The 144,179-nt window shown below is 45.2% G+C and overlaps 2 protein-coding genes across 2 annotated transcripts in view; one reads left to right on the top strand and one right to left on the bottom strand.

Annotated features, from left to right (window-relative positions):
- Positions 1 to 285, bottom strand: part of LOC126188446 (serine/arginine repetitive matrix protein 1-like) — an 8,224-nt gene extending 7,939 nt beyond the window's left edge. Inside the window, exon 1 of the mRNA XM_049930050.1 lies at positions 1 to 285. This exon is cut by the window's left edge and continues 765 nt beyond it. Coding sequence (XP_049786007.1) covers positions 1 to 285 — 285 coding nt within the window.
- A 56,672-nt stretch (positions 286 to 56,957) lies between these two features.
- LOC126188445 (WAS/WASL-interacting protein family member 2-like) lies at positions 56,958 to 121,152 on the top strand. Its single transcript, XM_049930049.1, has 6 exons — positions 56,958 to 57,137; positions 65,617 to 65,794; positions 94,999 to 95,261; positions 104,831 to 105,173; positions 109,982 to 110,319; positions 120,964 to 121,152. The coding sequence occupies exons 1-6, from the start codon at positions 56,958 to 56,960 to the stop codon at positions 121,150 to 121,152; spliced, it is 1,491 nt and encodes a 496-aa protein (XP_049786006.1).
- The last annotated feature ends 23,027 nt before the right edge of the window (positions 121,153 to 144,179 follow it).

The following is a 144,179-nucleotide window of genomic DNA, read 5'->3' as shown; positions in this document are numbered from 1 at the left end:
CCTGAGGTAGAGCACGGTGTAGGAGCGCCGCCGGGCGGAGTAGAGCAGCTCTTCGTCCAGGTGCCAGCGGGCCACCCCCTTGGGCGCCGCCTCCAGCGGCAGGCGCCGCACCGAGCAGCGCGTCCTCGACGCCAACCCCGACGCCGACGCCGGCGAGAAGGCGTCGCGCACGTAGTCGTCGAGCGCCTCGCGGACGATGCGGTCGTCCCGCAGCGCCGAGACGGCGGTGCGCTGCGCGGACGCGGACCTCCGGCGCCGCCGGAACCACTTCCAGCGCCGGAACATGGCGAGCGCGCTCTGTCATCGCAGGCTCGCACACTTTCTTTTTCCTTTTCACCACAACCTAATTTACATTCTTCAACGGAAAAAATTTTGCCCCACGCTTGCTTTCCGCCGGAGACGTCGTCGCGTAGCAACGGACTAACACGTCCGTGGGCCGACTCCCATTATAGTCCGGGCGCAACGTAGAACACTGCAAGTTAGCTGAAACCTTTGTATAAACCGGGGGTCTCCAATCTTTTTAGTCCGCGGGCCACATTGACTCCTCCACGAAGTCATGAGGGCCAAGATCTACCCAGTGGGATTAAAGCACCCTAGCACACCATGATCACCGTAATGTAAGGCTAAATGAAAGATGAACTCGCAAAAATCTAAGATTGTATGTGGGAATAGCTAGCACTGAAACGAACTACGATTTTTATTTAATTACATAATTTTGATTGGTGGACGTACCTGAACGAAACTATGGCGTATTTTATTCTGGCGAATTTCACCGACAAAAAAGTATGTCACTACACATCCTGTATGTATTTTACAACGTAATCAAAAGAAAGTGAAACCTTGCTTAAGAAGCATCTTCCATAATGATTGATTACTAAGGCTAGTCGCCAAAGTGCCGTCCATTTGAAAGACTTGCACCAGACTCGTGAGTGGAATAAAATGCAAAGAATTTTTTTACTTAAAATGTTTTCGCCCAACTAGTCTGTTAACCGTTCCTTTTTTTTTCGCTATCGCACGGAGAATGGTCTGTCTGTTTATTGTGGATAGCCACAAGTTTAACCATGACCTTCCGCTTTGTAAACATAGAGCTCCGACAATGTTGCGCTGTATTGGTCGCGATAGGCCTCGAAACTCAATTGTTGCCAGTATAGGTACCTCCTCAAATATTTGGCGGGCCGGATACCAGGGTTGACCGGCCAGCTAACGCGGGCCGGTTTGCCGGCCTTCACGGGCCGGTTTCGCCCGCGGGCCGTAGTTTGGAGACCCCTGGTATAAACCATTGAGCGCCTCTAGCCAAGACTGTCATACGGGACGCCGCACATAACAAAAACACGTGAAAACCCCACGTATTATAAAAATGCGCGCGAGACGTAAATGTTAAGAAAGAAATTCGATACGTTGCGCCGTTTCCGAGTTATTTAGCATTGAAGTTAACCAATCAGATCGTCGCGCGCGTAAATTCAAGTTTCAGCTAACGAGTCAAAGCACTCGTTGGGCAACGCCGCCCCTGGCAGGCCGCTTGAATGTGAGCGCGCGACGCCCCGATTGGCTAAATTCTACGCTAAATAACTCGGAAACGGAGCATCTTATCGAATTTGTTTCTTAACATTTATGTCTCAGTACAACCTGCCCTGTAACATCCCTACAAGCATTTCACACATTTTCTGACCACCCTATATATATATATATATATATATATATATATATATATATATATATATACCACGTGATCAAAAAGTCAGTATAAATTTGAAAACTGAATAAATCACGGAATAATGTAGATAGAGAGGTACAAATTGACACACATGCTTGGAATGACATGGGGTTTTATTAGAACCAAAAAAATACAAAAGTTCAAAAAATGTCCGACAGATGGCGCTTCATCTGATCAGAATAGCAATAATTAGCATAACAAAGTAAGACAAAGCAAGGATGATGTTCTTTACAGGAAATGCTCAATATATCCACAATCATTCCTCATCAATAGCTGTAGTCGAGGAATAATGTTGTGAACAGCACTGTAAAGCATGTCCGGAGTTATGGTGAGGTACTGGCGTCGGATGTTGTCTTTCAGCATCCCTAGAGATGTCGGTCGATCACGATACACTTGCGACTCCAGGTAACCCCTAAGCCAATAATCGCACGGACTGAGGTCTGGGGACCTGGGAGGCCAAGCATGACGAAAGTGGCGGCGGAGCACACGATCATCACTAAACGATGCGCACAAGAGATCTTTCACGCGTCTAGCAATATGGGGTGGAGCGCCATCCTAATAAAAACCCATGTCATTCCAAACATGTGTGTCAATTTTTACCTCTCTATCTACATTATTCCGTGATTTATTAAGTCTTCAAATTTATACTGACTTTTTGATCACATATATACTGGAAAGTATACCTGTACGTGTATGTTCCACATTTCCTCCTAAGCCAGTGGACTGATTCCACTTAGACATGGTGCGCCAATCACTTACGGTCCGGAATGAGTCACTGTAGGGGTAATAACCACATTCCTGTCAAAGGGGTCGTGGTTGGAGGGGGGAGAGTGCAGCTCACGAAGCGCCAGACTATATTCATCCAATATCTGAGAATGAGTGCGCTTAGTGAGTTAAACAAATTTTACACGTAATTTCAAATCTTTACCAAAATTATGAAAAGAAAAACGTTTCTCGCTTACTATATTTTCGCTATTTATGCAGTAAAATTGCCATATCAGGCATACAGTTTAAAGTTATCGAGGATTTATATATAAAGATAACAAAGACAAATACCAAAGAGAATCGGTACTAGTACCATGTTAAATACTGAAATTTCCGACCGCAAGGCCCCATTAAAGAAATTAAATGAAATATCAGTTAGAGAAATACAAAATCTTTGACCAACGCCAGCTGTAGGTTTTAAGTAATAATACTTGGAAAAGTAGGCACAGTGCCCCAATAAATTACAGCCAAGTGATACTTTTAGATTTGAGGTTAAATTCGATTCGGTGGCCGATTGATTATAAAAAAGCAAAAATCGTTTAAAGGGTAACTGCAATGTACAAATTTTTAACAAAGCTACGGCACCATGGGCCGCTATACATTTACCGAAAAGAAACCAGATTTAGATTTAAAAGTAAACTCGCCTTAACAGCAGATTCAATGTAATTTCAATTTTTGGAAATTTGTGGTAAGATCTTATGGGACCAAACTGCTGAGGTCATCGGTCCCTAAGCTTACACACTACTTAATCCAACTCAAACGAACTTACACTAAGGACAACACACACATCCATGCCCGAGGGAGGATTCGAACCTCCGACGGGGGGAGCCGCGGGAACCGTGACAGGATGCCCTGACCGCGCGGCTGTAATTTCAAGGTCATAAAATGTTTAACAACTTTTTGTTTTGTTTTCTTTCTTTTTTTCTTGTTTTATATACAGAGCAACAGTTAGAGAACTGCCAAACTCCTGGCCAAAGATCGGCTGTAGAATGTAAGAGGCAAGAGGCAATAATTCAAAAGGTACGGCACAGTGGCCAATTAATTTTCAAAGGGGAGGCTAAGCTTTCAAGTTACGCCCGGCTCGGGGGCCGATCGGTTCAATAGCAAATTAAGGTAAGATCAAATTGAAACAAGCACGCTCTTAGACACTGAGGAAATAAACGCAGTTATATTTTAAACAGCATGGTAGCACGAGTTTCGAAGTAAATTCGACCCAGGGTCGACTAACTGAATGTAGCCAAATCAGAAACAAATGAAACCTGCCAAAGTCTCGGAGCATGCCACACGTAATTTACAATTACAGCAAGAGTTGTAATCTTTAGATTAGTTCGATGCAGTGGCCGGTCAGTTCGGAAGGCAGTTTCTGCTAATAGCCGCTTAAGAAAACAAGTGAATAATTCTAAAGTCTCAGTACATGCCACACCTAAATTGTAAATAGAGAAACAGTTCTAATTTTTATATTAAATCGGCGCGTTGGCCGTTTAGTGGTGGCGCTCAAGGAAACAAGTGAACAGTTCTAAAGCGTGAGTGTATACCATTATAATTTATTACATTTATAGCAACAGTTCCAAGTTTCAAGATACACTCTGCACAGTTTTAAGCAAGTAACTATTAGAATTTACTCAAGGCGAACTTGAGTTTTTAAAGCTAGCCCGGCTCCCCAGCCGAATAAAAACCTACAAGAGAACAGGAGATACAGTTTATACTTTAAAAATAACTAACTTTCAGAGGCGTGCAGCTGCTCTGCGGAGGGGTCTCGCATCGGTGCCCCATTCAAGACGCGCCAGTTCGGTGACTGAATCCATTAAGACCAAAACAAGCAAGTTAACCGCACACTCGTGACACTGAAACACACTAAAAGCGTGCCTAAGTTTGGGGGTACTATTTTCCAGTACCACACTCACGCACTCACTTAACACAGAGTCAGATACTCAAGTAGAATAAAACTACAGGTATAAAGCGCAGTATATTCTATAACAGCAATCAAAGAAAACACCAGAGAAAATACAGGGTCATTACAATTCCGTGAACACTGTTGAGTAAACAGTGAAAAGTAGGGACCAGTTAACTTACAGCTTCATTCAAGATCGCCAGAACACCAAGTTTGGAGGACAAGGAGGACGAGAATGTCATTAGACCACACTCTTACAGATACTGTAAGAACATTTCGAAGAAGGTCAAAGCATGGAGGGATATAGCTACAAAACTCGTTAAAAATGGTAAATATTTCCGCAAAAAATTTAAGTTTCACACATACAGTGTCTTACGTAAAATGCAGTACCGTGCAATATTAAATACTGGAAATCAGTGTATATTACATTTTAAAACATCTGAAATCTGTTACAGCAAGTGTGTAAGCAACCATGTGATCAAAACGGAAAGCAGTGCGTAGAAAATCGAACTTCATATATGCCAATTCTGTGTCTCATTGCCGGCCGGTGCCGCCGAGCAGTTCTAGGCGCTTCAGTCTGGAACCGCGCAGGTCCGTATCCCGCCTCGGGCATGGATGTGTGAGATGTCCTTAGGTTAGTTAGGTTTGAGTAGTTCTAAGTTCTAGGCGACTGATGACCTCAGATGTTAACTCTCATAGTGCTCAGAGCCATTTGAACCATTTGTGTCTCATTGAAACGAAAATTGCCTAGCCTCACTGGTATGCCTGATGTCAAAACGAATTACCATGCTTCTTTCTAACACTAACAACCGAAGATGTTATTCCATACAGTTGTTTTATAAAGCAATTAAAGCAGTATCTCCTGCTTTAAGAGAAATTGTGTGCTTAGCATTTGCAGCCAGTAAAGAGTTTATCTATTCGTTAAAATTAAACAATGCCCCAGGGTCTGATGGAATCCCTATAAAATATTATACTGCGGCTGAGTTATTCCCTCTGTTACCTACAATCTGTCCTACCTCTCTCGAACAAAAAACTGTGCCTAGTAATTGGAAGAGAACATAGATCACATCCATCAACAAGAAGGGCAGTAGAAGTGATCCACAAAATTACCGCCCAGGATCCTTCACGTAAATAGGTTGTATCTTACAACACATTCTGAGCTCAAACATAATGAGGTCTCTCGAACAGAATGACGCCCTCCATGCCAACCATCAAGGATTTTGAAAACTTCGACTATGTGAAACCTAACTTGCACTTTTCTCACATGATACAATGAAAGCCATAAATAATGGCAGTCATGTAGATGCACTATTACTAGATTTCCGAAAAGCATTTGACTCAATACCATACCTGTGCTTACTATCAGAGGTACTATCGTATGGGGTATCAAATGAAATTTCTGACTGATTGAGGAGTTTTTGCTAGCGAGGATACAGCAAACTATCTTGGGTGGAGAGTCGTCAACAGATGTTGACGTAACTTCGGGTGTACCCCAGGAAGCATTTTGAGACCCTTCATGTTATTGTAGGGGTATTTATAACCTTGCGGACAGTATTAATAGTAATCTCAGATTTTTGCAGATCACGCAGTTATCTATTGTGAAGTACTGTCCGAAAGAAGCTACCTAAATATTCATTCAGGTATTGCTAAAATTTCAGTGTGGTGCACACATTGGTAACTTACCTTAAACGTTCAGAAATGTAAAATTGTGCTCTCCACAAAACGAAAAAACGTAGTACCCTACGATTGCGATATTAACAAGTCAGTGGGAATCAACCAACTCGTACAAATACCTTGTTGTAACATTTTGAAGGGATATGAAATGGAACGATCACGCAGACCTAGTCATGGGCAGGGCAGGGCAGGGCAGGGCAGTTTGGTTTATTAGTAGAATACTCAGCGACACAGATAGCCGTACCGTAGGTGCAACCACAAGGGAGAGGTCTCTGTTGAGAGGCCAGACAAACGTATGGTTCCTGAAGAGGGGCAGCAGCCTTTTCAGTAGTTGCAGGGGCAACAGTCTGGATGATTGACTGACCTGGCCTTGCAACATTGACCAAAACGGCCTTGCTGTGCTGGTACTGCGAACGGCTGAAAGCAAGGGGAAACTACGGCCGTAATTTTTCCCGAGGGCATGCAGCTTTACTGTATGGATAAATGATGATGGCGCCCTCTTGGGTAAAATATTCCGGAGGTAAAATAGTCCCCCATTCGGATCTCCGGGCGGGGACTACTCAGGAGGACGTCGTTATCAGGAGAAAGCAAACTGTCGTTCTACGGATCGGACCGTGGAATGTCAGATCCCTTAATCGGGTAGTAGATTAGAAAATTTAAAAAGGGAAATGGATAGGCTAAAGTTAGATATAGTGGGAATTAGCGAAGTTCGGCGGCAGGAGGAACAAGACTTTTGGTCAGGTAAATACAGGGTTATAAATACAAAATAAAATAGGGGTAATGCAGGAGTAGGTTTAATAATGAATAAAAAAATAGGAGTTCGGGTAAGCTACTACAAACAACATAGTGAACGCATTATTGTGGCCAAGATAGACACGAAGCCCACGCCTACAACAGTAGTACAAGTCTATATGCCAACTAGCTCTGCAGATGACGAAGAAACTGAAGAAATGTATGATGAGATAAAAGAAATTATTCAGATAGTGAAGGGAGACGAAAATTTAATAGTCATGGGTGACTGGAATTCGATAGTAGGAAAAGGAAGAGAAGGAAACGTAGTAGGTGAATACGGATTGGGGCTAAGAAACGAAAGAGGATGTCGCCTGATAGAATTTTGCACAGAGCACAACTTAATCATAGCTAACACTTGGTTCAAGAATCATAAAAGGAGGTTGTATACATGGAAGAAGCCTGGAGATACTGACAGGTTTCAGATAGATTATATAATGGTAAGACAGAGATTTAGGAACCAGGTTTTAAATTGTAAGACATTTCCAGGGGCAGATGTGGACTCTGACCACAATCTATTGGTTATGAACTGTAGATTAAAACTGAAGAAACTGCAAAAAGGTGGGAATTTGAGGAGATGGGACCTGAATAAACTGAAAGAACCAGAGGTTGTAGAGAGTTTCAGGAAGAGCATCAAGGAACAATTGACTAGAATGGGGGAAAGAAGTACAGTAGAAGAAGACTGGATAGCTTTGAGGGATAAAGTGGTGAAGGCAGCAGAGGATCAAGTAGGTAAAAAGACGAGGGCTAGTAGAAATCCTTGGGTGACAGAAGAAATACTGAATTTAAGTGATGAAAGGAGAAAATATAAAAATGCAGTAAATGAAGCAGGCAGAAAGGAATACAAACGTCTCAAAAATGATATCGACAGGAAGTGCAAAATTGCTAAGCAGTGATGGCTAGAGAACAAATGTAAGAATGTAGAGGCGTACCTCACTAGGGGTAAGATAGACACTGCCCACAGGAAAATTAAAGAGTCCTTTGGAGAAAAGAGAACCACTTGTATGAATATCAAGGGCTCAGATGGAAACCCAGTTATAAGCAAAGAAGGGAAAGCAGAAAGGTGGAAGGAGTATATAGAGGGACTATACAAGGGCGATGATCTTGAGGAAAATATTATGGAAATGGAAGAGGATGTAGATGAAGATGAAATGGGAGATATGATACTGCGTGAAGAATTTGATAGAGCACTGAAAGACCTAAGTGGAAACAAGGCCCCGGGAGTAGACAACATTCCATTAGAACTACTGACAGCCTTGGGAGAGCCAGTCCTGACAAAACTGTACCATCTGGTGAGCAAAATGTATGAGACGGGCGAAATACCCTCAGACTTCAAGAAGTATATAATAATTCCAATCCCAAAGAAAGCAGGCGTTGATAGATGTGAAAATTACCGAACTATCAGTTTAATAAGTCACGGCTGCAAAATACTAACGCGAATTCTGTACAGACGATTGGAAAAACTAGTAGAAGCCGACCTCGGGGAAGATCAGTTTGGATTCCGTAGAAATATGGGAACACGTGAGGCAATACTGACCCTACGACTTATCTTAGAAGCTAGATTAAGAAAAGGCAACCTACGTTTCTAGCATTTGTAGACTTGGAGAAAGCTTTTGACAATGTTGACTGGAATAATCTCTTTCAAATTCTGAAGGTGGCAGAGGTAAAATACAGGGAACGAAAGGCTATTTACAATTTGTATGGAAACCAGCTGGCAGTTATAAGAGTCGAGGGACATGAAAGGGAAGCAGTGGTTGGGAAGGGAGTGAGACAGGGTTGTAGCCTCTACCTGATCTTATTCAATCTGTATATTGAGCAAGCAGTAAAGGAAACAAAAGAAAAATTCGGAGTAGGTATTAAAATCCATGGAGAAGAAATAAAAACTTTAAGGTTCGCCGATGACATTGTAATACTGTCAGAGACAGCAAAGGACTTGGAAGAGCAGTTGAATGGAATGGACAGTGTCTTGAAACGAGGATATAAGATGAACATCAACAAAAGCAAAACGAGGATAATGGAAAGTAGTCGAATTAAGTCGGCTGATTCTGATTAGTTTAGGATATGAGACACTTAAAGTAGTAAAGGAGTTTTGCTATTTGGGGAGCAAAGTAACTGATGATGGTCGAAGTAGAGAGGATATAAAATGTAGACTGGCAATGGCAAGGAAAACGTTTCTGAAGAAGAGAAATTTGCTAACATCGAGTATAAATTCAAATGTCAGGAAGTCGTTTCTGAAAGTATTTGTGTGGAGTGCAGCCATGTATGGAAGTGAAACATGAACGATAAATAGTTTGGACAAGAAGAGAATAGAAGCCTTTGAAATGTGGTGCTACAGAAGAATGCTGAAGATTAGATGGGTAGATCACATAACTAATGAGGAAGTATTGAATAGGATTGGGGAGAAGAGTTTGTGGCACAACTTGACTAGAAGAAGGGATCGGTTGGTAGGACATGTTTTGAGGCATCAAGGGATCACCAATTTAGTATTGGAGGGCAGCACGGAGGGTAAAAATCGTAGAGGGAGACCAAGAGATGAATACACTAAACAGATTCAGAAGGATGTAGGCTGCAGTACGTATTGTGAGAAGAAGAAGCTTGCACAGGATAGAGTAGCATGGAGAGCTGCATCAAACCAGTCTCAGGGCTGAAGACCACAACAACAACAACTGGGGAAATGCAGTCAGTCCACGAAGGCGATTGCTCAAAAAACACTCATCTAACCCATGTTACAATATTACTCAGGTCTGTGGGACTCACACCAAACCGGATTAAACGGTGATATTGAACGAATACAGAGAAGGGCAGCACGAATGATGACATGTTTGTTTGACCTGCGTATCAGTGTCACTGCGATGTTGAAATAACTGAATTGGCAGATACAAAGGGCGTTCAAAAAGTATTGCACAATCGTCTCTATTTTTTTAATTTTTGCAGGAGAAGGATGAAATTTTTTGTGAACATACTTGGAACATTTAGCTGTACATTGAGCGTACTCAATGTAATCTCCATCGACTGTGACGCATCTGCTCCAACGTTCTTTCCATGATGCAAATGCACTTTGGTCAAATTCTGGGGATTGACTTTTACACCATTGTTGACACAGGTTAAAAAATGGCTCTGAGGACCATGGGACTTAACTTCTGAGGTCATCAGTCCTCTAGAACTTAGAACTACATAAACCTAACTAACCTAAGGACATCACACACATCCATGCCCGAAGCAGGATTCGAACCTGCGGCCGTAGCGTTCGCGCGGTTCCAGACTGTAGCCCCTAGAACCGCTCGGCCACTACGGCCGGCGTTGACACAGGAAATAATGTCTTTCTCACTGTCAGATGTTTTAGTTGCGCAGGTGGGCCTTCAGACGACCAAAGAGGAAAAGATCAGACGGAGCCAAGTCCAGACTGTAGGGAGGATGGGGAACAATTTTCCAACCCATTTTCCTGATTTTCTCCTGCGTCATTAGGGCTGTATGGGGTTTGGCATTGTCATGGTGTAGTCTGATGAGCTGACCCTGAAGCTGTGGTCTGTGGGTCTTGATGGCACGTCGCAGCTTGTCCAGTGACAAACAGTGACGGTCTCAATTAATTGTGGACCCAGGTTCCAAAGTAAATGAAAGTGACACCACACTGATCCCAGAAGGAGGAGGCCATCAGCTTTCGGTCTGCTGAAAGGCTTGGTTTCTTCTTCCGAGGGAACCTGGATCGCGCCACTCCATGGACTGGGATTTGCTCTCAGGTTCGGACAAAAACAACCGTGTTTCATCCTGGGTAATGACGCCGTGAAAACACTGTTTCCACTCTTTAGTAAAGGTCTTTATGAGACCCTCGCACACACTCTTCCTCATCGTTTTCATTTCTCTTGTCAATAATCTAGGCACCCAACATGTTTTTTTCTGTATCCTAGTGACTGTACCAGTGATACCACACTACCCAATGATAAACGAGTCATTTCAGCAAGCTGTCGTGTCGGCACACATCTGTCATTTTGGACGATTTGATCAATGGTCTCCTTATTCACATCACTCACTGCCGTCGATGGTCCACCGCATCGTGTATTGTCCAGTAGAGAGAAATCACCTTCTTTAAACCTCTGCAACTACCAGTGGATACTGCTGCGATCCACTGTGTCCTCTCCATAAACAGAAAGTAAGTTCCTGTGAATCGATGTGGCAGAGTCATCGCCGGTCTTGAAGAGGAATTCCATTACCGACCGTTATCGCAACCTGACATCTACTTCACGGTCCACTATGGCTCACCTGTAAATAAAAGAAAATACTTTTGTATATCAACTCATAGCTAAATGTTCCAAGTATGTTCACAAAAAATTACATTCTCCTCCAAAAAAATAAAAAAAATTAGACGACTGTGCAAAACTTTTTGAACGCCTTTTGTACTTGAAGATTCACCTAGAGAAAAGCTACTTACAAAGCTTCAAGAACTGGCTTTAAATGATGACTTTAAGGATACACAACAACTCCCTATTTATCGCTCCAATGTGGATTGTGTGGACAACATTAGACTAATTACAAAACGCGCAGAGGCATATAACCAGTTGTTTCTCCCGCTCTCCTTACCTGAAAGGAAGGGGAAACACCGTTACAACTGGTACAATAAGACATGTTCACTGCCACGCACTTGACCTCGGTTTGCAGAGTATGGATGTGCATGTACAATTATGTGTACACAAAAAAAGAAATTAGACCTTCGATACAGTGTGGCAGAGGTGTCGCTCGGTTGTCTTTCCTTGAAAGGTATTTTTTTACTTAAATGTAATACTGTAGTTGTCTACAAAATTGCCCTTCAGTGCAAGTGCAACATAGCTAGTTCTGCAGTTAAACTATGTTATGAGACGCTAAAGAGAATGTCTCTGTGGCTACGACAGGCTCGCTTGATAAATGTTGACACAGTTCATATAATTTGTTGCGTAGCTGTGCGAAATGTGCCAAATTTTAATGCAAAGTTGCTTTACAGACGAGAAAACGGCATAAAGTTCTACTGAAGTGAAAATGCGGCTGTTCTGCTTTTGTTCGTATTTGTCATGTATATGGAAAAATATCATTTACAGTAGACTAAATGATAAACAAATGACTTTTCTTGCTTTAGTGTTACGGCTAATTTCGCGTCAGGTGTTATTGGATACAAATATCTGTTTGATGAATTTTTCCCAGTAGCTTCTTTGATCAGATCTAGGAAATAGTTAAACTGGAAAATATTTAACCTGAAGAAATCACAGGATTTTGCCTTCGTTTGATAAAATGACGATTGATAAGTGTCGTAAACGAAATTTTTGTGAAGCCTTGTCTTAAAAGATAGGATAAGTTTCAACTTTTCCGTTATGGAAGTGTTGGAGTAGAATGTCCCTTCTTTATCATTTTCTTCCAGCAGTAATTCAAAAATAATTCGCCATCACTAATTTGAAAAAGGCACGTGTATTTCCACGAAACGATCACGACTGAGCTGCAGGCTACAGTACTTGCGGTGACGCGTTCGGCGGCGCCTACGCGCACAAATAAAGTACTTTGACTTCTATATCCATCGTACAGTAGTGAGATGCGGCTTTCGCTCCAACTGTTAAAAATAATTTCCATGTACTAGTTACATTTAGTTCGCTTCAGCGCATCACCTGAAACGAATGAAACGAAAAGATGCCAGCGACAACATTTTTTACTGTAAACCCTTCAAAATTTAGGCTACATAGCACTTGCAAAATATCACGATAACTATTCGACAAAATAGACACTTCATCGTCAAGCTATAATGTGAAATTACACGATATGCAAAAATCAACTTTTTGTGCCAATTAGTTTCCTCAGAATCGAATGAGAAGTTTTTATATCGAAAAAAAAAAGAAACACTCACACACACACACACACACACACACACACACACACACACAAAACCGAAAGAAGTGGTTTTTAATTTTTTAAGGAAAAGGAGAAGCTCTACTGATATGCTAACGCCAGGTGCTGATTTAGCTTTGCTTAAGTTGTGTGCAGCATTTTTTACAGCAAGAAATTCGGAAAACTCATTTTTTTTTTAGTGTGCCACCGTCAGCCGCTCTGTGTGAACCGCTTCCTGTGTGGCGTCCCTTGCCGCTAAAAGACGCCGCCAAGGGCCAACCGACGTGGCGTGACAGCTTTCTGCCTGGCCAGGCCTTCTCCCAGCAGCGCCCTCTGCGAAACACACCGTGAAGCCGCCTACTCGGCATTATGGGGTGGACAATTCAAACGCGAACGAGCCGGCACGGCTCGCTACCTGTAACCGCAGGCAACATTCACATACACCACAGAATGTACCAGCAGATATGTGTATCATTATACGACTAATAGTTCAGGAGATATAACATCATAAACACTGAGATGCGTGAGAAATTGCCGGATCATGCCTAACGTTTAAATTGGTTACTTCTTTAATACTAATGCTGTTTCCACTAATGCTTTTTGCAACACATTTCGCAGACAGTGTCCACATGCGCCGCTGAATGTACCTACAAAGATATGTCACTATACGAGATATGTTTCAGGAGATACACTGAAGAGCCAAAGAAACTGGTACGCCTGCCTAATACCGTGTAAGGCCCCCGTGAGCACGCAGAAGTGCTGCAGCAAGACGTGGCATAGACTCGACTAGTGTCTGAGGTAATGCTGGAGGGAACTGACACCATGAATCCTGCAGGGCTGTCCATAAATCCGTTAGAATACGAGGGGGTGGAGATCTCTTCTGAACAGCGCGTTGTAAGGCATCTCAGATATACTGAATAATGTTCATGTTGGGGATTTTGGTGGGCAGCGGAAGTGTTTAAACTCAGAAGAGTGTTCCTGGAGCTATTCTGTAGCTATTCTGGGCGTATGGGGTCGCATTGGTTTGCTGGAATTGCCCAACTCCGTCGGAATGCACAGTGGACATGAACGGATGCAGGTGACTGGGCAGGATGCTTACGTACGTGTAACCTGTCAGAGGCGTATCTAGAAGTATCAGGGGTCCCATATCACTCCAACCGCACACGCCCCACAGCATTACAGAGCTTCCACCAGCTTAAACACTCCCCTGCTGACATGCAGGGTCCATGGATTCATGAGGTTGTCTCCATACCCGTACACGACCATCCGCTCGATACAATTTGAAACGAGACTCGTCCGACCAGGTAACATGTTTCCATTCATCAACATTCCAATGTCTGTGTTGACGTGCCCAAGCGAGGCGTAAAGCTTTGTGTCGTGCAGTCTTCAAGGGTACAAGAGTGGGCCTTCGGCTCCGAAAGCCCATACCGATGATGTTTCGTTGAGTGGCTCACACTCTGACACTTGCTGATGGCACAGCACTGAAATCTGCAGCAATTTGCGGAAGTGTTGCACTTCTGTCACGTTGAAAGACTCTCTTCACTCTTCGTTGGTTCCATTCTTGCAGGATCTTTTTCTGGCCGCAGCGACATCGGAGATTTGATGTTTTACCGGATTCGTGATATTCACGGTACATTCGTGAAATGGTCGTACGGGAAAATTCCCACTTCATTGCTACCTCGGAGATGCTGTGTCCCATCGCTCGTGCGCCGACTATAACACCACGTTCAAACTCACTTAAATCTTGATTACCTACCATTGCAGCAGTAGCAAGCAATCTAACAACTGCGCCAGACCCTTTTTTTTTTTTTTTCCTATAGAGGCTTTGCTGACCGCAGCACCGTTTTCTGCCTGTTTACATAACTCTGTATTTGAATAGCATGCCTAAAGCAGTTTCCTTGGAGCTTCAGTGTGTTACGTCAAATACTGAGGTACGTGAAAAACTGCCACATCGTGCGAGGTTTTTTAACTTATTTCTTCTTTGCAACTTATTCTATTCGTATCACACTACTTCGCAGGCACTATCGATATGCCACATTGGATGCACCTGAAGAATTATATCATGGCACGATACATAGTTGAGGAGATTTGACGTCATAAACATTCAGATGCATAAAAACGAAACTTTAGAGCGAATTTCAAGACAGATACAGGTGAAATGTGCAAGCAAATATGTGTGAAATTCATTAAATATTTGTGTAATACATGTGCCAACTGCGTAGGAGGTCAAAACTATGGATAAGAAGCTCCTCCTAAACCCCTGGATCCATTCCAACCAAGTTTGGTACACATATCTCTTAATGTCTGGAAACAATACCGTGAGATTAAGAACCTGCAACCTCCTATTAGGGTGGGGGTGATAAGTTTTAGAGAGGAGGAGGAGGAGGAAATGGACACATGTAGGCGGGAGGCAGAGAGGGGGGAAGGGAAAAATGGACAGTGAGTGGGGGATGGAGGGGGTGGGCACTAGGGGGGGCTTAAATAAATGAACAAAGATAGAGGGGGGACGAGATGGTCAGGATGGGAAGGAGGAGATTTACGGGGAGAGAGGGGTGGGTAGAGGCAGATGGACAGAGGGAGGAGCAGCAGTTGATGAATTGATGTACGGAGAGGGTCAGGTGCAGATGGGCAAGGAATGGGGGAGGGGGGGGGGCGGGAAGAAGGTGGACTGTGAAAGTGGCCATAGGAAGGGGGGGAGGGAAGCAGAAGATGGTTTAATAGAAGACCGGAATGAATACATACCCGCTGGGTACTCAGCAAGTATTTCATAAACGACGGCCATTCCATATTGATTTGCGCTATTTTTTCCCATCATTTCCGGTGCGCAATTTGTCTCATTGTCACAACTGGAAGCATGTAGTACTTTGATCTAAGCATGGGTTGCAAGACCATTACTAGAAGTCTAATAATGGCACAGTACCTGCTGCCATTGCGTGTGTGGACAACATGCAGTGTGATCATCAATGACAGCGCTGGAGTGCGATAACTGCTGATAGTCACAGGCGATTGGTGGCAGCCTGCATAGAATGTGCACAGTAATCAAAAAGTGCTCTTGCAAGACGGTATCACTCGTCCCTTATGAGTTGTAAAACTATAGTTGTCACCCATGAAACGTGGTTCCAGCGATTGTCAGACCGACCGTATTCTACTGACTTGGCCCCTTCTGTGTACTGCCTACACGCGGCTAAGAAACGCGCAGTCATCATTTCGCAGACGCCCAGGACCTATGAGCAGCTGTCCAGCGATTGATGCCACAGACCCAAAAATGTGGTTCGAGGAGGGCCTACAGAAGTGAAAGTGGCCAAATCAGGAGAATATGGTGGGTGTGGCAGAACGTAGACCTCTATTTCAAAGTCGGCAACCGTGATTTTCCGACTCTTATTGGAACGAGCGTTGTCATATATCTAGAGCACTTTTCGTGACGTTGCATACTGTCCACACACTGCTACCAATCGCTTGTGACCATACGTAGTGTATCCACAGAAACCATGTCGTCCAGCGCTGTCCTTGTTGATCACACTCCATGTTGTCCGCTCGCATAATGACAGTAGCTCGGAAAATGGATTGCGCTGGTCGGGGATTACACCTCTAGCGATTCTCCTGCCACGTACGCTTAGACCAAAGTTACACATGCTTGTAACTGTAATGATGAGACATATAGAGCACCATGGATGATGGGAAAAAATAAAGTATAAATAAAAATGGAACGCCCCCTATACATAACAGACACTCCGTTAATAACAAATACTTCATGAAGGGCTGTCCACGCCCGGTACTTGTAGATTAAGATTTCTTTTGGTAATAACACGCCGTCTCCAGTCGCAATATTTTATTTTACTGCTTTCTGGTTCAAAAATGCTTCAAATGCCTCTGAGCACTATGGGAGTTAACAGCTATGGTCATCAGTCCCCTAGAACTTAGAACTACTTAAACCTACCTAACCTAAGGACACCACACAACACCCAGTCTTCACGAGGCACTGCTTTTTGGTATAATTACGTTATTTCAATTAGAAGTGCAAATCTGGAAGTTTTTCACCGATGCAGAAGCTTAGTATTTGGGTTCCTAATAAGAAACTGAAACAGATTTAACGCACAGAAACGTCTTTTCATTTCTTGAGAGCAGAGCTGTAGCTCTGAAACACACTGGAATAAAACGGTACGATAGAATATTCTGAGCGACTTTAATCATTTCGAGTAAAACACTGAAGTGACTGAACAATGCTATGCCGATTACCACCGCCAGCCTTGTCCAGGCTGAGCAGATGCTTGGTCGTCAGTGACCTAAACGCTGACGGGACGTTCAGGCTTAGAGTTGCGCATTGACCGGACGTTTAATCTACATGCCATGTTAGTCATCTTAATTTTGTTCTTCGTTCCTCGACACTTTCGCTGTTGCTGGGAGACGGCTAACTAAGCTCATCTGTTGGTGGGCTGCAGGAGCATTCGGTAGTTGGCAGAGCGTAGTGGAGGTAGCGAGGCGTGTGAAGACCGCGGGTGGTCGCGGCATTAGCATAGGGGGCGGAGCGGCGGTTGGTATGCTACGCCGCGAAATGTCAGCCAGCCAGCTAGCCAGGCGCGGCGCTCCTCAAAAACGCCTCAGACTCAGACCGCGGGCCACAGCTTTCGCATCCTCGTCAGAAAGGGGGCGAAACTGGAATTCCACCGCGAGTCCCTACGCCGGCGCGACATCTGCGAGCAACGGCCGACTCGTATCGCGAATCCTAATGGCAGCAGCTCCCGCTTCTGTGGCGCAGACTGACGCCGCCGGTCGCCAATACGTATCGATCGGAAAAAGACTTCGGCCAGTACTTCAGTAGGAAGCGTGATGAAGGGCACTTTACTTTTATGAGATGCGTTCAATAAGTAACAGAAGAGATTTTTTTATCGGTTGAAAAAAATGCGAAAATTGTTGTGGGCATTGTGGAATATTCCCGCTTCAAACTCTGTAGTTTCATGCAGCCCAGTACTTCTCCCGTCTATCCACTGGAGAGCACCTGACGACCTGTGTGGTAGTGACCACTTCCCCATCTTCCTGTCACTGCCCCGGCGTCAGGCCCACGGACTCCTGCCCAAATGGGCTTTAAACAAGGCGGACTGGGAAACTTTCACCTCTGCTGTCACCATTGAATCTCCCCCACGCGGTAACATCGATGTGATGGTTGATCAGGTGGCTACAACAACTGTTTCTTCTGCAGCAAACGCGATCCCTCGCTCTTTAGGGTGCCCCCGGCGTAAGGCAGTTGTTTGATGGTCGCCAGAAGTCACTGAAGCGATTAAGAAGTGTCGGCGACACAATATCCACGAATGCCACTAAATGAACCTACAAAGTTATGTCATCGTACCAGACATAGTCCAGGAGATATGTTTGCTTATGAACTAATCAGTGTACAAGACCGGTGGTTCATTTCGATTCGTGTTAAGGAAGTAAACATTTGTGATAGTTTATGCAATTCACATCATTTTCGCAACGTACACAGCCTCGCGCTCGTTTAATGCTGCTGTGTTCTGATACTGGCGAGGCTCAAAAAGCCGGCCGCTGTGGCCGTGCGGTTCTGGCGCTGCAGTCCGGAACCGCGGGACTGCTACGGTCGCGGGTTCGAATCCTGCCTCGGGCATGGGTGTGTGTATGATGTCCTTAGGTTAGTTAGGTTTAAGTAGTTCTAAGTTCTAGGGGACTTATGACCTAAGATGTTGAGTCCTATAGTGCTCAGAGCCATTTGAACCATTTGAGGCTCAGAAAGGACGATGACATTTGTACATGTCGGAGGATTTTAATGGATGACATGTACTGAAGCACAGTGATCTGTCGTACATCACTTGATAGTGGCGCTAAGGCCGGAATTCCAGTTGTGAAAATAAAACTTTTCTAGTCAGTGGCGAATATAATGTCTATTAGAAAATCTTATCTTCTGCTCCTTTTTCCCACCCTGATCCAGCCTGCTTCTTCATCTTTTACTTGCGCTTTCTCACGTTTTTACGTCTGTCACAAAACTGAGCCCAGGCGACGCGCCCCTGCAGCCGTAATCCAGTTACTTCACTTTCCCCGACGTTATTTTCGTTTCTGTCGCACATTCGCCAGTCGCTATTACGTAATTGGTTCTACAAGACAAGAATTCCTGGAGCCAATCGCATTCTGGTATATGCAGAGATATTACTGTTTATGATCGTCCCTTGCGGACTATGTGATACAGTCTCTGGTAACACACCAAGGAAAGTCGAACAGCGTCCGGTCATGAACTACTTGAATAATGATTAAAATTAGCTGTATTGGAATCCAACGTCGTTTGTTCAACACATGCTACCCGTTTGGACACAAAAAAGCGTCATCTTCAAGACCCAAGCGTAACCTGCGATCCACAACCGCAATGACAAAGGCCAGCGGAGTCTTCAAATGGAAACAGTTATTAAGCATGTACGCCAGCGTGTGCCCCGCTGCACAAGACTTTGCTCGTTGCGCATGCTGGCGTACATGCTTAATAGCTGTTTCTATTTGAAGACTCCTCTAACCTTTGTCATTGCGGTCGTGGATAGCAGGTTACGTTGGCGTCCAAACGGGTCAATAAACGACGTTGGATTCCATTACAGCTGTTGGTTTTAATTATCATTATTCAAGTACTATGTGGAACATTGTCGGAAGCTTCTCCGAAACCAGCGAGAAACGTAGCGCAGTGGTTAGAACAGTGGTCTCGCACTCGGGAGGACGACGGTCCAAATCCGCGACCGGCCATCCAGATTTAGATTTTCCGTGACTTCCCTAAGTAGCTCCAGGCAAATGCCGGGATGGTTCATGTGAAAGAGCGCGGGCGGATTCCTTCCCCCAGCCTTGAAACTTTCCGAGCTCATGCTTCGTCTCTGATAACCTCGATGTCGACGGGACGTTAAACCCTAATCTTCCTTCCTTGCTTTTCCGAAATCTAGCTAGGGGAAAGCTACCTCTTTACCCGTGTCTACTGCTGGCTGTACCAGCCAGCCGGTGTCGGGTAGCTCTCTTCCGAATAACCGACGAGGCACGCGACGGCTCCCCCAGACGCGATCGCTGTGCCCGGCCGCTCTCTGGCGTTCCCCCAGTGCAGACTACAGACAGCTATTAGGACACGTGTGGCCCAGCGCGGGCGTATGAGGGTAATCCGGTATTCCGGGCGGGGCGGGTCGACGCATGCGGGCAGGCCCTTTGTTTTAGAAACGTAATTGCCGCTCGCACTGTGCCGCGCCGCAATTACTGCGAAAGCTGTGCCCCTGCCCCTGCCCCTGCTTCCGCCGCGCCTTTGAGCGCGGTGCTGTTTGCAGTCGCTACTGAGGACGAGCTCTGAAGCAGAAACGTTCGCGCACAGAAGCCGGACGGGCGCTTCCAATGTTAATTCCCAATAGAGCAGTGCTCTTCCAACTGCGCCGGCAGCGGCGCTGCGCGGCTGTATTTACATTCGCCGGTCACTGATTGCGAAATGCGATCTGGCCATCCGATTTGGTTTTCGCACGAGTCTGGAACGTACGTCGCGTGGATTACAGAATTATTCAGAGCTCTGTACTTGACCCCACACCTATTGTACGCACCTCAATGTATTTACCAATCTTCTCACTTGGTCGCGTAATGACAAAATAGGCACATTAGGAGTCATACGGAGACATATAGGCGGTCATTTCCCTCCTCCTCGGTCATTCCCCCCGCCCCCCCACCCCTTCCAAGCCTGTTCAGTCATTTGCGGAGTGTGTATGCAGATTTACATGTTGGCTTCTTCTGGGTTTACACTATAGCCTCGATGAATTTAAGGAACAAATATAGTCGTGATTTATGGCCATCTCATGTATGAGTGTTTTGTGGGTACCTATTCCATGGTTGTGTCAATGGACACTGACCACCGTGCCACGTGTGTGTGTGCGCGCGTGGTTTTTGTTTTATATCTCTGACGAGAATGATGTGTCAACCTTCGTTGTGCACCTAAGAACGAGCATACGCGAGTACAAGCTGTTAGTAGTGAACGAAGTAATTTCAACTAACAGTTGGTGGAAACGTTGTTTGGATGTAGACGTGAGCCGGCCGCGGTGACCGTGCGGTTCTAGGCGCTGCAGTCCGGAACCGCGGGACTGCTACGGTCGCAGGTTCGAATCCTGCCTCGGGCATGGGCGTGTGTGATGTCCTTAGGTTAGTTAGGTTTAAGTAGTTCTAAGTTCTAGGGAACTCATGACCTAAGATGTTAAGTCCCATAGTGCTCAGAGCCATTTGATGTAGACGTGAATGTACTAGGTGAGCGAACCCCCTTCCACAACTTTCCATCGCATAAAAATCCGAAGTGACGGCCGACAGTAGAACTCGCGACTTCACCGTCAATAACCAACAGCAATAACAACCATACCAAAGTGGCGGATCATGAACACCCAAGTGCTGGCCCCCTGCGTTTTTATGTGCTTAAGGCCATAATTCCGTTCCCATGTCATCTAACGTAGGCCTCAGTAGTCTCATGGGAAGTATATCATCTTAAAACCACTGTTCAGTCAGCGTTAAAATATCAGGATAGCTCACGCTGGATTTTAAAAAGTTATGTTGGCAACCTATAGTACCACGCGATAATTAACTAATATGTCAAATGTCTCCAAATTACCCGGGTACGTGTGTATACAATCTTCTATAATTCCATCTACACCCTCCCCCCCTCTCTGTCGATCTCCTCCTCTTCCATTTCTGATCATTCCTTCCACCTCTCTGTCTGTCTACCACCTCCTTCCTCCTCCTCTCTCCATGTCATCATCCCAACTCCAACAACAGGTTGCTGGTTCTAACCCCTTGGTATTTCTGTCCGCATAGTGAGTAATACGTGTACAAAGTTTTATTGAAATCGATCCAGGAGGTTAGTAGCAGCTTTTCGCCCATGGATTTGTCATCGTACGTATATCTTCAAGTTTAATATATTTCACCTGAAACTGTTACGAAGTTCACATTGCGCTTTCGTTTTCACGCAGCTCAGTGTTTATGGTTCCATATCTCTTGACGTATGTGTCGTTCAATGGTATAATTTGTTGTGAATTGAATTAGTAGTAAAGAAGTAATAAATTAATACGGCCAGCGTGATGCAGCAGTTTTTCACGCATCTCAGTGTTCATGACGTCATATTTCCCGAACTATGGGTCGTATATATTTTTGTGAGTGCATTCGGTGATATCTGTGAACTTTTTCTACAAAAGTGGTTGCGAATAGAGTTAGCAGTAAAGAAGTAATAAGAGATAATGCTTGATGCGGTAGTTTTATTAAATGAAATAGTAAGCGTTAAATTTCTTTTCTGTCATCATTTCTTTGGCGGTGTCAGCGAGAAGAAGTCCCGTAAAGGCTTGCAATGATATGTAAAGTTAGTTACAGGTCACTAACTTCTCTCATTCTGAAATACTGAATAGTCTGGTTATTTACGCGTCGTGATCTAAGCTTGCTTTTCACCCCCATTCCCAACCCTCTGAGTGGTAGGTAGTTCTTACCCCCCCCCCCCCCCCCCAAATGATTCTTTCCAGGCAGGATGTGATAGGTGTACGAAGTTTGGCTAAAATCGATCCATTGGTTCAGGAGGAGATGTGGAACATGGACACACACATGCACTTAGATATATAAATGTACTTCTATAACATTCATGGATAATACATTCATTCTTTTCAAGGACTTTGCTAGGGCGAATACCATCGCTGTGCCCACAGCTTCACCCGTCTTGCGACATCCGTTTTGGTTTTGGAACGCCGTTCATAGATGCAGCTGGTAATCTATGACCAGACATCCTTTGTACATGATCCATAATGGACTGTTGTTTATTTTTATTCTATTCAAAGATGGTCCGACATTACACACTCTTTCCTTACACCAGCATTTATCATCTTATTTAGCAAAACACGTCCAGGTGCACTTCTATTTTGAGTTATCGTCTTGTGTGTCCCGACGTCCTTCCTTTCATTGCAGTGTCACCCTAAAGTACAATGGAAAGAAAAGTTGTGCAAGTCATCTGTTGTTACTAGCGTTGCTTCTTCTTCTTCTGTATTGCCAGGTATCAAGAGAAAATGTTAACCATTCAGCAATTTGCCAAAACGTGCGTAGAATACCGTCTTGAAACCACACGCAAGTACCGAGCGAGGTGGCGAAGTGGTTAGCACACTGGACTCGCATTCGGGAGGACGACGGCTCAGTCGCGCTTCCGGCCATCCTGATTCAGGTTTTCTGTGATTTCCCAAAATCTCTTCAGGCAAATACCGGGATGGTTCCTGTGAAACGGCACGGCCGACTTCCTTCCCCATTTTTCCGTAATCAAATGAGACCGATGACCGTGCTGTTTGGTCTCTTCCACCAAATCAACCCAACACGCAAGTGTCCCGGCACTCAAGAGCGCCATGTAAATCCGATGCGGGTCTGGTTCAACTCTCTCTGTCTGTCTTTCTGTCTCCGTGCACTCGTTTCCTTCGCGAGCTATCGTTCAAACTGTCACGCTGTATGATGCACTGGTGACTTTTCGCAGCTTTGCACCGTATTCCGAACGAGAAATGAGGTGCCATGGAATGTTATCAGCAAAATTTTCGAATTTATTCATGATTTGCACTATTTTGGGAAGGATGCTGTTTTCTGCACAGAGAGAAATAGCAAAATTGAATATTGATTGCTCTGCGACAACAGTTCAAAATTAATTTACAGACTTTTGAGAGAAACTTTTAAAAAAAAACACAGCGTGCTATACTTCGTCTTAATTCCCTTCCAAAATGCGTTTAAAATGCTGTGTCTTCATCACCAGACTTCATGTCAAAGTGTTATAAGCCGCAGTGTTTTTAGGCTTTCTGTCAAAGAACAATTTTTATACGTTCGGTTTCACTTTAATTCTTAACTAATTACGTGGATAAATCGACTACTTATGGCTAAAGGTTAGGTTGGCTTTATGTAAGTACCACAAGCGCGGTAAAGCCACTGCTTCATATGTTACCTAATGCAAATGTAAACATTCAGCATACAATAGATAACCGCCACTCTTTGATTCATCAGTCGTAGCAATACAAGTACAAAATGCCTCTATTACTTATTACGTTCAGGTTACAAAAGGACAGCCATAGAACGCAAGAACTCATTATCGCACCGAAAGACTGTGAAACGTGCGCTATATTGAAAATATGAGAAATGTTGTGATTAAAGGTAGTATATCATTCCATTTTTGTAAAAAAAGGAACGCTTTCCACCTTAATGTCTATCGAATCATGGTGCCCTTCATTTGTCGGAATAAACATTTCCAGAAGCTGCACCACATTTTACACTTTCCTTAGCTCCTCACGTGCCTGGGACTACCCAGGCGGAAATCAGTCTTACAGTGGACGGTGGTCGTAATGTTTTGGCTCACCAGTGCATGTTTATTACACTTCACTTGTTCCCTAGCTGCCGAGGGATAGTCACCCTTCATCTGTTCCCAATGGCAACTATTTTGCCTTAGTTCATCACAATTAAACTGCCAATGTCAGACAGGGTTACGTTCTATCCCCCCAATTATACAACATCTACGTGGAACATCTCATTAGGAATGCTCTTGACTGTTGGAATAAAGGCATCTCAGTTGGTGGCAAAACTATTAGCAACCTCCGACTCCGATTTGTTGTTGACACCGCGCTTTTACCAAGCAGCGAAGATGAACGTGTTGAGCTACTAACGAAAGTAAATGACATTAGTCCATTATATGAATTTGAGCTCAATCGTAGCAAGTCCAAAATCGTGATAATTGATCGAGAAGCACAGGTTCAACTTCCAGATCGATTAAAGAAACTAGAAGTCCAGCATTCTTTCATCTATCTTGGGTCAACCAAGTGCGACACAGGAAGCTGTGAATGTGAGATAAGAAGACGAAAGATGCTAGGACGCGTGGCTATGAAGCATCTCATCAAGATGTGGTAGAATAGAACAACAAAGAACACCAAAAAGGTCTGGCTTGTTGAAACACCCGTGTTTTCGGTCTTCTATTATGGTTGCAAAACATGGACCGTAAGGCCAGAGACAAGTAGTGTACTGATGCATTTGAACTTTATTGCTGGCGCAGGATGGACTAAAAGGAGAACAAATGTGTCAATTACTGAACAAGTTAGTATCTGCACTTCTCGTGTCAATCAAAATAAATCTCCAATTCTTCGACCATATTGTGAGAAGATATGGAGAAAGACCTAGAGAAAATAAGCATGGAAGGGAAGATCGAGGACAGGAGACCGAGAGGAAGAGCAGCGATCATGTGGATCGATACAATCAAGAAGGTCTCTGGTCTACCCCTTCAGCAGGTTCTGAGATAAGCTGGTAACCATCCAGAACGGGGACGCTGGGTTCATGGGGTCACGACGCTCAGCAATGAGGACGACGACTTGTGATAATGAAGAAACTGCCAGTGGAAGATAAAGAAACAGTAATCTGGTACTCCGGCCTGAGTGGCCAAGCGGTTCTAGGCGCTACAGTCTCGAACCGCGATACCGCTACGGTCGCAGGTTCGAATCCTGTCTCGGGCATGGATGTGTGTGATGTCCTTAGGTTGGTTAGGCTTAAGTAGTTCTAAGTTCTAGGGAACTGATGACCTCATATGTTAAGTCCCATAGTGCTCAGAGACATTTGAACAAAGATAAGTAAACCTTTTTAACTCATTTGTGTGACTTTATTACTAATCTGTTGGAGTTCTCCTATACTGTTACCTGACCCTGGGGATAGCTGTGTAATAGTGGCAGGGAGAAATTGTCTTAGCGGTGTATTGCACCAGAAGCCGTTCCAAGAACTCACAAACTCGGTCTCTGTAACAGTAGCGACGAGGTCTTTACAAAACTAGCGATGAGGCTTTACAAAAGTAGTTGGTGCCTCCACACCTGGCAACGGGCGTCGGAGACGACCGACCGGGGCCGTCGCGTTTCTCCTGCTTCCCCGACACAGGGGAACGACTGAAGTTGAAGAGCGCTTATCTAAGCCATGGTGTGGCTCGCTTTTTGACCGGCCATGGCCCGTACGCAGCACGTCTGAACTGCGCGGGCCTTGTCCAGAACGCAACATGAACATGCGGAGTGTGTCGGTCTCCTGGACACGTGACGTTACATTGCAACATCCCCACACACGTAATACCTGTAATATAATACAACGAATGTTAAGTGACACAGAGAAACGATATGCTGCCGGCAACATCGCTGATAAGGTTTCGAGAACACTTCATCAAATCTACAGACAAGAAAATTCATGCGGCAGATCTCGGAACAGACACAAGAAATGGCACAACAGGATCCTTGGAAGGAAACAAGCTCATACACGGTCACTGATGTCGATGCAAACACAGAAAATCACTCATAGACAACAATAACATCAGTCACAGACTGAAAACGTGAGGAGTGTAACACCTAAAATGATAAATAAGATAATTATAAGGAAACTGACATAGCACGTCATTGGTCCATGTATCTAAACTACACTTTAAATGTGATTACCAAATGTTCTAAAGGAAAATGACTTACGTAAGCAATGAGATAATCATTACGTCTAAGGATACGCTTTTCGGGGATGCAAAATGTGGAACTGTAAGCCTAGATATAGCAACACACGGGAGCGTGTTTCTCAGGTAGCAGCCAGATGTGTTCGTACGAGTTCGTGACTGTTTGAGAAGGAGGGCTGAAGGAATCATTATAAGGATGAATGCTAAACACAGCCGGTCGCAGGTTCGAATCCTGCCTCGGGGATGGATGTGTGTGATGTCCTTATGTTAGTTAGGTTTAAGTAGTTCTAAGTTCTAGGGGACTGATGACCTCAGCAGTTAAGTCCCATAGTGTTCAGAGCCATTTGAACAATTTTTTTTTTATCTGCTACAAGAGGTAGGCTGTTTACACCTCTTCTTGCGTTTTGTTCCGCTTGTTTCTGCTTTTACGAGAGTCTCCCTGCGATAGGCATAATATAATTCTGATTTTGGCATTTTGCATTTCGGTGATCTGATGTGTTTTCTGTCCCCACAGCGTAAACCTTACCGCACTTGTACAGTCATGTTGTTTGAGACATTTGTTACGGAAAGCTGCCGAGGCCTCCTCATTGTCGCCGCAGGACTTACCTGGATGTCGGCCCCAGCTACAGGGAGACCACAGCACGTGTTTCCATCTCGACAGGTTGGCGCCTATTTCCATACCGGCGCGTGGATCCCGAGCCGCTGGAAAGTAGCGCGGCGACTGCGTGGGCGGGCCCTCAAAATCCGATCACGGTCCCGGCCCGGGAGCAAGTTGCTCTGCACAGGTCAGGGGGGCGGGGCAGCCGGAGAGAGCCGCAGACTTTCCGGGACCGCTCTGCCGCCGCTGCTGCTGCTGCTGCTACTTCTGCTGCCGCTGCCGCTGCAGGACGTGCCCCCACAAGCCGCACGCAACTTTTCGCGTCGCCTCAAGTTGCCGCCGGCGTCGGAGCTGTAACTCGAGATTACTTCCGCTGCTTATTGAGGCGTCTGCGGCGTCGGCGTCTTCCCTACCGACGCGCCCCTCTAGCGGGCAGATTCCGAACAGGCACACTTGACGTCTTCTCCGTCCCCCAACATGCAATCTGCAGCTGGTCAGGTCACTTTGCAGGGTTCTCGAAACAGTGAAAGTTCGATTCAGCCTGCGGGGCACTCTCCCTTATTGGTAGTCCTGCTTCTTGGCGTACCACTTGCGCCGTTGGAACAAGATTTTTATGTGGCTGGCAGAAGAGGGTATTGAAGTCAAGGAAAGTGTAAAGTGGTGTGAGCGTGCTATATTCGCGGGTTGCTTCAGTCTATCCCATAATAAATATGATTATCGTTATGCATCCCACAGCATGATTACCCAATATGTTCCAAAACGCAGCGCATGCTAGTGGCGATGAAAAGGTAGGGTCAAGTGTTTTGGATAGCACTTGGGAAAGAGACCATTTGTATACCCAACAGAAAGATAGTCTTAGTGTTACTATACTGCAGTACAGGGTCAGAGTGTGAATATTACACAGAGTATGAATATTACACATTTCCTCCTCCTTATGCAAATGGAGCAAATAGTTACGTTCTTTGCATCTAATGTCCACTGTGGGCTTGATGAAACCTGTGGAGGCGCCATTACTTTAATCCCTCGGAAAACCCCAAAAAAGGTTTTTTTACTGAATTTTCGTCGTCACAGTGGACCAAAACCCAGCAAATGCTGAGATTTTTACGATGTGTTCCTAAAATTCCGATGTCGAACAACCCTGAAAATTTTCTTGATATCTTTATCCGTTTCCAACAAACAGAGGCTCAAAGTTACCCAACTCCTCCATGTAAAATCCAGTATGAAGAGAAAAAGTTGTTTTTAAAGTGACGTATCATTGAGAAATAAGTTGTAGGGTGTCTCCGTTATCATCTCGGATCCTCATCTTATAGTACTGAAGCACAAGAAAAAATTTTTTGCACGCAAAATTGCGTCTGACGTTTAAAATTAGTTTTGCGTTGTTTCACTTTCTCGAAAGTAAACTATCTAAATCTTACTGACCAATACATTTCTTTTTATATGAGTCACATGCCCTGCTGCAGCTGGGAAAAGACGCGAATTAGGGGAAAAATATTCCTGTCGGAGCCTAAAAATTGCGAATATGTTCCCGTTTATTCAGAAGACACTGACTGAAGAGTGGGGTACTAGCTGCCTCGTTCTACCTTAATAAGCACCTTTCAAGATTTTCCCAAAAATTTTGGCATGCGAACAGATTCGCCCTTTTTTATGCTGAGAGAGAAGGACAAAGAGGCAGTGGCAAAGAGACGGAAAAGTAATAAGCACTGGAAGAAAGAGCGAAAGAGACAATGGCAGAGTAAGAGGCAGAGAGGGACACAGTAATAGTGGAACATAGTTGACAGTGGCAGAACAGTGCTAGGAAAAGTGTGAGGGAGACAGTGCCAGGAGGGGAGGAATAAAGAGAAAGAGAAAGTGCAAGCGGATGAGAGCCAGTGATAACGAGAGACAGATTATACCGTAATGATAACGAGAAAGGGAGAGATGCAAGAGTGAATTTGGCTGAATGAATGAGAAAGGGCAGCTGAGAGTGGGTGGGCAAGAGAGATTTAACAGCGATGGACTGATACGTGTGAATGAATTACAGTTAGGGGAGCTTGTGGGAGTGTGAAGTCACTTACATGTTTAAAAAAACTGCGCGAATATGTTCTCATGGCAAAATGATTGACAGAAATTTTAAAGGTGCTGAGGAAGGTAGAATGAGGCAGATGGTACCCTACTTTTCAGTGAGAGTCTTTTAACTAAGGAGGAACGAATTTCGCAATTGTATGTGCTTCTATAGGCGCATTTTTCCATTGGTTAATTCATCTTTTAACCAGGCAGGATAGCCACGCGCCTTAACACGCCGCTTCCGGGATTCGGTGCGATGCGTTGGCTCTGGAGCAAATCGAACGGCGGATTAACGAAGAGGGCCAGTTTGGTAGCCAGCCTGGATATAGTTTTTAGGCAGTTTCTCACATCCGAGTAGGTGAATACCTCGTTCCGCCTCAGATACAAGATTCGTTAACCTTTAGAAAACGTTCGCACACTTTCACGTGAGCTAACTCTAAACGCAGTCAGTTTGAGATTCACACGAATTCCGCCCCAGGGGGGGGGGGGGGGGGGGCGAGGGGGGGGGGGGTCAGTGGCGACAGTAATGGAATCCGGCACCTTCTACGACTAACACTGTCATGCCAAATCCAGATTAACATGCCGACGTCATGATGTGGAATAATGCCAGCAAAAAAGAAAAATAAGATTATTAGTTCATGTTTTAGTGTCTGTAGTTGCTGTTATTATTATTGTTGTTAGTTCATATGTTCCACTAGCATGTCAGCACCTCACAGGTCCTTAAGTTGTCACAGAACATTCTGGTGTTGGAAGAATACGTCAGAGGTTTCTTCTGGCGGCAGCCGTCACTAAAACCACATGCACTTGTAATCATTTGTGGGATTCGTGCTAATTTTATGCTTTTAATAGGATTAACTTGTGCTGTGGCCTTATGATGCACTATTATGATAAAATTGTTAAATCTGTTTGCAAATGATAACGGCGCCATGTCATCATGACGGCCTTGTCCACGTGCTCAAGAAAATATGTGCTGTTAAACGTCAACGCGTGAGAAGGGAAACTGCCTCCGTAATAGTGGGCGAGTTGCAGCGGCTACATGAGACAACGGGGCATCAAAAAAGCTGCACGGCTCGGCATGCGAGCAGTTTAAGTGAGATGTTAGATAGCTCAAATGAAATTTTCAGAAAAATCTATTGAAGAGAGCAGGCCTAACTGGCATTGTACCGGTTCTAACATACTATACTGAGTCATAGAAGTACACATTAGAAGATTTCCAGCTGTCGGTAATTTTGAAGTGTAAACAATTTTCCTTGCAGACGTATTCTTTATTTTTCTGTTTATTCCTCAGTGCTATCGATATCTGGGTCATTCGAGTCCAGACATCTGCTAGAGATGCAAGGTCTGATCAACGTCCGTAAAACATATTTAGTCGAATTTTTAGATACCGTATAATAAACATTGACCGGCACCCACTCTGCAATCTTGTATCAGCATGTCTATGAATATGCTCTTGTACACCTTTATTCGAACTTGTTCAGCCTAGGCTGTTGCCTCAGCAAATGGGGAAACCGTAGCGTAGGCGCCTAATTTTTTTCCAGTTTTCCAGTAATTACCATTTCACGAGACATGTCTGGGAGAAAGTAATACATTGCCCGACTCTTACTCCCATGTACGATCCAAAAATTTTACAGGGAACCTCACTGTATCGTATAACGCATGTACAGTAGCACCTACCACCGAAGATAGGGAGCATCTCCTCGATATCCTGATGCTCACCCATGAAATTCTTGACGAACCGTACTGCTCTTATTTCGACCATCCCTATACCCGCTGTTGGTCCAACATTTCTACCTGGTAGCGATTCCAGACTGACGACCAGCATTCAAGAATGTAAGACCAGTAGGTCGAAAACATTACTGTGAACAGAAGAGAATTCTGATTAGTTTCAACGGACGCAGTTTTATTTCGATGATTTTCACCTTACCCACTTCCGCCTACATGTAAGTAATGAAGTCACTTTCCTATATGCGTCAGTGAGGAATTTTATTGATGAAGCTGATGTAACATTCAACTAGGATGACCCACCGGCGCTCGACTGCGTCAGCACCATCATCGCTCGCCATCCGATCAGCAATGATTGTTCGATGGATGGACGTCACAAACAAGTTTCCACTCGCTAAATAAATCGTTTGTCTGTTATTTCGGGGCTCATTCTGTTGCATCAGCGGCCAACTCCGAACTGTGCGCGAAAAAACTGTCCCTCAGACAAATCGTGCTGACGGAATGTAGCGGGAGCAACAGGCAGTCGCGATTAACACTGTCACACTTCTGTTCCGCCGCCACCACCCCCGTCCCCCATCCTCTCTCTCTCTCTCTCTCTCTCTCTCTCTCTCTCTCTCTCTCACACACACACACACACACACACACACACATACACACACACTGTATCTCTTGAAATTAAACGGTGACATTTATGAACAAACTCTGGCAGCCACGTTACTGTATTTTTATTTTTAGAATTTTCTGTTTCGCTGTTCGCAAGTGCGTGTTGAGTTATTTATTTTAATGCAATGAGGGCCTTTGTAATTAAATGTGGTTCCACACTGTCAGCTAATTTGGTTAAAAACTGTCCACTAGTCTGCAATTTACAAAGAAAGACCCGTCATTTGGAATAAACATTGCTGAATGGACATAAAAGTGCAAGGAAGAAAGCAGAATTTAAATGTTGTCTTTGATGCATGTTGTCACATTACGACTTGTAGAGTATTTATGTACCACACATCTACATCTACATCAACATTAATGAACAAAGTAAGAGCATATGGACTATCAGACCAATTGTGTGATTGGATTGAGGAGTTCCTAGATAACAGGATGCAGCATGTTATTCTCAATGGAGAGAAGTCTTCCGAAGTAAGAGTAATTTCAGGTGTGCCGCAGGGGAGTGTCATAGGACCGTTGCTATTCACAATATACATAAATGACCTGGTGGATGACATCGGAAGTTCACTGAGGCTTTTTGCAGATGATGCTGTGGTGTATCGAGAGGTTGTAACAATGGAAAATTGTACTGAAATGCAGGAGGATCTGCAGCGAATTGACGCATGGTGCAGGGAATGGCAACTGAATCTCAATGTAGACAAGTGTAATGTGCTGCGAATACACAGAAAGATAGATCCTTTATCATTTAGCTACAAAATAGCAGGTCAGCAACTGGAAGCAGTTAATACCATAAATTATCTGGGAGTACGCATTAGGAGTGATTTAAAATGGAATGATCATATAATGTTGATTGTCGGTAAAGCAGATGCCAGACTGAGATTCATTGGAAGAATCCTAAGGAAATGCAATCCGAAAACAAAGGAAGTAGGTTACAGTACGCTTGTTCGCCCACTGCTTGAATACTGCTCAGCAGTGTGGGATCCGTACCAGATAGGGTTGATACAAGACATAGAGAAGATCCAACGGAGAGCAGCGCGCTTCGTTACAGGATCATTTAGTAATCGCGAAAGCGTTACGGAGATGATAGATAAACTCCAGTGGAAGACTCTGCAGGAGAGACGCTCAGTAGCTCGGTACGGGCTTTTGTCAAAGTTTCGAGAACATACCTTCACCGAAGAGTCAAGCAGTATATTGCTCCCTCCTACGTATATCTCGCGAAGAGACCATGAGGATAAAATCAGAGAGATTAGAGCCCACACAGAGGCATACCGACAACCCTTCTTTCCACGAACAATACGAGACTGGAATAGAAGGGAGAACCGATAGAGGTACTGAAGGTACCCTCCGCCACACACCGTCAGGTGGCTTGCGGAGTATGAATGTAGATGTAGATGAAACCACAATGAAGTGCTTGGCTTCACATTGTACAACTTATTAGGGCTTCTTACAGTTTCATTCGCAATGTGTCTTAAGTGCCTCTGTGCTCTCCGTGTCTCCGCCATATTTACAGTAGCAAAATGTGAAAGCTTGCATCACAATCCTAGATTCCTCACGTAATGTTAGTTCTTAACAGTTCTCAGTTCTTAATCAGGTTTTCGCGAAATATTTGGTGTTTATCTTAAAAGAGTCTGCAATTTCACGTTTTTCGGTATCTCCATGACCTTCTCTCAAGGGTCAGGCAAACCTGTCACTATTGGTACTGGCCTTCTCTTTATACATTCAGTTTCCTCTGAGTCCTATTTGACAAGGGTCCCACATACTTCAGCTATATCCTAGGACCGATCGAAACAGTGTTCTGTTAACAATCTCCTTTAGAAACCACATTATTCCCGTATCCTACCAGTGAACTGAAGCCTGCTACCTGTTTCATCTGCGACCTATGTGATTATCCTATGTCTACAGATTGCAACGCTACGCACTGGTAACTGTATATGAGTTCACTGATTCCATCTCTGATTCATTGACGCTGTAATCATGGGATGCTACGTTTTTTCCGTTATGTCAACTACAAAAATGTTATGTACAGTACATAAATGCATTGCACAAATCAGTATTTGAAGTGGGACTCAGACCCCTCTACGACACGTCATAACTAATCTGAGACTACGCTCAATGGTAAATTTTCCCATTTAAGCAAAGACAATGGCAGCCTTCAGTCATTTGACAGGAATCTTGCATTCAGTTTGTACACCTCTTAGAGTACAACAAGGCCATGCACTACTGAACGATGCTGGTATCAAGTTCGAGATGAGAACAGTGAGATAATGCTTCTCAATCTTCCTAGCGAGGTGTTTCATAGAAATCCAGAAATTTGTCGGAAACAGAAGATACAACGCTGACACAACGCAGTTTCACATTGAATTCTACGGGGCGCGGCGTCGTGGTAAGGTACTGATATCATATTAGGGATTAGCGGAATTCGAAACCCCATCCGGCCATGGTTTCCTTAAATATTGCTTGGATACAATGGGATGCAGTAGCGTAGGTAGTTCACTCAGTGCCCCGTAGAATAACACCGTCATAGATTATAGATGAGTCTCTCTGTGTAACCTTCGAGCCCACTCTATCCTATGATCCAAGGCTATTAACGGGTCGCAAGTTAATTTCACACAATCGGAAGTTACTTAGTGGAAGGGGAAAGGGGGGGGGGGGGTCGCACATAAAGTTAAGTGTGGGAACGTTAAGAAGTGTGACCATGTGACTGGTGCACTACCCAAGCCTCTGTTTCGATTTAAATAAATTGTCGCACGAACGTAAAAATGACAGATATCGAAATAAGTAACCGTGGGGTGGTAAAACAAATAAAATCGCAGAACAGAGGAAAGGCCACTGGACCTGACGGGACAAAAGAACTTGTTCCTCTTTTAGGTGCATTCTACCGTAGGTCGCTGGAGGAGCTAATCATATTAAAAAAAAAAAGGCGCAGGTCATTCTGATTTTCAGGAAGTAACGTTGAACGGACGCACAGAACTATAGGCGTCTATCACTCACATCGACCTGTTGTAGATTTTTGTAACATGTTTTATGATTGCGTATTATGATATTTCTGGAGGCCGAAAACTCTTCTCTGTATCAACATGGGTTCCGGAAACGACGATCGTGTGAAACCCACCTCGCTCCGTACGTTCGTGAGACACATTAAGCAGTGGATACCAGTGACCTGGTTTATGCCGTCTTTCTTGACGTCTGTAAGACGTTCGATACAGTTCGTTACTGCCACCTGTCGAACAAAATACGGGTGTGTGAAATGCCAGAATAGCTGTGTGACTGGAATGAAGAGTTTCTAGGCAACAGAACACAGCATGTCATTCTCAAAGGGAAAAAAAAATCTTCAGACCTGATAGTAAGAACGGGCGTATCCCAAGGAAGGTATTATAGGAACATCAATTTCCACGGTCTTTATAAATGACTTAGTGGATATCGTAGTAAGTTCCAAGAGGCTTTAGTGGATGATGCCGTTGTATACAGAGGAGTCGCAACGCTAGAAGATTGTAATGAAATGTGGGAAGGCCTGCAGAGGATAGACTTTTAGGGTGTGGATTGGCAGTTGACCCTCAACATAAAGAAATATGATGTACTACGCAAAAATAGACAGAAAGTCCCATTATTGTAGATTGAGGAATTGCAGGACAGTAGCTGGAAGCAATCGCATCCATAATGTATGTAGGAGTATGGGTGCAGAGAGATTTAAAGTGGAAAGAGCACATAAAACTATTGGCAGCGAAGACAGGGCCCAAAGTGAGAATCTTCAGGAAATGTAGTCCACTCAGTCCGCAGCTCGTGGTCGTGCGGTAGCGTTCTCGCTCCCACGCCCGGGTTCCCGGGTTCGATTCCCGGCGGGGTCAGGGATTTTCTCTGCCTCGTGATGACTGGATGTTGTGTGCTGTCCTTAGGTTAGTTAGGTTTAAGTAGTTCTAAGTTCTAGGGGACTGATGACCATAGATGTTAAGTCCCATAGTGCTCAGAGCCATTTGAACCATTTTTTTGTACTCCACTCACAAAAGAGGCAGATTACAAAACGCTCGTTTGACCAGAACTTTAATATTGCTCGTCAGACTGGGATGCATAACAAGGAGAATTGACAGAGGAAAGAGAGAAGGTCCTAATGGGAGCATACCATTTAGTTGTAGATTCATTTAGTAAGCGCAAAAGTGTTACGGAAGACAACTCCAGAGGCAGACGCTGAGAAAGAAGCCGTTCTGCATCACTGTGTGATTTGCAGTTACTAGGTCCGGGAGCGTCCGTTCCTAGAAGAGTCAGCCAATATATTGCTTCCTCCTACGGATATATCGCGACGCGACCATGAAGGTAAAACTATAGAGATTCGAACTCACATGGAGGCTTACCAGCAATTGTTTTCCCGCGAACCATTCGCGACTGGAAAAGGAATCTGATTAAGTGGCAGTGGTACAAAAGGAAGCCTCTGCCACACACCGTAAGATGGCTTGAGGACTGTAGATGTAGACGTAGATGCAGATACAGTTTTATCATTATTAACTTCCAATTCAAACTGACGCTCACGCACTTACGAGATGAACCTGTAACGAAAGGAGCTGCTTCTAATTCAATCGTGTCTCCTCTGTTTGGTAAAGTTCATAGACTGAGTTTGAAAACCATTCTGTAGCATAAGATTCAGAACTAGCAAAGTACGTAAGTAAATCACTATGTATGTGACAAGCATTTCAATCCTAACAGTTCAAGTTCGCACTCGTTGCTGTTGTTACAGCACAACTTTCTGTATGGTGTCTTTCCAGGTTGTCACCCAGAGAACCACGAAAATTTGCTAGAAGCGGCATATATGACAATTAGCTTTCAACGTTAATGAACCGCAATTTTTAACCTAAATCGCTTGAGCCACTTTTAATGAGAACACTGTTTTTAATAAGGAGATGATAATCTCTGCACTCTTGTTACTAATTAATATTCTTCTGAAAAATTTGAAAAATGTCATGATTACAGCCTCGAGCTGCTGATGAAACGCTTTATTTACCAACAAGTTCCGGTCGTCAGACTATCATCAGGCTCTTAAAAGCGTCACATTAGGCGAATATGAAACCACTGACGTCACACAGTGAAACCATGAATTTGGTACTGTCTTCACATCGTAATGCAGATAACATCGTCAGTATAGAGGCTGTGCTCGGCAGTGCACTTTTTCGCGTTACGCCAGTAGTCGGCGTTATCCCTGTGCACGCAGTGAGACTGTAGGAAATCATAATCCGCCAGAGCTGCTTTTTTTTAAGTATTTTATTCGGCGCCACAGGTTTCGAGTGATGGCACAAACTCAAGCGATATAAGATTTTGTACCGTACCGTTTGGGAATGAGCCATCGCTCGAAACCGGCAGTGGCCAATAAAATGTAAAAAAGACCACTCTGTTGGACTGTGGTAACAATAGTATGCACTTCCCACGATCTCATGTTTCATATCAATTACTTTTCACGTAACGCCACTCCTTAAACTCCGACCAGCTCAAAAGTCTCACCGTAAGAGTGTGTAAAACTGCCTGCATTGTCCAAATGCCCGCATTGTCAACATTACAGTGCCCTACCATTGTGTGCCAGATTGCCAAAAAACTTGGCGCTAGTAACTACGGTAGACCCACATCTGTTCCAGTCCCTTCACTGGCTTCATTGTGCTGACATTTTTTGTTAGTCTCTCCACTGCTTCTCGGTTTCGTTGTCTCAGAGACGCGGCAAATGGTTTGATGAACCACGGAAAGCCATTTCGCAGTCTTTGCACGCGGCTTGGACTCTTAACGTCTCAGCGAAACTAAGCGGCTACGGGAAGTTACTGAGGCGAGTTGAGCCGAGTGCAGCGAAACGAAAGAGCTCGCTCGGGAGCCGGGCGCAGTTTCCCCTCGCACTGTGCCGAGTCGCGTATTCACAAGGAAGGCGGGGAACAACAACAAACTGCCGTGTATCCATGCGCACATGTTAAGGCGTTCATGCTCTGCTCTGGGTCGGCGTTGGTAGCAATCGACCTAAATGTGGTGGTACCATGTGCTCTTTTACTGAGGAAGACAAACTACACAACTTTCTCTCTTTGTCTCTCTGTCACACACGCTTTCAGTTAAGGATACGCGTGCATGGTATTGTGTGTGTGTGTGTGTGTGTGTGTGTGTGTGTGTGTGTGCGTGTGCGTGTGTAATCAAAAGTGCGAAGTCTTACAGATTATGGTGTGTGTCGCAACATAACGATAAAGTCAGCAGTACAATGAAAGGTCGCTGCACAAAAAAAAAAAAACAAGAAGTAACATTTGGTAAGTTTCCGTTTTAGTATTCCACGTCAGCAACACAATCATCATCATTTGCATACAGAGGATTGCAGTTATTCTCTCTCTCTCTCTACTATGGTGTTCGTACAGCTATCGCCGCATCCCACACACCTGTCGCCATCGTCTTCTTCTACTACTTGTATCCTTATGGCTTTCTTTTCCCCATCTAAACTTCTTCTTCTCCTCCTCCTCCTCCTCCTTCTTTCCTGAGGATGTTACATCAAGATCTTCCTTCGCCATCCTGTCACGTCTCAGAAGAGAGTGTTGCTTGGGACTGGGCGACAGGGTTTGGGGAGAAAGGGAAATAGTCCGACGGCCTAAGTGTAAGGGAGTCTTGGAGTAACTGTGTTATTAAAATGATTGGAATTAGTACTGACTGATGAAGACTGAAAGGTGTACAGCTTCGGGCGTCTTTCAGAGAATACCCTCAACCTAGTATACATTTGCTGTAAATGAGTTGTATCCAAAAAGACCAAGTCTTTACACAGAGACGGTGACTAACCAGCTGTTACATCTATTAAAAGAACCTGTCAGTAGTAACTCCGTCTGCACCCAACTAGAACTCCATCTTTCGGACTACCGCAGATGATTCTGCTCAGCCCTATTGGGGTAATAGCTTCGGCTGTTTCTGACGACACTGCTGTCTCTCCACTTCCACTAGGACCTGCTTGTCCTACCTATCCTTTACTCCTGTCTGTTCTAAGTGCCCCCGCCAGTCCCTGACTTGGCGTAATGTTGAAGGGCCCTCGCCATCTCATTGGCTTTAATTATGCACTATTTTTCAGAACCCGGGTGGAGGGAGGAAGGGTCCGTTGTAAATTCTTGTCCTGGATCTGCTATAGGCTTTACGTGATGTATATGTGCCCCATCCAGAGACTCCCTCTATTATCCATCTCGTACTCTCGCTCTGAAATGATAATTACGGCTTACAGTGTTATTTCTTAAGCGCGGCTGGCGTTCCTGTGGCACCAACAGTTGAAAAGATTCCTTCTTCGTGACTTGAAGATTCTGACATTTTATGTAAACCTGTTGCTGCGCTCTGGTGCTGCATGCCTGCCTCGTAAGTTTTCTCTCCTTATGCTCGAAAAGCTTCCCCCTGTTGTTAACTCTTAAGACTTGGCTGTCATTTCCATGGTTACAAGACAATCTATCATTCGCATTGCATTTCCATATCCGATGAGGTGCCGTTCTTATATTCTATCTGTGACGCATTGCCGTAATCGTTGTCTTCCTTACACGGTCTCGCCGTGACATTCCACACAATATTCTGAGACAGAACATTTCTACAACTCTCAATTTGTTTTTATTTTTCCAGTAAACTCCCAGAACTCGCATCCATATGTCGTTATAAGCTCTACAATACTCCAACAGATCATCTTCTTTACTTTCCAACTTAGCTAGGACGACCATAACAGAGGCTTTAGCTTCTGGACTGCAGCTTACCTATAGGTTTCTCGTTGCTGATTTCCCAGTTATTTGCTCCGTCTTCCGATCGAATATTGCTCAGATATTTAAATTTCTTACATGCCAAATGTGCTGGCCCTCTACTGTTATGTTTCTTATATTCTGCCCTTAAATGTGACGTGTCCTTCTCAATGACAGTAGAACGCTGTCTTATTTTGAAGGATCGACATTTCTGCAGCTGAAGGAAAATCGACGTTAGGTCCTAATCTTTCTTCGTTCCTTGCTTGCCGACCTGAGTGGCCAACCGCTTCTAGGTGCTTCAGTCTGGAACTGCGCGACCGCTGCGGTCGCAGGTTAGAATCCCGCCTCGGGCATAGATGTGTGTGATGTCGTTAGGTTAATTAGGTTTAAGTAGTTCTAAGTTGTAGGGGACTGATGGCCTCAGCTGCTGAGTTCCATAGTGCTCAGAGCCATTTGAACCATTTGAACCATTCTTGCTTACAAGATCACTATCAACAGTCAGCTTATCATGTATCTCATTTTCTGATCCAGGCCTTACTAACGTTACCCATTTCGTCGTCTTGCTTGTGAGAGATGTAACAGTACAGACTCGGTACCTCAGATGAGTGCATTTGAATTATTGTGTCGTCTTTCTGTTGTTGTTGAGTGTGGAAAACAAGGATCACGAAAAATCATCTCTAATAACAAAGGGGGTGGTGAGCTTAACTTCCCTATTTTACGAATGTGCGCCATGAACTGTCCCATGCTCGCCAGAAAGATTTGCAACTGAACGCAGGACATCGGCTCAGTACCTGGTGAACAGGAAATTCGCGCTGTCTTCTGTCTTCCCCTTGATGACTAGATAGTGCCTCTGGAAATTTCTTCCATCGATAGCATTCAAACCAGCTGCCTGCGAGTTGAACGGCAACCCGCAAGCGCGCTTCAGTGAATTCAGTTATAGATGTGGATTTCAGGTGAAATCATTAAATGATTATAAAGGTTCGTTAGAATTACGTCTACTACGCTTTTACTGTCATATCCCTGACTTCACGTCGGGGCAGGGATATGCTGTTGCCTTGCTGTAGAATTTCATTTAATTTGTGAACCTCCCAAAAACTTCTTCATTCAGTTTTACAAACTTTGGGAAATACGCCACCGCCTGTGGTTTTGAAGTAATATGGAAGGATTCTCAACTCCGAAGACCTGTTTCGGGTCTACTACCATCAGGTAATCGATTATAGAAAGAAGGCAATGGAGAAGCCGTAAATCTTGATACTTGCTGTGGGACGACTTAATTCCGCGGGAGGGGAACTTTTTTCCCATCTGTTCGATGCGTTTTAATCTCCACCGCGGATCTGGTTCTACGGGCGTGGTCGGCCTGAAATTACCCAGGTCCCGAAGCGGTGTCTGGGGCAGAAGAATTAAGTTATTACGAAATTAGTACCTGTGAGCCAGTCGCCGCGTGAGTCCACGCCGCCCGCAACTTATGCGGCATCACTCCTTCCCGAGGGGCAACGCTGCGAGCATCCAGGCAAATTCCCGGTATATCCAGTAACGAAAACTCCTGAACGCACAGAGATTTCAGACAGAAAAATTAGTGTAACGCAAACCAGTGCAAAATTTCTTTGCCTCGTAATTTTTGTACCTTAATGCGGAACGATGAAATAGCTGCTGGTGGCATTATTGCAACGTCTTTTGAAAATTTAAGGTTTTCGATAATAATGTATCAGCTGGTGCATATTTATACCTCGATTTGAGCTGCCTGAGTGGCTTAGTAATTAAAATATTGGACTCCTATTGGGTTGGGGCTCAAATTCAACTTCAAAGATCCTGATTTATGTTTCCCGCAGTTTTTCTAAACTATTTCTCATGAATACCACAATAATTCCCCCAACAAGAGGACGGCCAATTCATTCCCACGTCTTTATCCGATCCTACCTAACCAGCGTTCCTTCTGTGATGACCTCTTTGTCGTCGGGAGACTAACTTCAAAACTCTTGTATATTTTTGTTAACGCATTGTATATTACGCGTACGCCTATGCCTACTCTATCCAGCATTCCACTGCTTCACATTAGTATTTCGTAAAACTATTCAGCAGGGGTGCTCACTACATGGAGTCCCGATGTGGTGCATCTTCATCTATCATGGCGACGGTTGCGTTGGCAAATGATGCAACGCAAAGTCTTAGCAGATCAGCGATGAGTGAGAGACAGATGACGAAAAAACTTTTTCTGGGTTCTTCTTAACTGTTCGGTCTCACCTCTCTGTACATTCTAGAACATCATGTTTGGTCCATCTTGTGGTATACATCGGACCCACATGTTATTCCACCAAAGTCGGGGGATTGTCACTCGCCATTTAGTCTCCATACTTCCTTTCAATTTATAGGCGATTGTCTTTAGTCTCGACAGTTCATTACATTTCTCCTGGACAAAAAAGACCTAGCGCATTACGTTGCTGCTCAAGTATCATGTATCTTTTGGTAAACATGGAGTGCCTCCTTTGTCATCTCAAGCAGTACATCTCTGCAGGGGGTATGTAGGATACGGAAGACCAGACCAGGCTTTAACTGTACGCTCAGCGTCTCGTCTCCTGGTCACTTTAGAATCGAAGCATTTGGGGTCTGGTGCTACAGAAGAATGTTGGAAATTAGTTGGAATGGTAAGGTACAAAATGAGGAGGGTATCCGCAGAATCGGCGAGGTAACGAATATATAAAAAAAAACACGGATAAGGAGAAGGGACAGGATGATTGGACATCTGTTACGAAATCAGAGAATGACTTCCATGGTACTAGAGGGAGCTGCAGAGGGTAAAAATTGTAGAGGCAGACAGAGATTGGAATATATCCAACAAATAATTGAGATCGTAGTTTGCAAGCGGCACTCTGAGAAGAAAAGGAGAGAAATTCGTGGCAAGCCGCATCAAATCAGGTAGAAGACTGATGACTCAATCAGTCTGTCTCTGGCTACAAATAGTTGTGAATCATGTGACGTACGGCGAGAAAAAGAGCTGACGGCGATTTTCTGTCTGAATTGACAAAGGATATATGGTATTTTGTGGCTACCTTGCTGAAGACAGGCATCTTAATAGATATTTCCTTTTTTATTTTCGTGTTTGATGTGTGGATTTTACTGGAACATGTTGACAATGAAAAGGCTAAGATATATCTCCGGCCTCTGGAGGTAGAGCTCATAGACCAACCTTGAACGCCCAGTGCAACTTTTTATTTTTACTTCAAAGTACATGGTATGCTCAGCTTTGGCCTGCAATATCTCCTACTTAAAAAGCGGAAGACTGACTATAAAGAATACATACTATACATATACATACATACATATACATACATACTATAAAGAATACATACAGTGTGATTCAAGAAAATATGCAAATATTTTAATATGTTATTTTACAAGTAAAAGTAAAGAAAAAAGTTCGTATAGACATAGGTCCGCAAATGTTTAGTTACGGAGTTACGGCTAATAACAGATTTTGCCTGAAATTTAGCTACTTCGCTAATATGAAGCCATCGCGAAACTGTACGAGGTTAAGGTAAAGTACTATTTCCATTTATTTTGTTGTTATTGATCTGGTGAATCTAAAAAGACATGTCCCAAACGTGTATCTGTAGTAGTTTTCCAGAACGTGTATCTTTGTAATTCACACTCTTTTGTTTGTTCTGCACTGTTGCACTAATGTTAACTTGGCACTGTTTTAACTGGTGCTGCCTGTCTGGTGAAAACTGCAATTATGCTACTGTAGCACTTTTGTTACTACTGTTGGCTGTATGGCCTTTGTTGCCCAAAGCCGTAATAAATAAACAAATGAATGACAACAACTGCAGAACAGTAAAAGGTGAAAATGTTGTATTGCTACTGAACTGTCATAAAACTCATTACATATTTTATTCAAAGGGAGTCATGATTTATAGATTATGCATTAGTTAATTACAATTATTAGATCTCTAGTTGTACGTTACATACCAAATTAAGTACAAAATATCTTGTTTAATACCCTACTGCATTCGTAATTTTACAAGCGTTTAGTAATCTAGGGGCCGACCGGTTCTAGGCGCTTCAGTCTGAAACCGCGCGACCGCTACGGTCGCAGGTTCGAATCCTGCCTCGGACATGGATGTGTGTGATGTCCTTACGTTAGTTAGGTTTAAGTAGTTCTAAGTCTAGGGGACTGATGACCTCAGATGTTAAGTCCCTCAGTGCTTAGAGCCATTTGAACCATTTGAAGTAATCTAGGATTAACGAAACATAAAATGACCTGCAGCAGAGGCGAAAGAGTGGTGAGGTTTAATAAATATTAGATCGCTGCACGATATGGGACCTAGAAGGCAGTCAGTCAGTGCTCATAGTTCACAGTTTGTACACCTCCAACTGTGGCCTGCAATCCACCTTACGTTATGTGGCGGGGGGGAGAGGGTACTTCACCTACCGCTCTCATTTTCCTCCTTCACAAATCTATTCGTGAATGAGTGGTGCGTGGAAAGAACTAGTGTGGCTAAGTATCCTTAGAAGTTGTAATACCGCTGACTTTCTCGCAGTGGCAATTTTGAGAGATTTATATGTGGAAGGAAGTAATATGCTGCCTGACTTATTGGAACGTGCACGCTCAGAATTCTCACAGTAATTATCCTTTTGATGCTCAACACGACGTATTCTTTGAGTCCAAACGGCTGCCACCTGAGATATGTGCTCGACACTCATGAACAAGCATGTGAAAAGGCGTAGCCGGCCGGTGTGGCCGAGCGGTTCTAGGCGCTTCAGTCTGGAACCGCATGACCGCTACGGTCGAAGGTTCGAATCCTGCGTCGGGCATGGATGTGTGTGATGTCCTTAGGTTAGTTAGGTTTAAGTAGTTCTAAGTCTAGGGGACTGATGACCTCAGATGTTTTAGTCCCATAGTGCTCAGAGCCATGTGAACCATTTGAAAAGGCTTCCACTGTGTGGCTGGACGACGGGATTTAACAGAAAATGGTAGTTGGAACTACAAGCGTGGGGCGTGCGGGACATTCCATTTCGGAAATTGTCTGAGAATTCAATATTCCGAGATCCGCACTGTTAAGACTGAGCCAAGAATACCAAATTGCAGGCATTACCTGTCACCACGGACAGCACATTGGCCGACGTCCTCAGTTAACGACCGCGAGCAGCGGCGTATGCGTAGAGTTGTCAGTGCTAACAGACAAGCAACACTACGGGAAAAAAACAGCAGAAATTAGTGTGGGACGTAAGATAAACGTATGCGTTGGAGCAGGGCGGCGAAATTTGGCGTTAATATGCTATTGCAGCAGACGGCCGCCGGGAGTACCTTTGCTATCAACACATCACTGCCTGCATCTCCTTACCTGGTACTCGTGACCATGCCAATTGGTCCCTAGACCATTGGAAAACGGTGGTGTTGTGAGTTGGCTCCCAATTTCAGTTGGTAAGAGCTCATGGTAGCGTTCCAGTGTGGTGCAGACCCAGCGAATCCACGGACCCAAGTTGTCAACAAGGCACTTTGTAAACCGGTGGTGACTCCATACTGGTGTAGGCTGTGTTTACATGGAATGGCCTGGGTCCTCCGGTGCAACTGAACCCATCATTGACTGGAAATGGTTATTTTCGGCTATTTGGAGACCATTTGCAGCCATTCACGGACTTCATGTTCCCAAACAACGATGGAATTATTTATAGATGACATTGCGCCATGTCACCGGGCACCAATTGTTCGCGATTTGTTTGAAGAGGAAAGATCTGGCCACCCAGATCGCCCGACATGAACATCATCGAACAGTTATTGGGCACAATCGAGAGGCCATTTCGTGCACAAAATCCTGCAGCTGGAACACTCACGACATTGTGGACGGCTGTAGAGGTAGCATGGCTAAGTATTTCTGTAGGGGACTTCCAGCGACTTATTGAGTGCATTTCACGTCGAGTTGTCCGCAGCTCGTGGTCTCGCGGTAGCATTCTCGCTTCCCGAGCACGGCGTCCCGGGTTCGATTCCCGGTGGGGTCAGGGATTTTGACCTGCCTCAAGATGACTGGGTGTTATAGTGTCGCCTTCATCATCATCATTCATCCCCATTACGGTCGGAGGAAGGCAATGGCAAACCACCTCCGCTAGGACCTTGCCTAGTATAGCGGTGCGGGTCTCCCATATCGTCCCCTACGCTCTGTCAAGGAGTATGGGACTTCATCATGACATCGAGTTGCTGCACTACGCGGGCGAAAGGAGGCCCGACAAGATATTAGAAGTTATCCCGTGACTTTTGTCACCTCCGTGTACTCTCTAATAACAAGGGAACCTCCTGATCGCACCCCCCACAGATTGAGTTATAAGTTGTCACAGTGGATAGGCTTTGAAAAACTGAACACAGATCAATCGAAAAAACAGGAAGAAGTTGTGTGGAACTATGAAAAAAATAAGCAAAATATATAAACAAAGTAGTCCATGCGTAATGTAAGCAACATCAAGGATAGTGCAAGCTAAGGAGCGCCGTGGTCCCGTGGTTAGCGTGAGCAGCTGCGGAATGGCAGGTCCTTGGACGTCTGTGTTCACCGTAATAAGTTTAGTGTCTGTGTTTTGCGACCGTACCGCAAAACCGTGCGATTAGTAGACGAAACGACGTGCCTCTCCAATGCGAACCGAAAACATTTGATCGCAAGGTCATAGGTCAACCGATTCCTCCACAGTAAAACACGTCTGATATATTCTATACGACACTGGTGACGGCATGTGCGTCACATGACAGGAATATGTTGTCGACCCACATAACCTGTACACTTGGCGAATGGGTAAAAAGATTCTTCTACCTTGCCCGATTTAGATTTTCTTGTGAATGTGATAATCACTCCCAAAAAATTGATGAAAACATAAGAGTTTGTCACATAAACTGCAACAAATGAATACAACAGTTTTCCCTGTGCTCTGTCAAAACATATGTTTTTAACGTTTTCAAATTTTTCCGTTTGTAGACCGTCAAATCCTGCATATGTCCAAGCAAATCTGAACATGTCCCGGAATTTTGGAGAGCGAAGTTCATTATGTGTGGATGCCTGAACTTTGATAATTCTCTGAAAATAAAAAATGAAGCTTTTCACTCGAGGGAGTACTTGAACCAAGGATCTCTCCTTTCGGAGCTGCTCACGCTAACCACGGGACCACGACGCTCCTTAGCTTACACTATCCTTGATGTTGCTTATCTTGCGCATGGACTACTCAGTTTGTATATTTTGCTAATTTTTTTCATAGTTCCACACAACTTCTTCCTGTTTTCTCGATTGATCAGTTTTCAGTTTTTCAAGGCCTATCCACTGTGACAACTTATAACTAAATCTGAGGGGGGTGCGATGGGGAGGTTCCCTTGTAAGTACGGACTCGATGGATCACACCTTGCGCCGACAAGGAGTAGCCTCCGCCAAAGCACAGTGACAAGCTGGCCAGGGCAGTGAAAGCGGGGACCGTCTTCCGCGGGCGTCGGCGGCAGCGGCAGCGGCTGCTGGGCACGGAGTGGCATTTCGGAAAAGTCAAGGCGGCCGGCATGGAAATGAGAGTGCGAGTGGAAAGGCGCGAGCCGCGAGCTGTTGTGGCCGGCCCGATGGCGCGCTCGATTGCCCGCAACAGCGGACTGCGGCGAGGCGCGGCGCGGCGCGCATAACGTAACAAGGTGGGGCGGCCCGGGCCCGCATCTGATGCCGGCTAATTCGTAACACGCGCCGCGCCGCGCAGGCCGCTGTCAGCTGATAGCATCTCCGCTGCCTCCTCCCCGCTCTTCGTAGCTACTTAGCGCCCTCACGGCCGCCCGAGGACAAGCGTACGCGTGTCAGCGAGCGGCCTAAGGCCGTAATTACCAGCTCAGAGTGGTCCACACGTTGCAGGCTTGCTGGAACTTACCACCGAAGCAGGCTGCTGTGCAAACCTTAGGGGCGAAAATAACTTTCGCACAATGTATCACTGCCAAGTAACATAGCTCGATGACACATACGTAGAAACAATTGACACTATTACAAAAGCTGTGCCACGTAGGAGGCTTTGCGACTGTTCTAGTAAATATACGTAAATCTGTAGTGAAGTTGGCTAAGTCGCATTAAAAAAATCATGCAGCATATGAAGAATGACTTTTGTAATCACAAAACGTTTCGAAATTATTTCCACCTTCAGATATTCAAGCGCAGATGTATCACAAGGACAAGAGCGTTACCAGTTGTGTACGTAACATGATATGATAGACAGTCATGACAGTTCGTCATCTCATGTTCGTGCACAACTGACAACGCTCTTGTCCTTGTGCTACATTTCCGCTTGGATTTCTGAAGATGGAAATAATTCCGAAACACGTTACGCATACATCGCGATCAAAAAGTCGTTAGCCGGCCGGAGTGGCCGTGCGTTTCTAGGCGCTGCAGTCTGGAACCGCGCGACCGCTACGGTCGCAGGTTCGAATCCTGCCTCGGGCATGGATGTGTGTGGTGTCGTTAGGTTAGTTAGGTTTAATTAGTTCTAAGTTCTAGGCGACTGATGACGTCAGAAGTTAAGTCTCATAGTGCTCAGAGCCATTTGAACCTGCGCTATTAGGTGCTGCCGCACAGTGTCACCCATAAAAACTGACAAGGTGCTATTAGGGCTCGCATTCTGAGGGCTCCATACAAACTTAATTACCGTCCTGGGAAGTCCAAGATGTTGGAGAATGTTTCAGAGTTTGAAGTCGGACAACAAATAACAAGAGAAATATTTTTTTTCGAGCACAATAATTGAAAATTAACAATTTTCTCATTTTTTCTTTACTTGTGCTGTCAAATTTTGCTTCCTGCGAAATTTCATGGCTCTAGATCAACGGAAAGTACACAATAGGTTTTAATGTGGAGTTTGCGGTTACCAAAATATATAACATAATTGATCGTATCTTCGTTTACGGTGACTTAAAAGCTTACATTTGTTACACCACCAGGAGGCCATACACCTTAGTATGTACGAGGGTCACTCCAAAAGAAATGCACACCATTTTTTTTTAAATCCATCTTTTATTCTACATGTCTGAAAGTTTTACAGTGTGTAGATACATGCTTTAGGAACAATATTTTCATTTCTTCACATAATTCCCATCCCTCTCAACTGCCTTACCCCATCTTGGAACCAGTGCCTGTATACCCACACCGGTAAAATTCTGGACCAACCTGTTGGAGCCAATGTTTGGCAGCGTACACAAGGGAGTCATCATCTTCAAACCTAGTTCCACGAAGAGAGTCGTTCAGTTTCCCTGTATCACATGGATCTAGGTCAGGACTGTAAGGCGGGTGTTTCAGTGTTGTCCATCCGAGTTTTCTGATCGCTTCCATGGTTTTTTGACTGACATGTGGCCGTGCATTATCGTGCAACAGCAAAACATCCTGCTTTTTCCGATGTGGTCGAACACGACTCAGTCGAGCTTGAAGTTTCTTCAGTGTCGTCACATATACATCAGAATTTATGGTGGTTCCACTTGGCATGATGTCCACAAGCAAGAGTTATTCGGAATCGAAAAACACCGTAGCCATAACTTTTCCAGCAGAAGGTGTGGTTTTGAATTTTTTTTTCTTGGGTGAATTAGCATGATGCCATTGATTGCCTCTTCGTCTCTAGGGAAAAGGTTATGGAGCCATGTTTCATCAACTGTCACAATTCTTCCAACAAATTCATCCCCACCACTCTCGTACTGTTCCAAAAGTTCGCGGCGTACTTTTTTTCTTGTTTCGTTGTGAGGCACTGTCAACATCCTGGGAACCCACTTGGCACAAACCTTTTTTGACGCCAACACTTTCAGTATTCTGAAAACACTTCCTTCCCCTATCCCAACGTAGCGTGACAATTCGTTCACTGTGATGCGTCTGTCAGCAGTCACCAATTCTATAATTCCCTGCACATTGTCTGGAGTGTGTGCAGTACGAGGCCTGCAGCTTCGAGGACAAACCTCAATACTACCGTGCCCACTTTCATTACGTAACCTGCTTGCCCACCGACTAACTGTACTGCGATCGACAGCAGCATATCCGTACACCTTTTTCAACCTCTTGTGGATGTTTCCCACTGTCTCGTTTTCACAGTACAGGAACTTTATGACAGCACGTTTGTTCTGACGAACGTCAAGTGTAGCAGCCATCTTGAAGACATGCTGTGACGGCGCCACTCACGGGAACAAGTTGAACTAAGTTTGAAAACAAGCGGGAAGGGTATATGTACACACTAGTGTGCATTTCTTTTTGAGTGACCCTCGTAACGTAAATTTAAACTTGACACGTCTTCCCGTTTCTTAGAGAGGGTTTGTAACAGATCAGACAGACGGACAGGCAGGCGGACAACAAAGGGATCCTTTTAAGGGTTTTGCCGATCGAGGTACGGAAGCCCGAAGATGAAGTGGCGGCGAAAGGCACTCCGGAAAAGTTGACTGTAGGGAAGAAGAACAGTGGCAGTAACGTTAACCGCTGAGTGTACCATGTTCAAAGATTTCTTCACAACACTGGACCACCAAAACGATGATCCTGTATGCATGACGTACCCTAAACAGGCGAGAGGGGAAGGTGTAATCCAGCGAACCTACTATTTGAATAATGTTGTAATGATACTAGCCTCCAGTATAATTATTAAATAAATTAGTTGAAGATACAAGTGAGTTTAATTCTATGCGTTGGGCTCTCAGTTTGCTGTACGGGGAAGTGGTACAGCTTAGAGGTCGGTCGTCTTAAAACAGCCGCGCATATTCCCGGAATTTTCCCAGCAGGCCAGAGTATTGGTTCTCCTGGATGGCTATCCTAGAGATTGCGCTACGTACTGCGTCAGGAAATCAGGAAACAGAGATAATTTGTCATACATCACTAATTACAGAAAATGAAAAGAAGGAAACTACAAATTAACATCACCAAGTGTTGAAAAGTAGCTGTCGGTGATTCTCTTACCACCTGCCGAAGATTCGCTTACCCTTCCAGCTGAGACGTCGTAAAGTTCACTTCTCATGCTGGCTTCACTGCTAGTGGAAATTTGGTGGACAGCAGGTGATAGGCAGGATGGTTTTCTGTCTTGATAATTCGTAGCGGTGTTGGAAACCATTTGTTTCCCGCAAAGATCAGTCTCCATTAACGTTCCAGCTACGACGGTGAGATGTTGGTGCATAGACCTACTATGAGACATATGTGTTTTTACCAGCAAGGCATTTTAGGGGCCGAAATATGCAGTACAGTTTTTTTATTATGCTAAAGGTATTGGTAATGTTTGATTAATAAACATAAATATAATATCTAGTGTATTTTTTATCGAGGCGTTCACACTCCAGTCGACCGGGCGAGTCTTAATGTAATTGTCGTATTTCGAACCAGCCTTCTATCGTTGCATGTCAACTGCTCACTACAGCGGCAACCTACATATAAGTATACTTACTCAGGCAGCATACTTCCCTACCAGAGCAACGGTATCCCGCAGTTACCAGAATAGACCGAACAACAAGCACTTCCATCGATCAACATCCCTCTCCCCCCTCCCCCCCCCCTTATCACTATCCTGTAATGTAACCACCTTACCGGTCCTAGCTCTGACCAATTTCTGCGTCACTCGTCGATAGTCGAGCGCCGTGGCTCCATAAACACTTTAGGTAATCTTGGAGCCAACGCGACGGCGCGTCATCGCATTGCTATACGCTATTAGTTGGACGTTTTGGTCACGTGGTGAACTGCAAGAGTAGATTTCCCAAGCATGTAAGTCACCAGCGTCATGAAGCATTTACTTGTAGTTTCAACTGAACGTTAAACTGTCTTTAATTCTGCAGCAAATGCTACTTACGGTGCGAAACGCAGAAACCCTTGTTACATATCCAGGAGTACAGTGGGAATCGGGTCCAATAAGTGCAGTGACCTTTCGAAACTTTTATTGATCACCCAAGAAATTAAATAAAAATTTGAAACACGGTAAAATTTAAGCATTTCTTGAACCATCAATCAAATCCTTACTACCACAATTAGTGTTTATGTACATAACGCATAACTTGAATTACTCTTGTAACCTTCTCAAGTCACAGTACAATCAAAGCAAGTGGACGCCTTAGTTGTATACAATGCACGCCGCCGGAACCAAGCCGATACAAGTAATACAGATGATTTCGCAATAGGTTCATCTGAAAGGGAAACTATATTAAAACATTACCACACAAACATTAGTAACAATTATCTTTGCTCATAATGCCGGCGCTTTCCACTTTAAAACCCGTAGCTTAATTAACCAAGAAATTAAAAGTATCTCTAGTTAAGAATTTGCTTTTAACAGTGCAAAGATGAATTCTAGCAATTAAGCCAGATACTAGCTACACTAGTCGTTACAACATTAATCAAACAACAGAATCTTAAGGAGAAATGGCAGCGCTATTTCAGCCTTTAGGCACAGTTCTCAACAGTCACTTGCAGCACATTAACAAACAGTCTGACAAAAGAACCAGTAAAAGATCAAGTGACCTCACTCAGCTTTATTACACATCATGATATAGGCTTGGTGCGAGCGTATCTACACCCTAGCGATTGCGTGCGCACATGTAACAAACAGGCTGGCGATTTGGCCCCAACCAATAGAACGCGGTAGCTCCAACGAACTAGCACAAGACAATAACGTAAAGATATTAAATCCACTGTCTGAAAGCACTTCCAACAAACACTGACGCACTTAATTAATAATAACTATCTGCTCAACACAAATTTCGTATGGTGGCTCCGCATTTCTTGTAATATGCAGATCGTCTAAAAAGCCCAGGCAAGGTACGATGGACAGCAATAATGTTCACCAACAATCCCACAATGCGTGTCCAGTTGCTCACCTCAGTTGTACAGTATCGGGGCTTTAAAACATTAGGATCAATATATGCATCGGCCAAATCATCATCGGATTTCAGCTATATAAAATGCTTCCAATACATATGGCATACCGTCCGTCAGCCAACTCCTTACGTTTCTCTTTTAACAGTGTCTATTATGTCGTACCAATCGCTGCTGCTAGTCGTCCAAGTGTTTCTCACACTTCGTTCCAAAAGACTCCGTGCCCATCGTCTCTTCCCGCCACCGCCTCCCGATGTGACCACATGCTTCTCCATCCCTCCATATCCGCATCCAGTGACGCCTCTGGGCTGAGGATGACACTGCGGTCGGTCGGTACCGTTGGGCCTTCATGGCCTGTTGGGGCGTAGTTTAGTTTTTATGAAACACGTATGAACTTTGGCTGTCACTCTTGGCACGAGCCTTAAAAGCCACCGATCGGTGGCTCCGATCAAATATGTGCTTGGGACCAACGGAACATCTCCGAATAACATACGCGAACACGGAAACGATCGATTCCGCTGGAGCTAAGCACAAATTGAGTGCGAGATAGCAAGCACTTAAACAGTGAAACGTATTAGATTGTAACGTGTCGAAATTTCTAGACTGATAGAATGACCGTCACTCATTTGTGAGTAACAATGTATGACGTGTGGTGCCTGGTAGCTCCTGGATTATCAGCGGCGATGTGGTCGCCTGGTTAACGCTGGACGCCTCAGACGTGCCGGCCTCGCGCCTGGTTCACATCTTCGAAGGAAGTCGAACGCAGTGTCTGTGGGAACGGATGGGAAAGAGATCGCTGGACCGTTCACCAGCTCGCTTCGCTACATTACGCAAACACAGAGGCTCCGAGAAAGTCGCCGGTATCCGTTTCGCTTTCGAAAGCGTAGCAGACATCTTCTCTGCCGCTACTGGAACGAACAAAACGATAAATGATGTAGTTTGCCACCTGCTGTGAAAAGTTCACAACGCTGACGAGCTTTTACTGTAGGCTACTTCTGTGCATCCGCTCTGATCAAGTGGAAAGAACATTGTGAACAGTCAGCAGATACGTCTGCCAACAGATGCTCGCATCTCTCTCTCTCTCTCTCTCCAACAGATGCTCGCATATCTCTCTCTCTCTCTCTATGTGTGTGTGTGTGTGTGTGTGTGTGTGTGTGTGTGTGTGTGAGAGAGAGAGAGAGAGAGAGAGAGAGAAAGAAAGAAAGAAAGAGAGACACTGATTCGATTTTGTCCTTGTTACTGTTACAAAGGGAACGTAGACTTCGCTGACCAATTTACTACACGTACATATGCTTCGCATGTTTGCGGTTCTTTTTCGTAGAAACGTTGTTTTTCAGGAATCTCCGTGGTAATCAATTGTTCTTCTTGTGTTCAGATGTGTGCCCCTCTCACTTTTTCATCTTCATCGCTTTTTCGTTGTTCCACGGCAATTCATGCAGTATATGAGAAGCAGTCTGACAGCTATGACTTTCGGCCACGATTTTAAGACTAAAATCTCGTAAATAGTTTCAGTTACATGTACAACTGCCTTGGTAGCACAAATGAAGGATCGCTCGTACTGAACTCATTTGTTAATACGCGTTATGTAGGTACCGTACAATACATGCCCCACACTTCAAATTACCGATTCGATCTTCAAAGCTGGAAAATGTGTGTCGAAAACTTTAGTGGAGTTTCGAGATTCGCAATTAACGGGGGTTAGATGCGGGCGCCAGATGCCAACTTCTTCTTCTTTTTCTTTTTCATCTCTAAGGAAGATGGCGGGCTGCAGTAGGATGAATCCCTTTTCAGCCAGTAGTTTTGTTACTGCTTTGGTACTATTTGTTTATTTGTAGACGAAGGAAGGAGATGTTCATTGGAGGATCTAGGCGACAGCTAAGAGAGTGCATAGACGTATGTCCAGTAATATATATCGCCAATGAGACGAAGATGCTGCGTATGACGTTACATTGCTGACGCCAGAGCAACCTGTGGTAGCACTGGGCAATACTGCATCAGTCATATGTTTGGTTCCGTTACTTCTCTGGAAGTGAGTTGCTTTCCCGTCCAAGAGAATGATGAATAGTACCGAAAGCACTGATTTTTCAAAAATAAGTAACGCTGAGAAGTGTTCCGTTTATTTTGTTTCCATTATTGTACTGTTTAGGCCGTGGAGCTATTTTGAATTTTTTGTGTAAGTACAACCCCCCCCAGATTCTCAGTTCTGGGCGTCAGAGTCGAACTTACATTTAAACTGACGTGTTATTGGGCTCCGACCCAAATGTAGCCTTTGTAGTTTATTTATTTATTTTACTTGTCTAGGACATGAAATTATTACAATACTTACGGAGATTTCATAACATTCACACAGGGATTAATTACATAAAAAATCATTTACAGTGGAAGTTCAATAGATTACAGACAGAGATTAATAACAATAATATTTTTTTGAGTCATCAGTTTTCTGACAGGTTCGATGCCGCCCAAACCGAATTCCTCTCCTGTGCCAACCTCTTCCTCTCGGAGTAGCACTTCCACCCCACGTCGTCAACTATTTGTTGGATGTATTCCAACCTCTGTCTTCCACTACAGTCTTTACGCTCTGCAGTTATCCCTTGATGCCTTAACAGATGTCCTATCATTCTATCCTTTCTTCCTGTCGATGTTTTTCGTATGTTCCTTCTTTTCCTCACAGACTCTGCGAAGAACTTCCTCATTTCTTACCTTATCAGACCACTTGATTTTCAACATTCTTCTGTGCACCACATCTCAAAGACATCGATTCTCTTCTGTTCTGGTTTTCTCACAGTCCATGTCTCGCTATCATGCAATACTGTGCTCTAAACGTACATTCTCAGAAATTTGTTCCTCAAGTTAAGACCTATGTTTGACGCTATCAGACTTCTGTTGGCCAGGAATGACTTTTTCGCCAGTGCTAGTCTGCCCTTTACGTCCTCCTTGCTGCGTCCGTCATAGGTTACTTAGCTGCCAAGGCTTCAGAATTCCTTAATTTCACCTACTTCGTGAACTCCAGATGTAATGTTTGTCGCTGTTCTCATTTCTGCTACTTTTCATCTACTCTCAGTCAATATTCCGTACTCATTAGATCGTCATTCCCTTCAGCACATCCTGCAATCCTTCTGCACATTCAGTGAGGATAGTAGTGTCATCAGCGAATCTTATCACTTATATCGTTTCACCCTGAATTACACGAAGCAATTTAAGAATCAAAATAACCAGAACAGAAGGCAACAGGCATAACATGTGGTACCTGTGTAGAACGAACTGGAGGTATATACGTCTGGAGGTCCCTTCGTTACACGTCGCTGTTGCAAACGGACTTCACACCACGACACACACACAAATTTGAATACAGCGAACAGGCACGTCAATGAGCGACGAACAATTCATACTTTTGTGAAAAAAAAAGGCATGAGGGAGATTCGAACCCGGATCTCCGCCTCCGTCGTCTACACCTTGACCACACAACCACGACAAGACTCTCATTAATGTCGCTCGATACTGAGCATATTAAATTTGTACTGTTCACTGTTACAATTTTGCTTCTTTTTTCCACAATTCAGTACATCTCCTTCCCGTTCTCATGTTTAATCTGTGTTCTCTTTTTGACGGGCTATCTAATGGGACACGACTGCTACGGTCGCAGGTTCAAATCCTGCCTCGGGCATGGATGTGTGTGATGTCCTTAGGTTAGTTAGGTTTAAGTAGTTCTCAGTTCTAGGGGATTGATGACCACAGCTGTTACGTCCCATAGTGCTCAGAGCCATTTGAACCATTTGAACCCATCTAATGGGACAACTTAGCACTAAATCTGAGGAGGGTGCGGTGGGGAATTTCGCCTGTTAGCACGACTTGGGCCCCGGCCATCGTAAGGTTGAAACGGGCGAGGCAGCCGCGCAACGAAAACATGACCCTATATGGAGCTGGAGCGAGTACCAGTGACGTCGCAGAAGGCAGCGCGGCTATGAAGGATGAACATTAATAAAACCGACAAGCTGCAGGGACGAATTCCTGAGTGGAAATGGAGGAAAAAAGGTCCTATTAACACGTGTCGGAGAAGCATCGTTGCCACGGTAGATAGCATTAACGAATGAAAGTTCCTATGACCACGTGCTACGTGTTCCTTATGTGTTGCTACAGGCTGTGTGACCGACGCAGCGTACTGTAAGTCCCCTAACACTTAGAACTACTTAAACCTAACTAACCTAAGCACTTCACACACATCCATGCCCGAGGCAGGATTCGAACCTGCGACCGTAGCCATCGCGCGGTTCCAGACTGTAGCACATAGAACCGCTCTGCCAGACCGACAGGCTGGTGTAAGCCAAAGTACAATTATGTGTATCCTGAATGACAACCGCTACTATCCCTATCACTCAAAGGATTATCAACAGCGTATTGGGCCGGCCGGGGTGGCCGAGCGGTTCTAGGCGCTACAATGTGGAACCGCGCGACCGCTCCGGCATGGATGTGTGTGTTGTCCCATTGTGCTCAGATCCAATTGAACCAAGCAGCGGATTTCCCTCTACGGGAAATGTCTTGTCGATGGTTTTTGCACCAGGTCGTCACAGTTGCGGGATTTCCGTAATCAGTCGTCTTTACCGACGAAGCAGTCTTTACGAAACTGGCATCATCAATCTGCATAATCGTCATCTGTGGGCTACAGACAAGCACGTGGTCAGGGGAACTTACTTTCGTAACGCCATCTACCGTGGCAACGATGCATTTCCGGACACACGTTCATAGGACCTTTTTCCGGCCATTTCCAGTCAGGAATTCGTCCCTCCAGTTTTTATTAATGTTCACCTTGTATGTGGTCGGTAGCAGCTACCACTTGACAATGGCCGAGCAGTATTCGGACGAAAGCTGGTTGATTTTAAACCACTCGACGTGGCTGGAAGCTCGAGACAATTTATCAGACATTTTCACGTCAATAAACGGAAGTTTACGATCATCCCACGACAACCATCGCGACAGAAAATTTTTGCATTCAATTGTTGGTGGCTGTGGATACCTGTTACAGCCAAGATAATTGAATAAATTTATAGAATTGTTTCCCGTCACAGCTTCCGCTGCTGGGTCGAGTTCTGCGCCAGGCCTGTCGAACTGTACGTGTCGGTGGGCTATTGAGGTTGGAGGGTGGACGAATCGTCTGTTCAGCGCGGCAAGCTACCAGGCCTCGAGTACGTTGGTGGTGAGAGCCGGCGTGGCGGACCCGATGTGGGAGCCGTGGGCCGGGGTTCGCATCCGGCTGTGGCGCGGCGCGGCGCGGCGCCACTAGCGGGACGTGGGAGCGCGTCGCTGACCCAGATGTGGTGTGTGAGAGCGCCGCCGCTGACCCCTGCAGGCGTGCCGGCGCCGCGTACACCTGCAGCTGCTGCCCTGCCGCCTCGCAGCTCGCCACACGCAGCCGACCTGCCAGCTCCGTCTGATCGGCCAATTACACCTGTCTGGCAGCGCCTCGGTACTGCTTCTGCCTTCCACGGCTGCGTACATCCATCAGCCTGAACGTACCGTGGGAACGGGCGCGCCTGCACCAAGTGAAACTCTCAGGAAGGCAACCGTAGGCAAAGCAGGCGATTCGTATGCCAGACTCGCAGTCTGGAGAAAGACACTTCAAAAGACTGATTGCGATGGCGCGGCTTCTGGTTACGACTGATGAAAGATGTGCTGAAGTTCATCTCTTCATTGCACAAATAAGGTTTTCCATCCAATAATGTTTCTGCGGATGTGGCAGCAGATGAACCTCGGAGAGCGTAAAATCTGAATCGGATCACTCGAACTCCGCAGCTTTTATATACTGAACACCACATGTCCGCAACTTGCTCAAAACTGAACTTCGGGCCATCACACGAACTCTGCAACTAACGACATAACTGTGATTTTTCTCTTCGCCCCTCACTGCAACGCCGGCCGGTGTGGCCGAGCGGTTCTAGGCGCTTCAGTCTGGAACCGCGCGACCGCAGGTTCGAATCCTGCCTCGGGCATGGATGTGTGTGAAGTCCTTAGGTTAGTTAGGTTTAAGTAGTTCTAAGTTCTAGGGGATTGATGACCTCAGATGTTAAGTCCCATAGTGCTCAGAGCCATTTGAACCATTTGAACCTCACCGCAACACCTCAGTAAGCCATACTGCACGAGTGCAGCAGTGTTAAGCTGTAGAGTACTAGTACGAGGTGAGTCAATAAATAAGTCGCAGACTGGGATTGAGACATCAGAACCGTGTGTACCAACCTGATATTTATTTTTCTTTTCAACGTACTTTCCTCTTAAACTGAAACACTTACCCTATCACTCGACAAAGCATTAGAAGGTAGCAGCATAGAATTCTTGCGGCGGATTTCGGATTAACAAGTACCCTCTGAGGAGTTTATTTGATTTTTAAATTGCAACCCTCAAGACCGTTGTGTTCCGGGAGCAGCAAAATACCCCTAGGCTGTGAAACAATATGCCATCACTGGATAACCGGGGCGGCCAGGACGCGTTTGCGATGTTTTTGTCCTTTGCTGAATTCGTTATCCAATGGAACAAAAATTTCCATGAAATACAGTTCTAACCATATACGGGACGACTTTCGCTACGGACATGCTCTGCGGACAGCCCCTCGGGCCACAAAAATCGCATTGTTCTAGTCAAGTACACACTCACAGCACAATTGCCGTCTCGGCCTGACTGCAAATCGTTAACCACTGGTTGCGAAATGATGTGTATCGGTTACCTTCCACGCGACGTGTGCTGCCTCTTTCTAGCTACATACAGGCGCGAAATTTAAACGATATGTCGTATCCAGCCGTTTGCGAATTATTTATTGTCTTATCCTCGTACTTTTATATTTCAAACTTTCGGGAAATACAAACCATTATGTTGAACACCCTGACAGAAGGTTAAAAAAATATGTTCAAGGAAAGGAAAGTGCTTCGTTTTCAAGTAACTTACTATGTTTAAAAAGATTTTTTTGACTCAACTATTAACGTTTAAGCTTTGTGTGAAACACACTTTAGTAAATGCAGTCTGCAAATTCCGTATTTTTGTCCATTGCACAACGTAGTTCTCGGTGAATAGCTGTCTTTTTTCATTTTCTTTTCAATATTTAGTACGGAACTAAGGCCGACACTAGTTAGTTGAACGATTCCCGGCGAGGTCAGGGATTTTCTCTGCCTCGTGATGACTGGGTGTTGTGTGATGTCCTTAGGTTAGTTAGGTTTAAGTAGTTATAAGGTCTAGGGGACTGATGACCAAAGATGTTAAGTCCCATAGTGCTCAGAGCCACAGCCAGTTAGTTGAATGCAAGAAGCTGTTAGTACTCTTCTCAAGCTACTGACGAAAATGAAAATGCTAGCTCGAGTGAACTAGTTCACAAGCAAGTTAAAACGAGAATCAAAACCCTCGTAAACGTTTGTCGATCTACGAAAAGCGGAGAACTCACCCTCCCACATACATGTAAGCACTTTTCTAACCTTTAGGGCATGTTACGGAATCCGCGTAAGAGAATTAGCGGACCGTTCTTCGGCCATTTCTGGATAGCGGAACTCGTGTCGGATTTCTGTAGTTCGTACTGAGATCTTCCGTGCTCGCATCACCGCAACGCCTATCTACGTGTCCGCTTCTCCATACATCCTCTGCAGATCACTGTGAAGTGCACTGCGTAGGGTACTTCCCACTGTAACACACATGAAGGCTTCTTTTCGTCCGTAGAAGATTAAACAAAGGATTCCGTTGCACCACGTACATCTTTGAAAATTCCGTCGTCGGGAAAATCAGAATAATTCAGACCAATATTGAGCCTTAGTGGTTGTCATTATTTGTTATTACAGCGCGAAAGACGGAGCAATGTAGTGCCACCCGAATTACCCTCACCCAAATCTATAAAGTAGCCTGCGACGTGTGCATGTAAATTCACATCTCAGCTGGGTCACAGTTGAGACTTTATCATGGTCCTGTACGGGTCGAATCGAGGCTGACGACCTTTTTCAGGAGCCTGGGGAGAGCTACCCTTTTTGTACCGGCTTCTAACTTGAACTTCTGCTATAAAATTTGTACCTCTTTTACTGTCTAACATTTAGGAAGGTCAGCGTGAACTGCGTGCTTCCTTGAGCCATATTGCCATCCGTGAGGTCGTTGTGTTGAGCAACAGGTCATCTGAAGGCGTCGTTGATTTTGTTGTAGTTTTCATCTATCTCTTTGTGTACGTGGTGAAGAGCATTATTGTTATAAGGTTAAATGCTAACATAATATTTTATTCACGGATGAATATGCATGAAATAACCTTTCTTTTTAGACAGTCTTGAATCTGTATTCATTCTGATTTGTTTATACGAGATGGCGCTGCCTGCAACCTAGCGCTGTAAGTTTCCAGTATTGTATCGGTACAGTTCAAGAAATCTGCTCTTGTAGGGAGCTTTAAAAAGCCCTTTTAGCATTATTAGTGCAACATAATGTTTAGAAAGGCTGTGATGAAATTCTTAACGCTTTCCTTATTGTAAGTTTTTAATTAAATAATTATTTTCTATTACAGTACGCCAACAGAAAGGCGTTATGGAAAGTGGAGCACGAAGCAATAGCATTTAACTGTAACATTGTATCTAAATGGGGGTGACGGATTAAATGAATGTGCACGCGTTTAAAATGTGTCTAAGCCAACAATCAAGAGTCTTGCTGAAAATGTAAACGGGGATATAAAATTTTTTGGGAGCAGTAATGTGTTTACCAACGAAATAGAAAACGGATTGGGAAAGCATATTCTTACACTTGAAGAGTTGACGTTCAACTTACGCATATCGGACGTAAGAAATCTTGCTTTCGGCATTGCAGAACGAAACTGATTGCACCGTCATTCCAATGCAGAAAAGCCATGGTAGGCAAAAAAAGGTGGGCTAAAGCCGTCCAGGCAAGAAATATCGCTGATTGCGAGGCAAATGATGTAAGCTCCATGCAAAATTTCGAGGTTTATCCGAGGAGCCCTTGAGTAATGAGTAACCTGTGGAAAAAAAGTTGACTGAAGCAAAATAGGAAAAAAGATCTAGAACTACAGCTCCATCTGTGGAAAAGGACTGTTTTGGAGACTGTCGAGAAGCCATCCCAGAAACTCACTTGTAAAACAGAGAAATAGTACTGCGAGTTGTACGAGAAAGATAGAATGGAAAAAATGACCGATGCATGAAATGCAAAATGTGGATGCACGGAACATGTGCATTGGTGAGGAAAGGAATGGAAAAGTTATGTTGTAATGCCTACAAATGGCAACGTAAGAACTAAAATATGGAACATTTCCTCAAAATGAGACCAGTACATATCCTCAAGCTGAGGGTCGTAATTTACAAAGGCAGTGAGATCGCTTTATTCACAAGACCGTGGAGCGTTTAATCTTAGTACAAACCTGTCGCGAACATGAGAAGCTAAGAAAATGATTGATTAATTTATACAGTGGTTTGCAATGACTGCTTTTTTGCGTACGACTGTTTTGCTTCACTTGGTCGACAGCTCTATTAGCTGCTCACCTGTCTCTTACGTGTGTTTAAAACCTGGGCTAAACCTAACACTGATACAGCGCTTGTCTTTGCAGTTGCCCAAACTCTTTTAGCGTCTCTAGAAAACACTTGTCTTGAACGTGTGAGTGTCTGCAGTAAGACTGAGCATTCAACGTTAACTTCGATAGTGGAGTACCATGTTGCACATGCTGTAACATACCCAGAGTCGCCATATGTAACATACCTACAACAAATAAAGCCTATCTTCGTCTGTGAAAATGGACTGGCTAAGCAACCTGAGCTATCAGTAATCGCAGTGTAAGCTGCATATCGCTATGTGCGTGTTGTATGAGTATCAGTTTCAGTGTCATTTAAGCCCTCAACAGATCATTACATGAAAAACTTAAAACTAACATTTGGATAAGCTATCTGACTGCGTATTTGAATATGTAAAACTTCAGGAACAAATGAACGTGTAACAATGTAAACCTAAGCTATCTGACTGCGTATTTGAATAAGAATTTACAATTGATACAGAATCTGGCTAGACTACGTGACATGTTGTGGTGTGTCAGTGTCTCTGTTTTGGCCCTAAGCTTTGCACTCACCTCTTTAGATAGCTGCCTTTTCCCAAGTGGTTTACAGAAATTCGCAGCAGCATGCAGCAGAAGTGGCAACTAAAGCTTATTGTTACTAAGAATGAATTTAATAAAAAGGAGTTTGTTTGGGTCCTGTAAACTACTACATAATTTGTAAGAAGGGATTTTATAAATTAAGTGTATTTAAAAACTTCATAAACCATCATGACGAATAATACACTCCTGGAAATTGAAATAAGAACACCGTGAATTCATTGTCCCAGGAAGGGGAAACTTTATTGACACATTCCTGGGGTCAGATACATCACATGATCACACTGACAGAACCACAGGCACATAGACACAGGCAACAGAGCATGCACAATGTCGGCACTAGTACAGTGTATATCCACCTTTCGCAGCAATGCAGGCTGCTATTCTCCCATGGAGACGATCGTAGAGATGCTGGATGTAGTCCTGTGGAACGGCTTGCCATGTCATTTCCACCTGGCGCCGCAGTTGGACCAGCGTTCGTGCTGGACGTGCAGACCGCGTGAGACGACGCTTCATCCAGTCCCAAACATGCTCAATGGGGGACAGATCCGGAGATCTTGCTGGCCAGGGTAGTTGACTTACACCTTCTAGAGCACGCTGGGTGGCACGGGATACATGCGGACGTGCATTGTCCTGTTGGAACAGCAAGTTCCCTTGCCGGTCTAGGAATGGTAGAACGATGGGTTCGATGACGGTTTGGATGTACCGTGCACTATTCAGTGTCCCCTCGACGATCACCAGTGGTGTACGGCCAGTGTAGGAGATCGCTCCCCACACCATGATGCCGGGTGTTGGCCCTGTGTGCCTCGGTCGTATGCAGTCCTGATTGTGGCGCTCACCTGCACGGCGCCAAACACGCATACGACCATCATTGGCACCAAGGCAGAAGCGACTCTCATCGCTGAAGACGACACGTCTCCATTCGTCCCTCCATTCATGCCTGTCGCGACACCACTGGAGGCGGGCTGCACGATGTTGGAGCGTGAGCGGAAGACGGCCTAACGGTGTGCGGGACCGTAGCCCAGCTTCATGGAGACGGTTGCGAATGGTCCTCGCCGATACCCCAGGAGCAACAGTGTCCCTAATTTGCTGGGAAGTGGCGGTGCGGTCCCCTACGGCACTGCGTAGGATCCTACGGTCTTGGCGTGCATCCGTGCGTCGCTGCGGTCCGGTCCCAGGTCGACGGGCACGTGCACCTTCCGCCGACCACTGGCGACAACATCGATGTACTGTGGAGACCTCACGCCCCACGTGTTGAGCAATTCGGCGGTACGTCCACCCGGCCTCCCGCATGCCCACTATACGCCCTCGCTCAAAGTCCGTCAACTGCACATACGGTTCACGTCCACGCTGTCGCGGCATGCTACCAGTGTTAAAGACTGCGATGGAGCTCCGTATGCCACGGCAAACTGGCTGACACTGACGGCGGCGGTGCACAAATGCTGCGCAGCTAGCGCCATTCGACGGCCAACACCGCGGTTCCTGGTGTGTCCGCTGTGCCGTGCGTGTGATCATTGCTTGTACAGCCCTCTCGCAGTGTCCGGAGCAAGTATGGTGGATCTGACACACCGGTGTCAATGTGTTCTTTTTTCCATTTCCAGGAGTGTAGTTTGATAAGTCTTAATAATGGCGAAATGCCTAACAATTACCTTACAAGTATCAATAATGGCTGAGTGCCAGGTTAACAAATTATTTCAATTACAAAGTTACCTTAACATTTAATAACCACAGCATATTAATGAATTAGATGAGGAGAATAGTTATTATTATTTGCAGGATAAGGAGACTTCTTTAACAGACAAGAAAAAGATGGGATTATTGCAAACTCGGACCAACAATCACGAGCCTAACCATGCAATTGCGCTTTACGCTATGCTTGCGAATTTTACTTTGAATTCCATCTTCATGCGTAGTCAAGCAATTTAAATCTCTCCTGGGCATATAAATGAAATTAGGCCTTGAGTGTGGTAAGATGTGACATCAGCGACGTGAGGGCAGTGTGACACGTCTTCTGTCTCCGAGTTCTCGACCAGCACTACTGAAATTTTACTCTCGCAGACAGACCTCGTCTCACAACAATGCTTAGAATCGCGCTCCCATGTTTCGCCCTCAGATTGCTACTATCAATATGTGAGTGCTTATTTATTTCCATAGGGGAAAAGAATAGCCTTAAGTTGGCTATATTGTTTTCGATACTCTGTAATACACTACTGGCCATTAAAATTGCTACATCACGAAGAGGACGTCCCACAGACGCGAAATTTAACCGACGGGAAGAAGATGCTGTGATATGCAAATGATTAGCTTTTCAGAGCATTCACACAAGGTTGGCGCCGGTGGCGACACCTACAACGTGCTGACATGAGGAAAGTTTCCAACCGATTTCTCATACACAAACAGCAGTTGCCTGGTGAAACGTTGTTGTGATACCTCGTGTAAGGAGGAGAAATGCGTACCATCACGTTTCCGACTTTAATAAAGGTCGGATTGTAGCCTATCGCGATTGCGGTTTATCGTATCGCGACATTGCTGCTCGCGTTGGTCGAGATCCAATGACCGTTAGCAGAATATGGAATTGGTGTGTTCAGGAGGGTAGTACGGAACGTCGTGCTGGATCCCAACGGCCTCGTATCACTAGCAGCCGAGATGACAGGCATGGCTGTAACGGATCGTGCAGCCACGTCTCGATCCCTGAGTCAACAGATGGGGACGTTTGCAAGACAACAACCATCTGCACGAACAGTTCGACGAAGTTTGCAGCAGTATGGACTATCAGCTCGGAGACCATGGCTGCGGTTACCCTTGACGCTGCATCACAGACAGGAGCGCCTGCGATGTTGTAGTCAACAACGAACCTGGGTGCACGAATGGCAAAAAGTCATTTTTTCGGATGAATCCAGTTTCTGTTTACAGCGTCATGATGGTCGCATCCGTGTTTGGTGACATCGCGGTGAACGCACATTGGAAGCGTGTATTCGTCATCGCACATACTGGCGTATCACCCGGCGTGATGGTATGGGGTGCCACTGGTTACACGTCTCGGTCGCCTTTTGTTCGCACTGACGGCACTTTGAACAGTGGACGTTACATTTCACATGTGTTACGACCCGTGGCTCTACCATTCATTCGATCCCTCCGAAACCCTACATTTCAGCAGGATAATGCACGATCGCATGTTGCAGGTCCTGTTCGGGCCTTTCTGGATACAGAAAATGTTCGACTGCTGCCCTGGCCAGCAAATTCTCCAGATCTCTCACCAACTGAAAACGTCTGGTCAATGGTGGCCGAGCAACTGGCTCGTCACAATACACCAGTCGCTACTCTCGATGAACTGTGGTATCGCGTTGAAGCTGCATGGGCAGCTGTGCCTGTACACGCCATCCAATCTCTGTTTGACTCAATGCCCAGGCGTATCAAGGCAGCTATTACGGCCAGAAGTGGTAGTTCTGGGTACTGATTTCTCAGGATCTATGCACCCAAATTGCGTGAAAATGTAATTACATGTCAGTTCTAGTATAATATATTTGTCCAATGAATATAATGTATCATTTGCATTTCTTCTTGGTGTAGCAATTTTAATAGCCCGTATTGTATTTAATCAGAGTAATGGAGAGTTCTGACACACTCCTTACAATGCGAAGTAGTATAGGTCGAAGCTGGTGGCACAGGCGTCGACCCTGAATAGGTGACTAAGTTACGTTTCAGAGAGCAGTAAATACCAGTAATTTCCAACGTTAGCGAACAATCAGATTCTTTTGGGCGGTGCATGACTGGTAAAGCGACCAGGGTATTGTGGCTGTGTGTTGTTGCTGCTGCCTGTCCAGTTTCTTGTGCGGCGTGTGACTGATGTTTTGTTTTCTGTCTGCTTTGCAGGTTAGTGGACGCCTGCCGCCCGCGGCGGTAACGGTAAGCCAGCGGCTACGCTGTTCTCCTTCTAGGAAGGCACAAGAAGCGCCGCGCGATAACCGCCGGCCCGCCTGCCTGCCTGCTGGCCGGACTCGGTCTGGATCAGCGCCGTTGCGGACCGGACAGGTCTGTGAGGCGCCGCCGAGTAATTAGCACTCACTGCGCCACGGACTAAAAAGCGTGGACCTGGCCATTTCAGTCTGTAAATCATTTTCCGAACAGGAATTGCTCCGTCCGTTGTGTTCTGCTCTTTGGCACTTACGAGGGCCGCACTGGTTTGGCCGCGGACAGATAGGAGCACCGGCCAATCGTGCAGTCGTAAATCATACGCCAGGACCTGCTTCCTACGTCGAAAGATTCGTTTTGCACTTAATTATACTGCGCAGTAAAATATGTTTGAATTTAGTTTGTAAACGTTTCAGGGGGGCGTTATTCCGGTTCAGTAAGATATATCAGTTACAAATTTAACGAGCGGAATTGTAAAATAAGCGGTCTCTTCGCTATCGCCTTCCAATACAACGTTGCACAGATTGCAAACGTTTGCGCTTGCCGCAATCAGCGACCTATAAATTTATGGCCGTCATCATCTGAGAGAGTTTGTTTGCTATTTCACATTTCTCTGACCGTGTTAAATAACCATCCTTAGCAAACTCATTAGTGCTGAACAGTTAATCACTTTAGGAACGTCGAAATATCAGATGTTGAGATAACCGATCGACGAACAGAAAAGCAACTATCATAGCTTAACAGTGGAAAGATATCGTGACCAGATGAAATACCATAAGATACAAAAAAAAAGTTTCAAATGGCTCTGAGCACTATGGGACTTAACATCTATGGTCATCAGTCCCCTAGAACTTAGAGCTACTTAAACCTAACTAACCTAAGGACATCACACAACACCCAGTCATCACGAGGCAGAGAAAATCCCTGACCCCGCCGGGAATCGAACCCGAGCGCGGGAAGCGAGAACGCTACCGCTTGACCACGAGCTGCGGACCCCGTAACATACTACAAAGATTATGCGATGCAGTTTATCGTAGACCGCTGGAGCAACGAAAGGTTTCTAGCGATTGGGGGCAAAGCGAAGCTCACTCCTGCTCTCAGGAAGGGCCGCACGACGGAAGCACACAATTATAGATCTATATCGTTGACGTCAATCTGTTGTCGAACTGGAGAACATGTTTTATGCTCAAGAACTATGACTTTCCTGGAGATCGAAAATCTCCCATAAAAATCAACATGGATTCCGCAATGCGAGATCTTGGGAAACTCAGATCGCTCTGTTCTTCCACGAGACCGTAGCGCTGTAGAAACGGCACTTAGTTTGATGCCGTGTTCCTTAACTTCAAAAAGGCATTTGACACCGTCCCGCTCTGCCGCTTTGTGAAGAAAAATAGGAATTTATCGAGTATCGGTCCAGATTTGCGACTTGTTTAAAGACTTCCTTGTAGCTAGTACTCAGCCCCGCGCTGTTAACGAGACACAATCGGCAGATGTTAATGTAACTTCCGGAGTACCCCAAGGAAGTGTGATACGATCTTTATTGTTTGCGGTATATATAAATGATCTAGTAGAAAGCGTCGAATGATCTTTAAGACTGATCGCAGATGATGGGTTTGTGTGTAACAAAGCCAGAAGACAGTATCGATATGCAGAATGATCCGCAGAGGATTGATGAATGGTACAGACTCTGGCAGTTGATCCTGAACAAACATAATTGCAGCATATTGCTCTTACATAGGAGAAGAAGCAACTACTGTACATCTACACAGTTGTTCAGAAACTGCTGGAAGCAGTATCTACCGTAAAATATTTAGTCTATTCAGAGCGACCTGGATTCATCTCATAAAACAAATAGTAGGAAAAGGAAATGCCACACTGAGATTCATAGGAAGAATTTTACGGAAATGAGACTCATCCACGAAGCAAGTAACTTATAAGGCGTTTGTTCGATTGATTCTTGAGTATTGTTTATGAATATGGGATCCTTAAGAAGTTGGAGTGATAGAAGAGACAGAGAAGATCCAACGAAGAGCGGCGCGTTTATTCACGGGATCGTTTAGTCTGCGGGAGAGCATTACCGAATGCTCAGCAACCTCCATTACCAGTCGCTACAAGAGAGGTATTGTGCGTCACGGAGAGGTTTACTGTTGAAATTTCGAGAGAGTACGTTCGGGAAGAGTCGGACAACGTATTGCGTTCTCCCACATAGCATGTCACGTAATGACCACGACGAGAAAGTTAGAGAAATTAAAGCCAATACTGAGGCTTATCAACACTAATTCTTCCTATGCGCCATTCGCGTATAGAGCAGAGAGGGGGGTGGGGGGTGGGAGGGAAGGTATCAGCTTTTGGTACCAGAAGTACCCTCGGCCACACCCCATGAAATTGTGCCGATTGTGGAGATCCATACTTTCAGACTTCCCGAGGCTCACGTTCCAATACGAGCTAAGGAGCTCCCAGTCCGTCTAATGACAGTCATGGCGTAATTCAGAAAGATATGTGCATATATAGAGGGTCAAAGATAACCTGTCTTTACGATAGCCATCTTCGAAGGGATCAGAACCTGCGGAAAGGAGGCCGAAAGGGAGGGAGAAACGATTCTGGTACACTGTGTTCCCTTTTGGTGATAGCTTCTACTCTGATATAAACGAGAGGAAGTTATGACGATCTGAATAAAACCAGAGGCACGACAAATGAAATAAAATGATCGTATTGCAATGATGGCTGGGAGTCACCACCTGGAAAAGTTCGACGCCGAATTGCAAGTCTTTTCAGCTGACACCACATTGAACAACTTACGCGTTGATGATGATGAATTGATAACAAGGACAACAAACCGCCAGTCCCCGAGTGAAGAAAATCTCCGAGCCGGCCGGCAACCGAACCGGAGCCGACTGCATAGCAGTCAGAGACGCTGACCACTCAACTAAGGGAACGGACCGGAGAGAAGACAGGTGTTAAAGAAACGTACAGTGATATCTGGAGTTCAAATGTAGATGTAGATGTAGAAACCATCCCGCCAATACTCACAGAGAATTGAGACTAAACGTTGAGACCCGAACAATGGTTGCATAAACAATGACTCCTCAAATACGATCCGACAATTTGCCACAACACTTGCAAAGCCAATAAGGCTCTCTTCATTGTCTGCATGTGCGTTCAACTTCGGATTTATTCAGACAGTCTTGAAGAGTTTCTCGCTGTCACATCAGAGCGTATTTTATTAATATTTCAGACTTTATATTAATATTGACTTCTACGCGTTTTTCGTAAATATCGATGTTATTTTGTCTTTTGTATTGCAGTGTTTGCGTATGTGGATTCTTAGATTTAAATGTGTTCCTCGCTATACAGATTCTTACTTGTATTTCACTTTTGAACGATATCAGCTTGTCCTTTCTCATTCACATCCAAATGGCACATTCTCCATGAACGTTCATTGTTTTGCCGTAAACTACTCGTATTCCTCAGGCTTTGTAGATAGGTTCAATTAAGATTAATATTTAGTGAAATTAAATAGGAAAGCACTTCCCTGATGGTCTGCAAGACATTTTCATTACACCACGAACTGACTTTCGACTTCTTATACCACCATCAGGCGCACAGCACACATAAAATAGCATCCGACTTACACAGGTGTCACAGACGCAGAAGACAGATAAAATGGTGAGAAAGACTTATAGAGGAAAGTATTACTTCTACGTTACACAAAAAATCGTGACAGTTGCCAACGATTAAAAATGAAGTATTCTCATATTACATGGAAATTGTTACATTTAACAAAAATAATAATGAAGTTGGTCTTAAAATAGTAATCTAAAATCTGTCAGGCAGAAACATAATTTAATAAACTTAGATAACAGTTTTACATTCAACTTTATTTTTCACCTTTCGTTAAATGTAACGATTTCCACATAACACAAAACTTTTTTGTGGATTAGCCAGTAATTTTTCTTATTTTTAATTTTTGTTAGCTGTAATGATGTGTGTTCAATATAAAAAATAATGTGTGTTTTTGTAAACACTTTACTCTCCTCATTTAATGTACGATATTTGTATGATAAGTACCTATGTAAGTCACATGTCGTAGGAGGTTCAAGTTTCTGAGAGGATTGTTAATGTTCCACGACGTATCTTGTTATTTCAAGAGGCATCTTAATTTATGAAGGTGAGTTTTAAATCATTAAGGTAATTTTAAAGGACTGTTTAACTTCTCATTAAGAATTTTTAGTTCTAAACAATGTAGTTAATTTATCCGAGTGCTAACGCATACGATGACGATTTACGGTGAGATCAAGATGGACTGAAGGAGAAGGGGAGAGGTCCATAAAGAGAAGAAAAAAATATGGAGGAATCTCTACAAATGACTGCATAGTATACAGCAATAGTATCATGCCTGTAGTCTAGGCGACGGAAGAAGGTCGCTGTTGGCAACTTTCAACTGCAAAGCGCTAACGGCTGCGGGCTTAAAAAATAACCGCCTACAGAGCTGTGACAACACTGAGGCGTTGCCATAGAGACGTTAACAAAATCGCGTTAACGTGATTGGTTCCAGGTTGGCCCGTGTAGCTGTCGCGCCCAGGGAACTGCAAGTGTCAAACATTAACTTACGCCGAGCCAACTATAATGAAGGACGGTGGTGTTCAAGTCAACTTTAGACTGAAACTTCCTGGCAGACTAAAACTGTAAAGCGGGCCGAGCCTCGAACTCGGGGCGTCTGCCTTTCACGGGCAAGTGCTCTATCAACTGAGCTACCAAAGCACGTCTTACATCTTTAATTCCGCTAGTTGTCTCCTACCTTCCGAACTTCACAGAAGCTCTCCTGCGAAGCTTGCAAGACTAGCACTTCCGGAAGAAATGATATTGCAGAGACGTGGCTTAGCTACAGCCTGAGGGCTGTTTCCAGAATGAAATTTTCACTCTGCAGTAGAGAGTGCGCTGATGTGAAACTTCGTGACAGATTAAAACTGTGAGTGGGACCGAGACTCGAACTCGCGATCTTTCCCTTTGTGGGCAAGCGCTCTGAGGTACTGGCGGAAGTAAAGCTGTGAGGACAGGTCGTTATTCATGCTTGGTAACTCAGTCGGTAGAGCGCTTCCCTGCGAAAGGCAACGATCTCGTGTTCGCATCTCGGTCCAGCACACAGTTTTGATCTGCCAGGAGGTGTCGTGTCTGGCATCTTTGGGTTGGCGATAGCTTCATTTACCTTCCTTAAACTCCAGCGTAATTCTTCGCGCGACTTCGAAGGGTATGCGTTCGTAGCGACTTGGAATGGAAGAACGAACTAAAGCTAATCGAGAGAACAGGCTGAGAGTCATTGGAAGAATCATCAGGAAGTGTGGTACATCTACGACGCAAGTTGCGAACAATGCCCTTCTTCGACTGATATTCGAGTATTGCTCGTCAGTCAGGGGCACTTACCAGGTGGGAATTAAAGGGACAGTTTAGAAGATGCAAGGAAGAGCAACGTGTTTCGTAACAGGACAGGCAAGTAATCGCAAATTGTCACAGAGATTCTCAGCGAACTCCATTGGCAGGCGCTACGAGAGAGGCGTTCTGCATCGCAGTGGGATTTACTGTTAAGGTTCAGAGAGCGTGCATTACTAGAAGAATGAACCGATGTATCTGTAACTCTTACATACAGGGTGGTCCATTGATCGTGACCGGGCCAAATATCTCACGAAATAAGCGCCAAACGAAAAACTACAAAGAAGGAAACTTGTCTAGCTTGAAGGGGGAAACCATATGGCGCTATGGTTGGCCCGCTAGATGGCCCTACCATAGGTCAAACGGATATCAACTGCGGTTTTTTAAATAGGAACCCCCTTTTTTATTACATATTCGTTTAGTACGTAAATAAATATGAATGTTTTGAATGTTTTAGTTGGACCACTTTTTTCGCTTTGTGATAGATGGCGCTGTAATAGTCACAAACATATGTCTCACAATTTTAGGCGAACAGTTGGTAACAGGTAGGTTTTTTAAATTAAAATACAGAACGTAGGTACGTAATACATTTTATTTCGGTTGTTCGAATGTGATACATGTACCTATGTGAACTTATCATTTCTGAGAACGAATGCTGTTACTGCGCCAGCCGTAGTGGCCGTGCGGTTCTAGGCGCTGCAGTCTGGAACCGAGCGACCGCTACGGTCGCAGGTTCGAATCATGCCTCGGGCACGGATGTGTGTGATGTCCTTAGGTTAGTTAGGTTTAATTAATTCTAAGTTCTAGGCGACTGATGACCTCAGAAGTTAAGTCACATAGTGCCCAGAGCCATTTGAACCATTTTTGGGCTGTTACTGCGTGATTACCTGTAAATACCACATTAACGCAATAAATGCTCAAAATGATGTCCGTCAACCTCAATGCATTTGGCAATACGTGTAACGACATTCCTCTCAACAGAGAGTAGTTCGCCTTCCGTAATGTTCGCACATGCATTGACAATGCGCTGACGCATGTTGTCAGGCTTTGTCGGTCGATCACGATAGCAAATATCCTTCACCTTTCCCCACAGAAGGAAATCCGGGGACGTCAGATCCGGTGAACGTGCGGGCCATGCTATGGTGCTTCGACGACCAATCCACCTGTCATGAAATATGCTATTCAGTACCGCTTCAACCGCACGCGAGCTATGTGCCGGACACCCATCATGTTGGAAGTACATAGCCATTCTGTCATGCAGTGAAACATCTTGTAGTAACATCGGTAGAACATTACGTAGGAAATCAGCATACATTGCGCCATTTAGATTGCCATCGATAAAATGGGGCCAATTATCCTTCCTCCCATAATGCCGCACCACACATTAACCCGCCAAGGTCGCTGATGTTCCACTTGTCGCAGCCATCGTGGATTTTCCGTTGCCCAATAGTGCATATTACGCCGGTTTACGTTACAGCTGTTGGTGGATGACACTTCGTCGCTAAATAGAACGCGTGCAAAAAATCTGTCACCGTCCCGCAATTTATCTTGTGCCCAATGGCAGAACTGTACACGACGTTCAAAGTCGTCGCCATGTAATTCCTGGCGCATAGAAATGTGGTAGGGGTGCAATCGATGTTGATGTAGCATTCTCAACACCGACGTTTTTGAGGTTCCCTATTCTCGCGCACTTTGTCTGCTACTGATGTGCGCATTAGCCGCGACAGGAGCTAAAACACCTTCTTGGGCATCATCATTTGTTGCAGGTCGTGGTTGACGTTTCACATGTGGCTGAACACTTCCTGTTTCCTTAAATAACGTAACTATCCGGCGAACTGTCCGGACACTAGGATGATGTCGTCCAGGATACCGAGCAGTATGCATAGCACACGCCCGTTGGGCATTTTGATCACAATAGCCATACATCAACACGATATCGACCTTTTCCGCAATTGGTAAACGGTCCATTTTAACACGGGTAATGTATCACGAAGCAAATACCGTCCGCACTGGCGGAATGTTACGTGATACCACGTACTTATACGTTTGTGACTATTACAGCGCCGTTTATCACAAAGCGAAAAAATTGGTCCAACTAAAACATTCATAATTCTTTACGTACTACACGGTTATGTAATAAAAATGGGAGTTCCTTAAAAAAAAAAAAACGCAGGTGATATCCGTTTGACCTATGGCAGCGCCATCTAGCGGGCCAATCATAGCGCCATCTGGTTTCCCACTTCAAGCTAGACGAGTTTCGTTCTTCGTAGTTTTTTCGTGTGATGCTTATTTCGTGAGATATTTGGCCCGGTCACTATGAATGGACCACCCTGCATATCTCACGAAAAGACCATGATGGTAAAATTAGTGAAATTCGGGCTCACTCGGAGGCTCTGCAACAGTCCTTCTTCCCGAGTTTAATTCGTGTATGGAACACTGAAAGGGGAAGAGGCTGTGTTACGGAAAATTTCTGCCCCTGCACAAGGGGGGCTGTCGGAAATTGGTGTGGAACGGTTGTCAGTAGTGGCCGTTGTTGCTGTCGTTCTGTACGGGTCCTTGACAGGTAAGCGGGTGTAGAGAGCGGAAGAGGCGACGGTATGTGGACACAATGGAGAGGAGCTGCTTGACACAAAATCGGGGAAGCTGTGGGCGGATGCGACAGCGCCGGCGCCAAGGCCGGCCGCCGCAAGGCCGGAGCCGCGGGCCGGATGCGCGCCTCTGCCGCAGGCGGCGACACGGCCGGCATGGCGCCCCCACTTGCTGCCACCTGCTGCTCCACCACTCTCCCACTGTCGGCCGCTCATCCGCAGTGGACAGCGTTCTCACATTCCTTCCAGTAGGCGTACTTCCTGGTTCCTGTCATTGCTCAAAATTGATGCCACGCCGATGCTTTCGTGTAGACCACGGTCGTTGCTGACACCCGTATTTCTGAAATACGACAGCGGTACGTCTCTGGAGACCATAATAAGTGATTGTTGAGGAGATTTCAAATTATGGCGCCCCTCTTTTTCTTTCGGCAACAGCCTTACCGCAGTGGATACACCGGTTCCCGTGAGATCACCGAAGTTGAGCGCCGTCGGGCGTGAACGGCACTTGGATGGGTCACCATCCAGGCCGCCATGTGCTGTTGCCATTTTCGGGGTGCACTCAGCCTCGTGATGCCAATTGAGGAGCTACTCGACCGAATAGTAGCGGCTTCGGTCACGAATACCATCCTAACGGCCGGGAGTGAGGTGTGCTGACCCCACGACCCTCCTGTCCGCGTCCTCCAATGCGGATGACGCGGCGGTCGGATGGTCCCGATGGGGCATTTGTGACCTGAAGACGGAGTGTTTTTTTTTTCTCTTTTTCTTTCTCCGCACTGTTTCCATCACCTCCGTAACAGGCATCACCAACGAACGCATTAGCAGCCTTGCTAGCCCCGGAGGTTGCCTGTTAGAATCCCTATGGCGGAAATAATTTTCATCGGCAATATTTGGCCTGCAAGATCAGCATAGCTGGTGATGTAGAGTGTCTAGTATCTAGAGCTTCGCATCAGTGACTCTGCCTTGTAGACATATGCAAGTTGACACTTGATTATAATGTCAGATGAGGACACACAGCTTGGTGGGCCCTTAGTGCCCTTCGAGAAGAGTAGCATATGTACCGGCTATCATCATCGAATAATAATACACACCCACACTCTCACACACACACACCCACACACATATATATATATATATATATATATATATATATATATATATATACTGGGTCATTCAGCTGCCCTCTCCTGTCTGTGTCATGCAACCTGCAGTGCCTTCAAAAACTACGCGCTAGATTTTTATATTTTCTCGCTCATTATTAGCCCTACAGAAAAAAATGAACAGGACGTTTTTGTAGGACATTTAATGTATTTACATTTTGTACTGGGAAATGTTTTCCCTACAGGCCATAGTTTTCAAATTATTCAAAAAAAATTACTCGAAAATCGTTCCGCCAGTGAAAACGTATCACAGTACAGAATTTAACTATATAAAATTTCCCACTAAAAGGTCCTGTTTATTTTTTCTGTAAGACTATACATATATATACTAGAAAGTCTTCTGCACCGCCAAGAGCTGCATGCATCAATAAAAATCTTCTCGTAGCACCTTTTGCTCGCAGCATTTTCAAATTGATTTTCCGTTTTTTAATCATCTTCTCTATCTAGAATGCTTCTTCTTGATCGCTCCGTCCAGTATTAACCTAACGTAATCCCGCCTATCATACTTCAAATCCTACCAACATTCTCCTCCTCGAAGCGAGGTTATTGGATTAACATTTGCCCTCGTCTGCCCTGTTCAGTATTCCTTCACATCGTGCTTTTCTGTTCGCTTAATTTTTATAAACGTCTCTCTGTAGGACTCTATTTTCAAATGATTCTAGAATCTTCTTCTCCTGTTTATTTAAGCTCTTACAGAAACTTATTCTTGAAATTTAACTTAAATGTAACATGTATAGATGCACTACCTATAGGGACATTTGCAAATTTCTGCCCGGTCGGGACTCGAACCCAGATTTATCGCGGGCAATCTGGGGAGCGTGCTCAGGCAGCACAAGCGGCAAGGTCACTGCTCCCGACAAGCAGAGTTAGAGTCCCTGTCCGACACAGATTTTCATAAGTCGCTTTACGTAGTTAGCGTACATGTGTACCTGTTATAATTAATTTGTGTTTCAGGAATAAATTTCAGTATTTGAAACTGTACTTAATTACCAGATATAAATATTCTTATAGAAATATTTAAATACGCATATTATTTATTTCAGTGATAACAGCAAGGTCTTTATGGTCAACATTAACGGCCACAGCCTCTACGGGCCCTCTAGAAAAATTCACGGGTTACTGTCACAGCAACAACTTTTCTCTAACTTACCCCGGTGTAACCAGCGCTTGCACATCTGAAGACGAACCTAAATGACTGGAAGCGATAACGTTTATCAAAATTGTCTTGAAGCTGTGACGCAGAAATGATCAGTTTATGTCATTATCTGCTGTTTACTGAATCTTTATAATACAGTACACCCTTATTAAAGTAAATGTTTTCAGTCATAAACTACTCATCAGTTAAACGGCATATCACTTGGATTGATTACAACGCGTCGCTCACGTTAAAAATTCTGGTACTGTAGCTCTAGCGCTTCTATGCCGTGCTTAGCGCTGTGTGAGCGTTCCTCGTCGTTAAGCGCGTTGGCGCCGAGGTGCGGTAGAATTTGAAAATGTGCTGAACTGATGGTTGCTGGTGCTCAGGAGAACATCACAAAGACGCCAAAACCAAGTTTCTCACCCCAGCCGATTTCCCTTTTTCAGTCACGATGGATCATTGGGAGAACGATTGCTGATAAACCTCCGAATGAGCTCCAGTTGATTTCGGAGCAAGTATGTAATACGATTTAACCTGTTACCCGTCACTTCTTGCAATGAACGCTCTCAGAATTTCAACACTAATCCCTTCCGTGAATCTCAACACGTACATTGTAGCGTCTGCCAGTGGAGTTTAACATATCCGTAATGCAGAATGAAATTTTCACTTTGCAGAGGAGTGTGCGCTGATATGGAACTTCCTGGGAGATTAAAACTGTGTGCCGAACGGAGACTCGAACGCAGGACCTTTGCCTTTCGTGAGCAAGTGGTGTTCCGACTTTGTTTGTTTATATGACGCTAACAGACGTTACCCTAGCTGACCGCTGGAATAGTAGGCGTCGCGTCAGCTATCAGACGGTAATTGATTTCTCAATAGTGAGTGTCGCGACTGTATGTATTTTTTTCTGTTTTGTACCTTTTTTTAAATTTTTTTGGGTGCAATAATCTGTATTGAACATATGCAACATTTATTCAAGATATCATTTGAACATATACAAATGAGTGTTGGTTAAACAAAAATATTAGAAAAACATTAAATACAACAAAATATAACATATTCTGTCTTCTTCCCTTTTTTTTGGTCGATGCGTGAGAACGTGGTAAGGGTGTTGCGTCATGTGACGGGTAGGCATGGCATACCCCAACTTTGAGGGGAGTCAAGGAAGACGCAGCGGAGATAACTGGCAAAAGTTTGTCGGTACGATGGTTTTCGGGTGAGGGTGCTATGCTCGGTCACAACTTTGTACCAGAAATCGAGGACTGTATGCGGACCACTCTGAAAGAGGTATTCTAAAGCCTGTCCTCGAAACCAGATGAGTGTATGGTGCTTAGCAAGAGGGTAGTGACATGTCTGGGGCAACAACAAGAAATCTGGGGTCACCGTCGTTGGCGGGGCACGGAGGTAAAAGCCCACGGTTCGTTGGATGAGGAGCCATACGTTTCACTTGAGGGGGCACGTAAGACTGCGCTCGTCGGTGTCTTCTAGCTGACAGTCAGGGCAGAGTGGGGAGGTGGCCAGTCCTATGCGATAAAGTCGACTGTTAGTCGGGAATTTGGTGTAGACTAAAACATACCAGAGTGCAGACACAGACGACGGTAAAAAGGGCGCATGCAAGCACCCCCAAACCGTTCGCCAGTTAATGTCAGTGTGCTGTAGCACCATGGTGTCGCAAGGGTTGGACAGCATAAACAAACGATAAACGGGGAGGACGGGTGAATGGGAGATCTGCTCGAACGTAGCTGAATTCTATGAAACAATTGGCGACGTGGTACAGTAATGAGAAATAGGTGGCACATTGATCGGTGGATCGAGAGAAGCTGGTCGGAGACTGAGCTACTCAAGGACGACTCACGACCCGTCCTCATAGCTTCAATTCTGCCAGTACCTCGTCTCCTACATACCAAGTTTCATACCCGTAATGCTCGCCCGCCGATTAAACTATCTTGTAACGAAACTCGTTATTCTTATTTCGGTTTTGTCTATCTCTTATACTAATCCAACTTGATAATTGTCCCAGACTGATGTACATTTCTCAAGAACAGCTCTCACAGGTCTTTGGTAAGCCGATTCTTCTTGGATGAATTAAATTTCCGTAAGATTCTTCCAGTGAATGTCAGCCTGTCATCAGTCATTCCTGCAGAATGAAATTTTCACTTTTCAGCGGAAGGTGCGCTGAGATGAAACTTCCTGGCAAATTAAAACTGTGTGCAAGACCGAGACTCGGACTCGAACCTTTGCCTTTCTCTGGCAAGTGCTCTACCGACTGAACTACCCAAGCACGACCGATGACCCGTCCTCACTGCTTTATTTCCGCCATTACCTCGTGTCCTACCTTCCAAACTTTACAGAAGCTGTCCTGTGAACTTGCAAAATCAGCACTCCTGGAAGGAAGAATATGGCGGAGACATGGCTCAGCCACAGCCAGGGCGATGTTTCCATTACATTTTCTAGGAGGTTTCATATCAGCGCATATTCCGCTGCAGAGTGAAAATTTCATTCAGGGAACATCCCCCGGGCTGTGGCTCAGCAGTATCCTTTCTTCCAAGAGTGTTAGTCTTTCAAGTTTCGCAGGAGAGCTTCTGTAAAGTTTTAAAGATAGGAGGCGAGATACCGGCGGAAGTAAAGCTGCGAGGACGGTCACCAGTCGTGTCTTTGTAACTCAGCCGGTAGAGCACTTGCCCGCAAAAGGCAAATGTCCCGAGTTCGAGCCTCGGCGCAGCGCACAGTTTTAATCTTCCAGGAAGTTTCACTCTTTCCTGCAGTTAGGTTTATGTCATCAGTCACTAGAAGCTACGAGAATACTGCTGGGTCGTTACGGTTGACTGCAGGTCGGGCTTCCTTTAAACGTAGTCCCCCACTGTTACTTGGTTTTCTGATGTCTGGCATTAACCTATCTCTAACTTTTCATACGCAGAAGTCTCGATAACGTCAGTTTGTCGTACATGCTCTTTGTATTGACACCTCATAGTGTGTGTTGTACGTGAACGATCAAAATACAAACAGCATAGCAGCGTGGAAAAAGTGTGTGTGTGTGTGTGTGTGTGTGTGTGTGTGTGTGTGTGTGTGTGTGTATGTATGTGTGTATCCCTGCAGCTTATCGCGATGTAAGAGGAAATATTGGGAGGAACATAATAACGACTGCGGCGCCCGTGAATCAAACTTGTCAGTATAGAAGACTGATGGACTTCCAACTGGAAAGGGACTGGCAGTCCACGGCTTAGATAAGGATCTCCTGGACCGGTGACAAAAAGGGAAAAAGAGACTTCCGCCGAACTGCAGCGCGGGCGAATCTGTAATAAACAAAAAGCGGCCGCTGATGAGTTATAGGAAGGAATGGCCGCCCATTCAGGTACGCCGGCGGCGGCCCTCGAGTTTCCGCCACAGAAAAAGTTGGTGGCCAAGTTATGTTCGTCGCGGCGCATCGCCGTCACAATGGACGTACTCCGCCGGCATTGTTTAGCGGCGAAAGAGCGCCAGACAGTACAGGATACTGCCGGAAGCCCTGGCAGAATTTTTCTTCTGTTTAAACCATTAGTAATTTAAGTCGCTACCGAGGTATTCCTACAGCATTACTCAGCTCGATCCAGAGACTTTCGTCTTCTTCGTTGAAGAGTCGGGAAAAATACTTTTTCGTTTCCCTGCTCTTCTGCCGGTAGGTCGATCAAGGTTTCTTAACTTGTCGCATACGCCCTAGAATGTCATTAGAACGCTTTTTGTGCTAACGTGTATTAGAAATTATTCTGCATGTGTTTAATCCTCTGTGTGTATTTTACACTACTGGCCGTTAAAATTGCTAGACCACGAAGATGACGTACTACGGATGCGAAATTTAACCGACAGGAAGAAGATGCTGTGATATGCAAATGATTAGCTTTTCAGAGCATTCACACTAGGTTGGCCCCGGTGGCGACACCTACAACGTGCTGACATGAGGAAAGTTTCCAAACGATTTCTCATACACAAACAGCAGTTGACCGGCGTTGCCTGGTGAAACGTTGTTGTGATGTCTCGTGTAAGGAGGAGAAATGCATACCATCACGTTTCCGACTTTGATAAAGGTCGGATTGTACCCTATAGCGACTGCGGTTTATCGTATCGCGGCATTGATGCTCGCGTCGGTCGAGATGCAATGACTGTTGGCAGAATATGGAATCGGTGGGTTCAGGAGGGTAATACGGAACGCCGTGCTGGATCCCAACGGTCTCGTATCACTAGCAGTCGAGATGATAGGCATCTTATCCGCATGGCTGTTGTAGTGTAACGACGTAAGTTTTTTATAAACGATTTTCTTTTGACATATGACCATGTGTAGACTTCGTCACCTACGTCAGTTACAACCCACTTCAAAATTATTTATATTCTTTTTAAATTTTCTCAGAATGGTTCTTGAACGAAACTGTAAAACATCATTTGAGTCGTATGCGCAGAATTACGTCACTCAGTCCAATTGGTTTGCGCAAACTTTTTCAATTTAGATGTCGTTTGTTTCTCCTCAGAAATTATATAAATGCACGTTATCTGATTTAATAAGTATTAGGACCACATTCAATAAACTATGAAGATTCAAACTCGCGATGAACGTTGTCAAAAATTAATAATCTTGTCAAATATATTACGTAACATAATTCTTCATAAATTCTCGGAACACGTATTTCAACTTTACTAGCATCCACTAGTTTATTATCTTCCCACATATAGACGTGAACCTGAGCCTTGACAAGAAATAACTGAACATTTTCAACAAGATTAAACTTTCTATGACGTCATTGTTGTACAAACATTACAAATTCTTATTTTTTTTATTTTTTAGAAGCACGACGCAACAACTCGGTTTCAGGATCTTCTGTTGCTCTTTGGCTGTCGACCCGCGACGTATAGTGGCCAGCAATTTTCTCTCTGGTCCCGGCAGCGAAGATGCTGTCTCCGTTCGTTGCGCCGCCCTCTCCGTACATGGAACATAAAAAATAAATACAAAAACTTTAGACAATTCACAACCATTACAAATATTACAAAAATACATAAACAAAACTAAATTAAACTTATATTTACCTGCAAACTGGGCTGACACTGGTGGATGGGGGACGCTTCAATTTCACGTCCCACTACACTGTAACGGATCGTGCAGCCCCTGAGTCAACAGATGGAGACGTTTGTAAGACAACAACCATCTGCACGAACAGTTCGACGACGTTTGCAGCAGCATGGACTATCAGCTCGGAGACCATGGCTGCGGTTACCCTTGACGCTGCATCGCACACAGGAGAGCCTACGATGTTGTACTCAACAACGAACCTGGGTGCACAAATGGCAAAACGTCATTTTTTCGGATGAATCCAGGTTCTGTTTACAGCATCATGATGGTCGCATCCGTGTTTGGTGACATCGCGGTGAACGCACATTGGAAGCGTGTATTCGTTATCACCATACTGGCGTATCACCCGGCGTGATGGTATGGAGTGCCATCGGTTACATGTCTCGGTCACCTCTTGTTCACATTGACGGCACTTTGAACAGTGGACGTTACATTTCAGATGTGTTACGACCCGTGGCTCTACCCTTCATTCCTTCCCTGCGAAACTCTACATTTCAGCAGGATAATGCACGACCGCATGTTGCAGGTCCTGTACGGGCCTTTCTGGATACAGAAAATGTTCGACTGCTGCCCTGGCCATCACATTCTCCAAATCTTTGACCAATTGAAAACTTCTGGTCAATGGTGGCCGAGCGACTGGCTCGTCACAATACACCAGTCACTACTCTTGATGAACTGTGGTATCGTGTTGAAGTTGCATGGGCAGCTGTACCTGTACAGACCATCCAGGCTCTGTCTGACTCAATGCCCAGGCGTATCAAGGCCGTTATTACGGCCAGAGGTGGTTGTTCTGGGTACTGATTTCTCAGGATCTATGCACCCAAATTGCGTGAAAATGTAATCACATGTCAGTTCTAGTATAATATATTTGTCCAATGAATACCCGTTTCTCATCTGCATTTCTTCTTGTTGTAGCAATTTTAATGGTCAGCAGTCCATTAACAACGGAAGATATCACATTTTAGTGAACTGCGCTCTCGAATCTTGGAAGGAGTCCATGTTTTTCTTCTGTACTATGGAAGTTGAAACGGCCAGTGTTTTTTTAAAACTTTAATGACTTTTGTTCTTCACATATTTCTGTGTTTATACATCTTACTGAAGTAAAACTACTGTCATTATCATCTTCTTAGTATAAGGAGTAATAAAAAGTTTCTGTTCGGAAGGTCACACTAACCCCTTGCCTATCCCGTTGCTTACATGTCGGTGTCTGCATGCCCGCATCGAAGTCGCGCTGGGTGGCATATACACTGCAGCAACGGCATCAAACGGAAGCTTTTTGATCGCCTCTTATACTACTACTACTGCTACTCCTACTACCACGACGACCACCACAACTACCACCATCATCATCACCGACACCTCCTCCATGACTATTACATATTGATAGTGCTACTAACTATTTATTATTTATCTCTGCATTCGTCTATTCTAAAATGTAACTGCAGCCGTAGAGTGTAGCAATAGCTTATTTGTCAATAATCTGATATTTATTCGATGGAATTTGGCAAGTGATAGTAGTCTCAGTACCTAAGCACGAACTGTTTTTATTTTCGCCTACGAAGGTGACCATGGGAATCTGTAATTTTGACAGAGCAATGCTTAGACGCAACGGTAAATGTGCACGTGATCCTGGAGAAGGTAAGGTCATTACAACGATAGCTTAGAAGGGAGGATGAGGCTGTGTTCGTTGATTCCTTTTGAATACAGAATACCTGAGATTCATTCTAGGTTTATTTGCCTTGATGAGAAGGGGGTTGCATCCTACGACCATCATCCATACATACATGAACCTCTTCTGTCTCATCCCAAATGTTGCAGTGGACTTCCACTTCTCGAAAATATCTTCCATCCTTGCGAAACCTGGCCAGCTGCCGTGCCTTTCAACAAATCCTAGCGTTCTTCAGTCTCTAAGCACTCCACATCTTTTCTCAGCCCAGTTTTAACCGCTTGCCTCACAGTGATCATAGAGTCATGAGATAACGTGTCCTCTCAACTATAAGCTACACCGCCTATACTATTCCAAATGAAGCTCTCAGCCCACACCGTTCATACCTAATTGTAATCCTACACACCCTAATATCTACACTGCTACTATCAGTCCTTCCCCCATACAAATCAAACATCCATATTCATATATCGTCTTGGATACCTTCTTCACTTAACATTCTGATCGACATTTCTAGTTTGACAATGATGTTTCATGTAGGCAGCCGTGACTTTTATACCAGCAACAATCCCTCCATTTGCCTGAAGTAATTTAGGGAAACCAAGGAAACCTAATCCAGGATGGCGGGGTGGTGATCAGAGCCCATGTCCTCCCGAATACATCAGTCTGTCTAAGGCAGCAAAACTTTGTTCACCCTTTCCTGTTCCATTACGCTGCCGTAAAATAACGACCAACCATTTTATCGTATAGGAGGTAAGCACATTCCATAAACACTGCACTCGGGTTCTTTGATCTCTAGTCATAGTAACTGATCGAACCAGAGGACCGGGGTGAAACGCTACTTTCCGTGACTAGCACGATATGTCCGCCGCATGGAAACAGCGGATACACTACAAAGTACCCATTATGCTCAACATGTCTCATATTTGCCTCTTCTACTTTATTCGTATGTTATTCGATCTGTACATTGAAGGAACAATAAAGGAATTCAAAGAAAAATATGGAGTAGGAATTAAAACTTTCAGGTTTGCCGATGACATTGTACTTCTGTCAGAGATAGCAAAGAGCTTGTAAGGACACTTGAACGGAACGGACAGTGTCTTGAGGATATAAGATTACGTCAACAAAAGCAAAACAAGGAAAATGAAATGTAGATGAATTAAATCAGGCGATACTATGGGAATTAGATTAGGAAACTAGACAATTAAAGTAGTAAACGAGTTTGTCAGAGCATGCGCTTCGATAAGTGCCGCTCTGTCCATTATAAGAAGACTGCAGCACTGCATTGATACCAACGGTCATCACACCTCCTGTAAATGGACGTTCATGCCACCTTTTTTTGGCATTCGTTGACCTTCAAAGACCTTACTGTTACACATCATTGGATTCGTCTCGACAGCCGCTACCAGAAAATAAGTACCAAACTACAGCATTCCATTTAAAAAAACAAATTTGACCTTCATATCTCTGATGCGACCCCACCTAGCAACAAAAAAACCAAAGTCATATTATGGCTCCACTTGTCCCATGCAACATTTGTCCACAAACTTTTCAGCTACCATCATGCTTTCGGAGTTATTCTAGGTAGCAATAGTTAGTGACTCACCCTGTATACAGGGTGTTACAAAAAGGTACGGCCAAACTTTCAGGAAACATTTCTCACACACAAATAAAGAAAAGATGTTATGTGGTCATGTGTCCGGAAACGCTTAATTTCCATGTTAGAGCTCATTTTAGTTTCGTCAGTATGTACTGTACTTCCTCGATTCACCGCCATGATTTCATACGGGATACTCTACCAGTGCTGCTAGAACATGTGCCTTTAAAAGTACGACACAACATGTGGTTCATTCACGATGGAGCTCCTGCACATTTCAGTCGAAGTGTTCCTACGCTTCTGAACAACAGATTCGGTGACCGATGGATTGGTAGAGGCGGACCAATTCCATGGCCTCCACGCTCTCCTGACCTCAACCCTCTTGACTTTCATTTATGGGGGCATTTGAAAGCTCTTGTCTACGCAACCCCGGTACCAAATGTAGAGACTCTTCGTGCTCGTATTGTGGACGGCTGTGATACAATACGCCATTCTCCTGGGCTGCATCAGCGCATCAGGGATTCCATGCGACGGAGAGTGGATGCGTGTATCCTCGCTAACGGAGGACATTTTGAACATTTCCTGTAACAAAGTGTTTGAAGTCACGCTGGTACGTTCTGTTGCTGTGTGTTTCCATTCCATGATTAATGTGATTTGAAGAGAAGTAATAAAATGAGCTCTAACATGGAAAGTAAGCGTTTCCGGACACATGTCCACTTAACATATTTTCTTTCTTTCTGTGTGAGGAATGTTTCCTGAAAGTTTGGCCGTACGTTTTTGTAACACCCTGTATAATTGCTCCGTAGCGGGACACACTGGAAACCACGAGTGGCTTATAGCGAAATAGAAAGTATCCCTCAAAAACCTCCTAGATTTTGTGATTGGAATTCGGATTGTCGCCACAATAACGTTTCGCGAAGCGCAACACCGAGAATAGCTGCGTGGAGACCGACGTTGATTACAGCCGTCCTAGCGGGGCAGGAGCCGCAGGCGCATGCGTGCTGCCGGCGCTGTCGCGGCCCGCCCTTCCCGTGTTTCTCATCTCCTTCCGCGTCGCCCCCCACACCCCGCTCCGTCCTCCCCCACCATATAAATTAACCGTCCCCGAGACGTCGTTAGGCTACAAGGCGCGCTCGTGAGCCGCCCCGATTAATCACGGCCTGGCCGCTTCTTTTTTCGCTTCTCGGCCGTCGCGAAATTCGGGGCCGATACAAGTCGTGTGCGCCGCGTGAGCTGGTCCTTTAGACACCGGCCGTGGGACGCCGTCACGCCTTTCACCCTTGCCTGACCCCTCCAGCCGTAAGGCTTCTTGTGGTGTTTCAGCTTTTCTAGACACAACTCTCGACAACCTTAGCAACAAAAGTAGTGCCATCAAGTTGTAAGATAGCGGCTTCCTCGAAACAGGACTTGCCATCTCTGTCAGTTACCTACATTATTACTTTTCACATGGTGTCCGATGGGTGCTTGTGCTTACATAACGCATCGGTGACACCTGAATGGGCCGGCCGGAGAGACAGAGCGGTTCTAGGCGCTGCAGTGTGGAACCGCGCGACCGCTACGGTCGCAGTTTCGAATCCTGCCTCGGGCATGGATGTGTGTGATGTCCTTAGGTTAGTTAGATTTAAGTAGTTCTAAGTTCTAGGGGACTGATGACCTCAGTATTTAAGTCCCGTAGTGCTCAGTGCCATTTGAACCATTTGAACACCTGAATGGTTGGTAGCCGGCCGCGGTGGCCGTGCGGTTCTGGCGCTGCACTCCGGAACCGCGGGACTGCAGCGGTTGCAGGTTCGAATCCTGCCTCGGGCATGGGTGTGTGTGATGTCCTTAGGTTAGTTAGGTTTAAGTAGTTCTAAGTTCTAGGGGACTTATGACCTAAGATGTTGAGTCCCGTAGTGCTCAGAGCCATTTGAACCATTTGAACACCTGAATGGTTGGTAGCACGCTATTTATTGTGCTACACGCCAGCTGTGCGGTGCCCACTCCGATCACCGTGTGGCTGGTTGTTGCCTTTATCAACGTACAAGGAGTTGTGCATAAGAGATAAATGATCTTCTGGTATTAAGACACAGTTGTAAATTAACCGTACCTAAATGTTTCCTACACACTATTGGCCTCAACAAGACTGAAGTCCCGCCACTCTACAATCAGCTAATGATCTACATGTCACCAGTTTTAACGACCAACGCGAGAGGGCAGATGCTTGGAGCACGTAGTGCCAGCACCTATTAACATCGCACTAACATAGCTAATAAACTCGGTGGCTTTGACTTACCGCGTAACGTCTGGAAAACTGCTAACAGTATACGTACTGGCTTTGGTGGAAGTGCACACCTTCCATCCATTGACTGTGGAGCGGACCGATAGAAAATTTTAGGTATCGTCAATATCAATGGAGTTCTCCAACAGCCGTTTACCTAAGATGCTATTTTATTTTATTTTAAAGGCTGTCGGTTTCGGCATTTCACTACGCCTTCTACAGGCCCTAAATGCACCTCTCCAAATAACCGATACTGTCATATAGTGACGTAAATTCCTGGATGTCATGAATTCAGTCGTTTCACTAGTGCTTCAATCGAAGACTTGACAGCATGGGTTATTTGGAGTGACATATATGGTGCCTGAAGATGGCATAGCGAAATGCCGAAACTGGTAGCCTTTAAAACAAAATAAAATAACATCTTAGTTACACGGCCATCGTAGAATTTCATTGATATTGACAAATACTTAACCAGCCGATGTCCCCTGTCCATGATGGATCAACAGAGATTTTACATATCGCTCAGGAGAACCAAGAGCGATACCAATAGAGTGGCATAATGGGCGTCCTCAAATTCTCCCCAGCTGCGACAGAGTGGATTAAACAGTTAGATATTAATATATAGTTTAACGCCTGTATTTTATTTGTGACGTTATACTTGCTTGTCTTTTACCATCGAAATTTTCCTGTATGTGCAGTATTTTTGCCTTATATGTATATATATATAAGTGCTTATCTTTGTATACGTTCTTTTTTTTCTATCCCACGTTTTGATATTTATGGACAAAGTTCACACAAAATTTCTTCCATTCCACCATTGCGACTGATACTGCGACCAGCGTAAGATTTGAGATAAAAATACAGTCTGGGTTACGGAGGTTTCTGTTTCCAAATTGATTTGAAAATAAAAATCGTCGCCGCCAAAACTGTATTGTTATCTCAAAGTTCAAATTATATTTTAAGAATTTAGGTTCCTCACTGGTTTCATTTGCTTTGTCTCTTCTTTATGGGTTTAATTTATCTTTTTCTTGCTTGCTCAATTGGAATTTTCTCATTCACTTATACTAAGAGACTACAGAGATGATGCATTCTAACACCCGTTGACTACATATTTCGTGAGTATCTTTTGGCAATTCTGATGTTATAATTGTGAAAGCTTACGTTAAAAACTGGGTCTCTCTCTTGATAACTAGCCGCAGATGATGGGCAGTAATGCCGGAAAACGGTGCTCCAAAAACGTTTCAGTAAATCAAAGAAAATTTATACAACCAGGTTTAGCTGGCACTTAGTATCAAAAATTATGTTCATAGCGTACAATAAAACTTCACAGCACCCGAGGTCTAAAATGTAGCAAAAAAGCTATTCCTTCTTTGTTATCAGTAGACGGAGTCTTCAAGAAACGCGGACTGCAACCAAGTTCCATCTGTCCTCCTTTCACATGACACAGACTCAATTTGGCGAAGAGTACGGAAGGAAATCGTCCATATTCACGTCAAGGGAGCCATCCCGTCATTTGACTTAAGCAATTTAAGGAAACAGTGGAAAGTGTAAATTCGGATGGTCGTACGGGAATTTGAAACGTTGTTCTCCCGAATGCGGGTTTCTGCCTCACCTTTTCATCACCTTGTTCCGTCTATAGATACCTTTTACAAATATAGTTCTCATGCGCTGTCTGCAACGGTAAGCGTTGACTTCAATTGGCGTGGGAATGCTTCGCAAATGCTACCTTAACTAACCTCATAAAGGTCAGTATTGCACATATCCATTCATCAGGTAACAGGTTAAATACTCATCACATACAAAACATAAACAAACCACTCAAACAGCATGAAACAGGCCGAAGAAATACCATACTATAATACAAGATACTGTGCGGCTTGTCCCAGCGGAGGTTCGAGTCCTTCCTCGGGCAAGGGTGTGTGTGTATGTCCTTAGGATAATTTAGGTTAAGTAGTGTGTAAGCTTTTCCGAGCTATGTAGCATTGAAGTTAGTCAGTCAGCTCGTCGAGTGCGCAAATACCAAGCAGCCTGCCAGAGGCGGTGTCGCCAAATGTGTTCTTGATTTGATTTCCTCAAACCGAACAAACGTAGCTTTTGATCATCTAGCCCAAATTTATCACTTCGGAAAAAAGATGCATTTTAAGTGGCCATGAGCATTTGAACAAGTGGTAGCTCACAGACGTATAGATAAATGTGCATTACCGCATTTTAGCGCGTGGAAGTGCTTGAATTTGCGCGCGCAGTGATCTGATTGGCTAACTGTCTTGCTAAGTAACTCGGAATCGTATCGATCTTGTTTCTTAACAGTTATTTCTTAGCGCAGCCTCTTCTGCAGCGCTCTTACAAGCTTTTCAGACTGTTTCTGACCAGCCAGTACATGTTCCAAGCTCACACTCGGGAAGATACCTGATGTGCATCGATAACAAGTGCGTGTCTTCTGGCATGGAATAGTCGGGATGCTGATACGTTTAATAAGAGAGTTCAGGGTGCGTACCGAACCAAATAGCCAAGCCTTCTTCCCGCACTCAGTAGGTGTGTGGAGTAGAACAGTAAGTCGCTAATATTTGGAGAAACAACTCTCTGCCATGTGCTGTACAGTGGCTTCTGAAGTATGTAAGCATGTGTGGATTATATTAGGATTTGTACAACTCTTCAGAAATTTTTAGGTGTGAATTCTTCTAGAAAACAGAACGAAGCATTTTAAATGGTTCCTATCCTGGTTTGCAGTGACCGTGTGCTATCCTGCTTTCTAGTGATCATTTACCACTACGTCACGTCTCGAGTCTTCAGAAAAATTAGGAGTTTATTTAGAGTGGCAATTCCTGTAATAAAAGACATATACTTTTTAGTCGAGGCAATTTGAATATAGATAAAATATGATATATCGTGAATTGACGACAGATTTCTAGGTGTAAGTGTAATCTACTTATATTTCCTTAACGATATTTTTTCCGTATTTTGCAATTAACTGCACTCTTGTAAACTACTTCGCTGGAAAAACCTAGCTGTGACTATAAATTGAAATGGAGAATGAAACCAAAAGTTGAGTTACGCTTCCACATTGAACAGCCCCATATATCAATAGTATCGGCAATTAATGCGGATGTGAGAAATTTTAGATATATATTAACGAGCAGCAGGTATTAATACGAAACGCTATATCGAGGACGTTTCAGTTAGCTGCACTGCAAGTGGCTGATTTAGCGCTACCGCTTTAATTATTACGTTATTGGTCCGCGCATTCGACAAGTGACTAAGCACCGCCAGCTAAGTGGTTCAGCGCAGCATGAATTGTATAACCTGCTAATAGGCTCATGAATAAATCATACATCTGCTGGATATGTCGAACTGAGAAACCAGTTCGCTAGCTGCGTTGTTTCAGACCGATTTACAAATTAGTGGCTTTGCTCGATCGCGGCTGCGCTACGTATCCCTCCTGATGGACACAAATGAACGGCGAAACGCGACCGGATTACCGTGGCCACTCGTTACTGACACTAATGCGTGCAGGAGCCAGCTCAGTCGACCAGGCTCGCTGAATCCAACAGGAAAAAATCAGTCGCAAGTTTCCTGTTCGACTCTCGCCGCTGGCACTGTCGAAGTTTGTAGTTAAGGATCTCCTCTTTGTGCTGCACCCCGATCTTTCCGGTGGCTTCTTTGGCATAGTTCCGCCAGATAACAGTAGCGTACATAGTATTTTGTTAAGTACGTACGTAGACAATGAAAAGCGGCCAAGTGCTGAAAATTCTCGCTAAGTTATATCTTCAGCTCCTACAATAGCAACATAGCAACACCAATATTCCCGGCTAATATAAGTTATTTTGGTATTTTTTCGTAGGGTAAGAAGATAATTATTTTCCATTTCCCACGTGAAGTAGCTTATGCAGTTATTTAATATTCTAAACAGTCAATTCGAAATGCACTATGAGAATGCTAAAACGTATAGAGCGGGTGCCAATTAGGCCGTAAAATGGCAGCACCGACATTCCCGACTAATGGAAGTCGTTTTGACATTTACTCATAAGGATGGAAGGTAATTATTTTCGATTTACCGATGTAGCAACGACTTACAATTAATAGTACGGAAAGTGGCAGATGGAGCTAATTAACAGTCTAAACAGTCGGTTGCAGATATGCTGTGACGCTGCCAAAACGTATGCGGGTGCCAATTAAACGTTGTGGGGAGAGTTGACGCGAAAGGAGAACACACAGTTGCCTCGTGTAATGTGTTGTTAATGAACCATGTCTGTCGAAATTGAAGTGTCTTTGTTAACGCAGCCAGTTTCGGTGTCTTTTAATCCATCTTCAGGCGTATTTAGTAATTACTAGCTGGTAAACCCGGCGTTGCCCGGGTATTCATTATGCCAGTTTTCTATTAGATACGCAAAAAATGACTTCTATTTGTAGTGACTTATCGAAAAAAATATCATTTCCATGTGTTCGTTGAAACAGCTTTGTAACTGTCAAATAGTCGTACAAAGAGATATGCATTATGTAAAAATGTAGGGAGCGATATACGAGTAGTATCAAAATTAAGAATCTTTACCTCGGACAGTTTTTGTACGCTGGGCTTGCTTCGCGTGTCTACAACCCGATTTTGTAACCGTCTATAATGGCAACCCCTCTTCATAGCTCTGTAGACTGCTGTCGTTTTCCCCTACCGAAAACTGTCAAAGGTGCTGCTAGGTGTCAGATATTTCCTTAAGTTGACTCGGCTATTTGAATGTCTTAGTAGTAAAGAATAAATGAATTAAAGCTTCATGCGTGATGCGGCATTTTTTAACGTATCTCACTGTTTACGACGTCATATCTCTGGAACTGTAAATAATGTAATGATATATTTGTGCACATACATTCAGTGGCACTTATGGTCACTGTCAGCGAAGTATGTTCCGAATAGAGTTAGTAGCAAAGAAGTAACGAATTCAAGTCATGCGCATTGTGGCAGTTTTTCACCCATTTCAGTATTTTTGACTTCATACCTCTTGACCTATATGTAGTACCAATTCAAAAGTCATGCGCATTGCGGCAGTTTTTCACACATTTCAGTATTTTTGACTTCATACCTCTTGACCTGTATGTAGCACCATGACTTACCTTTGTGTATGCATTAATCGGCATAATGTGGATACTGCCTGCGAAATTTATTGCGAGTACAGTTAGTCGAACAGAATTAAGACATTTAACGTCAGTGCTTGATGCATCTCATAACTGATGACGTCATTTCTCCTTAACTATGATAGGTGCGTGATTCTTAGCCCAACAGCGATTGTTTCCTGATAGTAAGGGATATGTATACCAAGTTTGGTTGAAATCGGTCCAGCGGTTTAGGTGGAGATGTGGAAAACACACAAACACACACACACACACACACACACACACACACACAGAGAGAGAGAGAGAGAGAGAGAGAGAGAGAGAGAGAGAGAGAGAGAGAAATACATAAATACATTCATTTTTAAAATACATATGTATATAATTTTAGTAAAGTAAGTTGATGAACTACGTTGTCAATTGCTTCATTAGACATTTACCAAAACAAACAACACAATTTGCAACAGGTATGTATGTTCTCGTCCCATGAGTCACTACGCACCTGTATCACAATACGGGAAAATTACGCTCAAACTTGATATTGAAATAAAGTAATAATCTGCGTGCTATGTGTCACTCAACTAGCATCTAAAATCTTCAGCTCTAAGCGTTACTATTCAGTAAGTTTAAAAATTGTATGTATGTTACGAGTTCGTGAAAAGGTACAAAGCAGTTGCGCGTTTAGCTTGATTGTATTATTCCTCCTGTGTGTAAGACGACATGGCACAATTGACGACGTAATTCATGAATTAAATAAGAAACGCTGACTTCAACTCACCACTACAGTGCCTTACTATGTGTTGTCGTACTGGCATTGATTAGGCCTTGCCATTCACTTAATTTTTGAACTTACTTATCCAGCCAGCTGTAGCAGTAACTACAGGCTGTCACTGGCTCTAAACCGCGGTACAACACGGCACTTTGCGCATTAACACATAGAAGCGACATATGGCAAGAATAAAGTACAGGGCTCCCGTGAATTATCGGGTGGATGTGTGAAACGTCAGACTGCATAGCCAAAGACCCGGAGCTCAATCCTGAGCTCATTCAGAACTGCTTTCTGTCACTTACCACCTGTGGCAGTGAACTTTTTTTGTGAAAAGTGCCAAGCTGCGCCGTCTCAGCGTTCACATTAAGCTGTAGGTTCTCTGTAAGTGGCTGGATAAGTCACGTTAGAGGACACTGGAAGGCAAAGGCATGCCAGTAGGACCTTGCGTAGTAGACCACTGAGGTGTCGAAAACAGCTATCGGGTTGAGATAGCAGAGCTATCCTTTTGCAGTATCGTTGCCGGAACCTATCGCGATCCTTTGGTTTGGAGAAAAGTATAAGTTCCAAACGAGTGGACGAAAACAATTTTGCGCAGGTGCCGGAAAATTTCTCGATCTCCACAATCGAGTGGAGAATTTTACGGTTCCCACTAATAAGTCAGGAGTACACTACACGCAGAAAGCGGGTAGTAGGGTAGCGGTTTTGGTGTGGTCTGCACATATGTGTTTTTGGGACCCAGAGAACACTCCACAGACCCGATAATATGCCTTCTGGATCGAGACAGAGCAGCATTCGTCGTAGCGGATCGGAGAAAGAAAATAATTACATAGAATTTGGTAACTGCAGGAGTGTCTGTGGAAAGGTCCCGGAACTAATCTTGCTTGTAAATGCTGACAATGCTCACATAGTACTAAAGACAGAAAGCTGGCGGAAAGCGGATGTCAATAGCAATGAAATTCGAAATGCCGACTGTAATTTATATCGCAAAAATAAATTGAATAGTGGTGGTGGAAGCGTGTTTACAGCCGTAAAAAGTACGATGATGTATAGAGAGATTCGAATGCGAAATAATTTGGGGGAAGACAAACGTTAAAGATGGATCAAACGTGGTCATCGGATGCTTCTGCCTGTCCCACCAGCTGTAGTAGTGGTACAGGCGAGGGGAAAGTTGGAGAGTATTCAGCGTAAATTTCCAGGTCATGTTATAGTTTTAGGTGGAAATTTTAACCTATCATCTACAGAGCGGCAGACTCAAGTGATTAGGACGGGTAGTAGGGTCTAAGAGTCATGTGTAAGTACCACTCCGTCTACAGGCCACAAGTGGCCCATCGGGCCATCCGACCGCCGTGTAATCCTCCGAGGAGGATGCGGATAGGAGGGGCATGGAGTCAGCACAACGCTCTCCCGGTCGTTATGATGGTATTCTTGACCGAAGCCGCTACTAATCGATCGAGTAGCTCCTCAATTGGCAGCACGAGGCTGAGTGCACCCCGAAAAATGGCAACAGCGCATGGCGGCCTGAAAGGTCACCCATCCAAGTGCCGACCACGCCCGACAGCGCTTAACTTCGGTGATCTCACTGGAACCGGTGCAGCTACTGCGGCAAGGCCGTTACCTATGTGTAAGTGCTTTATCCGAAAATTATCTTCAGCAGTTATTCAGAGAAGCGACTCGTGAAGACATTACCTCGGCATAGGAACTGGACTGATTGGAAATATAAAACATCAGACGTTGTTCGTCCTTTAATCTCTCAGAGATCGTCCCCCGTATTGTTCAAAATCACCCTGTGTGTATGAGTGTGTGTCAGGTAGTTTGTTTATTTAATTTTTACTGGTATAAACACAGGTCTGCCACCTGGAAAATAAGGCACTTCGCAACTTTTTATTTTCTACAGTACATATTACTCTAGAATTTTGTTTGGTTACTGTTTTCAAAGAAATAAAGAAATAACAGTTTCCACCTAATTCTTGAATTGGCAAGAAACAGTACTTATTAACTAAACATCAACATATTGAATACCTACTAATTAAGAAAGTGGTGCTTACTTAACTACACTGTTGTTCAAAACAGACTGCACCATGTTTATGCTGTCCGCCACTAACGTAGTGTTTCTGGAATCCGGAAGACCTCGACCGCGCTAAAATCCTGCTCAAATCCCGACACTTCTGCAGTTCTTGAGAGGTTTCCATTGCTCTACAATACGTTCTCGTACTATGTGTCAGCATCTCCGGCTCTGAAACTGCCTCGATCCTTCAATGAGCACAATCGCTGCAACAGGTGCGAGTGGGCCGTCTGTCTTCTTTGATGCCCATACTGCAACACGTCTTCGGTGTAACTGCTGGCACTCCCCGATACCATTTGCCCCACCACGTGAAGGTTATGGCTTTTATTTGTATAAGTCATTCATTATGATGAATCAGGGTTCCTTTTCTCCCTTCGTTGAAGAGCGTGAGCAATCTGCTTGTTACGTTTTCGGTCACCTTTTTTAACTTGTGCAGCTTTGATTCGTCGCTTACCGGTCCATCGTTAGTTCAGTCTAGCTGTAAACTTTCGTGCAGGAAGCGGAGAGGACGCGGAAAGGCAGCAGCGGATGGGCGTGGCCGTGGCGCCGACCTGCTTCCCGCACGCACGTCTGTCTCTGCCGCCGCCGCCGCCGCATGGCACGCAATTAGCAGTCGATAAAGGAAAGCGCTTTTTGCGGCGGCCGGCCGCATGCAAGTTCTCCCGAAACGTTCAGCGGCGCGGCGGTCGTGATGTGGAACGAGGTCGCGCCGACCGCGGCCGTGAGAAAGTCCGCCTCTATCAGCCCGGCGCGGCGACTGTGCGTGCGCTGCTGCGGAAGGGGTCCGTGTGCTGCGGCGCGGCGTGACGCGCCATCTACGGAGGTCGCCGTTTAAAGCGGAATCTCCATCTGATAGCGCGCGCCCGCCGTCTGCTGTCCATATGCGCGCTGCGGAAATATTCGCCGGGCGAGGACAAAAGTAGCCGTTCTGTTGGCTCTCGTGAACTTTCATTGTGACTCCTTCGAAGGCGGCACTGACTTTTTCTGTCGTCGCTGGTACGCAGTATGCTTCCAGTTGCTTCTTTTGGAGGATACGGTCGAGTATTTGTAGGAAGGGACGTGTTGTACCGCATACTGTAATTCTCCTTTAGACTGCAGTTCTCCTTGTGTAAGAGACTGCATTCAGGCTTTTTTGGTTGTGACGACACACCATGTTATCATGCATGTAGAGTCTTCAACGTAAGCGGAAATAAGTTTAGGCGTTACCCAGAGAAGATAAATCGTACCCTTGCAATTCGTGTTGTATTTTAGTGATCTGTCAGACGATATTAATAAGATCCTCACATTTTCCGCGAATTTTGCAATTGTCTGTAATGAGGCGGCTCGTGGTCTAGCGGTATGGACACGCAATTAACTACTTGTTTGACAGCGAGAAAAATGTCCTCGATTTTTTGCACCTCCTTAATGAACGACATTGTGCAGTTGTCCCCAATCCTAATTACAGACATTTTTCTTTAATGTTCTTTGTAGTATTTTCTTAAACCTCCCCGGAGTTGGGGTGTTTATGGAATGAGCAGTTAAAAAATGGCTCTGAGCACTATGGGACTTAACTTCTGAGGTCTTCAGTGCCCTAGAACTTAGAACTACCTAGCCGGCCGCGGTGGCCATGCGGTTCTAGGCGCTGCAGTCCGGAACCGCGGGACTGCTACGGTCGCAGGTTCGAATCCTACCTCGGGCATGGATGTGTGTGATGTCCTTAGGTTAGTTATGTTTAAGTAGTTCTAAGTTATAGGGGACTGATGACCTCAGATGTTAAGTCCCATAGTGCTCAGAGCCATTTGAACCATTTTTAGAACTACTTAAACCTAACTAACCTAAGGACGTCACACACATCCATGCCCGAGGCAGGATTCGAACCTGCGACCGTAGCAGTCGCGCGGTTCCAGACTGTAGCGCCTAGACCCGCTCGGCCACCCCGGCCGGCTGAGCTGTTGATCCACACATTTTCCACTCCTAGTACCGATTATTCTCTAGTCACTGGAATGTTTTCCATCGAGAAAACATGCATCGATAACCCCACCGAGTGTGCGAATCGACGATCCGTCCTCCTCGTGATGTCGGCTTCGTGCAACGCGTAGTGGTGGTGTTAAAAAAAAATAAAAATAAAATAAAAAACGTTGTCCCATGATGTGCTTTGTACCTGTACTTCTCTTCGTTCCCTACGCTTACCTTGCTTCCTGGGGTAGAGAACGGGACATGGCCGGTCGCGACCGTTTCACACTTTGCCCCTCCCCTCCCCTGGGCGCCGGGAAGGTTCCACTGACGTAAAAAATGTGTAAAGCGTCGCTGCCTCTACATTGGGAGGTCTCAGGTTCGATTCCCGAACAAGGCTCGGGGACTGAGGGTCTCTGTTGTCCTAATCAAGACATCTTATGTACACTGACGCGCAAGTGGCCGAAGTCGGATCAAATAGAAATTGTTGCACCAGGCGGACGAGCAACACGAGAGGGACTCTCTCGGGCAATAATGCCATACAATCATTTGATTTTACTGACTGAAATAGTCAGTCAGATCTTGATAAGCTATCAAAGTGGTACAAAGACTGGCAGTGCAGGTATGTCGAATTGAGCCCTTCACTAAACAAAAATAACGTATTATCATATTACTTCGGTATCAGTGAGTCAGAAATTGAATCAGTCACACCTCTACATGATATGGAATGATCACCTAGGCTCAGTCATAGGTGTAAAGCAGGTTGCAGATTTCGGTTCATTGGGAATATACTGTGAAAATGCGATCAGTTTACAAAGGAGACAGCGTCACATATTAGAATAGTATTAAAATGTGTGAGAACCATACCAAATACGACTGTCAGAGGGAACTGAATGCACACAAGGAAGGGCAACAGGGAGAGTTCAAAATGGTTCAAATGGCTCTGAGCACTATGGAACTCAGCTGCTGAGGTCATTAGTCCCCTAGAACTTAGAACTAGTTAAACCTAACTAACCTAAGGACATCACAAACATCCATGCCCGAGGCAGGATTCGAACCTGCGACCGTAGCGGCCTTGCGGTTCCAGACTGCAGCGCCTTTAACCGCACGGCCCCTTCGGCCGGCAACAGGGAGAGTTTGTTTGGCTCACAGGATAGTGCCACGGAGATGTTGAAAAAAATGAGCTGGAAGTTACTTGAAGGTAGTTGCCAACTAACCTGCAAACACCAACTTTAAGCGGGGAGCAAAATGCAGGGCCGTTTTTTGCTGGCCCTAGTAAACGTTCTTTGCCAAGTACTGCTTTGTCACAGGGCTCTTCTAAATTGAATCGCCAACAGGTACTGGAAAAAACACCTGCCATCGCGGGAATGTCATTACACCTTAAGTCAGCGTAGCACTCCTTGACCGCAACCCATTTAAATGAACTACGGGAAGACTGAACCATCATCTTTAGGCTGGAAACTGCCTCCTTCTCCGAGACTCGGGAAACAGGCTCTGGCGTCCACAGGAGGCTCGATGACGAGGTGCGGCCCAGGAATACAAGCTTTCTGCGGTTGCAGGCCTTTGGAGCACGGTGTGCCCACTAGGCTGAGAGAGACGCGGCTGCAGTGTAGACTGCGATGCCCCGTGCCGGGCCGCGCTCGCAACTCGGCACATCCCGGCTGAGCCGCCGCCGCCGCCGCCACTGCGGGCAGGATGTGTCAGTCGGGCCGGGCTCTGAATGAGCGCGCCAGACCGGCCGCGCCCGCCGCCCTGACTCATTCTGGCTGCCACACGACACGCCGACCGTCGACCGTCGCGCCCACACTCACAGCCGGCTCGCATTCACTCTGCCGCCACACTTCTTACCGCCTGTCAAGCCAAATGAAACCGCCCAACAGCAGGTGGCGAACACAGCAAAGTGCGATATTCTGCTGATGATCGGGAGGATGGATGAATGAAGTCCCCGTGCTTTTATCCAGATTTACGTTTCTGTTTCAGCACATCGTTCATGGCAAATGCCGGAACGCTTCCTTCGAAAAAGTCTTAGCGTTTTGCATCTTCTCCGAATCAAGTTTGTGCTTCGCATCTAATAACCTCATCATCGACGGATTGTTAAACCATAATCTTCCGTTTTTTACAGGCGCCGGCCGCGGTGGCCGAGCGGTTCGAAGCGCTAAAGTCTGGAGCCGCGCGACCGCTACGGTCGCAGGTTTGAATCCTGCCTCGAGCATGGATGTGTGTGATTTCCTTAGGTTAGTTAGGTTCAAGTAGTTCTCACTCAGTTCTAGGGGACTGATGACCTCAGAAGTTAAGTCCCCTAGTGCTCAGAGCCATTTGAAGCATTTCACAGGCGATCTGCCTTCTAAAAAGCCTATCCAAGAAAACGGCTATAGAGACCAAACTTCTGCAAGTAAAGTACCATGATTAATCAACTTCTGCACTCACTGACAAGAATAAACTGTCCCGCTACAAAAAAATTAACAAAGTCCCTTTGGAATTAACTATTCAAAGAGGAACATATGATTTTACGGTTTGGGCATCCACAGCTTAGACACACAATAAAAGTCTTTTTTAACTATTAAACTCTTCTAAAACAACAGTTCGTAGCCGCTGTAGTTTCTTTACTACAGATTCACGCGTAATCGTTTTTTAGAAGAATTTAGTAGTTGTTTAGAAACATATCAAAGAATGTTTTTTTCAATTCAAAGGGAATAAAGGTAGTTTTTGTTCCTTTCGCAACAGAGGGGAGCAACTTTAGATTGAAACTCCTACGTTCCCTTTATTTATGTTTCGGCGTGCGAGCTGAAACAGCATTTGTATATGTTCACAGGGCCACGACACTGTGTTTCTAGCTTGTAATGGGACAAGCGACTGTTTTTAAAAACATGTTTACTTCCTAAATCTTTTTTTTCATTTAGTTGTTTTTCTTTCAGTCGAGTGAAATAACCGGATGAAACTAGCGAGAAATATTTCTCACCGCTCGTTAAGTTTCTCTGAATTTCTTTAAGCAACATAGTTTCAGGATATCAGCCAGCCGCGGTGGCCGAGAGGTTCTAGGCGCTCCAGTCCGGAACCGCGCTGCTGCTACGGTCGCAGGTTCGAATCCTGCCTCGGGCATGGATGTGTGTGATGTCCTTAGGTTTAAGTAGTTCTGAGTCTAAGGGACTGATGACCTCAGATGTTGAGTCCCACAGTGCTCACAGCCATTTGAACCATTTTGGATATCAGTATCGACCTTGCAGATAGTACTGTGAAACACCAAAGAAACTACTATAGGCATGAGTATTCAAATACAGAGATATATAAACAGGCAGAATACGGCGCTGCGGTGGGCAACGGCTATATATGACAACAAGTGTCTGGAGCAGTTGTTAGATCAGTCACTGCCGCTACAATAGCACATTATCAAGACTTACGTGTGATTGAACGTGGTGTTACAGTCGACGCACGAGCGATTGGATACAGCATCTCCGAGGTAGCGATGAAGTGCGATTTTTCCGTACGAGCATTTTACGTGTGTACCGTGAATATCAGGAATCCGGTAAAAACCTCCGACATCGCTGCGGCCGGAAAAACGCCCTGCAAGAACGGGACCAAAGACGACTGAAGAGCATCGTTCAGCGTGAGAGAAGTACAACCCTTCCGCAAACTGCTGCAGATTCAATGCTGGGCCATCAAGAAGTGTCAGCGTGCGAAACATTCAACGAAACATCATTGACATGCCAGAATGAGATTTTCACTCTGCGCTGATACGAAACTTCCTGGCAGATTAAAACTGTGTGCCGGACCTAGACTCGAACTCGGGACCTTTGCCTTTCGCGGGCAAGTTTGGAAGGTAGGAGACGAGGTACTGGCAGAAGTAAAGCTGTGAGGACGGGGCGTGAGTCGTACTTGGGTAGCTCAGTTGGTAGAGCACTTGCCCGTCAAAGGCAAAGGTCCCGAGTTCGAGTCTCCGTGCGGCACTCAGTTTTAATCTGCCAGGAAGTTTCATAATCGATATCGGCTTCCGGAGCCGAAGGCGCACTCGTGTATCCTTGATGACTCTGTGGGAATCATGGGTTTCGAAAAAGACGGTCGTGTGAAACCCAGCTCGCGCTATTCGTCCACGAGACTCAGAGGGCCATAGACACGGGTTCCCAGGCAGATGCCATGTTTCTTGACTTCCGCAAGGCGTTCGATACAGTTCCCCACAGTCTTTTAATGAACAAAGTAAGAGAATATGGACTATCAGACCAATTGTGTGATTGGATTGAAGGGTTCCTAGATAACAGAACGCAGCATGTCATTCTCAATGGAGAGATATCTTCCGAAGTAAGAGTGATTTCAGGTGTGCCGCAGGGGAGTATCGTAGGACCGTTGCTATTCACAATATACATAAAAGACCTTGTGGATGACATCGGAAGTTCACTGAGACTTTTTGCGGATGCTACTGTGGTATATCGAGAGGTTGTAACAATGGAAAATTGTACTGAAATGCAGGAGGATCTGCAGCGAATTGACGCATGGTGCAGGGAATGGCAATTGAATCTCAATGTAGACAAGTTGAGAGGTGGCATGAGCCCCCTCTCATATTTCTATCTTACGATTCTCCTCTCTAATTGCATGCGGTGGAAAGTTGCTATTCCTTCATACGCGGACTTCCCACGCAGCGTCTCTCGTCACCCGGGTGGTCCGGTGACAGGCGGGCTCTGCTGATCTGGAAAGCTTTAAGCCGACGGGTGTGAGGAAGTCGAGTGAATGCTTTGCAGACACCGACATTGTCAAGAGGCACGCCCGCAGAGCTTGAAGTAGCGGCTGGGCTAGAGGTTCCGTTATTTCGCAGAAACGTAGCGAAAACACTTTCTGGCGGGCTACCAGCGAGGCGTGGGAATGACTTGTGTACCCAGGCAGCTGTGGCGGGAAAATTCCCGCACTTTCTGCAAAATAGTAACTGTGATTGGCTTGCTCAGGGCATAGCTCCGTGACGTAGCAAGATCGGCGCAGAAATTGGCGCCAAGAATCTCCATTGGTGGAATGGTAGCGTTCCGGCAATGGAGTGGAATTTTCCGCCGGTTTTCGAGTTGCTGATTGGAACGTTTAACCACGGCCACTGTCGTGGGGGCGGGAATGTTCTGTGTTCGGTTTTTGTACGGGTGCTCTTGTGGGTAGTTGGCTCTCGCCTTTCGGTCGAGGACGTCGAAGCAACCAGCCAACGGCTCCGGTACGGCAGAACGTGTCCTGGGAGTCAAGAAGTCGGTTTGGTAATGTATGTCCGCAGCACCGGCAGATAGGGATTTTCCTAGGTGACAATCAGAGCTCAGCAGAGCGCGCCTGTTCGTCTTTTTTCTAACTTTGTTCTGTCTTGGGTAGCAGCAATTAATGTTGGGTTGGCTATGTGTTTTCTCTAAGAATTGAGTTGCTAGGAATTGGCTGCACATACCACTTCGTCATAATCCTCACAATCTAGTTTAGGGACAACTTCACATTCACAGCGTTTGTTTAAGTATCCAATTAGAGCCAATTTGATGTATTGTTAATGTTTCATGTGTTGTTGTTTATTATTTTGTGTTTAGTCTTAATAAATCATATTGTTATTTTGGACAGAACTTTCATTCTGTTAATAGGTAGAGCAACCCCATCATTCCTCACTATGTTAATGAAACCTTCGTTTAATTAACTTATTTATCAAATTAAATTATTGCAGGTGCCAAACTCTCTTCTACTCCACTGGCAGGGTTGATTAGAGTCAGTTCGCGTATTTTTTTTTATCCTTGTGCAACAGGAAAAGTTGGAGTTAGAATAGGGGGGGGGGCTTAGAGCATCATGTACATATGTAAATTCTCTAAGAATTGAATGTTAAAAAACACTGCTAGCCCCGGCACCTCGCAAAGTGTAATGTGCTGCGAATACACAGAAAGAAAGATTCCGTATCATTTAGCTACAATATAGCAGGTCAGCAACTGGAAGCAGTTAATTCCATAAATTGTGTGGGAGTATGCATTAGGAGTGATTTAAAATGGAATGATCATATAAAGTTGATCGTCGGTAAAGCAGATTCCTGACTGAGATTCATTGAATGCTAAGGAAATGCAATCCGAAAACAAAGGAAGTAGGTTACAGTACGCTAGTTCGCCCACTGCTTGAATACTGCTCAGCAGTGTGGGATCCGTACCAGATAGGGTTGATAGAAGAGATAGGGAAGATCCAACGGAGAGCAGCGCGCTCCGTTACGGGATCGTTTAGTAATCGCGAAAGGGTTACGGAGATGACAGATAAACTCTAGTGGAGGACTCTGCAGGAGAGACGCTCTGTAGCTCGGTACGGGCTTTTGTTGAAGTTTCGAGAACATACCTTCACCGAAGAATCAAGCAGTATATTGCTCCCTCCTACGTACATATCGCAAAGAGACCATGAGGATAAAATCAGAGAGATTGGAACCAACACAGAGGTATACCGACAATCGTTCTTTCCACGAACAATACGAGACTGGAATAGAAGGGAGAAGCGATAGAGGTACTCAAGGTACCCTCCGCCACACACCGTCAGGTGGCTTGCGGAGTATGGATGTAGATGTAGAACACACCGACATTGGACTGTTAGTGACTCGAAATATGTTACCTGGTCGGACGATTCTCGTTTCAAATTGTATCGAGCGGATGGACGTGTACGGGACAACTCTGTGAATCCATGGACCCTGCATGTCAGCAGGGGACTGTTCAAGTTAGTGGTGGCTCTGTAATGGTGTGCGGCGTGTGCAGTTGGAGTGACATGGGATCCCTGATACGTTTAGATACTACTGTGATAACTGACACGTACGTAAGCATCCTGTCTGATCATCTGCATCCATTCATGTCTGTTGTGCATTCTGACGGACATGGGCAATTGCAGCAGGACAATGCTGCATCCCACGCGTCCAGAGTTGCTACAGGACATTCTTCTGAATTTAAGTACTTCCTCTGGCCACCAGACTCCACAGACAGGAATATTTTGAGCATATTTGATGCCTTGCAACGTACTGTTCAGAATAGATCTCCACCCCCTCGTCCTCTTACGGATTTATGGACCGAGCGGGTTGGCGCAGTGGTTAGACACTAGACTCGCATTCGGCAGGACGACGGTTCAATCCCGCGTCCGGCCATCCTGATTTAGGTTTTCCGTGATTTCCCTAAATCACTCCAGGCAAATGCCGGGATGGTTCCTCTGACAGGGTACGGCCGACTTCCTTCCCAGTGCTTCCCTAATCCGATGAGACCGATGACCACGCTGTCTGGTCTCCTTCCCCAAACCAACCAACCAACCAACGGATTTATGGACAGCCCTGCAGGATTCATGGTGTCAATTTCCTCCAGCACGAGTTCAGAGATTAGTCGAGGGCATGCCACGTCTTGTTGCGGCACTTCTGCGTGCTTGCGGGGCCCCTACACGATATTAGGCAGTTGTACCAGTTTCTTTGGCTCTTCAGTGTATATATGACATCGAATTTATCTTGATAATCATTCCTTATCCAGTCATATCATTTCTTCCAGTACTACGGCTCTTCAGTGTATATATCACATCGAATTATCTTGACAATCATTCCTTATCCAGTCATATCATTTCTTCCAGTACTACGCCATTGAAAAAGCACTCCGTCTTCAGGCCGCAAGCGGCCCATCGGGATCATCCAACCGCCGTATCATCCTCAGGTGAGGATGTGGATAGGAGGGGCGTGTGGTCAGCACACAGCACTCCCGGTCGTTATGATGGTTTTCTTTGACCGGAGCCGCTATTATTCGGTCGAGTAGCTCCTCAATTGGCATCACGAGGCTGAGTGCACCCCGAAAAATGGCAACAGCGCATGGCGGCTGGATGGTCACCCATCCAAGTGCCGGCCACGCCCGACAGCGCTTAACTTCGGTGATCTCACGGGAACCTGTGTATCCACTGTGGCAAGGCCGTTGCCCACTACGCCATTGAGCGTTTTGGTATTTTGATACAGGCACAAAATTAGCAAGTACACTCCAATTCATAATCTTGGACGAAAACTCAACTGAAAGACAGTCAGAGTGGCGACAAACGATAACAGACAGCAGTCAACGATAACGATTTAACAATGAGAAAACAATCGAGTGGTTCCACTCTGATCTGAATTCGCCGGTAAGCAGGTGACGGTTTTCTTTGATTGCTCGCACGGGCTGGTTTAACTCGAAAACTATCAATGAATGAATAATCTAACCGATACGGGAAACTACAACAGACTGAATCGATTGTTTTCCGAAGCCGTCTGATTCGATTGTCTTTCACTCTGCTGTCCGCATCACTGTGCCTAAGCACTGCTCCACGACGTCGCGACTCGCGGGCCAGCGCGGTACGTGCGCCCCCGCCGGACACGGGGCAGAGCGCGACGCGGCGCTGCGTAGCTGGGTATTAGCCGTGACACGGAATGTGAATCACAGCCGGCGCCATTAGCGCGTCGCTTCCGGCCGGGCCAGCAGGCTCCCACGCGGCCTTGCGGCGGCGCCGGTCCTCTGGGGAGACAGCAGACAGCGCTGTCCGTCAAGGCGAGCGCTCGGCGGCCGCCTCCGCTGTCGCCGCTTCCGCCGCCGGCCACGCGACGGCTTCCGGGCCGCGCCGCTGACGGACGGCGCCAACAGCCGCTGCCTGCGCCCCTGCGTGACCGGCCTACCTTACCGCGCCGCGCCGCGCCGCCCTGTCCCCCCTGCGTCTCGTTCTCCACGTTATCACTACGAGCAAATAGTTCGAAACGTTCCTCCGTCGCCCGCATCTCGTGGTCGTGCGGTAGCGTTCTCGCTTCCCACGCCCGGGTTCCCGGGTTCGATTCCCGGCGGGGTCAGGGATTTTCTCTGCCTCGTGATGGCTGGGTGTTGTGTGCTGTCCTTAGCTTAGTTAGGTTTAAGTAGTTCTAAGTTCTAGGGGACTGATGACCATAGATGTTAAGTCCCATAGTGCTCAGAGCCATTTGAACCATTCGTTCCTCTGTCATCGAAGTTCCTTTTGCGTCGCACCAAGTGCCACATGGTGGCGCGGCCAGATGTCGTGCACCATTGGCGATGTGCGGAAACGTATACATGTGGACTGGGATGGAGGTGGGTAGGACGTTAAGCGGGCCGTCTTCGAGCAGGAGAGACACCACAGGGCTTTTTAATCCCCACTGTCTATACTTTTACGAATAAATTCATAAAACTTTGTCAGCATGACCAGGAAGGATTCAGGATTCACACTCAAAGCAGTGGAAGTTCAAAAACGTATCAAAATTAATTTTGTTTTACATGTGAAAGTTCATAATTTTTTCACTTACTATTGGCTGCGTTTGTTGCTGTGGGTACACGTTTCTTCATAAGTAAGAGAGATTCTTCGATGAATTTTGCACAGCATACAAACCATACTTACAGGTGTATGAAACTCTAGAAATTATTTAATTTATGAATAAATGAAGGTGCTGTTACATTTTAAACTTCATCTTTAGAAAAAACTCAAATTTTATAGTTAATTATCTCAATGTTTACTACAGTTTTCAATAGATTTGGAAAATTCTAGAGTTTCATACACCTGTAAGCATGGTTTGTATGCTGTGTAAAATTCATCGCAGAATCTCCATTACTTATGAAGAAAAGCGTACCTATAGTAACAAATGCAGCCAATGGTTAGTGAAAAAAGGTTAAGTTTCAATTGTAAAAAAAAATAATTAATTAATTAAATTAAATATAAAATAAATTCTTATATTTTTAAACTTCCGCTGCTATGAGTGTAAATCCTGAATTCTTTCTGGTCATTTTGACATAGTTTTATGAATTTATTCGTAAAAGTATAGACAGTGGAAATTAAAATGTCCTCTGGTGCCTCTTCTGCTCCAAGTCGTCCAGTTTGACGTCTTACCCCCCTTAATTCTCTGCACTGCAATGCTATTAAAATCACTCTGAAACGTTTTTATCACCCTTTCGTCAAAGCTTCCGTTGCGTCGCGCTGAGCAACAGTCGATGCCGCGGCCAGAACCAATGTACTGTGGGCGATGTCCAGCGCACGGTACAAATTACGCGACGTACTGCTCCGCAGGTTCATAGAGAACGTTTACTGGACGATACGGAATAGTTCTCTGGATTGCTACGCATGTAAAATCGTACAAATAAGGTTCACCAGTTTCGTTTTGACCAACGACGGAAGGTCAAACTTCTCACAACTCCAAAGTCCTTGATCTTAGACCTGTAGCTATATAACCAACTAATGAAGATCTCGAGGTCTAACTGGAGTGGACTGGAATATATAGGGAATGGTGGGGTAAAGTACCCAGGTCGGGAAAAGTGACCACTGCACATTTTTGCCCAAAACAGTGCTGCCTCCTGCTGACTAGTGGTCAGACTAGTTCTGATAGGCACCGTCATAGCTGTCTGTGCTTGTCTGCTTTTTTATGTACTGTTTGCTTCGTCCGTCGTGGGTTACTCTGCTCCCAAGGTAGCAGATTTCGTCTACTTTGTGATGACCAACTGTGATATTAAGTATCTCACTATTCTCATTGCTGCCACTTCTCATTACCTTCGTCTTTCTCCGAGTTATTCCCAATACATATTATGAACTCATTAGACTTCACTCCATTCAACACAACCTGTAATTCTTTTTCACTTTCACTGAAGAAGTAATGTCTACATCGGATCTAATCACTGATATTTTTTCACTCTGAATTTACATCCCACTCTTGAAATGCTAACCATTTACATATCCTAGCATATAAAATAACTGATTTGCGGTTGAAGTTTGTTGCATACGGCTTCGAGGCGTTCAAATTTTGATGGCTATTACTGTTTGCGGTTCCCTAGATTTACCTCAGTGGAGCATATGTAGCCCCTGACCCAGTCGCTAATGTTAACGGATGAAGTAATTCTTAAATAACCTCTCTGTTGGGACCGCTGCTTGCATAAGGTCATACTGTATACCGTTGACAAAATTAGCTGCAAATTATTTATTTGTTGTTGATTGAAAATGATCAGGAGAAGGTTGTTTCGTCATATGCGCCATTATCAAGTGTTCGTCTAGATGGAGTGACGTCCATAAATCGTTTTGGAACGTAATTTTTTATGTATTATGTTGCTAACATAGATCACGTATTTATTTTCTGTAGAAATTTTGTCTTGTTTTATTAGAGTTGTAACGTGACAGATCGTTTACAAATAAATTATATCTTCTTATATTCACTTGCAGACATAAAGCATTATTGGAAGGGTCTGTCACCTCGCAACTGTCAACAAATAACAAGAAAATTCAGTAGAAAGTAAATACGTGACCTATGTTAACAACATAGTACATAAAAGAAACTAGTTCCAAGATGATTTGTGGAGGTCACTCTATCTTGACGAACCCTTGATACGTTAGCTAGTTGCATGTTCTACAGATCATTTTAACGATTCCGTTAGGGAAATGATGTGAAACGAATCAGTATACAAGGTATTTACACGATTAGTGTTAAAATGAATAAACACATTACTATTTTTAGCCATTCTTATGCAATTATACCGTTTTGTGCCGGCTACCAGTTTTTAATTAGAAATTGGTTATTGGAATAGAAGAAGTTTTCCTGTAGAGATGATTTTAAATTACTTAATTTTATCCATTGTTTGCTATGTTTATTCCGTGACTGTATTAGTTTCGTAGCAATAAAGAACAACCGCCTTCAGCCACAAATCGTGATTTTATTCAAATGGACGATGCATTAGTTCTTCGACTGTCTATGTAATCTTTACATCTCGTTTAATTCTGAGCTGTTTGTAATAGCAGCTGTATAGTTCTGGAGAATTTTTAAGTACAAATACACGCTTTCTATAAAAACCACATTTGCAGAAACATTTTGACACAGCACATTTTCGAACACAGTTCAAAACTACACTGAATTATGTTGTGCAAATGTTATGTTCGCTAAAAAGTGCGTATTTGTGCATTAACAATCTCCAGAACCATACACCTACTACTACAGACAGTCCAGAATTAAACGAAATGCAAAGATTATATAGACTGTCAAAGCACCTGAAGATGAGTCCCGAGGGCTCGAAATACATCGTGCATTTTAATAAAATTACGATTTGTGGCTGAAGGCGGTTTTTCTTCATTATTACGATTTTAAATTAGATTTATAACTTACTTCGCTACCCCTCAGGCTTTTGTGTTCTTGAGCAAATGATCAAATATTTTTATTGCTTTATACTCAACTCCTTCCTGAGACACTGACAGCTTTAACAATGGGTAATAAAGGCAAAATTTCCGCCTAGTGTTGTAGGTACAACACTGTCCTTCTTGAAACTTCCTGGCAGATTAAAACTGTGTGCCAGACCGAGACTCGAGCTCGGGATCTTTGCCTTTCGCGGGCAAGTTTCAGCGCACACTGCGCTGCAGAGTGAAAATTTCGTCCTTGGCTAAGCCATGTGCCCGCAATATGCTTTCTTCAAGGGGTGCTAGTTCTGCAAGGTTCGCAGGAGAGCTTCTGTGAAGTTTGGAAGGTAAGAGACGAGGTACTGGCAGAACTGGAGCCGTGATGAAGGGTGGTGAGTCTTGCTCAGTTGGTGGAACACTTGCCCGCCAAAGGCAAAGGTCCCGACTTCGAATATTGATCTGGCACACAGTTTCAATCTGCCACGAACTTTCATATCAGCGGACACTCCGCTACAGAGTGAAAATTTCATACTGTCCTTCTTACCCGGGAAAACTGTGACACGGGTCTCTGCTGCTTCACGATAACGCACGTACCCATGTCACAAAGGTAACGCAAAAGTTACGCGAACTCAAGTGGGAGAGACTCGAGCATCCGCCCTATAGGCGTGACCTCTCTTTACGCGATTATCACGCCTTTCGTCCCTTAAAGAAGGCTTTGAAGAGTCGCAAAGGTATCGCAAAAGTTCCGCGAACTCAAATGGGAGAGACTGGAGCACCCGCCCTATAGGCGTGAACCTCTTTACGTGATAATCTCGCCTTTCGTCCCTTAAAGAAGGCTTTGAAGAGTCGACGATTTGTGGAGGAGCGGTTCTAGGCGCTTCAGTCTGGAACCGCGCTACTACTATGGTCGCAGGTTCGAATCCTGCCTCGGGAATGGGTGTGTGTGATGTCCTTTAGTTAGGTTTAAGTAGTTCTAAGTTCTAGGAGACTGATGACCTCAGATGTTAAGTCCCATAGTGCTCAGAGCCATTTTTGACTCGACGATTCCTGTCGGAATACGATGTGCAGCAGCAGTTACGGACTTCTTCACGCAGCACGACAAGGTGTTTTACCACACGGATATCTTCAACCTGGTGCGTCGTTGGAATGATTGCCTCAGTGCTCATGGCGATCTTGCCCGTCTGGCGTAGTGTCTCTGGACTGTACGGCCTCCGAATGGAAAAAAATTTGATCGTCTGCTATAGTAAGCCGCGCTAGCTAGAAGCGGCGTCTGCAGTGGCGATGCGGGATGCTTCACGTCGGCGTCGGTGGAAGCCACTCTCCCGTCAAGACAAAAGGCAGACCGAGGCGTCCGGAGCGAAGCGAATAGCTGCAGCGTCGGCGTCGCCTTTTTACCGCAGCAGGCGGCCCGGCCCGGTGTGAATATTTGATGTGGGGCCGGCGGTCGGCAGTTTGTCGCGGGCCGCGGCGCGCTGTTCGGAAAACACGGCTGAATATTTCACGGCCGGGGATTGCGGCCCGGGTCGATCCCGGCGCGTGTCCGAGCGCCGAGCCGCTGCCCGCGCCAAGAAGCGACCCGGCCGGTTGCGAGCAGCCGGTGCCGACCGCCGACCGCCGACCGCCGACTGCCCACCCGCGGACGCTGGCCGGAGTGCGGGACGCACCGCAGCGGCCCGCGATGACCCACTTCTGCCGCGCCGGTCCCGTCCCCAGCGCATACGGAGACAGGAATCCAAGGCACTTTAAAGTCGAGCACCTTGCACCTCCTCCTCAAAATAATTTTCACGTGGTAGATGTTTTATTCATTCAGGGATCGCTTTATTACATTTTGCGGGCTATCACAAAAGGAAAAGAAATGATGAGATGGTGGCCCTCAGCTTCGCAGCCTCTAACTCAGTGTTGAATTATTAAAAGTTTTGGCTGGTTTCGTTGTCTAGGGGCTGGGTTACGTAGTTGCCGCATTACAAGCCAAATACTGCTGTGTCTACAGTATACAATATGAATAAACACATGAATCGAATGGTCGAAGGTTCCTATCACTCGGCAGTTGCGAATTTTTAATGTTCTATACAAAGTTATACATGAAAGATTACAATTTTGTAAATTCTGAAGGTACTATTTTAACAACTTCAAATGATGGGTACGATAGCAGAAGTACCTTTAAGAATGCCCTTTATAACTGTAAAACACTTATTGGTTTCGATGGTCCAGCAATTAAATAAAATATGAGTAACAGGAAACAATTGATTCCTACTGCGTTCCCGGGTTCGATTCCCGGCGGGGTCAGGGATTTTCTCTGCCTCGTGATGACTGGGTGTTGTGTGATGTCCTTAGGTTAGTTAGGTTTAAGCAGTTCTACGTTCTAGGGGACTGATGACCATAGATGTTAAGTCCCATAGTGCTCAGAGCCATTTGAACCATTTGAAAGTAACCAGCGCTGTGTTTGGCTATAGCGCTTCCATCATGTCTCCAAACCAGCGCACACTCACAAATATTTTGAAACACATTGGAAATACTGGATTTACATTTAAATAACTTGAAATTAAATAAATATTCCTACGGCTGGATCATAAACACGCTCTAACACTCATTATTAAATACATAAACAAATTAAATAGACATATATCAAAGGAATAGCAAGCACAAGTAGGCCAGTAGCCTAGCGTCTCTGTGATTTCTAAAACACAGTATATAATTGACCAATTTCTTCATGATTAGCATATATCGGATATAAACAAAGACACAGATGAATAAATATATTTGTAAGCATGCTGCTACCATTTTTTCATGTAACTGTGGAGTAGTTATGGCCTGACACGATCGATAGTAATTGGCCACTTTGACCTCCAATAACTCATGTACTATTTAAGTTACATGCCTGTAATTTATACCACTTTAGGTTTACACTAATAGCTTTCTAAAGACACGTCGATCGACGAAATCGGATGAAGCGTTTTGGTTTTGGAAATTCGTTGCTGAGTGTTACTTGTATAATTTACCGTCAGATACTAAACTTTAAACTAATAAAGATATTGAAAATCTGATTACACCATCACAATCGTCGTGCAAATAATACCAATGTATATGTTTCTTTTTGAGGTATCATGATTCATCTTGAAACGTCCCCTTTGGAAAATTATACATGTCTGTGTTTAAACTGACACACAATATTTTTAGCGTAACGCAATCTGACTTTCCGAAATTCCTACAAAGGAATGGCCCTGACTAACATTAACCTGTACCTTTCACAAATCACTTACCTCACAAAAATCTTCGTTACTCAAGCTACTGCAATACAGCGAGCGCCAGTACTGCCAGCTAAATAAAAGATTCAAACTACAGAAGGGACTAACTACTGATAGGCATAGTTAGCAATTGAAAGATGTTAATAGAGAGCAAACAATGTATTTACCTTAACAGTCATAATATATATAGTAGTTCATGACATCCAGTGTTACAAATTTCAAAACTCCGCCATCTCTCTCCCCACATCCACCACTGCTGGCGGCTCACCTCCAACTGCGCAACGCTACGCGCTGTTCACATCCAGCTGCCCAACACTACAATGGCAGACAACAATGCAAACTAGCCACAGACTGCACACAGCACAGCCAGTGATTTTCGTACTCCGTAGTTTGAATCTGTTATCTAGCTGGCAGTAGTGGCGCTCGCTGTATTGCTGTAGCTTGAGTAACGAAGATTTTTGTGAGGTAAGTGATTTGTGAAAGGTATAGGTTAATGTTAGTCAGGGCCATTCTTCTGTAGGGATTTTTGAAAGTCAGATTGCGTTGCGCTAAAAATATTGTGTGTCACTTTAGTGAATGTTTGAGTACGTTCAGTTTTGCTCAGCTGTTTGAAAAGCAAATAATATAAGAGGTTTATCAGCACAGTAATTCTAAAATTGTTCTAAGGGGATGTTTCAATCTGGCTACTATTAATTTCTATACGAACTGTCAAATGTCTCCCATGATGGTTTCACAAAGTCCGCCATCTTTGGCACTCTCGGCATACAAGTCTCTTTCGTCGACAGAAAGCAGCGTCTTCGTCATAGCGTCAACAAGGAATTCCGAGCCACGCGGCCTGGACCACGCGCTGGGGCTGCCCGTCTTGCTCAGCTAACGTTCGGCACCACGTGGTTGCTGCCGGGCCCTGGCTTACCGAGCGGCCCGTGAGGAACATAGAATATTTCCAGGGCGCCACAACTCGTCCGTTAGCTCATAATTTACAAGGATATTGGACCTTTAAGTAGTACTACAGTTTTAGATCAAGCTAAACAATATGATCCATATACACTGCTTTTCGCATACGAAGGCTATTTTTTTAAGGTCCGATCTTTTGTGAAATGGAAACCACAGTGACATTAAAAAATGCTTTATTTGCAATATTGAGCCACACCTTCTAGCTTGTTCTCTACATAGTCACCGCTCCGATTCAGATGTTCGTACCGACTTTCCAACACCCTCGTCGTAGGAGGCAGCGGACTTTGATTTCCGCCAATACCCTAGCTCCTCGTCTGTGCCAGAATGGCATCCTTGTAGCCAGCATTTCATGTGAGCAAACACATGAAAATCAGGGACAGCTGCAGGAGCGTATACCGAGGTGATAACATCATGGGATACCTCCTAATATCGTGCACATCCTCTTCCCGACATAGTGCAGCAGATCCACTTGGCATGGACTCGAGAAGTTTTTGGAAGTCCCCTGCAGAAATATTGAGCCATGCTCCCTCTATAGCGAGCCATAATTGCGGAAGTGTTGCCGGTGCAGGATTGTGTGCGCGAACTGGCCTCTCGATTATGTCCCATAATTGTTTGATGGAATTCATGTCGGCCTATCTAGCTGGACAAATCATTCACTCGAACTGTTCAGAATGTTTTTCAAACCAATCGCGAACATCTGTGACGTTGCTGTACGGCGCATTGTCATCCACAAGAATTCCATAGTTGTTTGGGAACTTCAAGTCCATGAATAGCTGCAAATAGTTTCTAGATAGCCGAACATAACCAGTTTCAGTCAATGGTCGGTTCAGTTGGACGAGAGGACCGAGTCCATTCCACGTAAACAGAGCCCACACCATTATGGACTACCACAAGCTTGTACAGTGCCTTGTTGACAACTTGGGACCATGGCTTCGTAGGGTCTGCGCCACACTCGAACATTACCATCAGCTCTTACCAACTGAAACCGGGACTCATCTGACCAGACCATTGTTTTCCACTGTCTAGGGTCCAACCGATATGATAACGAGCCCAGGAGAGGCGCTGCTGGCGATGTCGTGCTGTTGGCAAAGGCACCCTCGTCGGTCGTCTTCTGTCATCGCCGTTTAACGTCAAATTTCGCCGACTGTCGTATCGGATACGTTCATAGTACGTCTCGCATTGATTTCTGCGTTATTTCACTCAGTATTGCTTGTGTTTTCTCACTAATAACTCCACGCAAACGACAAGTGAAGGGCGTCGGCCACTGCGTTGCCCGTGGTGAGGTAATGCCTGAAATTTAGTATTCTCGGCGCGCTCTTGACATTGTGGATCTAGGAATATAGGATTCCCTAACGATTTCCTATATGGAATGTCACAAGCGTTTAGCTCCAACAGTAATTCTGCGCTTAAAGTCTGTTAATTCCCATCATGCAACCGTAATCACGTAGGAAACATTTTCACATGAATCACTTGAGTACAAATGACAGTTCCGCCAATACCCCGCCCTTATATACTTGGTCTACGTGATATTACCGCCATCTGTATATGTGCATACACAAACTTTTGTCACTTCAGAGTACTCCGTGATTTACATACGAGCGCTATGGTTTTTTTCCCCTCTTTTTTCGAGGTCCGATCGGTCGCGAAATGGAAACCACAGTGAAAATCAAAAATATTTATTTGCAACATTTCGCTACATTTTCCAGCAAGTTCTCTAGATAGCCACCGCTCCTATTTAGATCTTTCTCGCACCAACTTTGCAATACACTAGACTCTTGCTAAACAGACCATTCCTCGCACTTATGGGTGCCGGATTAGCGGAAATGCCGGATTGTTGAGAGTGTCTAAAATTTAGTAAAAACACATAGGGGTTGCACTTTATGAAATCATAAGATACATTCATTTTTACATTAAAAAAAATGGTTCAAATGGCTCTGAGCACTATGCGACTTAACTTCTGAGGTCATCAGTCGCCTAGAACTTAGAACTAATTAAACCTAACTAACCTAAGGACATCACACACATCCATGCCCGAGGCAGGATTCGAACCTGCGACCGTAGCGGCAGCTCGGCTCCTGACTGTAGCGCCTAGAACCGCACGGCCACTCCGGCCGGCCCTTTTACATAAAACTTAGTCCTTAAGTGTGTACATGAATATTAGTATCACTCGACATTCACTATGAAACATGTTCCAAAGTTGTAGTTGTCACCATGACGATATGCGATGTTAGTATGCTTTCTCACACAACGGATTTACAAGCATTTCATAGGTCCTGCCATGTTTCTGATTGTTGCGTAATGTACTCCAGGAATACGTCTCCAGCTTCAGCACCAGCAGTTTGAGATATCCTCAGGTTCTCTCCTCCATTGTCGCATTCTTCATCAGTTTCACCCTAACTTTCCTGTGAGATTATGATTATCTCTTTTCTGCTGAAGTCTGGCCATAAATAGTTGCTCGTCCAATACTATTGCAAGCAACAATGTTTTTTTCCGAAGAACCTCAGTTCAGTTTATATCTAATTTCGAGTTTCTGCTTGAGGTCTAGCATAACGGTTTCCCTTTAGAGGCCATAATAATGATCCGTAAGGAGAGCCCCAATTTCAAAGTGTACAGGAATGTTGAACATTGTAATTAACTAACAACATCGTTGGAGACGAAATTTCTTTATTGTAGGCGTCATTTCAGGCTGAACGGCTAGAAGCAGGATGTGTGCCGGATGACTGAGAGGCCGGACTACTGAGGGCCGTATTAGCGAGAGTTTAGTGTATCTTCGTCGTAGGAGGCAGCCGCTTTTGCTTTCCGCCTTTTCTCTACTCTTCTACTCTGGTGTGCAGCCCCTTCTCTGTGTCAAAATGCTGACCTAATAGCAAGCGTTTAACGTGAGCAAAGAGGTGAAAATCGGAGGAAGCCAAGTCCGGGCTGTATGGTGGGTGACCTCTTCCCATCGAAAAGCTTGCGAGGGCGAATTTGTTGCAGCTGCAGTGTGCGGCCGAGCATTGGCATGAACGACAGTGAATAATGACAACATCCCCCTACACTTGTTCTAAATTGCTCTTCGTAGACAATTTTCTCGAACCTTTGATGCACTCGCTGATCCATATCGTCGGCTGACACTCGCTTCGTTCCCCGACAGCCTGCTGCGGATGGCAGCTATCACTGAAACAACCGGTTTTCAGTTACATCGATTTTTTTTCAGCCCAAGTGTAATATAACCTCTCAAAATGACCAATTTCTGAAATTACAGATTTTCGGTTTATAATGCCTATTATTTGCTGTGATAAACGTAAAAATCAAACAAAGACTGAAAAAAGTCTAAGGATACGTAGAATCAAAATATTACATTACATAGGGAAATAAAACAAAACTTAGTCCATCAACCGTTGGCTGCTTTTCTCGAAAACTGGTAAATGGTTGGTAAATACAAAAAAATCACCAATTAATTATAATGTTTTGATCCTCTTTTCAAAAATAATGTTGTAATCGGGGATCATACCACTATTTGGGCATTACGAAAAGGTGAAAACTAAGGTTGAACAACTGTTTCCCCTGTTAATTTGTGCGCAGATAAAGGTGTTTTATGTAGACGCAGGCTGCAGATGATATACTTTCTATTTTTATTGTGTTGTTACGTTTTTATTTTATTACTGGTACCATAATTTCCTTCCTCTTTTATTATTTCATAGAAATGACACAGAAATTTTAATCTTTTGAAGCAAATGAAAAATGAAGCATTGAGTTGATGCCATTCTCCCAGTACAACGGATTTCCGGCAGTGAGAAGCTACTGTACAGACCACATGGTTGGAAGCCTTGCACACTGGAAGTACACGGGTACCTTAAGCCACGACACGCGGCAACAGGAACACTATAGTCTCAGCAATACCAAACCAATTCTTATGCCATGGTTGCTCGTTTCTGGCGGCATTGTCATTAAAATAGCACTCACCGGTTTTCTCATTTCCTATAATAGCGCTGTGTTTCAAACCAATACATATTTTACCAAAATAATTAGTCCTTTTTTTAAAAAAAGGTTTATTTAAATACGAAAAATTTTAGCACTGCTGTTATGCTTAATTGACATTTCGGTTCTTTTTACTCGACTATTAGATTAAAATGGAAAAAAAACTATATGAATATGGTATCTGAATGGACATCTTCATATAATTAAGGCTAATAGGCCATTGACCTTCTTCTTCTGTGCTGAATGCACACGCATTGCCCAAACTCTTACGGGACTCGGTAAGATTGTCTGCCGCGAGTAATGAGTGTAATGGGCAGGGGCACTACGAATGTAGTGTGTGGACATTAAGTCGGGAATGTGGGTCTCACGGGGAGCGTGCAAGGGATAAATCCCTGCAGTCGCACTATCCTCTGTGCCCTCGGTGGCTCAGATGGATAGAGCGTCTGCCATGTAAGCAGGAGATTTTCAACTGTCCGCATTGATGTACTGGGTGATCAAAAAGTCAGTATAAATTTGAAAACTGAATAAATCACGGAATAATGTACATAGAGAGGTACAAATTGACACACATGCTTGGAATGACATGGGTTTTTATTAGAACCAAAAAAGTACAGAAGTTCAAAAAATGTCCGACAGATGGCTCTTCATCTGATCAGAATAGCAATAATTAGCATAAAAAACTAAGACAAAGCAAAGATGAAGTTCTTTACAGGAAATGCTCACTATATCCACCATCATTCATCAACAATAGCTGTAGTCGAGGAATAATGTTGTGAACAGCACTGTAAAGCATGTCCGGAGTTATGGTGAGGCATTGGCGTCGGATGTTGTCTTTCAGCATCCCTAGAGATGTCGGTCGATCACGATACACTTGCGACTCCAGGTAACCCCAAAGCCAATAATCGCACGGTCTGGGGACCTGGGAGGCCAAGCATGACAAAAGTGGCGGCTGAGCACACGATCATCACGAAACGACGCACGCAAGAGATCTTTCACGCGTCTAGCAATACTTTTTTTTGGTTCTAATGAAACCCCATGTCATTCCAAGCGTGTGTGTCAATTTTTACCTTTCTATCTACATTACATCGTGGTTTATTAAGTTTTCAAATTTATACTGACTTTTTGATCACCTGGTATATCAACGCGCGTCGACAGCCGAGACCTAACATACCGAAAATACTGGTTATTCGCAACGAAAATATCTGTATCGGTTTTAATCGGTCGGTTTTTCCCACGCCTATCGCCTGCATCACGTACGTCCGTACGTTATGGTCCAAAGTTCCTGTGCCATTGCCGCACTTTGCTGTCACGCATGACACACACGGTATGTGGGCTGCTTGGAAATCAGGATGAATTAATCGAATGACAGCACACGTTTCACACATGACGTGCGTTTCTATTGTTCTAGGTATCTTTACGTGCTCTCTGTGTGCTCAGAACTGGAAAGTACGACGTGACTCGATCGACAGATGTACTAGTGACACTGCGAAACACATCTGGGCAAAGCTTCATCGGATGTTCCACTGTGGTTTTAATTTTGCGGCTGATGAGACCATGGAAATAAAAGTTCTCGTACTTACAGGTCTAGTTTGAAAAGAATGAGACAAGTAGTCAGCCGTGGCCTTATAGTAGGAAACAATTCCTGCATATTCCTGAAGAAATGGGGAAACTACGGAAAATCTAAATCAGAATGGCTGCCGAAACTGTTCCAGCTAATTCGGTTTATCTCCTGTGTCAACCTTCTATAGCACCGTATCTCAACCTGTTAGATTGTCTTCTTTCGAAATTTTCCTGTAGTCCATGATTCACTTCCATACAGTGCTATGCCATAAACGTATATTCTCAGTTATTTCTCTCACAAATTAAGGTCTATGTTTGACTCCTAGAGACTTCTTTTGGCCTGGAATGCTCTCTTTCCCCGCTCTACTCCCTTTTTATGTCCTCTTAGATTCGTCCATGATGTGTTACTTGTTTTCAAAGTTGCGTAATTCCTTCATTCGTTTCCTTGCCGATCCCCGACTTTGGTGTTAAGTTTATCGTTAATCACATTTTTTGTACTCCTCATTACTGTCATCTTTCTTCGATATACTCTCATTCCACATTTGTGTTCATTCGAAAGTTCATTCCATACAGCAGATTTTGTACTGCTTCCGAATTTTCACTGAGTATAGCAATGCATCGACTAGGGTCTACTCATTCAGGTTACGAGTGCAGTGAACAAGAGTGACGGTGTTTATTTCAATATTTTTTTCTACATCTTCATAAAACAGCACATAATTCTTTCGTGGACTGATGGTCTGTTGTAGTGTTACAGTTCAGTTGACACTGAAGTCTTGGTGATGGCGCGATTATTCGCAGGAAGTCATTTAAATTTTTTTAAAGCTTCGTGTCTCCAACCCAACTCGTGCTGCCCCCCGACAGACGCATTAGAAAATAAAGTGTGTCAGTTTTCTTAGTGCAGTGAGATAGTCGGCTGTGCAAGGGACTATCCAAACTGCTGCTGCCCTCTTGCTAGATCGATAGGCGCTAGAAATCAGGTGCTGGTGATGTCAGTTCTAGGATATTTGGTTCCATTTATCAGACGCAGCGTATCTGTGACATTACTCCACACACACACGTGGATGCAGGGAGCGTGCCCGTATTTTCGTATCCAAAGCAATTATTTGGTGTGAGGAGATAGTGCTTGACCTACCCAGGCAAAACATACGAAGTGCCATCACAGGTCTAAGTCTGCCGATGCTTCCTGCTACTTTTCAAACTACACTCAAACTCACGTGCATACCTTGTTGCACTAAGTGGTGCTTGCCTAGCAAGGCTGGAAAAGTGTAGCAAAGGTGAAGAGTATGTACTTCGGTTTGTAATGGCTTTGTTCAACAAACATTATATATAATCAGAAAATGGCCGATCGGGTTGGGCGCATTTATAACGTTTAATACAGTGAAGTTAAACCTTTCGCCTTAAACCTGTGGATCGAAGCCGTATGGTTGGAATAGGCAAGATAATCCTTTTGTACAATATAACAGCAGTATAGTGATTTCGTTCTCTGACTCATCGTAGCATCACTCAGACATGCCACATAAAATGGGTACAGCATTTTTCAAAGAGAATACAAATGTGAAATAAATTGTATTATAAGCCCTCAGAGTTACGTGGTGCACCCGAAAAATGCATGGATAAATAACATCACGCTACTTTCATGCACTGGAAATGAGCTCGGTTTCTCTTTTTCTAGTTCTACCATCCTGTACCTTCTTATTGTCAGTGTTTCCATACATTTCTTTCCTCGCCAACGGAGAACTACCTCATTCCTTACCTTATCAGCCCACCTAATTTTTAACATTCTTCTATAGCATCACATCTCAAATGTTTCTATTCTCTTCTGCTCCCCCTAGTCCGTGTTTCACTACCATACAACGCTGCGCTCCAAACGTACATTTTCAGAAATTTCTTTCTTAAATTAAGGCCTAAGTTGATGCTAGTAGACTTCTCTTGTCCAGGAAGTCCCTTTTTGTCAATGCTAGTCTGCTTTTTATATCCTGCTTGTTCCGTCCGTCATGGGTTGTTTTGCTGTCTAGGTATCAGAATTCTTTAACTTCATCTACTTCGAATTCACCAATCCTGATGTTAAGTTTTTCGTTGTTCTCGTTTCTGCTACGTCTCATTACTTCCGCTTTTCTTCGATTTACTCTCAATCCCTATTCTGATCTAATTAGACGATTTATTCGATTCAACAGATTCTATAATTCTTCTTGACTTTGGATAGCAATGTCATCAGCGAATCTTATTGTTGATATCCTTTCGCCTTGAATTTTAATTCCAATCTGGAACCTTTCTTTTATTCCCATCATTGCTTCTTCGATTTATAAATTGAACAGTAGGAGCGCAAGACTACATCCCTGTCTTACATTCTTTTAAATCTGAGAACTTCGTTCTAGGTCTTCCACTCTCATTGTTCCGTCTTGGCTCTAGTACATATTGTACTTTACCCGTCTTTCCCTATAGCTTAGCCCTGTTTTTCTCAGAATTTCGGACATATCGCACCATTTTATACTGTCGAACGCTCGCGTAAGGTTGAAATTTTGATAAACATACGCGTCACAGGTTGAAATTTTGGAGTACCGGTTTTGTACTGTTGAATCAAGACGTTAATGGTGTAACACTTTCCATCTCCGTCCATGGATTTCGGAAATCACAATACCGGGCTTTCCTCCCTCGTCCGTTTCGGTGTCAGTGTGAGCAATGAGCGACATGTGCCGCGTGTTGCCTGTCAGCAGGCGCCGCCGTCGCCGCCGCCGCACTGCACCTCCAGTAGAGCACTCGGCGCCGCCTGCGAGAGGTGGCCGTCTCACTTTCTCCGGCGGCGCGGCGCGGCTCGCTGGGCCATTTCTCCATTATTAAGGCGCGCCCGCCGCGGCGCTTGGCGCTCCTTTGTTTGGACGCCCGGTAATCATAGCTTCGCATGACTGGCGACCCCTCATTACCCGCCGACTCGTTTCGGATTCCTGCAGTAATCGCTGCCTTCCCCCGCTCAACTATTAATCCCGCTCTCTTTTGTGAATACTTGCCCGGTAGCGCGCGGTTCTCCGGGTACTTTAATATTTAGGGTGCGGGAGGCAAGCGCCAGTTCTCTGGATTTTTCATAGAGGATTTTTCAGATCTGTTGAATTATTATGGTCCCGAGAAAACCGAATGCTGTGTAGCACCTGACGGATCCAATTACCCACGTTCGTGATCGAAAGAACAGTCTCCGCGCATTAATACGCCAGTCCAAACCAGCCACATGATAGACGTTTCCAACAAGAGTTCATCATTAACACAGGATCCCTAAAATTACCGTTCTATAAGTGTCTTCATACTTTTTCCGTCATCATGATTACTAAAAATGATCTGTCAGATTTTACATAGCACTTTCTTTATTTTAGAAATAGATGTTCCCTTACGTTTTTGGTGTAGCTTCTTGAAGCTTTATTATTATGTTTTCATTCCGTACTGGCGAGTAATCATTCCGTCAATACATGATAATCTTAACGTATCTTGTAACGCTATGTTTACAATTATTCATTTGCCTTTCAAGCTGAACCACCAAGGATTAGAAAATCAAAAGGAAATTTTAATAATAAAAAGGTAACAGGAAGAGAGGAAAGGATTAAAAGAAATTATCACTATTATGGAAACAGATATCGCGGGTGAAACTTTTGTCGTCATCCATGTCGTTTATTAACTATGCGTGGTTCTCAGTGTTCTCGACACTCCACACCCAGTCACCAACTGCATTATCTTCAAGTACCTTATTGAACCCAAATCGAGATGTACGACGTAATGTACTATATTCCGCTTGGTCATTTATATAACAGATCACGTACTCCGATGGTTTACAAGAGCTCTTTCCCTCCATTTCATGAGTCCCCCGATTTATCTTGGTACAGCCGGCCTCTGTGTCCGAGCGGTTCTAGCCTCTTCAGTCTGGAACCGCGCGACCGCTACGGTCGCAGGTTCAAATTCTGCCTCGGGCATGAATGTGTGTGATGTCCTTAGGTTAGTTAGGTTTAAGTAGTTCTAAGTTCTAGGGGACTGATGACCTCAGATGTTAAGTCCCATAGTGCTCAGAGCCTTTTTGGTGATATACCTAGCCTTCGAAATGGCGTCTGTAACGGCGATGCGTTCCAAGTTTCTTTCGGATGAGTACCAGATCTTCTCAGTAATCTGTAGGCGTTTGCAAAATGTCTACGGAGAACTGGCAGTAAAAAAAAGAACCTTGGGTATGTGGGTGAGGCATCTCTCATCATTGCAACAAGGTCGTGCAAACCTCTCCGATCTCTCGTGTACCAGCTGTACTCAGGCAACTTGGGAATCTACGGACATTTCTCCCTCGTAGTGACCGACTGATCACAGTCGAACACCTCGCTACACAAGACGTCTCTGTCGGTACTGCTGACTCACAGGCCCACCAGTTGGCTTACGTAATGTTGTGTGGCCGCTGGGTTCCTTGCCACAGAAGACATAAAGAGCAACGAATGGCCATTTGTGGGAATTGTTTACGCGTTATGAGGCTGATCGTGACAATTTTTTGTCAAACGTCGTTGCAGATGATGAAACGTAGGTTCATCAGTTCGAACTGGAGAAGCGCCACACCACGTCTCCCTCGAAGAAAAGAAAGCCGCACCATTAGCCGGTAAAGTCATGATGACGGTCTTCTGGAACTCAAAAAAATGGTTCAAATGGCTCTGAGCACTATGGGACTTAACATCTGAGGTCATCAGTCCCCTAGACTTATAACTACTTAAACCTAACTAACCTAAGGACATCACACACATCCATGGCCGAGGCAGGATTCGAACCTGCGACCATAGCACCAGCGCGATTACGTACTGAAGCACCTAGAACCGCTCGGCCACAACGGTCGGCTTCTGGAACTCGGAAGGGATTATTCTGTTTCATTTTCTCCCTCAAAAAGCAACAAACAGCTCTGAAGTGTATTGTGCTATCCTCAGCAAATGTGATGGTGCCATTAAAATGCAAACGAACTACTTCTTCTCCATGACAACACAAGTCCGCGCACCCGAGAGGACCTAACAAAACTTCAACGGACTGTTCTTCCTCATACTCGTTACAGCCTGGATCTCGCAACTTCCGACCTCCAACTGTTTGCCCCAACAAAGGATGCACTTAGCGGGAAGTAGTTTGTGGATGGTCTGGAGTCTATTAAAGAAGCAAGACGTCGACCAGTAGAGTGGTACCATGCGGACATACAGGCCCTGCAAATAAGGTGGCGCAAGGCCGTTGCATTTGATTATGTTGAAAAATAGTTTTTGTAGCCAAAATAGTGGGGAATAGTATCGTCTACTGGTCTCCTGAACAAAACCAACCGGCTTTCGTAAAAAAATGTGTTGCATTGCGTACTGAATGCTCCTCGTATATTCGCCATTCACTTCAGGAACCTAAAGCGTGCCTCAGCAGACAATTTCTGTTGTTGTAAAGAACTAAAGAATTTTACAATTGTTATATGTATCTATGGCCCTCCATGTAAGTTAGTAATGAATTATCTCTGAGGCAAGGCAATATATCTTTACATCGTTGTGGTGTATGATTTGTTTATGTTATTGGTTTGTGATCTGCGAGACAAACTAAGTTAAAAATGTGCATATGTCATTGTAGATGAGAGTAAACTCTAGAAACGTGTCGTGGGATGAAATAAGAAGCGTGACTGATGCAGATAATGGTTTTATTTGAACTTTTATTGCAAACAGCCGCAGTTAAACATGAATGATATAACGTAAAATACTTCCTTTGCGAAAGACACAGCAGATTTTGTCCTTCATCGTTCTTCTCGTCCTGGAAGCGACGTTAAACATTCTCTTCTGTTTTTGCATGCACGTGTTGTAGTATTACAATGTACCGACAGTCAGTGACTGGCCGCATATAAAACAAGGCGAAAGACTTTCTTCCCGCTCAACTTGTAGATGCATGCAACACCTCAACGCTCATTTTCTAGAAACGCAGAGTCGGTGAAAAACACACCTGCTGGTGCGTCTTATCGAGGAGAAATCGGAGGCTCACATCGTCTGTCTTGTTAGAGGAGACTTGCTCCGCGCAGCGCAAGTTTTTAATCGCCCGCCTCTGCGAGGAAGCACGGCCTCGTCACTCCACCAGCGCCCGCCTAGCTTCCTCTCGGGCCGCCCGCCCACACCTCCAACTTGCGCCAGCGATAAAGGAGGCTTTATTGCTTGCAGTGGCGGCTACTCGCTTTAAATATGATGGGATAAAAAACTGTAGCGAGCGCCGGGGAGCGCAGCGCCTGCCAGAAGGTTGCTTCAAAGCGGGCCGTGTTTGCTCAAGTGATTTGGCGCGCCGCTCGCTCTAAACGAGTGTTCCGACGAGCAGGCGGCCGCCGAATCGATACTAAAGCGGGCAGTGCCAGCAGTCACGGCGGGGGGCGGGGGCGGGGAAAGCAACTCCTCCTCCCCCCTCCCTCCTGACGTCACCACGGGGCCTGAAATATGGAGGGCGCCGCAGAGTTCGCCTGGACGCTTATCCTCCAGTTACGAAACTGCTCAGCTGCGCTGTACAGGGGCAACTTCCAGCAGTTCTGATAGCCCCGCGCATAGCCATATTTATAACATCTCCGAGGTTGCGCTGTAACGAAGAAAGTGGTTATAGCCAGGAGCTGGGTTCAGATCCCCTTCCACCCACAATGACTTTTGCTATGCGCCGTCTTCCTAGATCACTTTCGGTGATAGCTGCTACGTTATGTAAGTCCTTGAGCGTCATCTTGCTCCCTCCTTATTCAATCAGAGCTAACACTCTGTCAGTAGTCTTCACAGCCGCCTTAAAACTTTCTTGGAAAGAACTCATTTTTATGTATGAGGCTCTTTTTTTTTTGTTCGCAAACTAACACTTTATTTAATTCGCGATTAGCTGATTTCTCCGTCTCGGGTTCGTGGTATAATCTACCGCAGAGCATTATGTACCAGCATGATGCAGGAGCAGGCACGCCAGAAAATACACTATATGATCAATATGGTGTAGGCACACCCTTAGTCTTTGTGACAGCTTCCACTCTCGCAGGCATACTTTCAATCAGGTGCTGGAAGGTTTCTCGGGGAATGGCAACCCATTCCTCACGCAGTGCTGCACTGAGGAGAGGTATCGATGTTGGTCGGTGACGCCTGGCATCAAATCGGCGTTCCAAAACATCCAAAGGTGTTCTATAGGATTAGGCCAGGACTCTGTGCATGCCAGTCCATTACAGGGATGTTACTGTCGCGTAACCATTCCGCCACAGACCGTGCATATGAACAGGTGCTGGATCGTGTTGAGAGATGCAATCGCCATCCCCGGATTGCTCTTCAACAGTGGGAAGCAAGAAGGTGCTTGAAACATCAATGTAGCCTGTGCTGTGAGCGCCACGCAAAACAACAAGGAGTGCAAACCCCCTCCATGAAAAACATGACCACATCCTAACACCACCACTTCCGAATTTCACTGTTGGCACTACATACATTGGCAGATGACATTCACGGGGCATTCGCCATATTCACACCCTGCCATCGGATCGCCACATTGTGTACCGTGATTCGTCACGCCACACAACGTTTTTCCACTATGCAATCGTCCAATGTTCACGCTCCTGACACCAAGTGAGGCGCCGTTTGGCATATACCGACGTGATGTATGGCTTATGAGCAACCTCTCGAGCATGGAATCCAAGTTTTCTCACCTTCCGCCTAACTGTCATAGTACTTGCAGTGGATGCTGATGCAGTGTTGAACTCCTGTGTGATGGTCTGGATATATGTCTGCCTATTACACATTGCGACCCTGTTCAACTGTCGGTGGTCTCTGTCACCCAACAGATGATGTCGGTCTGCACGCTTTTGTGCTGTACGTCCTTCGCGTTTCCACTTCACTATCACATCGGAAATAGTGGGCCTAGGGATGTTTAGGAGTGTGGAAATATCGCGTACAGTCGTATGACACACGTAACACCCAGTAACATGACCACTTTCGAAGTCCGTGAGTTCCGCGGAGCGCCTCATTTTGCTCTCTCGCGGGTGTCTAATGACTACTGAGGTCGCTAATATGGAGTACGTGGCAGTAGGTGGCAGCACAATGCATCTAATATGAAAAACGTATGTTTTTGGGGGTATCCGGATACTTTTGATCACATAGTGTAGATGTACACATGAATTAGTCAGTGTGCCTTACAACTGGGCCGCTGAAAACCATCCAGACACAGATAGTACGGATACTGCATTCTAATACGGAAATCTCATGTGATCCTCACCGTACCTCATGCGGAATTTCTTTAACAAAGAATAAAAGAACTTAAATTATTCGCCGGCCGCAGTGGCCGAGCGGTTCTAGGCGCTTCAGTCCGGAACCGCGCGACTGTTACGGTTGCAGTTTCGAATCCTGCCTCGGGCATGGATGTGTGTGATGTCCTTAGGTTAGTTAGGTTTAAGTAATTCTAAGTTCTAGGGGGACTGATGGCCTCAGATGTTAAGTCCCATAGTGCTCAGAGCCATTTGAACCACTTGTAAGTAAAACGAAACAAATGATAGGTTTATTACCACCCTAATGTGCTTCTCCCCCCTTCCTCACCCGTGTGGTCAGGGGCGCCTTGCAACGGTTCGCGCGACTCCCCCCGTCCTAGGTTCGAGTCCTCCCTCGGGCATGGGTGTGTGTTGTCCTTAGCATAAGTTAGTTTAAGTTAGATTAAGTAGCGTGTAAGCGTAGTTACCGATGACCTCAGCAGTTTGGTCCCGTAGGAACTTACCACAAATTCCCAATTTTTCCCTCTTCCTCTCGTCTTGTCCTTTCGTACTCAGACCCACCGCCCCTAAAATGAATTATGCGATTTATTATTGTATTTTTGCTTATACAGTCTGACATATTGTTTTTAGTATTACAAATAGGTCTTCGTCCATGTTTCCTTTAAAGTTGTCAGGTACCATTTAGGCATCAATTTATTCATTCACCTCTGTGAATCCTATTAGTGCCGCTAGTGCTGTACAGTAATGCCACCTGATAGCAAGTTTCGTTAGTTATGTTTTGTCGCTGCTGCTCCTCTGACGCTTTACTATGTGTGAAGCCTTCCTGTACGAAGTGTGTATTTTATTTTGGAAGTTTTTGTAACACATGTATCTTTACTCTTAATGATTATTGTAAAGTACAGACGCGCTATCACAACTTTTGTCTTTTGGCAGACATGCTGAAGATGGGCTACGCCAGAAATGCGTCAAATCTAATTTTTTGAACAACTAGTGATGTCTTCATTTCAAGCGACTCATTCAGTAGTGACTTAAGAAGTGCTATCGCTTTACGTTATGGCCGCAGGCCACATGTGTGACGTTTACGTCGCAGCTTCAGTTAAGTAAGCACTGATTGTGGCGAGGTACCTGGTGTTATTTACATCGTAAAGTCTGAAGGCGTTACTTTCTCTAAGTAACATCTTCAGTTCCACGTTATTATGTAAATAATTCTTTATACCTCACCACATTCGGAGCTTAATTTTTTCGTTTTTTTCTATCTTGCCACAGCTACAGAACAACTCTTTCTCCTTATCCCCCCCCCTCCCCAAGGCTACGATGTCGTTAAAAGTCTTTATCATTTGATGATTAGTCGGTAGAGGACTTGACACCGGTCGTGGTATGACAAAAATACCAATAACTCACAATAGGCAACATGCTGGACTTACTTCTGAAGACCTTTACTCATTACACTCGCAGTGTTCCACGCCCACACCGCTTAAGCGTCAGCCTTCATGCTGTATGTAGTCCATAATAGATATAACGGTTGTTGCTTATAAGCGTGGAAATGATAATGATATTGGTAAATCTTGCACCCGCCGCCACAACTGCACGGTAGCTTGCGGAATGCAGAAGTAGATGTCTCTGAGCCAAGCCGAAATTTGCGTTTTGCTGTCGTATCGCTCTTTATATCCTTCGCCGTCATCTGAAATGCAGCTTAAGCATCCCATCAATTCCTTATAACGGTGCGGTAATGGTTGTGAGATGAACCGACAACACTCTCGTTGAAATGTCTGGGGAAGGCCAGAGTGGGCGTCGCCACTACTGACCAGGGTTCACGACCCGGACCCTGGACCCTGGAGCGGCTGAACTGCAAGCGAAAGCGGCGCTTTCCCTCTGACTCCAACACCCGAGTTGCCTCGCCATCTCCACTGCGTCTATAAGGGGCGGTCGACGGCGTCGCAGGCACGACGACACGCTGCTATTACACCAATCTCTCGTCCTCTGCAGTGGACAACTTACAATCGATTCGAAAGCTGATCAAACGCATTCCCAGTGAAAGTCCCACATAGGCTTCCTACTTTGGCATTTCGAAAAGCGTTCACTTAGACCAACCCGCGTACTCCGTTGCCGAACTGCTGTCGCACTCACTCCTACATTCCAGCTTTTACACGGACCAGTCATATTAATGTACCACCACCTATGCTCGACGTCGAAATGCAACACCTCACAGGTGGCAGATGGCAGCACTGTCAGTGGATAGTAAACAAAGAGTGTCAGAGGGACGCAGAAAAAAGAGCGGTCGTTGTCCAAAACCGCCCTAGGCAGTTCTGGTTCTCCACGGGCTATAGATGACAATGGTGAACGACACCTGCGGAGATGTGTACGAGCGAATAGACGAGCAGCTGTTCAGCACTGACCAGCCATATGAACCAAGGAGCTACCAACACTTTCTCCTCAACGACCGTCAATTGAATGTTGCTGCGCATGGTTCTTCGCAGCAGACATCTGGTTCATGCACCCATGCTGACTCTTGTTCATCGGAGAAGAAGGCTGAATTTGCACGCCAGAAACACGAATTTGCACGCCAGTACGACAACTGGATGTCCGCTGTGTGCCGACAGGTAGCCTTTTCAGAAGAATCAAGTTTATGCCACATTGGGCACAAAGCAAAAGTAACTATGGTCAGAAGGTTCCAGACCAGAGGAGGGAGTGTTACGGTCTGGCGATTGTTTTCGTGACATTTCGTTCGTCGTTCTGGAAGGCATAATGTACCAACACACGTATGCATCTATTCTTCGGGATAGACAAGGTCCAGCCCTATATGCAATTCGGTTTTCCTCGGCATCATGGCATCTACACTCATGCTCATAAATTAAGGCTAATGCTGATGCATGGTGAAACAACGCTCTGGTGGGCGGTTTGCAGGTTTAAATCACCTCGGGGTATGGCCATGCGGTGCATTTGACCTGCGGTCGTCGTACGGTGGCGCTGGCAGCAGTCCACATACGCAGGGGTGTGTGGGTGAGTGTCAAGAGTACGGTGCAGCGAGTAAGTGTGCAGACATTTTCAGCCGTGTTAATGGCGACAGTGTGTTGAAAATGACTCACAGAACACACTGATGACGTTATGAGGAGTAGAATACTAGGGCGACTGGGGTCTGGTCAAACACAGCAGGTCGTAGCACAGACCCTCCGTGTGCCACAAAGTGTGATCTCAGAATTATGGTAACGATTTCAGCAGACAAAAAACGTGTCCAGGCCCTACAGTACGGGACATCCACAGGGTACAACACCACAAGAAGACCGATATCTCACGATAAGTGCCCGCAGATGGCCGCGGAGTACTGCAGGTAGCCTTGCTCGGGACCTTACCGCAGCCACTGGAAAAGTTGTCTCCAGACACACAGTCTACAGACAACTGAACAGACATGGTTTATTCGCCCGGAGACATGCAAGGTGCATTCCAGTGACCCATGGTCACAGGACAGGCTGTAAAGCCTTGTGACAAGAACACAGTACATGGTCATTGGAACACTGATCCCAAGTTATGTTCACGATCGAGTTCAGGTATAGTCTGAACAGTGATTCTCGCCGTGTTTTCATCTGGTGTGAACCAGGAACCAGATACCAACCCCTTAATGTCCTTGAAAGGGACCTGTATGGAGGTCGTGGTTTGATGGTGTGGGGTGGGATTATGATTGGTGCACGTACACCCCTGCATGTCTTTGACAGAGGAACTGTAACAGGTCAAGTGTATCGGGACGTCATTTTGCACTAGTATGTCTGCCTCTTCAGGGATGCAGTGGGTCCTACCTTCCTCCTGATGGATGATAACGCACGGCCCAACCGACCTGTCATCGTAGAGGGGTACCTTGAAACAGACGATATCAGGCGAATGGAGTGACCTGCCTGTTCTCCAGACCTGAACCCCATCGAGCATGTCTGGGATCGACGTATCGCTGCACGTCTTCAAACCCCTATGACACTTCAGGAGCTCCGACAGGCACTGGTGCAAGAGTGGGAGGCTATACCCCAGCAGCTGCTCGACCACCTGATCCAGAGTATGCCAACCCGTTGTGCGGTCTGATTATGTGTGCATGGTGATGATATCCCATACTGATGTCGGGATACATGTGCAGGAAACAGTGGAGTTTTGTAGCACATGTGTTTCGGGACGGTTTTCTCAACTTATCACCAATACCGTGGACTTACAGATCTGTGTCGTGTGTGTTCCCTATGTGCCTATGCTACTAGCGCCAGTTTTGTGTAGTGCCACGTTGTGTGGCACCACATTCTGCAATTATCCTTAATTTATGAGCATGAGTGTACCAACAGGACAAGGTAGTTTGTCACAAAGCTCGCAGTGTTCGTGCGTGTTCGAAGTGCACTAGGATGATATTCCCGTGGCCATCCAGTCGAGAATCTGTCGGTCCAGCATTATAGGGCTGTTCGCGCCATGGAGCCTCAAACGAGAAACCTACCGCAGTAGGCCAGGGCACTGCAGTCGTCGTGAGTCCACACCTCTGTCTGTACCTTCCAGACTGTCACAACTCTTTTGCTGCACGTCTGACAGCGGGCAGCGCTGCAAAAGGTGTTTAGTGAGGTCCTGACAGGTGCGAATGGACAGTGTGTTTCTCTTATAACTCGTTTTGTAAGGTAACTTAAACCATTAAAAAATATTATAGTTCTTTTTCAAACGCATCTGCGCCGGAGCTAAAGGAAAGTGGCAAGGTGAGAGTTTAACGGCACTGAACCACAGATTCGGACTGGGAAACGAAATCGGCCGCGCAGTAAGCGATTTATAGAATTCATGGAAACCCTAAATCAAGATATCATGTGACATTCGAATCGCTGTTCTACCGATTACTAGTCCAATGTCGTACCTCTGCCTCACTTTTCTCGGTGATGGGGCTGAAGAACGACTACTTACGTAACGATAGTCGGTCCATGGGATCCAACACGCGTTCAGGTTCCTGGCTGTTCGAGAAGCATAGGCATCTAGTTATTTTTGCTGTGGACGCGAGTTTCGCAAATCGTCCCTGAGCACAGAAGCCTTTTGAGACACGTGCAAAGCACGTCCTGGTGGCTTACGATTGATGCAGAGGGCACCGTAGCAGATGAGACGTACTGAAATCCACTCCGTCTCTCTAAAAGCACTCCAACCTATACAGCGTGTGTACAAGCTATACACATCCGTACACTACGTGTCACTATGAACCGTGTGATGTATTTTTATTGTTCCGTTCACAGATGGACACCTCATTACGCGATGTCATTTGCCGACTCGTATATTCGCGACTTGTACAGAATCGGTAGGTAAGGGGCTGAGGAACAGTCCTACGTGATGCCTTCACACTCAGCTGCTGAGGTTTTCTAAGCAGGCTCTTTCGAAATGAACGGCGTGGACCTTCGGCGTGTCTCTCAGTTCAGATATATCAACTTTTTTGTTACACTGTTTCGCAAGTCGTGCTGCAAATTATCGCTAGTGACATACACTTATGACTGTTCGTACTGGTCTGCTTTGTATACTCTCGGAGTCCCCTGCCAGTCCGACCGGGTATGGATCAATCTCCTTTGAAAACAAACGTGTTTTCCAGTACCTTGCAACAAAAACGCAGTTTGCCATTTACTTTACCTAGAACTAATAGTAACTTATAGGTTGGGCAGAAATATAGAAACACGTGAGCAAAGCATGTTTCAATATAAATGCAGATGGCAACGAAGCCTGCAGGTTTGCGCTGTTGTATCTGACCACGAGCAGCGCCTGTGCAATGTCCACAATACCTTGTAAGTGTCAGCCGTGGTCAGAACAGTCTTCCCTGTAGTTGTGAGTGCTTTAGTGCTTTATGTCGGAGCTAAGTGAATTCGTACATGAGCAAATTGCTAGTGCACTTGTGGTGGCTGCTTCCGTAACCAACGTCGCCAAAGGGTTTGGTGTTTAAAGACACACGATACCAAGGATTTATACTCAAGACAGGATAGCAAAAACACCATCCGCTAATTCAGGAGGCGGTCGAAAATGTGTGTTAAACACTCAACACGAACGGTCGTCGAAGAGGACTTTCACGAAAAATAAAAGGACGAGAGCTCCAAAAGTCAGTGCAGAAATGAATGTAACACTCGCGAACACCAAAACAACACGAAATGACCTCCGTAAGCTGGGAATTACACGGTGAGCCGAAATTCCAAAACCACTCTTCAGTGACTCAAATGCCATTTGCGGGCAGACGTGGTACCGAACCCAGAAAACATTGACTATGTGTGTGGCCATGGAAGAAAGTCCCTTTTTCGCAAGAGTCGTGTTTCACACTGTTTCCAACTTCTGTTCGAGTTCACATGCCAAGATTGAAACAAACGGGGGTTTGTTGATGATTTGGCCAGCCATCTCGTGATAATTGGCCCCATGGTTAGTCTGCAAGGTCGCATTACTGTCAAAGGTTTTGTGATCATTTTGGATGATTAGGTCTGCCCATGGTACAATGTTTGGTTCCAAATGGTGATGCTGTGTTCCAAGACGACACGGCCCCCAACCGCACAGCTCACATCGCAGTGGACTGGTTTTGTGAGAACGAGGATGAACTGTCGCACCTGCTCTTGCCACCACAGTCAACAGATTTTTAAGCACTCCGTCTTCAGGCCACGAGTGGCCTACCGGGACCAGCCGACCGTCGTGTCATCCTCAAGAAGGATGTGGAGAGAAGAGGAGTGGGGTCAGCACACCGCTCTCCCGGACGCTATGATGGTATTCTTGACCGAAGCCGCTACTATTCGATCGAGTAGCTCCTCAGTTGGCATCACGAGGCTGAGTGCACCCCGAAAAATGGCAACAGCGCATGGCGGCCTGGATGGTCACCCATCCAAGTGCCGACCACGCTCGACAGCGCTTAACTTCGGTGATCTCACGGGAACCGGTGTATCCACTGCCGCAAGGTCACAATCGACAGATTGTAATGCCACTTCCTCGGACGAGAAATAAAAATCAAAAATTTGCTCACAATACCCCAAAGATAATAATATGAGAACGAAGTTCCATTTGTCACTATTATTAGGACAATATCAAGTAATTAAATCAGGAATCTAAGACTTGACAATTTAGCGATCTACGAAAGAAAGATTAAATTTCGGTAAAATTAAAATCAAAATCATAATAAATCGCAAAATTAGCATAAATTAACATTCGCAAAGTAGAACCAACGATCCCAAAGAATACTCCATGTGAGTACTCTTTGGGAATCGTGAGTAATGACTAAGTATAATTCAATGCATTGTCACTACGTTACGAGAGTTAGCTGAAGCAGGTCATATATTTGAATCCTCGTACATGTAGGCGCGCTTAGATTGTTTTTGAGATTGAATAATTGCGATCTATTATGACGCAGTAATACGATCTTCTGACCTCAAATATCACGGCATTAGAATTCGAACGGAGGACTTTTACCTACTAGAATAAAGTGAACTTTTAACTAGATAATTGAATTAAACATTACTTAGACAGTGATTTAGGCAACGAACACTGATAGACAATTTTCATTCATAATAGTCAGTGGTTTATGGAACTTCAGTGATAGGTCCGAAGCATATAATTTAAATCCCCCCAACACCTGGGTAAGTTTTCTTCTCAAGGCTCGGTTAGGAAGTGACTGATATTGTGCAATAAAACACCCTCTCGTGCCAAGTCGTGCATTTGTGATTTAAAATTCTATCAAATTATTGACATGAAACTTCCGAGTAATAATTAAGCGCAGCGATAATATTTGACTGTAGCGCTCGGCGCTTGTGTAGAATCTTTGACTCAAATAACAAGCCCACTGTTACGATTTCTTAGATACTTGAAATTAGGACCAGCTGGTAGGGAATTTGTTGTGGATGTGACTGTATTGGTTTTACCATTAATATTTCATCATTAATCAGTTAAACATCGATTACGAACGATTAATTACGATTCTTGATGAAGTAAATATCTCACGCACGTCGACATTTCGGTTCAGCACTGTTATATTGTGTAACGTCGTCTTCGTAACTTGATAACGATCTCAACACTCTACCGACTGTCGCCGAGTTTTAGCCGAGGCCAAGTACAAATCAAACCAAATCATCAAGAAGAAGAGCCGTTGTAAGATGTCAATATTATTGAGCCCTGATGGTCCGCCTGGGAGAGAAGGGTGCGTGATCGCCGTCCATCTCCATCATCGTTACCCGAACGTGCCATCATCTTGCAAGGACAGGCCCTGTATTTATCCATTGCGAGACGACTGGAAATTGTTTTGAGTTCCAACCGTTTTCGTACACCATGGTAGGCATCGTAACGTGTTGTGTTCTTGCGGTTTTCATATTTTTGTCTACCCCATGTATCCTCAAATTATTTCCAAAAATTATTGAGAAAAGTGCAATTAGTTTATTTTACCCTCTTGTACATTTTCAAACGGTTTGTATTTTAATTTTGTACGCTTAGACTAATTTATTGTAATGTACGTGTGTTGGTTCAAATGGTTCTGAGCACTATGGGACTTAACTTCTGAGGTCATCAGTCCCCTAGAACTACTTAAACCTAACCAACCTAAGGACATCACACACATCCATGCCCGAGGCAGGATTCGAACCTGCGACCACAGCGGTCGCGCGGTTCCGAACTGAAGCGCCTAGAACAGCTCGGCCACCCGGGCCGGCTGTACGTGTGTTGGGATAGTGACAAACCCCGCATAAGGGTATACAGCTAACCGCTAAATAATGAAAATAGTCATTTTAAAATAAAGCAGCCCACACCGGAGCAGCGGCTGTGGACCCGTGTATATAAAAAAACTACTGATCCAAAAATTTGTGTGACGTGACTGGCTCCTCTCCAGTCCGCTCCTCTCAGTTTGCATTAGCTTCTTTATTCAGAAACAGATGTGTTTATGTGACAAGATTACGCACAACTGGCGTTTCTAATACGGCTCTGTACGTATGGTTCCAGAGGATACGCTGAATCTGTACGAACAACATTAATACAGTGTTCGACTACCTGACGCCAGCAGTTGGTCGTGAATTATTCCGGGAGAAAGTTGGTACCGCTCGTCAAGCAGTGCAGCACATTGAAAGCGCACTGAGTGGACTAACAAATAACGGTGCGGACAGCGAGGGTGCGGGGCGCCGGAGGGGACCGATCCCGTGGAGGAGGTTGTCGGCCGCGCTTTTTGCGGAACCCGGCCGGCCACGGTGGGCGCTCAATTACCGCGGAATTGCTCGTCTGTAACGGACGGCGGCAGCGGCCGCGCATTTAATGAGGATTAAAATTGCCGGCGAATCGATCAAACAATTTCGCCGGGGCGCCCGGTATTGTATAGAATACCCGGCCCGGCTGAGAGCCGACAATCGGCCAAATGAAGAGATGTTTGGCGGGTAATTGGCCGCCGGCCTCAATGGATTCTTAATTGCGCGGCCGCCGCCGCCGCGTCTGCGCAGCCAGCGGCGTAAGGCACGCGGGATCGCGATCTCGGCGCTCGTAATCGCCGCAATTACTCTGCGTAAAAGGCGCCGCCGTAATAAGGCGCGCCAGCGCCGCATGGGCCGCGCGCGCATCTGTGTGCGCGCGAGTGGCCGGCAGGGCTCGCCTTTCCCACAATCTCTGTGCACCGCGCGGGGAAATAATTGTCGCTGACCTCGGCGTCGGAAGCTTTCTGAAACACGGCAGGACGAGGTATCTGCGCGGCCTGTGTCGAGTCTTCGACAAAACACCAAATTGAGTCCTCGTTCCTCGCGGCGGCTTTTTGGGATCAACGGAATTCTTATTCCATATTTCTTTTATTTACTGCTTGTTTGCTCTGACCAGATTACGTCCTCAAGGCCTCTCTCGGATTTGACCCGGAACGCCGGCCGGAGTGGCCGAGCGGTTCTAGGCGCTACAGTCTGGAACCGCGCGACCGCTACAGTCGCAGGTTCGAATCCTGCCTCGGGCATGGATGTGTGTGATATCCTTAGGTTAGTTAGGTTTAACTAGTTCTGAGTTCTAGGGGAGTGATGACCTCAGCAGTTAAGTCCCATAGTGCTCAGAGCCATTTCAACCATTTGACCTGGAACAACACACACAAAAACATTATTATACCGAGACACAAAGGAATTACAGATATTAGCTAGCCAAGGGGCACTACATCACTAGTGTGTGATATGTTGAGAATTTGAATCTGACGGGAGACGTGATAGGGTAGTCTGTGCAGTTCCGATGACCACTGTCCGGCTGGCGTAGTGGTCAGCGCATCTGTCTAGTAAGCGGGAGACCCGAGTACGAATCCCGGTCTGGCACAAATTCTGTGCTCTCACCGTTAATTTAAATAAATGCACGCTGGCGGCTAATGCCATTAATTTCCTTTTGTCTTGATTCATGGTGGCTCCAGGATAAAAAATGATGTCTGTTCCGAAAGAACAGACACCACATATAAAATACTGTACACTGTCTTGTCAGATTAATGTGACTACCTGTCAAAATCCTGAATAACCAACTTTTGCAGCGGGTACGTGCAGGAAGAGCGTCAGTGAGGATCCGGACAAATGGCTCTGAGCACTATGGGACTTAACATCTGAGGTCATCAGTCCCCTAGAACTTAGAACTACTTAAACCTAACTAACGTAAGAACACAACACACATACATGCCCGAGGCAGGATTCGTACCTGCGACCGTAGCAGTCGCACGGTTCCAGACTGAAGCGCCTAGAACCGCTTGGCCATCGCAGCCGGCGCGAAAACGAAGCGATATATCGAATGCACAAAAACGCACGATCGTTAGCTTTCAGTTCAAGGGTGGAAGCCGTGTTTCAGAAAGCTTTCGACGCCGAGGTCAGCGACAATTATTTCCCCGCGCGGTGCACAGAGATTGTGGGAAAGGCGAGCCCTGCCGGCCACTCGCGCACACACAGATGCTCGCGCGGGCCATGCGGCGTTGGCGCGCCTTATTATGGCGGCGCCTTTTACGCAGAGTAATTGCGGCCAAGTTCTGTTTACAGAATGATTACGTTGTTTTGGATGCTAAAGTTGCCGTGTATAGGCATGCGTACGTCCACATGCTCACGTAAAAATATAAAGTAGTCATAAACCCGAAGAGTAGAACATACGGTGTTTTATTTCACTATCTTCCGTACATAAACTGCAGACAAATCTATAAGCAGGGGTTACAGGTGTGACAGGCAGTAAACAAGTCTTTGATTTACTTGGTTAAACCCACTACACCCCGATGCCGATAATTCTCGGCTTAACGGCACGAAATTAGAACTATTTTTGAAAACATTTGTGCTGCTAATATGGCGCCCATTGTGAATGAAGCTCGAGGTACCAACCGCAACTGAATATGTACCGGGAAATCAGAAATCATGGAGCAAAAGCGCCGCGGTTTCATGACTGTTCGTCGAAACGGTGTCGATGTATTGCCTCTGTATCCCACAGGTTTTCTATTGCCAGGCGACACAAACACCGCCACACATTTGCAGCATTACACACACCCACACACATAGAAATGTGAGAGAGAGTGGGCGTATGCGCGTCGTAATAACAGTGGTGTAGCCTTTTGTTTCCTCTTGCAGCCTCCGTTCCACAAACAGTGCGCATCTCGAATTGAAAGGTCAGCCGCTTCGAGGCTGAAAACCGTCAGTAGCGAGGTTATCGTAAAATTCGGCTGCGCAGCGCTCGCGAACTGCGTTAAAGGACGAGCTGGACCGCTCAAACAAGGCACTCGTTTGACAGGTTTTGTGCCGGCGGCGCTGCATACGGTTTAATTCCGGCACCGCCGCATCGGTAATTGTGCGCGCGGTCCGCCGCCCGTCCACTCCGCGTATTTTAATAACGCGCGATTCATAGCCGGGGCTCTCTCTCCGTGTTCGGAGACGTCACGTGACGTCGCGACGAAGCGGGCGATCAGCAGCAGTGGCGCAATATAGCGGCGCGTAAAACGTTTATAGGCAGATCGCTGGCTTTACAGCGCTTGGCCGCCGTCGATTAGGCGTTAATGGCGTCGCCCAAGGACGGGCGGGCGCTCGTTAAAAGCTTCAGCCGCTGCCTCGGCGGTTCCTCCCAGTCCGACTGTGACTGGCGTGCAAACGCCGGCGCGCCAGTCCTGAGGCCACGGGGCAGCGCACAAGTTACTCTGTCCGTAAATTCCTTCTGTCATTTCAAAAAACCGCGACTAGGAAACTATTAGAGGTAGACCTGCGTGATTTGTCGCAAAACGTTAAGCAGCTCACATTTTTCTTTTTCTGTTACGTCAGAATTTCACTGCGTCCCACTCGTCGCTCGTAGAACCAGGCAATATACGAGTTCTGACCATGTATGGATCAGTATTACAGCATCAACATCTGTGAACGCTTCATCGATTCATGCGCGAAGGGTAGTAGGGTCACTGACTGATGTTGTGTACACATGATCCTTGACATAATCCCGTCAAAAGAATTCGCGTACACTGGGACAGGGCGGGGGCCATGCGACGGGACCACCACGACCCATTCATCTCTCAGGAAATGTGTCATTCTCTACATCTCGCACGTTCAAACGCCAATGTGACGGTGCACCATTATGCTGGAAGATGGTGTCCGGCTGCAGCTCTTCTGTCTTCCGTAACAGTAAATGTTTGAGCATGTCCGTGTAAAAATTTCGCACTATGATTTCCTTTGTGAAGAGAAATCGGCCTACAGAGGGTCGAGTGGAGACATCTCTGCATGAAGTCAAGATAGCTGTTGGGAACCCGTGAAGCGCCAACGACACTAGTAAAACATTATTACAGTTCATTCATTACTTCTCAATGAAGTCGTCATTCTTCTTCACCAGCTATGACTGTTGCTCGTTCAGCAGCTTGTTGCATTCTGGCTATTGTCCATCGAGTCAGGTCAACGGTTGCACGGCCAGGAGAAGGTGTACGGAAGATGGCTCTATGACAGATTGCCAGCGAGCAGGCGGGGCCAGTGCCCAAAACGAAGTGGTCTGCGGCTGGTTACTGGAGTGTTATCGGTCCCATGCCATATACTATGATGACTCTTGTTGACTCATTCAGAAAAATGGTTCAAAGGGCTCTAAGCACTATGGAACTTAACATCTGTGGTCATCATTCCCCTAGACTTAGAACTACTTAAACCTAACTAACCTAAGGACATCACACACATCCATGCTCGAAGCAGTATTCGAACTTGCGACCGTAGCAGCAGCGCGGTTCCGGACTGAAGCCCCTAGAACCGCTCGGTCACAGCGGTGGGCTTGACTCTTTCGCAGTATACCTTGTGTAGGTAGTCTTGTGGTTGGTTGACCTCCTCTCTAACTCTGGTATGTTTCAGCAACTGGAGGTGCCTTAATGTTGAACTGGAACGTGGAGCCTAAGAGGCCCTGTTGCTGGCTTCTACGTTGGAAGTTCAGCGCTGGTAGCACGCAGCGATGCGGCGTCGTCGGAATACAGTTTATCCATCGCTAGGCGGCGAGCAGCATAAAGTGCATCTGGTGAAGACCCTATCTCGACTACATCTTCGGCTAATTCATAGACTTTTCTGGACCACCTAGGACGTAGATTCACTCGAGTACATCTTCGGCTAGTTTATAGACCGTGATGAAGCGTCTAGAACATAGATTCGCTGCAGTGTCGTAGTCATCGCATTCAGTTGGCAAACAGCGCAGAGGTGGTGTTACGTTCGATGTGCTGCTGAGGCGAGTCTGTTGGCAACACTATTATTACTCCAGCACCAATCGTCGACTCTAGACGGTGTAATCGTCGATCTAAATAGTGAATACATGTGTTCCTGAAGAAACAACTTATTTCTTTTAAGAATTCTTCATAGTAAACATAATGAAGGCCAGTCAATCCGTGCATTTGCATGCTTTAATGACCGTCGGTATGCATTACAATGCGTAACGAGGGTACATCGTAACAATATTATTGGTTTTCTCTCCTATTTTATTCGCACATTGAAGGAGGGGAAAATGACTATACGCCTCTGTACGTTTCCTATCCAGTCTTATATTATTCTCATGATCTCTGCGCGCGATATGCGAAGCCGTATAATGGTCGCACGCTCACTGTCAAACAGAGAGTTTCTAAATTTACCTAACAGGTTTTCGCGAGACCTACTGAAAGGTGGGAGCTGGGAGTGAAAGAGCTCGACCATGAAAAAATTATGCCAGTGGAACAAATCGTTTTATTTATTAAATCGGGATTGAAAATACCCAGTTACACCAATATTATGTGGCCATGAGGGTCAACAATAAAACGTTGAATGATTCACGTGTCAAACTGACAGCAGAAAATTAATACGTGAGTTAAAACAGGCAAAATACAATCAGGTGTCGCCCTCCGTGAGTAAGGATAGACGCATACACTGCCTGAAAAACTTGAGAATATGGCGCGGTAAACTGGCTGTATGGCAACATTCAAAAGACGGTCTTATTAAAACATGACAATAAATAAGGTTACACAGTGAAAAGGCATCAAACAAATTCGTAAACATTTAAACCTGAAATATTTCAGAGCTCTGAATGTATGCACAGAGTGTAAACATGGGCCCTAAAGCTCATATCTTAAACGCTGTGAGCACTTGTTCATCTTCGCTGAAGTGAAACACATCATTTCTACTGGAAAAGAGTGCTCGTAGCTCTTACGATACGCATTTCATCGTAACAAGAAAAATAAGTCCAACAAACATGGGTCCGGAAATGCATACTTCCTGTGATAAACACGATTTTACAAGAGGTTTTCAACGTTGCGTCCATTCACGATAATGCACTCCTGTGTACTCCGGCGTAGCGAATGACGGTCCCTTTGAAGTATACCCCGTTGTTGTTGTACCTCCTGCAGACATTGGAGACGCGACCATGTAGTGTCCGCATATCGTTGATTGGCATGGCGTAGACGAATTCAAACGGCTGAGCAGAGACAGTGCCCCCAAACTTGTTCTTCGTTGTTTTCCTAAAACCGAACAAGAGAGCGATACAAAAATTGGGCCTCGAATGGCAGTAAGGACCGAACCCGAGGCAAAGGCCGATATCCAGTTCCTTAGCACAACACGAAACAAGCCCAATGGCAGTCGTTTAAGGTTTTACGAACAGTGTTAGACACGACCTGCGCTAGACCGCACTGTGGAAGTCGACTAAGTCTGAGAACAAAATCAATTTAGCTGAGATTCGTCTTGTACAGAGACACCTGTCACTAACGGTGGAACGGCCAAACGTGGAAGCCGAATTTTCTGAGAGTCTTCTCTCCAAATTAACTGTCCAGCGAGTGGTTCGTCTTCAGCGAGCGGGCCGTGACGGCTCGCCAGTCGCCACCAGCATACGTCAGAAGCAGCACGAAAACTCCAAACAGATCGCGAGCGGTTTTGCGTGCCAGAGCGCTCTGAAAGCGTGCAGACGGAACAGGTCGCGCGCTCTAGTGGTAGGCCACTGGATTCGTTGCTAGGTTACAGTCACAGGTAATGACGAAGGGCAAACCTCTATGGATACGAGCCGACGCCACGTCATCCTTCTTCCAAGAAGTCCCATCAAGTTCCTCGAGCATTTCTGTTACACTTTCGTATGGTCTACACCAGCCTGTTAAAATACTAGCATCACGCCTCTGAGTTCGGTTAAAGTCTCTTGTAATCTCCCCCAGCACTGCAACAATAATCTATCTAGCAATGCACGCATTTTCCCAGAACTCAAAAATGGTTCAAATGGCTCTGAGAACTATGGGACTAACATCTGAGGTAATCAGTCCCTTAGAACTTAGAACTACTTAAACCTAACTAACCTAAGGGCATCACACACATCCTTGCCCGAGGCAGGATTCGAACCTGGGACCGTAGCAGCAGCCGGATTCCGGACTGAAGCGCCTAGAACCGCTCGGCCACAGGGATGTCTCTTCGATCCGAGTACCATTAATTAGCCCGCCCGGTTAGCCGAGCGGTCTAACGCACGGCTCACCGGAGTGGGAAGGAGCGCCTGGTCCCCGGCACGAATCCGCCCGGCGGACTTGTGTCGAGGTCCGGTGAGCCGGCCAGTCTGTGGAAGGTTTTCACGCGTTTTTACATCTGCCTCGGCGAATGCGGGCTGGTTCCCCTTATTCCGCCTCAGCTACACTATGTCGGCGATTGTTGCGCAAACAGGTTCTCCACGTACGCGTACATCACCATCACTCTACCAAGCAAACGTAGGGATTACACTCGTTTGTTGTGAGACGTTCCCTGGGAGGAGGGGGGGGGGGGGGATCCACCTGGGGCCGAACGGCACGGTAACCCTGGGTTCGGTGTGGGGCGGCGGAGGGGTGAAGTGGACTGCGGTAGTAGTCGTGGGGTTGTGGACCACTGCAGCTGCGGCGGAGACAGAGCCTCTCCGTCGTTACTAGGTCCCCGGTTAACATATAGTACAACACACAATACAATACAATAACATTAATTACATGAAGTGGAAAGTCTTCTCACTCTTTCTGCATTTCCTTACGACCGTACAACGGAGATACTCGTATTGAGACAGGGCTGTCAAAGTTTGCGGATGAAAATAGTGGACAAGGTGAAGTGGCGAGTGTGGCAGCAGGCTACAATATCTCGGGCAGTAACCACCAGCCGGCTCTTAATCGGCTGCCCGCGAGTGAACTCGCATCGTTATGGCGCGGAGAACATTTTGACCGCGGCGACAGATATAGGGCCGGCGCTGCGGGCCGTAAAAGCGACGGCGGCGTCGGTGGGGCAGCGCTGCGCCGCGGCGCGGCAGTAAACTCTTCCATTAGGTTTACGACGTGTTTACGCGCCGCCAGCCGCCAGCCGCCACATTAGCGATAGGCCAGACTTGCTGGACCGGAGAGCAGGAGAGAGGCACCCCATCCTGCCAGGAGGCCCGGGCTGCCGCTCATGTCCTGGCTGTATGGCATCGATACCGGTCACTGCAGTCAGGTGCCGTGATCCTAAATGGCGACAACCACTATAGCACACGAATTAAAGCACCAGCTTCAAGTGCCACTTTCAATGCAATTTGGAAGTTACTGTGCGAGGTGCCGGGGCTAGCAGTGTATTTAACACTAAATTCTTCTAGAATCTTCACGTGTAAATGATGCTCTAAGCCCTCCCTTTTCTAACTCCGACTTTTGCTGTTGCAGATGGATTAAGAAGAAACGCGAACTGACTCTAATCGACCCTGCAAGTGGAGTAGAAAAGAGTTTGGCACCTGCAATAATTTAATTTGATAGAAATTAATTTGATAAATAAGTTTCATTAACGTGGTGAGAAAGGAAAGGGTTGCTCTACCGATCTACAGAATGAAAGCTCTGTCCAAAATAACAATTTGATTTATTATGACTAAACTCAAAATAATAAACACAACACATGAAACATTTACAATACGTCAAACTGGATACTCAATTAAATGCTGTGAGGGTGTAGTTGTCCTTAAATTAGCTTGTGACGTTTATGACCGAGTGGTATGTGGAGCCAATTCCTTGCAACTTAAATCTTAAGAGAAACACCCAGCCAACCCAACATTAATTGCTGTTACAGCAGTGAGAACTCAGACAATGAACACCCAAGATAGAACCACGTAAGAAAAGACGGGGACAGGCGCGCTCTGCTGAGCTCTGATTATCACAGAGCAAAATTCCCTAATCTGCCAGTGCTGCGGACATACATTACCAAGCTGTCTTCTTAACTGCAAGAACACGATCTGGCGTACCGGAAGCGATGGCTGATTGCTTCGACGTTCCTTCGTGGTGATGATAATGTCGCGAGTATAGCCCGAAACAAATTATCCTGGTCTGGTTGTTCCAGACTAAAGACT

This window comes from Schistocerca cancellata, chromosome 5, assembly GCF_023864275.1.
Source record: "Schistocerca cancellata isolate TAMUIC-IGC-003103 chromosome 5, iqSchCanc2.1, whole genome shotgun sequence".
Lineage (NCBI taxonomy): Eukaryota > Metazoa > Arthropoda > Insecta > Orthoptera > Acrididae > Schistocerca > Schistocerca cancellata.
This window is presented reverse-complemented; position numbering and strand designations above follow the sequence as displayed.

Bases quoted from the DNA above. Each gene is read 5' to 3' on its own strand.
- LOC126188445 (XM_049930049.1), top strand. From the start codon at position 56,958: ATGTGGTGTGTGAGAGCGCCGCCGCTGACCCCTGCAGGCGTGCCGGCG. The intron at 57,138-65,616 runs GTACATCCATCA...TCTGCTTTGCAG, and splicing joins CTTCTGCCTTCCACGGCTGC to GTTAGTGGACGCCTGCCGCC. The intron at 105,174-109,981 runs GTAGCGTTCTCG...GGCGGTCGGCAG, and splicing joins CCGCATCTCGTGGTCGTGCG to TTTGTCGCGGGCCGCGGCGC.